Source organism: Protobothrops mucrosquamatus, unplaced genomic scaffold, assembly GCF_001527695.2.
Source record: "Protobothrops mucrosquamatus isolate PMUCROS unplaced genomic scaffold, P.Mucros_1.0 scaffold109, whole genome shotgun sequence".
Lineage (NCBI taxonomy): Eukaryota > Metazoa > Chordata > Lepidosauria > Squamata > Viperidae > Protobothrops > Protobothrops mucrosquamatus.
Genome location: NW_015386481.1, coordinates 271,938 through 410,585, shown reverse-complemented (window position 1 = coordinate 410,585; position 138,648 = coordinate 271,938). Strand labels below are relative to the sequence as shown.

Sequence of the window (138,648 nt, the reverse complement as noted above, 5' to 3'; positions counted from 1 at the left end):
GTTTTCTCCACCTCGGACGGACGGAGACGTGCCTTCAGCCCCCCCCCTCTCCCAGGGCAGGAACTGTTTCCAGGTTGGGCTGACAGGCTTTGGCAGGCGCCGGAGGAAAAGCCATTAAGCAAATGGCAGCAGGGTGTGTGTGTGTGTGTGTGTGTGTGTGTGTGTGTGTGTGTACAGGCTGGCATGCATTCCAGCAATGAGCTCTCCCGTCTAAGGAGGGAATTCAAGGTAAACTTCCAGAGTCACCTTGTAGGGGAGATGAACAACATAAAAATGTAATAAATAATAAAAAATAAAATAAAATAAAATAAAAAATACAATACAATAATAAAATAATAATAAAATAAAATAAAATCAAATAATAAAAATAAAATAATAAAAATAAAATAAAATAAAATAAAAAATACAATACAATAATAAAATAATAATAAAATAAAATAAAATCAAATAATAAAAATAAAATAATAAAAATAAAATAAAATAAATAATAAATAAAATCAAATAATAAATAAAATAAAAATAAAATAATAAAAATAAAAAGTACAATACAATACAATACAATAAATAATAAAATAAATAAAATAAAATAATGAAATAAAACAAAATAAATAAAATAAAATAAAATAAAGCCTCTGAATTCTGATCGCGTGACCACGGAGGCTGCTGCGATGGTCGTGAGTGTGAAAAACGGTCCTAAGTCCCGTTGTAACCTTGGACAGTCACTAAGCGAACTGTCGCAAGACGAGGACCACCTATATTGGCACGGAATCATCGGTGGCTGGCTTTGCCTTCCAACCTGCAAATTCATCCCCCTCCCCGGTTACCAAGGGGGCATTTTTTGTGGGTTGCACGCGAGGGGGGGAGACCCTCTCCCCCCAAGCCCCCCCCTGTGGAAAAGCCCTGGTAGAGAATTGCCGGCATTCATTCCGAAATCTGACAAGCAAAGACGGTGTGGAAACATCAAGGTCAGGAGACCAGCCGTGATTCTAGACAATCCGCACCTCTTAAAAACGGTGACAAATATGTTATTTAATTTTAATGAGCTTTTTTGCATCCCAAATCTAATTACAGCATTATCAAGTATTGCTTTGAACTGCAGGTGGCTGCTCGTCGCTTGCGAGGCGGCTGCCACAAGCGGTTTTCCGTGAATGCTAATAATGGCTTAATTTTACTATATTTAAAGGGGGAAGGAGGAGGAGGAGGAGGGGGAGAGAGAAGAACGCAGACTAACAGGGTGGGAAGGGACCTTGGAGGTCTTCTAGTCCAACCCCTTGCTCAAGCAGGAGACCTGGCTCTATGTCTGTGGTAGGGAAGCGGTGGCTGCTCCATCACTGGAGGATTTCAAGAAGAGACTGGACAGCCATTTGTCTGGAATGGTCTAGGCCCTAGGGGGTGTCCTGCTTAGGGTTGGACTAGATGACCTCCAAGGTCCCTTCTAACTCTTGTCATCCTGTAATCCCAGTTCAATTAACCAGTGGGATTGCCTCCAGATGTTGTGGGTCCTGCATCACTGGAGGTTTTTAAGAAGGGATCAGACAGCCACTTGTCTGAAACGGTCTAGGGTCTCCTGCTTGAGCAGGGGGTTGGACTAGAAGACCTCCGAGGTCCCAGCCCTAGGATTCTATGCTGTCAGAGAGGTAACGGAGAGGGGGCGGGAGTGTGTGTGTGTGTGTGACAAGGAATGGATGTTCGTCCATTCCAAAATGGTTGTGTACCACAGAGGTAGAACAACAGAAGTGACAGGCCAGCAGGAAAGAAACACTTTGAGGTCGTTTATTCCAAGAACCGGACAGCAAAAGCACGAAAGGAGAACGAAGGTGACACAATAACGGAAAGGAAAAATGGAAGAAAAAAAAAAAAAAGGACGGTTTGACTGAGTTGACGAGATCCTCTAAAATATTTAATGAAAAATTTAAGGCGCAGAGATGTTTTGCAAGGGGAGAAATCCTCGGAGAAAAACAGCAAATGGCGGGAGTAAAAAAAATAATAATAATAAAAAATTTAAAATTAGCTGTATTCCCTTCTCGGCTCGCTTTCAAGGCCTCAATTCCTGCCCACGTCTTCTTCTTCATCGTGTTGCTTTCTGCTTTTTTTTTTTTAATCTGCTTTTTGTTGTTGTTGTTTTTGTTTTGAATAATGATGCTTACCCCCAAAAGGGACTAGTGTGATAGTCTGACAGCCGCTTGCAAATCACTGGAAGACATTCAAGCGTTATTTGGTGCGGCTTCAAAAGTCGGTGGCTGAGAACTGCAGGGAGAAAAGATTGTCGCCTTCCAAACGTTAAGGGGATTTTTTTTGTGATTTCCAACCTGCCTTGGGAGGATGCGCGTGTCCTCTTTTTTTGCGGGAAGTGCTAAAGAGGGGTCTGTAAGTGTGGAGTTGTGTGCTGTGTGTGTGTGTTTTTTGCTGTTTGCAGACACGTCTCGCGCACAGCCCTGCGTAAAGAGCTGGAGTTTTCCAGCTAATGCCCATTGAATTCCCACTGGCCTTTCTAGGTAATTCCGATTTTATGCCTGCATTCATACATTCTTCAAAGCTGTAATGTGGCTTCCATTTAAGCCGAGGGGAATCCAGCAAACTACAGTTTGTCAGCCATAATTTGTGGCTCAAGCATATATCTTTGTTTGTTTGGGGGATGCTTTTCAAGGGTCATCTCATTCCAACAAGATCAAAGAACGTAGAAGATAGAAGATAGAATAAAAGAGCTGGAAGGGGCCTCGGAGGTCCTCTAGTCCAACCCCTGCTCAAGCAGGAGACCCTAGACCAGGGGTAGGCAACCTTGGCTCTTTTATGACTCGTGGACTTCAACTCCCAGAACTCCTGAGCCAGCTCAGGAATTCTGGGAGTTGAAATCCACGAGTCATAAAAGAGCCAAGGTTGCCTACCCCTGCCCTAGACCATTTCAATCAATCAATCAGTGGAAGGGACCTTGGAGGTCTTCTAGTCCAACCCCCTGAAAAGATCCCGCTGTGGATCGCGGACGCAGCTGGGAAAGGATTTATATGGAGAGACTGGCTTTAATAATATCGTGTCTCTGCAAGGTGAAAGCGAAAGGGATAAATGCCATGCTCCGAGATTACTTTCCAATCTTCCCGGTATTTATTTATATATATATATATATATATATATATATGTATATTTCTTAATTAAAAAGAAGCCGTTTCTATTTTAATTAGTTATACTGAGTCTCAAGATGTGATTAGAGATTTCTAAACGGCCTTCTCGGGCTTGGAGAAGGGAAGAAGGGCCGGTTTCTTATTCTTGCGTTCTAATGTAGGTTCCTCTCTCCCCCAGACCCAGGGGCTCACGCTTGGTCTGCTGACCTGGATGCAGCTCATGGAGCAGAATATAGGAGAACAGAGCTGGAAGGGACCTCGGAGGTCTTCTAGTCCAGCCCCTGCTCAAGCAGGAAACCTTCAACCATCCCAGACAAATGACTATCCAGTCTCTTCTTGATGGAGCATTCGCCGCTTCTTGAGGCAGGTTGTTCCACTGGTTAATCGTCCTCGGTGTCAGGAAGTTTCTCCTTAGCCCTAGGTTGCTTCTCTCTGTGGTTAGTTTCCATCCGTCCCTTCTTCTCCGACCCTCAAGGGCTTTAGAGGACAAGTCCACCCCCTCTTCTACAACCAAGCACGACGCTGCCCGGGATGACCCGATGAAGTCTGGAAACCATAGTTATCTTCTGGAGAAACATGGCCAGGCCGATAGCATTGCCAAAGACAAGTTCATTTCAAAGAATTTATAGCCTAATTGTACAGCTGTTGCCTTCGGAGCCCGTTCAAAGAGATTGTTACACAAGCGCTTGTCATAATTTAGCCGTGTTTTCATCTCACAACTGTACTGTAATTACGGTTGTTAACAGCCAACGGTAAACAAACAAACCCAAATAAAAAAGGTAAAGACAATGCAAGCCAAGATCGGGCCAACAAACCACGAATCAGGGCGTTCTCGTAAGCAAGGCTGACCGTCTTCTGATTCGGACAAGGAAGAGGGAGATTCGTGGACAGGACAGGGAACGAGAAGCTGAGATGTGGCCTCAACCAGGTTGAGCATGCAAGACTTTGAAGGACAGTATATAAACGGCTTTGTAAGTGCTGCATCCAGTTTTGGTCACCACATTACAAAAAAAAGATGCTGAGACTTTGGAAAAAGTGCGGAGAAGAGCAACTAAGGTGATCAAAGGCCTGGAGACTAAAACATCGGAAGAACGGTTGCAGGACTTGGGTGTGGCCAATCTAGAGAAAAGAAGGAGTAGGGGGGGACATGATAGGGAGTATTCCAGTATTAGAGGGGGGCTGCCACAAAAAAGATGGGGGGGGTGTCAACTTATTTTCAAAAGCACCAGAAGGCAAAACAGGAAGCAATGAATGGAAACTAACCAAGGAGAGAAGCAACCTGGAATTAAGGAGAAACTTCCCTAACGGTGAGGGCAATTAACCAGTGGAACTGCTTGCCTCCAGATGTTCTGGGTGCTCCATCACTGGAGGTTTTTAAGAAGAGACTGGACAGCCACCTGTCCAGAATGGTCCAGGGTCTCCTGCTTGAGCAGGGGGTTGGACTAGAAGACCTCCAAGGTCCCTTCCAACTCTATGATTCTATGATTCTGAGATAGATAGATAGATAGATAGATAGATAGATAGATAGATAGATAGATAGATAGATAGATAGATAGATAGATAGATAGATAGATAGATAGATAGATAGATGATAGATAGATCAGACGGAGGGATGGAATAGCTTGTCTCCAGAAGTTGTGGGTGCTCCATTGGTGGAGGCTTTCAAGAAGAGATTGGACAACCATTTGTCTGAAATGATGTAGGATCTCCTGCTTGAACAGGGGGGGGGGGGGTTGGACTAGAAGACCTCCAAGGTCCCTTCCAGCTCTTTTATTCTGGTAGACGTGTGAATTAATGGCAGGCTGACATCTGCCAAAGCTTGGGAGAATCACGGTTTCCTCCAGCCACCAAAAACGTGGCCGGTACCCTCCTTCCCTCTTCTCTAGGCCACATAAATTGTTCACACACATTTCTCAGCTGGTTCAGTGTGACCTTGACTGGGTCATCCTTAATTCTGCTTTCCCGACCACTGGATAACCACCCCCCCACCCCCTCTGGGCAGGGTGCAGGAATCTTCCCAAAAAAGCCAAGTGCGCAATCATAACACAGCTATAAAAAGCAGCACATAATAACAGCAGCATAAAATCAGCAGTGAGAATAAAGCCATCCGGCACATAAAATGAAAATCAAAAGCAATGGCAAAATAAACCAACGCAATAGATCAAAGTGCATGGAGACGGTTCTTAAAATGCCTTGGGAGAGGGAAGGAGCCATTGCCACTCAGTTGGGCCTGGGGAGATTGTAACAGGGTGCCAGCTTCCTTGCTTCCTTCCTCTCTCCCTCTTTTCCTTCCTTCTTCCTTCCTTTCTTCCTCTCCTCCCTCCCTCCCTCCCTCCCTTTCTCTTCTTTTTCCTTTCCTTCCTTCTCCTTCCTTTCCTTTTCTCCTTCCTTCCTTCCCTACCTTCCTCTTCTTAAAAACTTCCACTGTTGGAGCACCCACAATTTCTGGTGGCAAGCTGTTCCACTGATTGATTGTTTTAACTGTCAGGAAGTTTCTCCTTAGTTCCAGGTTGCTTCTCTCCTTGATAAGTTTCCATCCGTTGTTTCTTGTCCTGCCTTCGGGCGCTTTGGAGAATAGCTTGACTCCCTCTTCTTTGGGGCAGCCCCTCAGATATTGGAAGACTGCTATCATGTCCCCCCTAGTCCTTCTTTCCATTAAACTAGACGTAGCCAATTCCTGCAACCGTTCTTTGCATCTTTTAGCCTCCATACGCCTCACCCTAACTCACAATCCCTCTTGAGTACTCCAAGGTGCCTTGAAAAATATCTGGAAATTGCAAAGTGTGGAAAAAAGGGCTAAAAACCCCAGCATGGTGGTTGTTATTATTATTATTATTATTATTATTATTATTATTATTATTATTATTATTATTATTATTATTATTATTATTATTATTTGCCATCTTAATCTACACCTCCAACTTACAAGAATAATTTTTGATCAAAAGTCCCTTCTTCAAACTTTTCCAGACTTCACTACAGATCAGAGTCAATTGTGGGCTCCTTTTTGCTGTTGTTGTTGTTGAGTCCAAAGTCTCAAAGACAAGAAGCACCAAGCTTGGAGGATTCCAACCGTGGGAAGAAATTAAGTTTGGGGATTGAAATCTAACTACTGTGAGGAGGAGGAGGAGGAGGAGGAAAGAGAGAGATGGAGACACCGAGGGTGGAGACAGGATTCCACCTAGGCAAGACTGCCACCTATTGAGCTAACCCCATAACGGCACGAGGCTCGTCTCCCCCTACCATTAAAAGCCTCTCCCCCAACACAGGAGAAAAGGCACCACGTCTATGGGAAGACCACAGAGTAACAGAGTCGGAAGGGACCCTGGAGGTCTTCTAGTCCAACCCCCTGCTCAAGCAGGAGACCCGGCCTAGACCATTTCACTCACTCACTCACTCAATCAGAATAGAGCTGGAAGGGACCTTGGAGGCCATCTAGTCCAACCCCCTACTGAAGCAGGAGACTCTAGAGTATTCCAGTCAAATGGTTGTCCAGTCTCTTCTTGGAAACCTCCAGTGATGGAACACCCACAACTTCTGGAGGCAGGTTGTTCCACTGGTTAATTGTCCTCACTGTCAGGAAGTTTCTCCTTAGTTCCAGGTTGCTTCTCTCCTTGGTTAGTTTCCATCCCTTGTTTCTTGTCCTGCCCTTTGGAGCTCTGGAGCATAGGTTGACCCCTCTGGAAGCGAGAACATAAGAAACATGGGGCTATCTTGACCTCTGGTGGGCAGAGAAGACCACCAGATCTTCTCCTCCCCCTCGTCTTCTCTGCAAACCCCTCTCCCTTCTAGCACTGATGATGTTCCCCAGTTGGGTCATGAAACGTCTGCAAGGAAACCACCAGGGTCAGAGAGCACCAAGGACCCCACAGTCTTCTTCCTCCTCCTCCTCCTCCTCCTCCTCCTCCTCCTCCTCCTCCTCCTCTCTGCAAACCCCTCTCCCTTCTAGCACTGATGATGTTCCCCAGTTGGGTCATGAAACGTCTGCAAGGAAACCACCAGGCTCAGAGAGTACCAAGGACACCACAGTTCTCCCCCTCCTCCTCTTCATCCTTCTTTCCTCCTCCTCCTCCTCCTCCTGCCTGTCCCCCCAGCCAGCTTCAATAATGCAAGCTAAGTTGGGGGGGGGGCAAAGGCAGATGACGAAAGCCGCAGCCCTCAGCCCTCTTTATCATTCTGCAGACGGCCTGTGCACACCACAACCGCTGCTGCGGGATTCAGCCCGTGTGATTTTACGGTGCAGTGCTGTATTTTAATAGTCAATTGAGGCGGCGATTAAAATTCAGCTTTACGCGTTAAAAAAAAATCCCTACTGCGGATGTAGGAACATGAGACGCCAGTTGTACTACACACACAGCAGAAGACCTGGAAAAGTCTTTCAAGGCTGTTTTTTTTCCCCACCCCCCCACCCCCAGCCCCCCACCCCCCCTGCCTTCCTCCCCGTGTCTTTACGAGGCCCCTGGTTCCTTTCCTGTGATTGCTACGCTCCCCCCCCCCAAAAGCCAACTGCAGGACTCGTTCTGGATTTCCCCCCCCAAAAAAGAAAGAGCGTTTTCATAATTTATTTTGCTAGCAGAGGAGGAAGAGGGGGGGGGGCCTAAAGAGACTAGGGAGTGTTTTAAATTTGCAAGGGAGAGAAAATTGGGGGGGGTTTGCCTTCACGCTGCACCAGCCCGGGCTTACGGGGAGACTTTTCTGAAGCACGGGGATGAAAAATGGAGGCTTTTAAGGAGAGACTGGACAGCCATTTGTCCAGAATGATGTAGGGTCTCCTGCTTGAGCAGGGGGTTGGACTAGAAGACCTCCGAGGTCCCTTCCAGCCCTACGATTCTATTATAATCAATGGAGTGGCTTGCCTCTAGAAACTGTGAGTGCTTCATCCCTGCCTGGAGGCTTTTAAGAAGAGATTGGACCACCATTGGTCCAGAATGGTATAGAGTCTCCTGCTTGAGCAGGGGGTTGGACTAGAAGACCTCCGAGGTCCCTTCTTCCAACTCGGGGATTCTATAATCCCAGATGAATTCATCAGTGGAACGGCTTCCCTTCGGACGTTGGGGCTGCTCCATCCCTGGAGGTCTTCAAAATGAGACTGGACAGTCACCTGTCTGAATTGGTCTAGGGTCTCCTGCTTGAGCAGGGGGTTGGACTAGAAGACCTCCGAGGTCCCGTCCAGCCGTTTGATTTTATGTTCGGTGTTCAAGATAAGATTGGACAACTGTTGGACCTGGATGGTATAAAGCAAGTCTTCAAACTTGGCCCTTTTATGACTTGTGGACTTCAACTCCCAGAATTCCTCAGCCAGGCTTGACCACAAAAAAATAAAAATACACAAATTCAACCCTGGTAGCCTTCTTTGACATCGATTTTCTGGCACTTTATTCATATATATTTTTTAAAATTCTGCATCCCAAGATAGCAGGCTAGGAAGGGAAGAACAGCCCCTCCAACCAGGCTTCTTTCATGGGTCAAACCAAACCCCTTTTTCATTTTTATACGCTTCCCTTTGAAGCCGGTTTACTTAAGAAGAAACCTAAGGGAAGCTGAACAGGAAAAAAAAAACTAATATTTAGGCAGTTCAAGTGTCTCAAATAATCCTCTTCTCGGTGGCAAAAGGCTTAGACAAACACCGAGAGAGAGGTGAGCACTTCAGATCATCTATTAATTAAGCCTGGGTGTTCTCCCAGTGGGGGAATAATAACATTGATCATAATTTTTATTTTTGAGTGACCACGAAAGAGCACAACAGTGCTTTGCCTGATCTTGGCATTAAGTCTCCAGACTTGGGGTGTGTGTGTGTGTCCATAATTCAAAAAAGAACGTGGTCAGGCAGGAAAGCTAATCGGTCTTCCAAAATACGTAGCACACAGGTAGTCCTTGACCCAATATTTCCATTGCTAAGCGAGACAGTTTAAGGGAGTTTTGCCCCATTTCACGACCTTTCTCGCCACAGTTCTTCAGCGAATCACGCGATCCCCCGGGAACGCCGAAACCGTCGTAAATACATGTCAGTTGCCCAGCGTCTGAATGCTGGTCACGTGACCACGAGGATGCGGCCACGGTTGTTTAAGTGTAAAAAGCTATCACGTCACTATTTTTCGGTGCCGTTGTAACGGTCGGTAAACGGTCTAGGGCAGGGGGTCTTCAAACTCGGCCCTTTTATGACTTGTGGACTTCAACTCCCAGAATTCCTCAGCCTGGCTGAGGAACTCTGGGAGTTGAAGTCCACAAGTCATAAAAGGGCCGAGCTTGAAGACCCCTGGTCAAAGGTCTCCTGCCTGAGCAAGGGGTTGGACTAGAAGACCTCCAAGGTCCCTTCCAACTTTGTTATTCTGTTATTCGGCTTAAGAGGCACGCACCTCTGGGGAATTTGAAGCCCACCCCCCTTGGAGAGGTTCAAAGCCTTGGAGGAGAAGAATTCTCTTTCCCACGTGCCAATCGCCCTCCAGGTGCCCCCCCCAGCATCCGCACCCCCCCCAAAATGCAGATGCCAAGCAGACGCGAGACCCCTGGCTCCCAAGGCTGGCACCTGCAATGGGAACACGCCTGGGAAGGGGAGGAGAAAAAAAAAAAGCTCTTTAATTATCATTCCAGGCCACATCCTTGTCTGTTCTCGTTTCAGGCGCCGCAGCTGTTGGCATGCGTTCTCCTTTTTTTTTTCCTTTTTTAAAATTTCTTTCCCCCCCCCCCCCAGGAACGCCAATGTGCTTATCTGGAGGAGAAGCTGGCCTTCCTGGGCAAAATTGACTTGTGGGAGACAGGGGTGTGTGGGGGGGAAGGAACGTTGCACCCGGTCGGGGGGGGGGGAAGGAACAGCTGAGCAAATGCAGATTGGGGAGGCCGTTTGCTCTTGTTAATTGTCTGATCCGTTTGACTTCTCGGGGTAAATAAAACATTTTGCGGGGAAGCAGAAGAAGGGAGGGAGGGGGGGGGAAGAGAAAAAAAAAACTGGACCCCCCTCCGGCCGGATTGCTTTGCACAGACAGACAGCTCTGCGCTGTGTGCCCAGTTCCTTTTGTTCTTCTCGGTGCCCTCCTTGGCGTCCTCGGCATCGCCGGAATCGATGATAAGATTTATTTCAGCTTGCCTTTGTGTCGCCACGGCTCTCTCTTCCAGCAGCCGGGCTCTGGATGGGGATGGTGCCGGTTGGAATTTAGATTGTCTGGGCTCTGAGATGGAGGGAGGATGGAGACCCCACGACAGAAGGTCCCTGGGCCCAGGAGGTCTTCCACCCGTGAGGGCCGGGAGAGGCCGCCCAGATCAGTCAATTGGAATAGAGCTGGAAGGGACCGTGGAGGTCTTCTAGTCCAACCCCGTGCTCAAGCAGGAAGCCCTAGACCATTTCAATCAATCAATCAGAATAAGAGCTGGAAGGGACCGTGGAGGTCTTCTAGTCCAACCTCCTGCTGAAGCAGGAAGCCCTAGACCATTTCAATCAATCAATCAGAATAAGAGCTGGAAGGGACCGTGGAGGTCTTCTAGTCCAACCCCCTGCTCAAGCACAAGAACCTAGACCATTTCAATGAATGAATGAATGAATGAATCAATCAATCAATCAATCAGAGCTGGAAGGGACCGTGGAGGTCTTCTAGTCCAACCCCCTGCTCAAGCACGAGACCCTAGACCATTTCAATGAATGAATGAATGAACGAATCAATCAATCAATCAATCAATCAATCAATCAGAGCTGGAAGGGACCTTAGAGGTCTTGCCCAAGCATCCAAATTTTGATCACCTGACCTCAGGGATGCTGCAAATGTAGTAAGTGTGAAAAACGGTCTTAAGTCGCTTTTTTCAGTGCCGTTGTAACTTAGAACAGTCACTAAATGAACGGTCGTAAGTCGGGGACTACCTGTACTGGATAGGCTGGGGAAGGCCTGTGGTGCCAAAGAAAAACCACACCAAAAAAACCCCCAAAATGATGACAGCAAACCATCCAAATCCACTCCCTTCTCTCTAGTCAGCTTCACTCCTGCATCCAGGATGGCAAAGAAAATGGATTTTTAATAGCTGCGTTGTTTTTATATATATATATATATGTGAACAACAGAACACCTGGTCACCTGCCGGCTTTTCTCAATTCACCCCAGGTGAGACACGGCAGCTCATCCTTCAAATTCTTGCAAAAATATTTATAGCCAAGGCTGGGATCCCCCTCCTCTCTTCGCAGTTGCTCTCCCCCTTCCCTCTCTCGGAAAAAGCTGCATTTCTGCAGCTCCGATTGCATTCAATTAACCTGGCAGTCCTTCCGGCTGCATTTCAGCAGCATCCCAGTCATTAGAAACTGCAGCTTTTTTAAAAAAAAAAAAAGAGGAAAAAAGAAAAAGGAAAAAGAAAGCCGTTGCAGCAGCAGCAGCAGCAGCAACCGAGAAGGACTTTCACCTTGGAAGATCTCGGTTTGAGTTGATCGCTAATAATAGCGTCAGGGTTTCCTCAAATAACTGTGCTCATAAATACTTCAAGGAAAGCAACGACAGCAGAAAGCTGAGCTGGAGGTAAAAATTTAAATTTCAAAGCCGGGGCACCGGCAGAAAGAAGAACGCAGGGAGGGCTCCTGTCGCTGTTTTTTTTCCCAGGCTGGAGACATATTTTCCAGATGGGGGACAATCATAGAGGGGGGGGGGGAAAGGCGATGCTCCAAGATCCAGTGGGTCAAAAAGGACCTTGGGGGGAAGGGGGCTTCCTTCCTGGATGCAGGCAGTCCTCAACTTACAGCCAAAATGGAGCTGAAGATTTCCCAGGCAGTTGTTTAAAATGAATTTCGCCCCGATTTCTGTGGCTCTGTCTGTCAGGTATCTGATCTTATCTATGTCAGAATCATAAAAGCAATTTGCCCACTGGGTTCTTTTTTTTGGGGGGGGGAGACTCCTGCCCCCTGCCCAGAGGGGGTGGGGGTGGTTATCCAGTGGTCAGAAAGCAGAATTAAGGATGACCCAGTCAAGGTCACACTGAACCAACTGAGAAATGTGTGTGAACAATTTATGTGGCCTAGAGAAGAGGGATCAAGGATACCGGTGGCTGGAGGAAACCGTGATTCTCCCAAGCTTTGGCAGATGTCAGCCTGCAATTAATTGACACGTCTACCAGAATAAAAGAGCTGGAAGGGACCTTGGAGGTCTTCTAGTCCAACCCACTGCTCAAGCAGGAGACACTTTCATACAGAATAACAGAATAAAAGAGTTGGAAGGGACCTCGGAGGTCTTCTAGTCCAACCCACTGCTCCAGCAATAGACACATTCACGCAGAATGACAGAATAAAAGAGTTGGAAGGGACACTGGAGGTCTTCTAGTCCAACCCCCTGCTCAAGCCGGAGACCCTACATCATTTCAAATGGTTGTCCAATCTCTTCTTGAAATCCTCCAGTGATGGAGCCCCCTCAATCTCTGAAGTCAAGCCCTTCCACGGATTAATTCATCTGGAATTACCGAATAACAGAATAACAGAGTAGGAAGGGACCTCAGAGGTCTTCTAGTCCAACCGGCTGCTCCAGCAGGAGACCGTGGACCATTCTGGGCAAAGGGCCGTCCGGTCTCTTCTGGAAGACCTCCAGTGATGGAGCAGCCACAACCTCCGGAGGGAAACCGATCCACCGGCGTCACTTTCTACAGCGCGGAAAGCCTTTTCAACACAACTCCCACTGTGTTAGCGCCTGGCCAGGTTTTTTCTTCTCATTTGTGAAGTCGGGGGGTAATGGCTCGCAAAGGTTTAATCTAAGCAAGTGGCTGGAAACGATTTTCAATCTCACATTAAATGAAAAAAGCAATTCCTGGATTGGGCCGGCTGAAAAAAGTACAAAACTGCCAGTAAAACCTTCTAAGAATCGAAGGTGTCGTTTTGTCAGCAGGTGGGGAAAAAGATCGGCTCTTGGCGCAATTAATCAGATCATTTTTTTACCGGCGTCCGTAAAGTCTTCCGCAGAAGGAAAGCCATCTTATAGGCAGTCCTCTGCTTACGACCACAAATTTCTGTTGCTAAACGAGGCAGCGATTGAGTGAATGGCCGTTTTACGAACGTTTTGGCCACGGTTCTTAAATGAATCACTGCAGTTGTTAAATGAATCACTTGGCTGTCAAGCAGATCCAGCTTCCCCCGATTAAAACCGCTTGTCGGAAGAGGCTGGGAGTGGCACAGTGGCTCGGTGAATTTTGCTCCATTTTACGACCTTTTTTGCCGCGGTTGTTAAGTGAATCGCTGAGGTTGTTAAGTCAGTCACACGGTTGTTAAGCGAATCCGGCTTCCCCCGTTGACTTTGTTGGTCGGGAGGTCGCAAAACAGGATCCCGTGACCCCAAAGGGACGCTGCGACCGTCATAAATACGAGTCAGTTGCCAAGAGTCTGAATTTTGGTGACGCGACCGTGGGGGGTGATGCTGCGACGGTCATAAGTGTGTGTGTGTGTGGGGGGGAAACGGTAATTTTTTAGGGCCGATGTAACTTCAACGGTCACTAAATGAATTGTTGTAACTTGAGAACTACCTGTATTTTTCTTCGGTTTTTGGCCCGTTTTTCTTCTTTAACGCAATTGTGACTCCTTGAAAGTACCAGTCCATTTCAGTCTTGAAAACAGGAGCTGGAATTTTAATTTTTTTTTCTTGCCTTGTGAAGCGCTTCCTATATTTAGGCACGGGGAGGGGGGGCTCTTCGCCCACCCCCTCCCCGATTTTTGCAAGTATATTTTTGGCTAGGTTTTCTTTTTTTAATTCCAACACAGACATTAAGCCCTGTCTTACCATATGCTATTTCTGCAAAGCTACTAAAAAAAGAGAGAGTGAGGGAGGGGGAGAGAGAGAGAGAGGGAGGGAGAGAGAAAGAAAGAGAGAGAGAGAGAGAGAGAGAGAGAGAGAGAGAGAGAGAGAGAGAGAGAGAGAGAGAGAGAGAGTGTATGAGGGCAATAACTTTAATTATTTTAAGCTGAACTATTCCTTTCTCTCTTCCTTTGACCCTTTCCTTCCTGCCTTCCATCCTTCCTTCCTTCCTTCCTTCCTTCCCTCTCTTCCTTCCTTCCCTCTTTTCCTTCCTTCCTTCCTTCCTTCCTTCCTTCCTTCCCTCTCTTCCTTCCCTCTCTTCCTTCCTTCCTTCTGTCTGTCATGCATCTATTTCAGAGTCATAGAAACCTAAGCTTGGAAGGGGCCCTGGAGGTCTCCTAGTCCACCCCCCCCCGGCTCAAGCAGGAGACCTGAGACCATCTCAGACAAGAGGCTCTCCAGTCTCTTCTTAAAAACCTCCAGTGACGGAGCAGCCACAACTTCTGACGCCCCAAATTTCCGTTGCTAAATGAATCATTTCTGAAGCGATTTTTGCCCCAGGGGGAGGCTGCAGCCTTGTGCGAAAAACGGTCCCAAGTCCCTTTTTTTCAATGCCATATATAACGCTGAACAAACCGTTGTTAAGTCAGGGACTACCTTATATGTAGGAATAAACGAAATTTTGACCCACAATTCCAATTTCAAAGCAATGAAACACCCCCCCCAAATTCCGCTGTCCTCAAAGTCAACGTGGTTTTCTCCCCCCCCTCCCTTTTCACGGTCGGACTGGCCACTGCGAGGCAGATAAAAAGTCGCATTTCTGCAAATACGGTGACATTTCCAGCCTGACCTTTCCAGCCGGTGACTTCTCTCGACCTCCACCCAAATGAAGCCTTCAGCCAGTGAAGCAAGGAGAAGCCCAAAAATCTCTTTTTCAGGGATGGGGGGGGAGAGAGAGGGAGGGAAGGAGAGAGGGAGGGAGGGGAGAGAAGGGAGGACCAAGGGGAGAGGTTTTGGGGGTCCTTTGCTTCTTATTAAAGCCATTTCTCAAGCTGACAGGCAGCCAGAGGGGGGGGGAAACAGGGAGGAGGAGGAGGAGGAGGGAGGGAGGGAGGAAAGGGGAAGGAGGGGGAAGAGGAGGAAGGAAAAGGAGGGGAAGTGAGAAGGAAAAGGAGGAAGAGGGGAAGAGGAAGGAGGAGGAGGAAGAAGAGGGTGAAAGGAGGAAGAGGAGGAAGAGGGGAAGAGGAAGGAGGAGGAGGAGGAGGAGGAGGAAGAAGAAGAGGGTGAAAGGAGGAGGAAAGGAGGAGAAAGTGGGGGAGGGAGGGAGGGAGGAGGAGGAAGAAGGAAGAGGAGGGAGCCCTCCCCCCATTCTCTCTCCGGCCGCCCTTCCTCCGGGATGTGAAGCGCAGCCTCTCCATCGATCTCCCTCCTGGCTGCTGTGATTGGCTGGGCCATGGGATCCTTTGATCGGACGCCTTCTAATTAAATTGAAATTGACGGAGCCATTCCGGCCATTGACTTCCAGAGCGGGGCTATTTTTAATGCAGCAGGATTCCCACACAGCACCTCCTGCTGCCCGTAGAAGATGGAGAGGAACAAGAAACACCCCCCTCCTGGGGGGGGGGAGGGAGGGCGAAGGCATCAAACCTTTTAAGGCAATGAGGTGCCAATGGAAGGGCGGGGGGGGGAGCGAGGGGGGGGATCCCCAAGATCACCTAAATGGCGTTCCCTTAAATGCAGGGGTCTTCAAACGTGGCCCTTTATGACTTTTTAGTATTGAACTAAAAAACAAACAAACCCAGTTGCTCTTAATTATACATACAAAGCAGTTTGCTGACCCAGGAAATTAAAAACAAAAAACAAAAGAGTTACACACACACGTGTGTGTGTGTGTGTGTGTGTGTGTGTGTATGACAGAGAGAGAGAGAGAGAGAGAGAGAGAGAGAAATCTTTTTCTAAACCCAGAAGAATCTTATATTTTCCTTCCACCCCCCAACCCAAAAGGAGATGGGGGGGGGGAATAAAAACTTTTCATTTAATACAGTGACATTCCCAACTCCCAAGTTTATGATTCAATTACGAAAACACACAGGAAGAGAGAGAAAGGCCGGTCCATTTGTTAGGGGCTTTGACAGGTAACTCTGGTTTAAAAATAAAACTGCTGATTTCGGCTCTCCCTCTGCCTCGATCGGAGATTCTGGGATGGGATCCAGCCAAGCCTCACGTCCAACATCCCGGAGGATTTGGGAAGCCCCCGAAGGGAAACTCAATTCCCTCTTGAACGCGGTCGGAAGGCCGTCAGAATTTCAGATACTGGGGAAGGGGCTGGGATGCTCTCCGCAGAATTGCCCACGGCCTCGTCTCTGACGCAAGGACACAAATGCAATAAATTCGTTTTCGGATTCAACGTAGAATCACAGGGCTAGGAGGGACCTTGGAGGTCTTCTAGTCCAACCCCTTGCCCAAGCCAGAGACCCTTTACTATGCTGGACAAATGGCTGTCCAGTCTCTTCTGGAAGACCTCCAGTAATGGAGCACCCACAATTTCTGGAGGAAAGCTCTTCCTTCCTTCCTTCCTTCCTTCCTTTCCTTCCTTCCTGTATCCTTCCTCCCGGTATCCTTCCCCCCCCCCCTCCATCCATCCATCTGGCATCCTATCTATCTATCTATCTATCTATCTATCTATCTATCTATCTATCTATCTATCTATCTATCTATCTATCTATCTATCTATCTATCCATCCATCCATCCATCCATCCATCCATCCATCCATCCATCCATCCATCCACCCACCCATCCATCCATCCATCATCTCAGAATCATAGAATCCTATGGCTGGAAGGGGTCTTTTAATCCAATCTTCTGCTCAAGGGCAGGGGATCTTATACTATCCCAGTCAAATGCTTGTTCAGTCTATTTCTGAAAACTTCCAGTGATGGAGCACCCACAATTTCCACAGCAGAGGTTTGAGGACCCTAAAAAAAATGCTTTAAAAGTTTATAATTATCAAATTATTAAATATTAAAAGGTTCTGTGAATAACAGCAATGCAATTATTTATCCTCCCCCTAGCATTTTGCAAGATAAGAAGCCTCACAGTGGAGTAGTTCAAAAGTTCAATAGATCTATACTTTATCTGCAAGTTTTCAGATCATTTTTTAACTGAAGCCCAATAAATCTCCGGTCTGAATTATTGATTGTGCTTTAGATTGGACGGTAATTTATCTGGGCCTTGACACGGTAGATTTCCAGAAACGCTGGCGTATCAATTGATTTGTGCAATGTATTATAATAATAATATTTTAGCATTTTATACAGCAATTTTTGTCTTCAAGGACAAGGAACTCACACGTCCCCTTGCTTACAAGAAGTAAGCAGGTTTAAACCAATTTATTTCCTCCCACGCTTCTCCCGAATTTCTACTTCTCGTTAATACAGGACAATTTAGACAACAGGTTTTGCCCACACACGAGCAGATAAAGTCCCTTACTCAGAGCTAGACCGCTCCAAGCAAACTAACTCAGGTTTCCATCCTAACCAGCATCCATTCTCACAGAGACTGGAGATCTTTTCAATCTGGAAATTCAAAATTTTCCTTTCACGCAAACAGTCTCTCTGTTTTTCTATTTTCAGCACCTGGAGAGCGTGACAGTCAAGGGAGGCTGGACTGAGTTCGTTTATGGCTACCTTGGGATGCTAGGCTGATTCCTCTTTTGACTCCGTCCTCTCCAAGTTCTGCCATTCCTTCTCCTATTATCTCACACAACGGACAATCCTGGAATGGGATTCGCACCTCCCGTGGCGTCTACCGGGTCTCTCTGTGTAAGTGGGCTGTAGTATCCTCCCCTCAGTGTGACTGTGGGGTCCCACGTCAAACCGTGGACCGTACCGTGATATAAGCTGAGAGCATATACCGGTCCAGTATCTTGATTTTTGTTTAAAAAAAATATAAACAATGCTGAGCTTCAACATAACCTGGACATTTGAACACAGATCTTTTTAATGTTGATGTTTTATTGGGTCCTACCAATCTAGTTGAAATGTTAATTTATATTACTAGTCCATGTATGGTATGCTGTATGCCAAATAATTAAATAAATCTCCTCCACCTCCATGTTCTGCAATATGAATTGACACGATCTGATTGGTGTCAATCACGCCAACGGGGTCCTACACCCTCCAGAACGCCAAGGTCTCGCAAATGCTGGGGCCGAGAGCTCCTGAAAGGCTGGCTTTGGATGAGCATTTCACCCACCCCCCCAAAAGCGTACAAAATGCAAAGCACGCTGGTGGTGCTCGCCTTCTCTCATCCAGGCATCTTGACAAAACAACGCACAACCTACAAGGGCTCCAAAGGGGAAATTAAGGCAGCGTGAAATTCCCTCCATCAGCTCAACTGGGATTGCCGCTTGGATCCTACGTTCGGAGAAATTGCTCCCGTCTCCTACACAACCGTCCTACGTCGTCATTATATAATATTAAGAGATGAAGGAACGCCAGTTCTTGCTTGGTTGGGTTTTAAAAGTAAGCTTCTTAGCGTTGCAAGCCATCATGAAGTGCAAACTGACTTAAGCATGCTGGCTAAAGAGATGTGTATGTATGTATGTGTGTACATAGATAGATAGATAGATTAGATAGATAGATAGATAGATAGATAGATAGATAGATAGATAGATAGATAGATAGATAGATAGATGATAGATAGATAGATAGATCTGTCTCTAAATCTATTATCAATCCATCCATCTTTCTAGCCAGCCAGCCAGCATCTATCTATCTATCTATCTATCTATCTATCTATCTATCTATCTATCTAATCTATCTATCTATGTATCTATCTATCTATCTATCTATCTATCTATCTATCTATCTATCTATCTATCTATCTATCTATCTATCTACCTATCTACCTATCTACCTATCTATCTATCTATCTATCTATCTATCTATCGTAGGATAGGCAGTCCCATTTATTCAGGTGACATTATAGTTTTATGAATTCTGAAAGGCACGTCTCTAGAAGCATCTGAATTTATGATAAACGGAGCAACGTGCAGAAGCTACTCTCAAAATGCTTGTGTTGCACCAACTACGAGTAGCCCAAACCATTTGTCCGGCCGCCCGGAGGACGCACTGAGCACAGCTCCCACTGACCATTAGTTATCTCCTAAGGGCTGCCTTCAAAACGCTCTCTCGTTTAGGCTACCCCCTATTTTAATGCTGCATTAGTGAATAAAATTGGGGGGTTTTTTTGGTCTCCGTGTTGATACTCAAGGCAAAAGGCTCTGGGTTTATTAGCCGAATGAATCTTGCTCTTATGACATTTTAAACCTTACAGCTATGGACTCGCCGCGTCCTTTTTGGTGCAAACGAGAACGATCGTGCCGTGACTTGGCACGCGACACAAACCCACAACTCCCAAGCTCTCTTCCCAATTTTGCCACCAGCTCCCAGGGACAGCAGCTCATTATATATCTAACAGCAGCCACAAATGGTCAGAGCTAGCAAAGAGATGGCTTGCCCTTACTGTACCAGTTGCAGTGAAGATCTGGGGAGGGGGGGGAATACAGGCAGAATAGCAGAATCACAGAGTCGGAAGGGACCTTGGAGGTCTTCTAGTCCAGCCCCCTGCCCAAGCAGGAACCCCTACATCATTTCAAACAAAGAGTTGTCCAATGTGGTCTGAAATGGTTAGGGTTAGGTATATCTTGTCTGAAATAGTATTGGGTCTCCTGCTGGAGCAGGGAGTTGGACTAGAAGACCTCCAAGGTCCCTTCCAATTCTATTTCTATTTACTTCTAGTTCTACTTCTTCCTCTAATTCTATTCTATTCTATCCTATTCTATTTTCTAATTCTATTCTATTCTATTCTACTCTACTCTACTCTATTCTGTAATTCTATTCTACTCTACTCTATTCTTTATTTCTATTCTATTCTATCCTTTATTTCTATTCTACTCTACTCTACTCTTTTCTGCATTTCTATATTTCTATTCTATTTTGTATTTTATTCTGCATTTCTATTCTGTATTTCCATTCCATACCATTCCATTCTAAAGTTATGCAAAGGGTGGGGGGATAGGCTGGTATTAATTGCCACTGTGTTTGTGATTCAGTAGCCAGGCTCCCTCCACATACCTTTTCAACACAACATTGCGGTTCTCAGTTGTCTACAAACGTACATGCACTTATTGCGGCTAAGAATGGGTCGAAGGTCCCATCATCTACCAAAACGGACGACTCGGCTGCTTCCAAGCGTTTGGAAATACTCAAAAAATCTGCTGCAAACTTTCAAAGAATTCTTAGCTGGGGGAAAAAAAAAAAAAAAGAGATCTACTTTTACCGCCTTCCATTATTGATTTCGCTCGCCTTCCCACACAGTTATTTGAAGGTGGATGGATGAGACTTAGAGACAATCTGCGTTTATTTTTTACAGGAAAGCTTTTAATGCTGTCGTGTTAGCAACAACTCAGAAAAAAAGAAAGAAAAACACTTTTAAAAGCTCCACCGAAGCTTCCTAACTGCTGTTGCGTGTAACTCTTTAAGGGCCAGCGTGCTTTTACCATGGTTAACGTACAATCGAGTCTGTTTTAAATGTTTAAAAAACCCCAATAATTTCTACCTTGAAACACTCAAGTGTTTGACAAAGGCTGGGAAAGGAACAGAGACCGGCCAGAAATTTTCAGCAACACCTCGTCTTATTTTCTATTTAAATCTCAGCAGGATGAAACTCTTCTCCTTCCGAGAACTTCCAAAAACTCAAAGCGTTCAACCCAAACTGTCGTTTAGGATCATAATCAACCTCACACACACACACACACACACTCAAAACAAAACAAAAAAGCCCATCAAGAGCAGCTCCAAACGGCCGGAAGTTGATTTCAGCGTTCATTTAGCAGCTTCAGCTGTGTGCAATTATAACTTTGATATTAAATGTTAGAGGATAAAATAATGAGGCACTTAAAAAATAATCTGTGCTCCACCGGGTTGTGTTCGGCAGAGATTCGGCCAGATAATTTGTTACGGCAAAATTAGGCTTTCTATTAAAGTCACAGCCGCAGTCCTCGCTTAGCGGACGCCTTCGGAAGTGTCAACGGCTTTGTCCTCAAAATGGGGCAGAACCAATCGGGGATCCTAAAACACAAGGGTGTCCCCCAGGCTGCGCTTTTCAAAAAAAAACCACACAACGGGTTTCTTAGCTCACAACTTCGCAAAAAACAATGAGTTTTGTTGTTTCTATTGCTTAGAGCGTTGTTTCCTCAACTTTGGCAATAATAACAGAATAACAGAGCTGGAAGGGACCTTGGAGGTCTTCTAGTCCAGCCCCCTTGCTCAGGCAGGAGATCCTAGACCGTTCCAGACAGGTGGCTGTCCAATCTCCGAATTGTTCCCTTGACAAACTGTCTCCCTTAGCAAGGAAAAATGGGAGGGGGGGGAGGTGTCAATTGTGGCCGTAACTTGAGGACTCCCTGTATATCCTCTGCTCATTCGCAAAATTCACTTTGCTCAAACCTCGACGTTCTGCCTTGAAACCACCCCGAAGCTTTTGATACGGGCTTCGCTCGAGAGCCTGAACGTGTGCGCGTGCGTGTGTGTGTGCGCATGGCACGTCAGGAAAGTAGGGCACGGCTGTGCCACATGGCCTGGGATGAGCCCACAGGAAGCCCCTCTCTCTGGCCCGGAGGCTGCCAAGGAAGAAAGCGTGGGTGGAGGACAGATTGCTTCGTCCCCATTTTTGGCAGCTTGCTGCAGTTCTGCGCGAGGCTGGGGGGGGGGGGGAAGGAACCCCCTTTTTCCAGGGGGAAGCATTGATGTATTTTAAAAGACCTGTGGGAAGCTGGGAATTCAGAGTTTGGCAAGATGGAAGAGGCTGTGTGTGTGTGTGTGTATGTGTGTGTGTGTTTTCTTTTTTTACCGCCTTCATTCTTGGTCTGCGTGTGGAGGGGTGATGCCGGGGTAGAGACAAGGCAAACACAGCTTGGTCCTCGATTTACAGTACAACGGATCATTTTTAAGTGGCTGAAGTTTCAAGGGCACTGCAAAAAGGTGACTTAAGGACCGTTTTTCACACTTACGACTGTCACGGCATCCCCGTGGCCAGGGGGTCAAAATTCTGACCCTTGGCAGCTGACTCGTGTTTATGACGGTCGCGGGGGTCCCCATTTAAGACCCTCTGACAAGCAAAGTCAGTGAGGAAGATTCACTTAACAATCTACAAACTAAAACAACTGCAGTGATCTGCTTTACAAGGGTGGCAAAAGAAGGTTGTAAAAAGTCTCTTAACAAATGTTTCACTTAGCAACAAAAATGTTGGGCTCCATTGTGGACTACCGGTATTCTATTAAACAAGCATGGGGGTTTTTTTGTATGTGGAATTCACTATTTTTCGAGACGGTCCAACGAAAGGGGAGGCTAATTAAAGGAAGAGCACGTTTTCACACAATATTTTCCTGAAATTCAACTTGCAGAGGAGCGTGACATCAATAACGAAGCTACTGGAAGTAGAAATGATGTGTCAAAACACAGACCTGGTTGGCTGTTTTTGGCTCAGTTATGACTGCTAGAACATAATTGGGGTAAGGGTTAAAAAAGAAAAAAAAAGAAAATAAAGATTATTTAAGTATAAAGCTTGCACTCTTTTAATAAAGTGACTGTTAGTTTATAAAATGTTTTGAAAACACATGGCTAGAAAAGAAAAATAACACAACAGATAAAAACTTGCACATTGTTAAACATCAAAGTAAAAACAAAGGAGAACTTTTATATTTTTAAAACTGAAATGAATTTTAATTAAAAAAAATGAGACTAACAATTTAAAACATTTACAGGCAAACAAGAGTATTTTTTTTCTATTTAGGGAAGTCAAAGAATGTTACAATTTAAGAAGGTGAAATGTTACAAGCTTACACACCAAAATAAATTAAAAAAAAATGAAAATTAAATTAAAAATGAAATGGTTACCAAGATAATGCAGGTCAGGGGATCAAAGGTGAAGGGTCACACATTATTAAAAAGAAATCCAAAATGGCGGCTGCATCAAGATCTCTGCAAAACAAAGGAGCTACAATGAGTAAAAAACTAAGCAACTTGCACAGATTCAAATTCACTGCAAAATAAATCTAACACAATGCAATAAATTAACAGATATCAGCACATTCAATCACCTTCCACTTCAATAATCAGCAACTTAAGAAAAAAATGATGTAGAAAAGCTAATGGGGGGAAACAGTGAGAAAAATATACAGAAAATGATTTTGCTTTCTTTTGAATTAAAAACTCTGGAAAAATAATAATAATAATGCAATGCAGTCCAATTGGAACGTGGCTCAAAATACTCAGTTTTTAAAATTAAATTTTACATTTTAACCCTGCTGAAAAATAAACACCGGTAAACCATGGACAGGTAAAGTCCTCAATTTACGATCCAAATTTCCGCTGCTAAGCGAGACACGTGTTAAGTGATTTTTGCCCCATTTTACGACCTTCCTGGCATAGTCGTTAAGGGAATCACTGCAGTGGTTAAGTTAGTAACATGGTCGTTAAGCGAACCCGGCTTCCCCCACTTGACTTTGCTGGTCAGAAGGTCGCAAAAGGGGGACCACGGGACCGTCGTAAATATGAGTCAGTTGTCAAGTGTCTGAATTTTGATCCCGCTGCAACGGTCGTAAGGGTGAAGAATAGTCGTTAAGTCGCATTTTAAGTGCCGTTGTAACTTTGAACGGTCACTAAATGAACTGTTGTAAGTCGAGGACTGCCTGTGTTTAGGATTTGGGCCCAGCCATCACCAACGTGGAGCAATTTGTCTTGGTTTCATAAACAACGATACACAAGTCACTCAGATCCACAAAATAAGCTAACTAGGAAATAAGCTAACTAGGTTGTGGCTTAACGCCCGGTGCGAATTCAGCCCCCGCTGGCTGGACCGGTTTTTTTCCCCTTTAAAAAGAAATCGAGTATCCGGCGGTTATTTGATCCGGCTGCTTTCAATACAAGCCAACGTTATCAATGCCAACATAAATTATAAATTAGTGCTTAAGCACCAATTTAACTCTACAATAAAATGGTCTTTAAAAATTGTGATCACTATTAAAGGATCTTAAGTGATTGAGAAGCGGCTGCAGAAGAAGAAGAGCTTGTGCGTCTCGCAGGAGACTGGAAAGGTCTGGACTTGGAAACATTTTGCCCGCTCTTTCCCCACTTGCTGCGGTTGTTTCTGCTCCAGAAAAGCCAAGTCTTAGGAATCATTTCTCAGACTGGAGGAGAGGGGGGAAAAAGCAGCTAAACCAGGATGATAAACCACGGTTGGCTACGTCGCCCCCTCAAATGGGAGAGAATAATGCATCTTACGAAGTACCGACTTCAACAACTGTTAACTAGTCCTCGACTTACCAGAGTTTGACTAGCGACTGCTGGAAGTTACAACGGCACTGGAAAAAAAAGGGACTTAGGGCTGTTTTCCCCACTTACGGCCGTCGCGGCATCCCCTCCCCCCAGGGTCACGGGATCCAAATTCGGACCCTTGGCAACTGGTTCACATTTACGACGGTCGCAGTGTCCTGGGGTTCCCTTTTTTGTGACTTTCCGACCAGCAAGGTCAGCGGGGGAAGCTGGGTGGTCCCTGACGCTGCAGCCGACCCTGTCCCGGGGAGCAAAGGGGTTGGACTAGATGACCTCTGAGGTTCCTTCCGGGCTCTGATTTCATGAATCAAAGCTCTGCCTACCGGGTTGACGGCTTGCAAGCCGGGTGACGGACGTCAAACCATGTACGGAAGCCTTTGATTTAGACGTCGTAGAAATCCCCCCCCCATGTAAACGCACGGGAAAGAGGGTCCCCCCCAGCCACGTCTCCTCTCTCCTTTTCTGGGTCCCCTTCCGAGTGGGCAGCTGCAGAAATTGAATCTGTGCCTTTTAATGATGGGCAGGTTCTCTCTCAAAACAATCATGGGTCACCTTACCCCTGCAGGACCCCCCACCCCTGCCTTGATCTGCTTTATAAAACCATCATTTAGGGCTGCACCGAATAGAATAGGCCTCCTTGCAGGGAGAGGCCATTGATGTAAGGAGGAGAAGACCCCCTCCCTCCCCCCCTTCTAATCATGGATGGATTATTAGCCATCGTTACTCCACTTCTACGTTTCTTGTGGCAATTACCAGATCGGCTCTCTTTTTTTTTTAAAGAAATAAAAAATAAAATAAAATAAAATTCCCAGTGCTCTCCTTCACCTTCTCTCGATCCGAGTCACGTCTTTCAAAGGGTCCCGGGAACACCCACCACCCACAGCCCTGCTCTTCTCTTAATTCAGATTCGGGGCAGGTCGTTTGGCAGCACTGCCCCCCCCCTCCCACCAACCCACCGGAAAGAAAATGGGCTAATTTCTTGGAAATGCTCTCCAGCGAGACAGGGAGAGGAGGGGGAGGGCAGGCTTCCCCCCTCCCCTTTCTGACAAGCCCCCCACCCCACCGCCGGAAGAGACATTTAAGCCCTCCATCCTTTCATTTCTGCAAAAAAAAAAAAAAAAAAAAAGCCCTCGTCTCATATTGCAGCTGTCGTGTGTGCGTTCACGCTGGGAGGCAGGCGAGCCATTTTAAACGCTACGGAAAGGAAGAGAATCGACGTCCCATCATCATCATCATCATCATCATCATCATTGCTGTCAGGGCGAGCGGCCCGCAATCTTTGCTTGAAAAAGGGGAGCCAGGAAAGGAGGGGAGCCGGAAAAAGCCAAAAATCAGGCTGTGGGTCCAGACCACAAGCTGTGTCACCTTGGCCAGGCTGGTGGAGGAGGGGGGGGAAGCATCAAACGCCCCATCGGAGACGGCTTAAGATGGTATCGTCTCCCCGGACAACTCTCCGTGCCATTGGAAAGCCAGTGTATTAATCACAGGCAGTCCTCGACTTACGACCGCAATGCAGCCCGACATTTCTGCTGCTAAGGGAGACTTTTTTTTTTTTCAGTTGAGCCTGGCCCCCATTTTACGACCTTGCCTGCCCCAGTTGTTACGTTAATCACACGGATGTTGCAGTTCAACTTCCAAGGTCCCTTCCATCATCATCATCATCATCATCATCATCATCATCATCATCATCATCATCATCATCAATCCTCAGCTCAAGCAGGAGACCCTCTGCCTCTTGAAGACCTCCAGTGTTGGGAGGACCCACAACTTTTGGAGAAAAACCCTCCCACTGGTTAATTATTCTGACTATCAGGGGGATATTCCACCTTAGTTCCAGGTTGCTTCTCTCCTTGGTCAGTTTCCATCCGTTGCTTCTTGTCCTGCCTTCAGGGGCCTTTGGAGAAGAGGTGGGACCCCCCCTCTTCCCTGTGAGAACCCCTCAAATAATGGAAGAGAGCTATCACCCCAGACCTTCTCTTCATTAAACTGGACATACCCAATTCCAGCAATCCATCTTTACCTGTATTTTGGCGAAACCTGGAACGTGACGGCACCAAGTATGACACGGTTCTCGTCACTGTGAGACTGGTCATCCTAGATTGTTACGTATCTAATACTCAAAAGAGCCAGCATGGTGTGGATGTAAAGGCTGTGGACCAGCAGTGGGGAACCCGAGTTCTAATCTTCCCTTCGCTATGGAAGCCAACTGCGTGACCATGGGCAAGCCATTCCTTCTCGGCCCAAACCAGCGTTGTCGGGCTTTCTGACAAGCTGGCTGGAAAAACAGAAGATCCCCCGTCACATCCTGGTTAGACAAACTTTGCTGTTAAGAACAAGGTGAATGCAGTAGGAAGCGAGTGAACCCTGCCATTATTAGGCAGGACAAAGGCAGAATATTCAGATTTACAGGAAAAGAGGGGAAAACCATGTTTGTAAAACCTGCACTGAAAACATAAAGTCCTCTACATGCGAGCTACGGCTTTTGACATTAATTATGATCGCATTACAGCCTTCTCTTCTGCACGCTTTCAGATTGGATTTTGCTAGGAAAGTTCTGTAATCCTATTGATTTCACTTGTTTAGATGTTATTTTTACAGTCTTGTGGCTCTGCTGGTTTTAAATTATTTCGTGCCCGCCGGCATGCTTTTTACTCTAGCTTCGGTTTTTTTCTTCCTACGATTGCACACTACTGCTTTTTTTTTTCTTTCCCCTGTTTGTTTATAAATATATTGTTCCTGAAACCATCTTCCAGCCGGCAATTGTGGTCCAGCTCAGGGAAGACGTCACCCTAGGAGGCATTGGCCTTAAAAGGCGGCTTATCAATATTTGAAGAAAGAGGGAGGCTACTGGAAGACAAGACCGTCTCAAAGATGTAGATGAATTGGGCTTGGCTCAAATGGAAGAGGGCACGGGCTTTTATATGATGATGCTCTTACAAATGGAAGATGAATAATCAAGCCATCCTCTATAAATAGCTTTAGGGAAGAGAGCCAGGTTTATCAGCAAGCACAGGGAACAGCCTCAAGCCAACATGGATCTCTTGGTCAGACGTTGGCTTATCGTCACAGTTGGGACAGAATTCCCATCTAAGTGAGTCACTGTGGTTGTTAAGTAAATCAGGGGGTCATTAAATGGGCCTAGATTCCCCCAACTTATTGGAAGCCAGCTGGGAAGATGGCAAATGACCCTCAGGTGTCCCCCAAATGCTGCAACCGTCGTAAATATATCCCGGTTATCAAGCAGCCACATTTTGAGCGCAGGACCGCTGTGGCGGTCGTAAGTGCGAGAACGGTCACAAGTCACTTCTCCCTTGCTGTTGGAAACTTCGAACGGCCGCTAAACAATGGCTGTAAGTCAAGGACCACCTATGGCCTAAGCTTGTCCTGTCACTGACATAAAAAACCCAAAATCTCATTTTATAGAAGTTCATAAAAACTTTTGATTTTCCTCCATTTTATCAAGTGGTTCCTTGTGGTATCATCACACTAGATTTGGGCTTTGCTGCTTGACCTTCTCTGTTCTGAATGGCCACAGCTGGGACAAACCCAGAGTTGTATTCCTTAACATACAGGTAGTCCTCGGCTTATGACCATAACCAAGGCCAAAATGTCCGTTGCTAAGCAAGACAGTAGTTAAGTGAGTTATAAAGTTGAGGATTACTAAATTTTTGCAAAGTATTGCATTTCCTCTCTTCTGTTTCCACGCCCCCCTCCCAAATGTTTGTCTCACAGCTATCCTAATATAGGGTGGAAATAAGTTTTGGATACCCTGTTGTCTCATTCTGTTACTTTTATATCTAAGGTAGCAATTATTTTCCATCACAAGGAACGTGAGTGCTCGATTCATCAAAAAAATTCCTCAGGTTCGAAAATTAATTGCAACGGCCCCTGCTTCTCTTCCTCCAGCAAATATCTCCAAAAATGCCAGCGGAAAGATTTTAAAAAAAAAAAAAAGCCAGCCCACAAATTGGCAAAGACACAACGTTAAGCTCTGTTTTTACCCAAATGTTTATCCTGGCTTTCTGCAAGGCAGAAACAGCAATTAGCTACTCCTGCAATCTAAAGGGTTCCTCCTGTGAAAATCAGCATTCAAGGAAGTGGAAGAAAGAAAGGAAAAAAAACGTAGTAAGAGGTTCTTGATACCTTTACCCAGGATTTGTACTGTGTTTTCACACACACACACACACCCCAAAGTCGTTGGAAATGCTCTCACATCGCTAAACGAGGCGCGGAGATAAACTGGCTCACTTATCAAACGGACGGGGAAGAAAGAATATCAGGGTTCCTGAGTTGTGTTTTTTTTCTCTTTTTTTATGGTCTTCCAAAGGCATCATATGAGAAAGAAAGAAAGAAAGAAAGAAAGAGAGAGAGAGAGAGAGAGAGAGAGAGAGAGAGAGAGAGAGAAAGAGAGAGCGCACAAAGGAAAAGAGCCCATCAAAGGAGAGAGCCGGTAATTGATTTCTGAAAAGAAAAGCCGATTCTAAATATACCCGCCAGTACAGAAAGAAAGCAGAAAATAAGTGGTTCCTGCCAGGAGATGTGTATGTGTACACACACACATACACACCACACACACCTGTTTACAGACACCTGCTAAAAGCAGCCTCTCCAGAAAAATCTTCACGCTCCTTAGACAGCCAGGCTGACCCAACTCATAGAAGTGATTTATATTAAAGCTAAAATATCCACCAATCCTTAGAAGCAGGATGACAACTCGAGGGATCGCAACCTCCAGGCTACACCACTTCGAACCGTCACTACATGAACGCAAGTCAAGGACTACCTATAATTCTGTGTTTCTGGTCCGGAATAAACAGGCATGGACCAGTAGCACAGGACAGAGGTAGCCCTTGGCTTACAACACATCCATTAAGTGAGGGTCCGAAGTTACAACAGGGTGCTGAAAAATGCGACTTACGACAGTTTCTCACTTGTACGAATTCTGGGAGTTGAAGTCCACGAGTCAATAAAAGAACCAAGGTTGCCTACCCCTGGCATAGGATCTCCTGCTTGAGCGAGGGGTTGGACTAGATGACCTCCAAGGTCCCTTCCAGCTCTATTCTGATTGATTCGAAATGATCCAGGATCTCCTGCTTGAGCGGGGCTGAGGGAGGGTGGGGGTTGGGCTAGATGACCTCCAAGGTCCCTTCCAGCTCTATTCTGATTGATTTGAAATGATCCAGGATCTCCTGCTTGGAGGGGCTGAGGGAGGGGGGGTTGTGCTAGATGACCTCCAAGGTCCCTTCCAGCTCTATTCTGATTGATTTGAAATGATCCAGGATCTCCTGCTTGAGCGGGGCTGAGGGAGGGGGGGTTGTGCTAGATGACCTCCAAGGTCCCTTCCAGCTCTATTCTGATGGATTTGAAATGATCCAGGATCTCCTGCTTGAGCGGGGCTGAGGGAGGGTGGGGGTTGGGCTAGATGACCTCCAAGGTCCCTTCCAGCTCTATTCTGATGGATTTGAAATGATCCAGGATCTCCTGCTTGAGCGGGGCTGAGGGAGGGTGGGGGTTGGGCTAGATGACCTCCAAGGTCCCTTCCAGCTCTATTCTGATGGATTTGAAATGATCCAGGATCTCCTGCTTGAGCGGGGCTGAGGGAGGGGGGAGGGTTGGGCTAGATGACCTCCAAGATCCCTCCCAGCTCTATTCTGAATTTAACACGTAACATTCTTCCATCCAACTCCGAGAACGCTTAACAGACAAAAGGCGATCAGATGTATGCAAATTGTTTTCAATTTACATGCTTTGGGGTGGGAAGAAGCCGGCTTATTGAGTCGCATCCCGGTTAAGGCGACTGCAGTTTTCCTATTTAAGTAACTGCACTAAATTTAATCATCTCCCACTCTGGAGAGCCTGCCACTGGCAACACTAAATTGGCCTCCCCAGTTTTTTTTTCCAAAACGAGCAGATGATGAGAATCTCACACATTAAATTGGGAGATTTATTTAGCCCCACGGGGTAAAAAAAGAGTCCACACTTGGAACATAACTTTGCCCACTTTTTGTAAGCCAGGCTATTATTGGATTTGAGCACAATGGCTATTAAATTGCTTTTTCGGAAGGGCCTAGGAGCATCCGCCACTCATTTTGTGATATCAATCAATCAATCAATCAGAATGGAGCTGGAAGGGACCTTGGAGGTCTTCTAGTCCAGCCCCCTGCTCAAGCAGGAGACCGACCTAGACCATTCCAGATAGGTTGCTGTCCATTTAGTGACCATTTGGACTGGAAAAAGTGATGTAGGACCATTTTTCACATTAACGACCATTGCACGCATCCATCGCTGTCACATGATCAAAATACGGATGCTTGGCAACTGACTTGTACTTATGACGGTTGCAGTGTCCCAATATCATGTGATCCCCTTTTGTGACCTTCTGACAAGCAAAGTGGAGGGGGAAGGCAGAATCACTCAACAACTGTTATTAACTTAAACAAATGCAGTGATTCACTTAACAAGCTGTAGCAAGAAAGCTCATAACATTCCCTTAACCAATGTCTCGCTTAGCAACGGAAATTTTGGCCTCCACTGCGGTTGTAAGTCGGGGACTGCCTGTATTCTGCCCTGCTCTATTCCATTTTTCTAAAGGCCCACCAGTTGCAGCCGCCTGCCGTTCCCGATGAATTTAGCAACCCTGGATGAAATGATGCATCGAGCAACCGAGACGTCCCCTTCCGCGCCGTATAAATTTTATAGCCAATCTATAAAATTTGGGCCGAGATACAGGGCAGCCAGTTCTACATCAAGCTGAAGGACAGAGCACGGAATTTGGGGAAGGAAAAATTTGCATTTAGCAAGGTGCCAAGAGACCCTGGGTGTGAAAATAACTCTCTATTACTCAGCAGCATTTAAGAAGCAGGAGAGAGAGAGAGAGAGACTCCTGTGTCTGTGGTCATGACAAGGACACAACCAGCTGGCTGCTGTGTCAGAAAAATCCATGCAGCTTTCAGCTGGGGTCATGCAAGCCTTCGCAAGGGGAGTTCAGAATTTCCTGCCACCTCCAGGAAATCGGCTCTTTCAAAAAGAAGAAGAAGAAGAAGAAGAAGAAGAAGAAGAAGGAAGAAGAAGAAGAAGAAGAAGAAGAAGAAGAAGAAGAAGAAGAAGAAGAAGAAGAAGAAGAAGAAGAAGAAGAAGAAGAAGAAGAAGAAGAAGAAGAAGAAGAAGAAGAAGAAGAAGAAGAAGAAGAAGAAGAAGAAGAAGAAGAAGAAGAAGAAGAAGAAGAAGAAGAAGAAGAAGAAGAAGAAGCATAAGCATTTTTGGAGCAGTAAAGGCAACTGAGCATTAAGATGAGAGGCTTTAGGCTGCATGTTTGACACCACCTCGCTGTCCTACAGTGATTTTAACATTCATGGTGAAAATCCCTCTCTAATCCAGCTGCTTTCCAGCTTCGTTCTTTTATCTTTGAATTACAGGAGCTCCTTCCAATGTTTTGCCCTGGATATCCCTGCTAGCACTTTCGCTATAGGAGTGCGATTCACTGCACAATTTATTTCCTTCGGCACTGAGCATCAACAACTCAGATTCCACCTCCCATGCCTTCCATGACCTTCAAGGCCACTGCGTTGTCTCACCTTTGCGATCTATCCTGACTTTCAACCTCTGCACACTTTGTGTTTTTACGGTCAAAGTTTCTGGCACCAACTGCAGTTCTTATCTCTCTTCACCAGCTTTCTCTAGTCGTCTCCCCGGTCCTTGACTAATAACTGATGAACTGATGGTCATACCTACAGGGCAGAATCACTGGAAGAGATCTTGGAGGTCATCTAGTCCAACCCCCTGCTCAGGCAGGAAACCCGATACTGTTTTAGACAAATGGCTGCCCAGTCTCTTTTTAAAAGCCTCCAGTATCCACTGGAGCACCCACAACATCTGGATAAAAAACCGTTCCACTGATGAATCTTTCTCACTGTCGGGAAATTTCTCCTTAGTTCTAGGTTGGTTCTCTCCTTGGCTAGTTTCCATCCGTTGCTTCTTGTCCTGCCCTCAGGTGCTTTGGAGAATAGCTTGACTCCCTTTTCTTTGGGGCAGCCCCTGAGATACTGGAAGACTGCTATCCTGTCACCTTCTTTTCTTTAAACTAGACATCCCCAATTCCTGTATGTTTTAGCCTCCAGCCCACTGATCAGCTTTGTTGCTCTTCTCTGCACTCTTTCTAAACAAGCCTTCTAGATTTCAACTTTTTGTCAAATCTCATCCTCTGGAGTTATTAGACCAGACCAAAGGCCTTTAAAATGACCTCCTTCTGCCATTCTTACAGCCCCTTTATTGCTTTCTTCTGGGTTTTTCCCCCCCTTCTTGCCCTAACTTGTGATTTTTCTCCTCTGTGGTGAACTTCAAATGGTCACTAAAGTCAAGAACCATCCGTAATTAAAAAAAAAAAATGCTTGGGACGCAGTTTGAACTATTAAAAAACATCAGCACGTTTTGTTTTTTAAAAAAAAGCAAACTTCAAAAGACTGGATCAAAGAAGAAATTATTTAAACTTTCAACTTGGTGGATTTATATCTGCTGCCATAAAGCCCACCCAGTTTGACCACTAAGTATGCTCAATTTGTATTCCACAAAGCCAGCAGGACACGAGTGCCCTAACAGTTTTTCCCACACCTTCACGATAATAATAGCATTGTATCTGATCAAACTGAAAAATATACAAGAATGATGTTGTGTTTCTCTGCCCAATCTTTTTTTTTTTAAACTTTATTTTGCTCATCAGGGAGCAGATGGACTACATGACATAAGGACAATTACTACATGGCCAGCCCAATTTAGACAAAGTCACCCTGTTACCACCTTCCTCATATTGAGGGGGTTGCCACAGTTAAAATGACTGTGACAGGCTAGCTGACAAGAGCTCGCCAATACAAGAAAGGGCAAATATTAGCTTTTAATTGAGATTCTTGCTGCTGCTACAGTGTTTTTCTGCTGAGTTCCTCTGGGGCTCCCAGCCTCTCAATCATCAGCATCTTAGCCTCTCTGCCTGTTATGCAGCTGCTTATAAGGCAGAACGGGGTCTGCAGTCCCTGGAGAGTAAGTTGGCATTTAGATGCCAGCTGGCATGGCGTGCCGGACCTATGAAGACCTGTGGGGACGAGGGTGGATTTCCACAGATCCAAATTCCCGAGCAAAAGTCGAGGGCCTTTCACAAAGTAAGCTGCACAAACCAGACAGCGGGATTTTTGTCAGGGGAAAAAAAAATTATTAGAATATTAGACTAGTATATATTACCACCGTTCTTGCCAAAATTGTTAAGGGAATCGCTGCGGTGGAATCCTGAATAGAAGACGGAAACCGGTGGAAACCAATAAAATGATCAGCAAAATCAGCAGAAAAAAAATCAGTGTACAGCTTTCAAAATAGGTGCTATGTGGCTGAATCAGCTTACACATGTCAGGGTGACAAAAGCAGAATCAAGACGCATTGTGTTACTATTCCACATAGGAAATCCTGTTCTTTGAGCCCAGATTCTTTTTAAAAAAAACCAGGTTTATGGAAGGCTCCTGAGCACACGAATCACGGCGCATTTATACAGGAAAAAATTTCCTGACACCACGGTACCACCATTCTCCTTTCCTAGGAATCTAGACTGGCTGTGGAATTCTGGGAGTTGAAGTCCACATGCCTTAAAATTGCCAAGGTTGAGAAACACTGATCTAGACCAAACCAAATCCAGAGGAGGCAGATATGTCTGTACAATTTGGTATCTTCCTCTTATCTCTTGGAAGGGGTCCTCCCACGACCTTAAAAATGGCCAGACTAATGTGCCAAGCGTTTTGAGGAAGCACCAAAACAAGCTTTTTGTAACTTTCTCATTGCTCCTGGGAGAAACCAAGTTTTAATATAACTTGCAATTCTCCCTCCCTCCACACCTCTGGAAGTAGCTGTCACTATAAATAAATGGTGGATGGATCCAGTTCCTGCAAAGATAAGGTTGGCCTTCAACCACCATTGCCACGAGCTTCCACCGAAATAAATGGGAGAATATTTTGCCTCTCTCTTAACCACGGAACACAATATAGCGTATCTGACGAACACATTGATCAACAATTAATTTTGTCTTCGGCAAGGCAGTTAAGTCACATCGGTTTATGACCTTCCGAAAATAATGGATTCTTAGGAAATCTAAGATCACTTCTGGAAAGGATCTTGAGAGGACCAAGTCAGCCAGCAGGAGGTCTAACTACTATCATTTCCAAAGCTGCTTCTCTAAGAATGAATAACAACAAATACGCGGGGCACAATTCAAGAAAACCAGTTGCGCTCATGTTTGTTAATACATTCTGTCTCATTCACTCCACACCCGACAAATATTTCTAGATGCAAAATATATATATATATATGTATTCATTTCTTACACACGAAGCTTACTTTTTAAAATAAGATACCTGCTAAAAGTGCTGCATTTATAGCAAGGTTTTCACATCATGTTAAGCTTCGTTGTTTATGTGAGTCACACTGACTGGGATTTATGCAAATTCTGGACCAAGACACCTAGATTGGGAGAGCTACACTCCGTACTCAGAGATGCATTATTAAAAACATTCTTAAATAAAAGATTATTAAGCTCTGGGGCCAGGAATCACCTTGCTTTTGGGAAGTTTGGGCACAATCGGACCCTTTTCAAATTGACCCTTGAGATAAGGCTGCCCCAGAGCTACTTCTTCATTCATTTCTGACATGTACAAACACCCAAACCACAGATTTTAGTTGCACCTGTGAAAGAACGCTAGATATACCAGCCAACATGCCAGATGAAGGAGATCCTATGTTCTTTCTCTTTTAAAATTCATAGTAAATAATTTCCTGTTATCTAAGGGGCCAAATTTCCAAAATCAGCAGCTCCTGACTGCGGTGGAACGTTCCGGATCATAATTTTGACTCCAATAAGCCTAGGATTTTCAACAAACCAGGCAGCGATTATCACAAAAAAGTTTTGATCTAGCTACCTCATTTGTGTTCCAACGGTGTCGCTCTTTTGGTAAACTGGAACATTTTGGTAGACATTCAAGGAGCTTTTTCGGTAAAAAGATTTTTACATGACTTCCGTTGCTGTTCCCATGATCATCTAAAAAGGAAAAGGAAAAAAAAGAGAGTAAAGATGATATATTTGCGTGAGAAACAAGCATCAGAACCGTTTGATATATTTCCCCCCGCTGACTCCAAAGGTCAAATCCATATGCACACAAAGAGACTTCATTCTCCAATTTGTCATCTTAAAAATGCAATATCTGGCATCGTCACTCCCCAGCCGTAGAAAAATAAATGGCCATCGTGGTGTGTCAATTCCTTGAAGTCAAAGGGTCAGGCTCGGTTTATGGACTCAAGAAATATAAATATATAAACAAGCGATTGAACTTTCCAACTTTACAGAGTTGCCATCAGCTTTCCACTGATGCAGTGCAGGAAATCTCATCCATAAGAGCGAATTTCAGAGAATTAAGCTGCGATAAGATTGTTAGGAATAAAGGGGCCCCATTTGTCTTAGTCCTTTTATATAAAGCAGCCTTCCAAACTGATAACCCTTTGGTTAGCTACAAATTTCAGGCGGTCGTCAACTTACAAAATTTTCGTTTAGTGACCGTTCCAGGTTACAACGGCGCCAGAAAAAGTGACCTAGGACCATTTTTTTCACCCTTACGACCGTTGCAGCCTCCCCGTGGGCACAGTGATCGAAATTCAGGCGCTTGGCAAGCCGATTCGTATTTACGACAGCTGCAATGTTCTGGGATCACGGGATCAGCTTCTGACCAGCAAACTCAATGGGGAAGCCACTTAACAGCCATGTTCTAACTTAACGACTGCAGTGATTGAATGGGTGGCAAGGAAAGTCGTAAAATGGGTCAAGACTTGCTTAACAGCTGTCTCGCTTAGCCACAGAAATTCTGGGCTCTGTTGTGGTCGTAAGCCGAGGACTACCCACACACACACTTGTATTTCAGGTTTAGAAGTTATTCCTGCTTATCACTCCTGTACAGCTTGCAGGGGGAAAAAAAACCTTAATGTATAGTTTCCCACAGATAACCAGCTCTGAAGCTGCCCAACTGGCATCCATTAATTTTTACAAACAATGCATTTTTTTAATAGCGAAGACGGTCCGCTAAAAACCTGAAGTTAACTGTGGCGCTAACGTCCTCCCACCCCTGGGCTCGGGGCCTGGTCTGCGCCTCCTGTTCTAACGCAGAGCAGCAGTAAGTTAATCTCGTAATTACAACTTTGATTCTGTTCTCCTTTTTTCTTTTTACTTTATAAGCAGAAAGGAGAAAGGCCTGTGTGTTCTCTCTCTCTCTCACTAAAGGGAAGCCAGGCATGCTCTGTACAGGCAACCCACAGTTTATTTCTCTCTCAGTAATAGCTTCACACCAGCTGTGGATGGAGCATGTTAGAAAATATCGCATTTGAACCCAAGAGACGGCTGATTAATAAACTCGGCAGGAAATGCCTAGTCAAGTGGGCTGTGTTTGTTTTGCGAAGAAAGAGAACAACTAGCGTTGTACCCGGCTGCAATTTTCAGCTGACGTTTCTTTCTCTTTCTTTCTTCCTTTTTTTAACGTATTTTTATTTCCTCCCCAAGTATTTCTATTAAAAGTTCCTTTAAAAAGGAAGATTAAAAACAAAAAATAACGCAAAGAAAAAGTAAAAAAGAAAAAAGAGAAGGCTCAAAGTAATAATAATAATAATAATAATAATAATAATAATAATAATAATAATAATAAGAAGAAGAAGAAGAAGAAGAAGAAGAAGAAGAAGAAGAAGAAGAAGAAGAAGAAGAAGAAGAAGAAGAAGAAGAAGAAGAAGAAGAAGAAGAAGAAGAAGAAGAAGAAGAAGAAGAAGAAGAAGAAGAAGAAGAAGAAGAAGAAGAAGAATTTGGAAGGGACCTTGGAGGTCATCTAGTCCAACCCCCTGCTGAGGCAGGAAACCCTATACCATTTTCAGACAAATGGCTCTCCAGTCACTTCTTAAAAACTTCCAGTGAAAGAAAGAAGTGAAACAAAAATAGAAAAGGGGGGGAAAAAACCAGAACACCTCGACTTACAACAGCACTGAAAAAGTGACTTATGACCGTTAAGAACTGCAGTGATTCACTTAACAACCGTGGCAAGCCAGCTAGGAAAGTCGTAAAGGGCAACCCACGTGATCCCAGGGAGGCTGAAAGAAACCTGTTACATACACGTCGGAGGCCCAGCGACCAATTTGCGATCACGTGGAGTCGTTACGCTGCATCGGTTAAGGGCGAGGACTGTCTGCAAGTCGAGTTGCAACGGTCACTAAACGAACGGTCGTTAAGTCGAGGATACCTACAAACTGAGCTGTAGCGGACAAATTCTGGGCCTGGAGAAGACAAGGGGGCTGGCAAAGGGGGCATTGGGTGTGCTCCAGAGGGTCCTGTTGGAGGTCCAAATCGACCTTCCCGTAAAATGTGAGCTGCTGTTCATGTGCGTTTCCCGCGCTTTGATCCTCCCTATCGAATTAAACTGTGCAACCTTTTGTGTCCAATTAGCTGAATGGGCTTGCGGTACCGGAGGTCCATATTTCTAAAATGCACCTTCCAAGGGGGGGAAAAAACCCCCCTCATCCTTAAGCAGTGGGAGATGAACGACTAGATGGACGCCGAGACCTTATTATTCAAGAATATTATTCTCCCTCTGCCGAGGAAACATAAAAGGAATGAGGTGCCCAGCTGAGATATAAAAACACACAGGCACAGGAACATTTTTAAAGGCATTTTAGAACTGTAGGTGAGAAGTAATGACAAAAAAAAGCGGCAGTAGCTTCCTGTCAAGCTCGGTACACAGTAGCTCAAGTAATTTTTTTCCCCCCCTCATGGGGACTCTAAACCTGTAAAACTTATCCTGTGCTTTCCAACACTTGAGAGACATCGATTAAGGCCTGGGTTTGTCATCACGCAAGTCCAGGCAGGCACAGGCACTTTAGTTGTAAAAATTGGAAAGAAAAAAAAACAAACCACAGCCCGATTGTACTACTAAGGTAAGGGCAAAGTGGAGAAGAGTTATGCCCACTGATGGCACCTCTGCACTCCAGTCTGGAGTCTTCTACAGACAACAGCACCGCACAACTAGAACACAGAGTAATAAGAGCTGGAAGGGACCTTGGAGGTCTTCTAGTCCAGCCCCTGCCCAAGCAGGAGGCCCTAGATCATTTCATTTAATCAGAATAAGAGCTGGAAGGGACCTTGGAGGTCTTCTAGTCCAACGCCCTGCTCAGGCAGGAGACCCTAGACCAGTGTTTCTCAACCTTGACAATTTTAAGGCATGTGGACTTCAACTCCCATAATGGCTGTGGAATTCTGGGAGTTGAAGTCCACATGCCTTAAAATTGTCAAGGTTGAGAAACACTGCCCTAGACCCTTTCATTCAATCAGTCAATCAAAATAAGAGCTGGAAGGGACCTTGGAGGTCTTCTAGTCCAACCCCCTGTCCGAGCAGGAGGCCCAATCCCATTCCAGACAAATGGCGGTCCAGTCTCTTCTTGAAAACCTCCAGTGATGCAACACCCACAACATCTGGAGGAAAGTCGTTCCCCTGATTAAATGGTTCTTATTATCAGGAAATGTCTCTTTAATTCTAAGTTGGTTCTTTCTTTAATGATCTTCCACCCATTGCTTCTTATCCCGCCTTCAGATGCCTTAAACGTTTAACGACTGTCTTCCTTAGCAATGAAAAATTTGGGTTCAGCTGTGTGGTCGTTAAGTGAAGGACTCTCTGTAACCTTTTCTTCACACGACTGCAGTTACTCTAAGGTGTGCGTTCTGCCTTTTAGCATCACGCTGCCTTGCAACCCAAAACACTGCTCTCATCACCCCATCACAAGAACCCCATCGACATCCGGCCATTTCCCCTCCCGGGGGGCTCTTTGGATTCATCAATACCGTTAGAACTTTGGACTTTAACGATCTCGGGGAGCCTGCAAAGTCTTTTATCTCTGATCTGTATTACAAGATGTTCTAGATTTATATTCGGCGTGCTTAACTTTACTTCCAGTGTGATCCTCAGATCCAGGAGAGGAATAACCTGTGCTTTAATGCGCGGGCAAAGAGGCAGGCGGAATCATAAAGAACTACAATTATTCCTGCCTTAGGTTGTACAATTGTGGGTTTGTTTGTTTTTTGTCCTGGTGTGTTACATAGGTTGAATGCAAACATGGGAGGGGAGGGTAACAAGAGACTTGGGACTTTCTTCCCTGGTTTGACTCATCTCAGATTCAGAGTATATACCCGTAAAATGCTAAATATCTCCTGTTAGTGCAAATACGAGTAGGTACGATCGCAAACGTCTGTCGCTATCAAAGGCAGTTGTTAAGTGAGGTTTGCCCCACGTTACAACTTCCCTTGCCACGGTTCTTAAGCGAATCCGGCTTCGCTTGTCAGACGGTCGCAAAGATCCTGGGACGCAGCAACCGTCATAAATAGGAGTCACTCAATTTTGATCACGGGACTACACGGGAACGGCGCAACGGTTGTAAGCAGTGGTGGGATTCAAATAGGGGAACCACCGGTTCTCTGTGTGGATGCCGCTTCTGGAAGTCCGTTCTGGGCCTGGGCAGGAAAAAATTAGCTACCGCTTCTGCTGAAGTGGTGCGAACCGGCTGAATCCCACCACTGGTTGTAAGGGTGCAAAACAATCCTAAATCGCTTTTTTCAGTGCCGCTGTAACTTCGAATGGTCATTAGACGGACAGTCGTAATGCGAGGACTGCCTGCATTCAATTTCTACGACCACCCCACTCAACCGAGTGATTCTCAGCAGCTCACAGGTCTATAATTTTAAAACCATTGAACAATTTAAACTCAAATTAAATTTAAATGATTTTTTTTTTTCAAAAAGACACCAAACATTAACACAATGAAAACATCCAGGAAATATATACGTATGAATATATGAAGCCGCGTAATAGGGCCCTTCACACCATCAGCGCTGGGAAGAGACCACAGAGCGAAAGGTGACTTCATCTAAGTGTTGGCTGGCTGGGGAATTCTGGGAGTTGAAGTCCGCCCAACTTCCAGCGATCGAAGTTGGGGGGAAACTCCGCTTTGAAGAATCAAGGCTGTTTCGTGAATGCTAATCATAGCATTTCAAAAACCTGCAACGGCGTTTTGAACATGCAGCCATATAATTTCTCGCAGTCTCACAGGTAACCGGTTCCTCCCAATCAACGCTCAGGTGATTCATACAAACCTTGACAACAACCAGCCCACTTCCAAATATAAAAAAAGAGTCTGACGGATGAACCTTACACAAAGCTGAGGCTTGACAAGCATTATTCCAGCTTCACAAACTTTCCCCACCAGCGCGCCCACTCGGCTTGACTAGCAAGACTATAATTCTGCTCTTTGGATTAGTAGAACATTAAAAAAAACAAACGCTACCTGGTTCAAAATTCTACGACGGTTTTCACGCGCTCAAGGAAGGGAGGAAGGAAGAGCGTTACAGGGAAGAAATAGAGAGCACAAATTTATCTCCACTAGTGAAAAGCAGACTATTACCAAGCTCTAGATATGAACATCCTTTCTTCTTTAATGAGTATTTAGCAACATGGTCTTCAAAGCAGACACTGAGGAACAAAACCGCTTTTGCTTAATTCTTCCAAGCTGTGATAAATCTCTGTCTAGGTTAGAACAGAATAGAATAACAGAGTTGGAAGGGACCTTGGAGGTCTTCTAGTCCAACCCCCTGCTCAGGCAGGGAACCCTTTCAGACAAATGGCTGTCCAGTCTCCAGTGTTGGAGCATTCACCGCTTCTGGAGGAAAGTTGTTCCACTGGTTAATTGTTCTCACTGTCAAGGTTGTGTTCCTTCATATCATCAGATAGGAAATTGCTTGGTAAAAAGCAGCACCCAACAGTACAGAGGAGGAGAAGGAGAAGGAGAAGGAGGAGGAGGAGGAGGAGGAGGAGAAGGAGAAGGAGAAGGAGGAGAAGGAGAAGGAGGAGGAGGAGGAGGAGGAGGAGGAGAAGGAGAAGGAGAAGGAGAAGGAGAAGAAGAAGAAGAAGAAGAAGAAGAAGAAGAAGAAGAAGAAGAAGAAGAAGAAGAAGAAGAAGAAGAAGAAGAAGAAGAAGAAGAAGAAGAAGAAGAAGAAGAAGAAGAAGAAGAAGAAGAAGAAGAAGAAGAAGAAGAAGAAGAAAGATGATGATGATGTTGGAAGGGACCTTGGAGGTCATCTAGTCCAACCCCCTTCATCTAGTCCAACCCCCTTTTGACTTATAACCATTGATTTAGTGACTGTTCAAAATTCAGGGTCATTTTTCACACTTAGGACCATTGTAGCATGTGATCAAAATTCAGACACTTGGCAAACTGGCTCGCTTAGCAACGGAAATTGTGTTTTTTTTCCCAAGTCTCTTTTTTTGACCGTTAAGCAGACTGTAGGCTCCTGCCTCTTTTTATCTAATTGTTTCCTAGGCAGCCTGTCCTTTTGTCTTTCCCCAAGGTCATTCACACATTCCATTGTACCTCTGTATACAATCACATAAAATAGACACTGATGATAAGACAGAAAAATCTTCAGCTCTGTCTACCAAAATGATTCCATTTCTCAAAGGAATAGTCACACTATCGGCCACATTGGGAGTTTCCCTATTGTAATTAACATTTTAAAACCATTAGCATTATCTATTAAGCATCTCAGTATTTTACACACAGCCAGAGTTTGGGCACGCCGGAGTTAACAGGTTTAAAAGTGTTTCTTTCCCCTGAACTAACGTAATGAATTTCCTCGTTTTAAAGTGTTTACAAGCAGTTTAATAATAATTCCGAGGTGATGCTTTGATTTAAAAAAAAAACAAAACACTTTAGCTATATTAAAATAGGCTTTGCTCATTCAGAATTTTAGCTCAAACAGTTCTGGACGATGGAAATATATTTTGAGAAATTTATGCAGGGCAGGAAATTAAGATAGCGTTTTTTGGTACGTTTGTTTTATTTTCTAAAGAGAAATCAGATAAATGTGGTAAATTAGACTGCAATCTATTTAGGACACTATTTGTGATTTGGTGAAGAGCAATTAATTAAGCCGCTCCTGCCCAGAATTTCTCTCGTTTTCGTACATATCAATCTCTGTTAGTAGTCATCCTGCATCTGGCAACGGTGAAACCTGTAAGTTAATTATGCAAAGCAAAAAAAACAAGTTTTCCACGGTCCAAACTGAATCAGCTACCTATCAACCTCCTGTTCTAATATTTTAATAATTTGCAAGAAAGGGAGATATGTCTACATCCACATTTGCATAATTTCATCAACTAAAATCTTTCCTCACCAGATATTACCCCGAATAGTTTCGCCTTTCTCTGTTGTGAAACATCTTCAAAGTCTTTACAGGGAGTCCTCGACTTACCACAATGGATCCCAAAATTTCCGTCGCTAAGTGAGACATTTGTTAAGCGGGTTTGGCCCCACTTTACAACCTTTCTTGCCACAGTTTTTAAGTAAAGCGCTGCAGCTGTTAAATTAGTCACACGGTCGTTAAGTGAATCCGGCTTGGCTTGTCAGAAGGTCGCTGAAGAGGATCACGTGACCCTGGGACGCTGCGACCGTCGTAAACATGAGTCGGTTGCCAAGCACCTCAATTCTGAGCCTGCGACCATGGGGATTTGGCAACGGTCATAAGTGTGAAAAATGGCTCCTAATTTCCAGTGCCATTGTAACTTTAAATGGTCACTAAGCAAACCGTTGTTAAGTTGAGGATCACCTGTGCATAAGGGCAAACAAAATCCCTCTCTTACAACGGTGAAAGCAGCATCAAACAGGTTCTGCATGGGCACCCATCAAAGCAGCCGTATCAACCTCGTATAAGACCAGGCTGCTTTAAATGTTCCCAAATCCAAATACTGCAGACAAGATGGTGATCTTATCCAAATGTCAAAAGACCCCCCCATTCCCTAAAAGGACCACATTTCCGTTTTTTAAAAATAAAATAAAATCGCTTCCCTTCTCCAAAAGCTCTCTATAGCTCGAACGGGGAGCTTTCTGCAAGATTGCAAACCAGGTAAAAAAAAAGACGGATGGTGGAGATCTTTCTGTCAAAGGTTTGACGTGCCCAGCATCTGGGCAGTCAATAGCAGCAGAGTTCAGGGATTTTTCACGGGTATCCGTTATGTATTTGGGAAAGGAATCAAATCAGATAATCACAAGAAGTTCTCTCCAAAGCTCACGCCAGGGCTTCCAACAACCGTGCATCAAATAATACAAGCAGAGAGAGTTAAAGGAAAGGTTATTGTCTTTAAATTAAAATCTCAATAGATTTTAGTATGGCTGCGCACTTCTTTGGACTGAATTCCAAAACAAAAAAAGGGGGGGGTTTGAAGCCAAAGTCTCTATTAGCGACCCTTTAAAGCAGCCACATCTTTTCCCATGGCTGCCCTCTGCACCTGCCCCATGATCCTGGAAAAACACATTGGGGGTTTCTTCAACTGAACACAATGCAACCGCGTATTCCTAATAAATGTTTCTGCATCAAAAGCGATCAAAAGCCAGTCAAATCCTCAGCTCCCTAGCTTTATTTACTGTTAACAGTTTCTAGAATAGAGTCAGCCTGCATTCTCCCTTTGCTTTAAATTGCCCACAAAAATCTTCCATCTTTCAATGCAGCTGCAGCAGGAGCTGGATAGCGAAGAAGGGGTGCAGAAAATTGCAGTTACACTCTTCCTTTTGGCAGAAAAGATGACAGCCAAGTCCTGTTTTAAACACTTCCAGCCCTCTATTACATCCAAAGCAAAAATAAATAAATAAATAAATCAAACTTCATATGCACCACCTAACGCTCCAAGGGAACGCTCGCTGGGCACAGAGGCACTTTTCTTGCACAAATACCCAAAAGTTCCAACCATGAAAATGGGATCAGAATAATCTGCAGGGTTAGTGCAGAAGTGTCTCTCTCCTTGCCACCTTATCTAGGCCTTTGCACCATCATTAGAAGAGAAATGAGCCCTTGTATACTTTTGACAGAGGTTCAGTATCTTATGAGTAGGTAGCAAACACTTTGCTGTATTCTTCCAGAAGGAGAGAGAGAGAGAACAAGAACACCGTTAATAAGATCAGCTTGCTACGATTAGGACAAATATTTATTACACGTAGAGAAAAACGAGCGCCCGCTGTCCAGAATACCTCAGAGTTTCTGCAAAGACAGTGTAGCCCTTTTTAAAGAATCTGTAATAAACCTGGTTTCATTTAGCCAGAGAAAGATAATGCCCTACCAAGGATAGGATGTTCCCTCTCACTTTTTCAAAGGAGCAGAACTTGAAATATGGCAGGTACAGAAGGGGGGGGGGAAGCAATGAAAACACAGCATGCCCGGAGGGGACTCAAGAAATAAAGTTCATAAGGAATATATTTTATTCTCTTATTTTGTAAGTGTAAGACCATCCTTCAAATTCATTTTACTACTGGTGCTTACAGCTGGCTGGGGGGAAAGAGGGGGGGGAGACCACATTGGGACATTTCAGATGGCCATTAAGTGAGAGAGAGATCATAGCAGGAGGAAACTGCAGGATGGGAATGGATGCTTGCAATGGGCCTTCGTTCATACTGAGCTGGGGGAACGGGCTGAATACTGAATTATTGTAAGTCCTCGGCTTACAATAATTCATTTAGTGACCGTTCAACGGCACTGAAAAAAAGTGATTTAGGACCAGTTTTCAGACTTACGACCTTTGCAGCATCCCCAAGATCATGGGATCAAGATTCTGACGCTTGGCAAAGGGTTCATACTTACGACCGTTGCAGTCTCCCGGGGTGACGTGATCCCCTTTTGCGACCTTCTCATCAGCAATGAGGAGGTTACTAACTTATCAGCTGCAGCCATTCACTTAACCAGAGGCCAGAAAGGTCGTAAAATGGGGCAAACAGAAATCTGAGGCTCAGTTGTGGCTTTACAGTGACAACTACCTGGACTGCCACCAAGAAAATCGCACAGATGTAGCCCAGAAAATCAGCAAGGTTGACTCCATTTTTACCGCACAAGGAAATGATTTTTCAACTGGGGGGAAAAAAGGCGACTGAGCATCTATCTAAAAACTTGGAAGGTGAATCTACCACTCTCCACGTAGCCTGTTTCAGCAACATTATCCCAGCTGACGTCATTCTGACTGTGAGATACACATCCTGAAACCCGATAGATCCAGTCGTGTGGACAGTTAGAAATAATGAATTAAAGGAATCAAAGCAGCAACTCAAAATTATTTTTAAAAGCGTTATGTTGGACTACGCTGTTTGCTGGACATGCAGAGGATTCGTCTCGGACACTAGAAGTATCAATGCTGGGGAAAAGTAGTAAATAGTCTTCCCTATCCTATTATTTTAATCTCCTAATCCAGGGGTCTTCAAACTTGGCCACTTTAAGACTTGTGGACTTCAACTCCCAAAATTCCCCAGCCAGCCATGCTGGCTGGGGAATTCTGGAAGTTGAAGTCCACAAGTCTTAAAGTGGCCAAGTTTGAGGACCCCTGTCCTAATCCATACGCTAAATAAATAATCTCATCCTCATTTGTACATTAGTGAATAAACAGTATAGGAGTTTGGACCACTGAGGTGGTATTGTGCAAGTTACAATTAATTTATGTAGAATTTGCACTCGGCGTTATTCTACTTATTGCACAAGTGGATGGCAGGCATTAAAAGTAGAATCATTTCTTTTTTTTCAGCCCTATCTAAGATCAGAAATAAGACGACAATGGTCCTCACAAAGTTATGCAAATGCCCAAAAAACTGCAATGGAAAGAAAATCACAACATATGGCGTGTATTTTTTTTTTTAACACGTGGGCCCTGATGTTTAATTTCAGCAATAAGCAATGCCAAATTGTTACGATGGCTCTATTATTACATCCCTGTTATTGCATCCCTAGGGTTGAAGTTTGGACGCATCTCACCACTAAAGTCATCTTGTATTTTATTACTTTTGAAGTCAGGTATGCAAAAAAGCCACTTTGGTTACAATTGACGACTCAGCAAACGTACGTCATCAGACAGAGGAGGGACACTGAACTGTCAAGTGTGCTACAGCTTAATAAACCTCGAACAGTTAACCCCTTAAAAGGTTTGCTTTAGCAACTTATTTTAAAAAGCCATTAAGTGAGCAGTCAAATATACTATCTCAATCTGTATTTTTTTTTTAAAGGAATCTCCTAATATTTCCATTACGGATATCACCAACAGTACATCACCACCCCCTTGTGGATATGAATTAAAAGCTGTTGCTTCTGAATTTCAAAAACTATATTCTTTGGGGGCAATCTTCACCAGGAATGTTCAGGATTGACCTGTTTCACTCACAAACGTTGACGGTTATCGGTCTATATTCATTCAAAGATCAAGTGAACTCTCATCGGCCTTAGCTTTACATCAAAGCTTTGTACGTTTGGAAGAATGCAACAAAAATACCTTGATTTATGTAACATTGTTCTAAAACCTATGGCTCTGTTATTGACTAGAGAAAACAATTGATACGTTGTTTTAATAGGAAGCTTTCCATTCCTATCAAAATTCATCTCAAATCAAATAATGGATGCGGGACCAAACTGGAGAGAGAGAGATGTGAATTAAAGCACAGGCAACAACTACATTTGATAAAGGCCCGCTGGTATTCTCTTCAGTGAAATGACACCACTTCTCAGTTTAAAAAAAAAAAAAGGAAGAGTTTTTGTTGTTTCAATATCCAAAACAAACAGACTTCAAATCCACATCACTTATGGCTTTCACCGGCTAGCTTTCTTCAATTTGGTGCCCCCATCGGATATCTTGACCTTCTCGCCCCATCATATCCAGCACAAATAGAGGCCAGGAGATTGCGGGATGACTGCAATGTCCCTACCGTATTATTTTCATTACAACTAGTTTTTTTCAGGCACTAGTTATTTCCAGTTCTAGCTACCAGCCTCTCAACTGCTCTAAAAATGACTTGGGTCAAAAGCATCTCCTGGACTGAAAAGAACGGAGCCTCTGTGATCGACGCACGGTGCAAATATTTTGTAGGACAGCGGCGGCAATTTGGGCAAACACGTTCAGGAAGATGTTATAAATACACAGCGTTGCCCGTAGGTGAGACGAAAGGAGGCACGCAAGGACAAATACTAGCCTTGATTAAGCCCATCGACCACAACGGATATCTATGATTTCCACCCCACCCCACCCCCCATCAATAAGGACACCGGTTTAGATTTAACTTTGCAAGGGGGAGGAGATGGAAATATTGCTCAATGGGGCAACCTCAGTTGAAAAGCACATGAAGATGGAATTTTTTTCACAATTTTTAATTTCAGAAATGAAGCATATGTCATCTTCCAGGCTCTTTGAGATAAGAATCTAGTATGGGCAATATGAAAAAGAGGCAGGATTTGCTAAGTTTCTCTGATGGAACAGCATCACGTGTGAAATCGTCTTATACCAAGCTAGTCCTTCAACTCATCTTTATGTCCTCGCACTAGCGGGGAGGGGGGAAGGAAATCCAGTCTTTTGCCTCTCCTTGAAACCTGCAAAGGCTTTCCAAAACCTCTAGTAGCCAAAGGGATTCTAAGAGATTTGTAGATGGCAGGAACTCAATCCAGGAGCATCAATGCCCATTTTTTTAAAAAGCTACACCTTACAATGACAGCTGTCACCCTTTCTCCCCCCCCCCCGTCCCTTGAAACACCTGAACAGCTGACTCCACACTTACAGTGTGCACGGATACCTTCAGGAAATAGGTTCAAGCCTCCACGTAAGATGAGGCAAAGAGCAGCGATGCCTCGCCAACAAGTGAGGTGCGTAACTGCAGGCTACGTACGGTTCACCAGCATTTAGGCCAGACCGGCAAGGATTGCTGGCGTATGTGTGGGAGAACCAACATCCCGGCTCCCGGGGCGGATGGGAATGGAAACGCCATCAACCGTGACCGTATATTGGTCCTCTCTCAACTATTTACAGCCAGAAACAGAGGCAGCCATAAAACCGAGAGGGTCAGTCCCTGTTCTCTTTGAGTTTACACTCTATGAACAGGGAGATGGGGGGGGGGAGAAAGGAAGGCATTATATTGACAGCACTAAATGTAGGCCAGTGGTGACCCCCAAATCCTGTGTAGGTAGTTTTATACGTATACATATATGTGTGTGTGTGTGTGTGTATGTATATATATATACACGTGTGTCTGGATGGATGGAAAGAGAAAGAGAGATGACAAGATACAGACAGGATATAGATAGGTAGGTAGATGATAGGTAGGTGGGTAGGTAGGTACATAGATACTGGTAGATAGGTAAGACAGACATGATAGATGACAAGAGACAGGCAGAAATGAGGGATGGACAGATGGACCGATAGACAGAGATGAGATTGATAGATTATAGATGATAAAGATTGGTATAGATAGATCAGCAGAGATGCCTTCACACATACATACGTTATGTATGCATGTATATATAAATATATATACAGCATACACAAGACTGCACCAATGTCAATTATTTCCCCTTCTCGGTCTGGGAAGGCACGTCCAAGCCCAGATTCTCTCTGCACAGCAGCTCTGGCTTCCCGGAGAAAGGAAGGAAGGAAGGCGGCACGGAGCACCACATACGCAGGACCCAAAAGGCTTCAATCCCACTTTGGGTTTTGCCTTCTCTTCTCAGCTCCAGGGCGCAGCGCCAGCCGGTGGTTTCCCCTCGGCCTCCCCTCCCCTCCCTCCCTCCTCTCGGAGCCCCCCCCTCAAAAAACTCCCCCTCTTTCTTCCCACCAGGAAGTGCCCCGCTGTCCCTCCCAGCCCCTTCCCCGCCCTCCCTCCGGACCCCCTCCTCAACCTTGGGCACGTGCCCTTGAGGGTCAGGATGCTGAAATNGGGTGACCCCTGGAGGCGGCGTCCCCCCCTCGGTCAAGCGAGGCAAGGACGGCTGGGGTGGGGGGGATGGGAGGGGGCTCCCTTGCCCTTGCTGGGAGGAAGCCCTCCGGATCGTCGGGGGCGGGGAGGGGGCTTTCCAACTCCGAGGGGATCCCCTTCCTCCACCACCACCCCCACCCCCACCCCCAAAACGGGGAGGGCTTTCTGGGCGAGGGGGGGGGCGAAGGGAGGAGGGGGGGAGGAGGGTCTCTCGGTCGCCAAGCAGCGACGCCGGGCCGTCCACCCCCCCCCCCGGACAGGGGAAGGAGGGAGGGGCGTCTCGGCGGCCCCGCCCCCTCCCCAGGAGTCTCTGGCGCGCGCGCCCCGCCCCTCCCAACTTTGGGGGGTCCCGAGGCCTCCTCCTCCTCCTCCTCCTCCTCCTCCCCCTCCTCCCCCCGCCCCCGCAAGAGCCACGGGCGCCCCTCCGGAGAAGGGCGGGAAGGCGAGGAGAAAGGAGGAGGAGGAGGAGGAGGCAATTCCGGAGGGGCCGCGCATGCGCGTTCCCGCCGGTCCCCTCACAGCCAGCCAGCCAGCCAGCCAGCCAGTCAATCGGTCGGTCGCTCCGTCCCCCTCAGGCCGCCCGCCCGGCTCTCCCCGCTCACCTTCCGGCTTGTTTTCGGCGGCCATTTCCCCTCCGCGCGCCACATCCTCCTCCGCCGCCTCCTCCTCGCGACCAGGATCCAGGCAGGCGCGCGCGCTGCCGCCGCCGCCGCCGCCGCCGCTGCTGCTGCTGCTGCTGTCGCCGCCTCTCCCGCTGGCCCCGCCCCTTCCTCTCCTTCTCCTCCTCCTCCTCCTCCCGCTTCCGGTTCCGCTCCCGCCCTCCCGGCGGCCCGTGGCCGGCTTTTCTTCCCCTCCGTTGCTTTCGGGCGGCCGCTGCTTTGCCTAAGCGGCCTGCCTCCGCGAGGGATACCTTCGCCGGGCCGGTCTCCGCCGCCTTCTTCGGCCCCCTTTCTCGTCCTCCTCACGCTCCCTCACACACGCCCGTGGCTGCCATTGGCCGCTGGGCGGGATGGGCGTCGATAGGAGCCAATCGGCGCTAAGCGGAGGCGGGCCCGAGGAGAGGATGGGCCTGACTGGCAAGCACGCCGACTTATAGACAGGTGTCTTGACAAGTAGGCGGGGCCAAGGAAAAAAAAAGGGGAGGCGTATCGGAAGCGCGAGGGCAGCTAGGATGAAAGGAGGAGGGGGGAGGAGGAGGCGCTCGCGAGTGCGGAGCGAGAGACAGTAACGAATCGGAGGCTGCGGAGAAAGAGCGATGGCTAGATGAAAGCCGTGGCGGCCAATAGGCAGCTGGAGAGCCTCTGAGGGGCGGGAAGAAGTCAGTGACGCAAATAGCGGGGAGCACCGGTAGCGCGGCTGACAGGAGGGAAAGGAGGGGGGGGAAGGAGAGCGCGGGCGCTTAGAGGGGGCAGGGCGAAAACCCAGAGGGCGATTTCATTGGCCGGCCGCCTTGACAGGCAGCCGCGCCCTCATCGGCCCGCTAACCCTAAACAAAGCTCCTGATTGGCCCAGACGCAAGGGAGCGGAGCTGCCACCTGGAAAGGGCCGGAGCGAAGCGGCGCGCTGATTGGCCAGGCGCTTCCCCCGGGATCCCGCCTCCCGGAATGCGAGTCTCGTGGCGGCGGGCGGCGTGGGAATTGCAAGGTTCCCTGGATCCCGTGTTAAGGTGGATGCTTCCCAGGAGGGGATGGCGGGTAGCAGCGTTTTGCGGGGCGGCGCATCTTCACAGCAACCCGGGGAACCTTGGAAGGCTGGGAATGCAACTTTTCCAGCTGCACGCGTTCCAACGGCACGTGTGAACGCGTGCACGGATGCAGGCTTCTCATTAAAACTCTCATTTGGCCCTTATTTTCTTTTCCCTCAGCTCTGGTTGCATCCCTTGAAAAATTAGCGAGCAAACTCTGCAGTACAAAATTATATATATATTAAAAAAGGGGAAGACACCGATATTTGGGGCTTCTCTGAGGAAGCATCTTTTAGGTGCTGTTTTTCAGCCAGTCTTGCCATTAACAAGTCGAAGGATTCTGGGTGCAAGCTCTGATTTGCTGGAATCGAGATATATTACATCCCCAGCGTTCCCGCCCTCTATTAAAGAAAGGAGCTGATCAAAGCAAAGGGGATAAAATAGTCTGCTGGAACTCCTTCGCTATTATTACTTAAAAAGAACAAATGCTATAAAGTTTGATGCCCCAAAATAATCCAGAGCCCCCACTTTGGTGGAGGGAAAAAAATTAAAATAAGGTAGTCCTCAACTTAACAGCGGTTCGTATAATGGCCGTTCCAAGAAAGAAGGGAACCGAAAAAACGGACTTATGACTGTTTTTTCGCACTTACGACAGCATCCCCACGGTCGCAGGATTAAAATTCAGACCCTTGGCAATTGACTCAAGACGGTCGAAGTGTCCCGGGACCACGTGATCCCCTTTTGCGACCTGACAAGCAAAAGTCAATGGGGGAAAGCCAGAATCACTTAACAACTGTGTTACTAGCTTAACAACCGCAGTGATTTGCTTAACAGCTTTGGCAAGAAAGGTCATAAAATGGGGCAAAACTCATTTAACAACGACTGCCTTGCTTAGCAATTTAGGAAATTACTTTAGCTTAGGAAATTTTAGGCTCAATTGTGGTCGTAAGCCGAGGACTACACGTAAGCCCCAACGGGCATAGCGAGGAATTATTATGGATCTAACTTTAACCAATAGAATACGATTAGACCACATTTTCGAAGGTAAAATATCTGGCATAGCTTTTGTCAGTTTGAATAACATTTGTGATTCTTCTCATCTGGATTTTTCTATCGCCAAATCTCAATCAAATTAGCAAACACCGAGATTTTTTTTTTTTCAAAATTATCGTCCGATTTCCCCCGTTGCTTTTTAGAAGACCACCGTAATTTGTTATCTGAAACTTGGTTGAAGTTTCCCCTTATAATGACATTTCCAATTCTTAATGAGTTTAATTTTTGCAATACTGATTGCATAAATGCCGAATGATTGCAGTTGGGGCAATATATTGATCTTATAATTAGATCCTCTCCTTGTAATTCCCTCCTTTATAAACACAAATTTATCCTCATTGCCTCTAACTGAATTAGTATCCCTAAAAGTTTGTAATTCAAACAGCTCTTTCTCTTGACTTTGGGAGGGCTGGAAAACCATTCTACACAACGCAGCTCTTAATTTTTACAACGCAGTTTCTGTAGCAACAGCCGTATCTGGCTTAACTTCCTGTAGACTTTTGCTAATTCTTTTCGGCATCATTTTTAATTGAAGGAAGGTAGGTGAGAGAGAGGAAGGAAGGAAGGATGGATGGATGGATGGATGGATGGATGGATGGAAAGGAAGGAAGGAAGGAAGGAAGGAAGGAAGGAAGGAAGGAAGGAAGGAAGGAAGGAAGGAAGGAAGGAAGGAAGGAAAAAAAAAGAGTGGAGGCCACAAGTCTTAAAACAATCCTGGCCAGGGAATTCTGGGAGTTGGAGTCCACAGGCCTTCAAGTTGCCAAGGTTGGAGACCTCTGCTTTAAAGTACAGGCCGTGAGTCACATGTTTTTGTCCTGTTGTAATTCTGACCAGCCGCTAAACAGTCGCAATTCGAGGACTCTCTCTTTCTTCCTCTGCCTTATGAAAACTGGCTCTGTAGCTCCTCGTTCCCACCCGCCCACCGTGGGTGCCAGCAAGACCCCCTTCCTCCCAAGCTGCATGTTTTTTGGGGGAAACTCCTGTTTTATAAGTCGAAAAAGATGCCCTCTTCACTCCCAGCAAACATCTCAGGAAGCTGGAGAACACTCTGTTCTGCTTGTCAACAAGGAAGAAGGCTGATGTTCTCCAGCCGCTAAGATGGAACATCAATTATTTACCGAAGAAAGGCAGCTAAATCTTAAATATTTCAGCCTGAGAATCGTGCCGGAAGAGAAACGGCAGAACTCATGGCCCGAACCGTCTCGTCTCTGTTGTTTGCTTGATCTGCTCCGCCAGATCTTGGTGGATCATGTTGAGATACGATCTTCTCCACGGTCTACATCGCGTACATATCGCATGAGGATGGGGGTGCAGGAATGAACGAGTGGGGGAACTGGGTATAGTCCAATGAAGAGAAGGACCGGGGGGGGGGGGACATGATAACAGTCTTCCAGTATTTGAGGGGCTGCCCCAAAGAGGACGAGGGGGTCAACCAATCCAAGGCACCTGAAGGCAGGAGAAGAAGCAACGGATGGGAACTCATCAAAGTCCAAAGTCCCTTCCAGCCCTATTAAGGTCCTCCGATGAAGAAGAGAAATATGGAGGGAGAGAAAGAGAACAGGAAGGAAAGGGAAAGAAGGGACGAAAAAGGGGGAGGGGAGGGAAAGAGGAAAGGAAGGAAGGAAGGAAGGAGAAAAGGATAGAAGGAAGGAGAAAGTGAGATGGAAGGAAGGAACTCCACTGCAGAAAACAACCATCAGAAACTGCCAAGGCCTTGAATCTCAGTTTTCTGGCTCTGTTTTTGTGTCTGAATGCTCTCAGCGTTTCCTGGAGACCACCCTTTTGTGCTAGCCTGGCAACCGTGTAGGGAGCATCTTCAAGTGACGGATTGATTCCCCCCTTTTTTTTCTGTAGCTGAGAAGATTTCTCGGGCCAAAAGAGAGAAAAAAAGGACCCCAGCCCTTTCCACAATCACATTGGCGGTGAGAAGGGGCAGAATCAGGGGGGCGAAATGCCCCCAGAATAGAATCAAAGATATCAGAGGAAGCTTTTGGAAAGATAAGCTCCCTTGTTGATAATCCCTTTGGGGAACTAATTAAACCTTTCTCCGAGAGCTGCCAAGGAATATTCGCATTTTCTTTCCAAAATCCTATTTGGGCAACGTCTCACGCCCTTCCTGAACCGATGACTCTTCTCCTCTTCCTTCTCCCCTCTCTTTCTCTCTTCCCTTCTGCAACTAATTAAGGAAAACTAAGGAGGAATTTCCTGGCAGTGAGGAACTTAATTCTTTCCTATTTGGCTATGATGGAGACGCGACCGTCCAAAGTCCCGTCTCTCCGTCTGTCTCCACGCTCAAAAATCCTATTTGTTTCCCACCCATCAATATTTGATCGGGACATATTTCTTCCTAAATTGGAATTCGGGACTATAAAAGGAGACTCCTGTAATGGAAAAAAAAACCCCACCTATTCCTGCTGGGGATAAAAGGGGGGGCGCATCTAGCCAGCCACCCCCACCCCATCCCGAAAGACGAGTTTAAAAATGTCAGCCATCCCTCCAGGCTGTGGAAAGGGAAGACAGATGTAGGAGTAAAGGTAACCGACTTCCAATTTCCCACAGAAATTAATCCGAGGCTGCGAACGGCTCTTGCAGTCCCCAGAAGTCTGATTTAATGCTTCTACGGCCCTCGGTTTTTTTTTGGTTTTAACTGCGCTCAACTCCCACAAGCTCTTCGGCTGTGCGAAGAATTAATTTTCTTCTTCTTGTTTCTTGTCTCGAAATTGGATTCCCGGAAAACGGGCAAGGGTCTTTGGGAGGTTGCAAGCAGGAGGTGGGCCTTCAAGGTGGGAGGGATAGGGGTCCCTGTAGGAGGGTCCAGTGCAGGGCACAGCAATTGCTTCAGAGGCATCTCTGGTTAGGTTCCAGAAGGAGACCCTCCTCTCTCTCTCTCTCTCTCCCTCCCTCCCTCCCTCCTTCCTTCCATCTTTTCCATGCTGGCAAACAAGACCACTCTGTTGACTTCCAAGTGCCCAAAATAGCTCCTCTTCCTCTTTTTTCCTTCTCCTCTTCCTCCTCTTCCTCCTCCTCCTCCTCCTCCTTGTTCTCCTTCTCCTCTTCTTCCTCCTCTTCCTCCTTGTCTCCACAAATCCCACTCCCTTCTATGTTACCTACTTGGGTCATGAAAGGGCTGCAAGAAAACAAGCTCAGAGAGCATCAAGGATCCCTTAGTTCCTCTTCCTCCTCCTCCTCCTCCTCCAAGGGAGATTTTATTAGGCTTGCATTCCTCCCCAGACAGCTTCCCCCCCCCAATCTCCTAGCTCAGCCTCACCTGAGCCTCTCTGACAGCAGCATCTGGAGCAGAAGCCGCACGCAACATTAAACATCATGTTCTTTCAAGGGTGGGCAGGATCCTTTCCCCTCCGAGCCGTGCCGATAATAGACTTGACTTTTTCGGGCCCTACACCTACTAAAAGGCATAAAAGAAAGGTTAGCCAGGCAAAGTGGAAAGCAGAGAGTTTAATTAATCCCTGACTGCACTCTTGGGTGGGGAAGGCAGAAGCTGCGCAAAGACTCTGTTGACTGAACTGGGTTCAGAAGACTCTTATGACAATAAAGGTTTATCTACCCATCCATCCATCCATCCATTCATCCATCTATCTATCTATCTATCTATCTATCTATCTATCTATCTATCTATCTATCTATCTAATCTCTATCCCTCCCTCCCTCCCTCCATCTACCCATCCATCTATCCATCCACCCATCCACCCATCCATCTACCCATCCATCCATCCATCCATCCATCCATCCATCCATCCATCCATCCATCTATCTATCTATCTATCTATCTATCTATCTATCTATCTATCTATCTATCTATCTATCTATCCATCCATCCANATCTATCTATCTATCTATCTATCTATCTATCTATCTATCTATCTATCTATCTATCTATCTATCTATCTATCTTAGATTCTTCCAAAGAGTTTTAATTTTTTTTATTTTTTTCTCTCTCCTCCGTGGAGACGGGGCCGTCCCAACGTTCATTCAGGCTGGTGCTTCCGTTAAAAGCCAGATCCATGCAGAGAACCAGGATTAACGGAGAACGGGCAAGGCTGCCCATCTCCTGGTGGAGATCACAGGTAATCCTTGGTTTACAGCAGTTCATTTAGTGACCGTTCAGAGTTAACACAACGGCTCTGGAAAAAAAGGACAAAATTCAGAGGCTTGGCAGCTGGCATGTACTTATGCCGGTCTCAGGGTCCCGGGATGGTGTGATCCCCCCTTTTGTGATCGTCTCAGGTTCAAGAGAAAGAGAATGACCTTGTGGGAGAAGTGCAGGAGAGGAAGAGGTGAACGAGATCCTGGAGAAGGACGTTCTTCAGATCTTGGAGAATCTTGAGGTCTTGGAGAAGGAGAAGGACATTTTTGAGATCTTCTTGGAGAGAAAGAGAAAGATATCCTCGGGACCTTGAATAAGATCCACAGCTCTGAGATGGCAAATGGATCTTGAAGAAGAGACAAAACAGGGACGCCATAAATAAGCTGCACAAAACAGCTCCTGAAATGTTGGTCAGGGGATCTTCCCCCCCCCCCCCACATCTCCTTCAGTGTGGAGGTAATGCAATTAAGCTCCTCATTTTCATAAGAATTGGAACTTGCATTATTCATGCTCTGCCCATTTGCATGTGGAACATGAGCCTCCAGGCCTTCCAATCCTCTCCTCTTGGTTCCAGCCCAGGTAAGAGACATCGGGCATCACCCAGAAGTGACCGAAGGCTGCCAGTTTAATGAAGAAAGCAGCATTCTAGTCCCTTTGAAGGAGAAACTTGTGGTTTCCTGGTTGTGAGGGGTTAGAAGAGGATGCATTTGTTTTTGGGACAAGCTCTGGGTATTTTTCTCTCTCTCTCTTTCTGTTTCTCACTCTGTATGTTTCTCTCTCTCTCTGTGTTTTTCTTTGTTTTTTAGGGTTGCCAGGTCTGCTTCCAAAAAATAGCGGACAAGCGGGGGGGGGGTTAAGTAGTAAAAAAAGTAGACTGTACAGCTTTAGATTACGTACCATTTCATCATAAAGCTTTTGAATAAAAAAAATGTCCACTATTTTGTGAAAAAAAATAGTGAACATAATGTGAAAAAAGTGGACTGTCCACTCAAATAGTGGACACCTGGCAACCCTATAAATGTTTTTCTCTGTTTCTTTCTTGGTGTGTTTCTCTCTGTTTCCATTTCTGTGTGTGTTTCTCTGTATTTCTCTTTCTCTGTCTCTGTCTGTCTGTCTGTCTCTCTCTCCCACACACACACACCATGAGCTCCACGCCGCTGTTTCCTGATCATCCGTTTCCAACAGGACTAAATGTTGGCTGAATCCCATTCTCTGTCCAGGCACGTGCGCTGCTCGTCTTGAGCATTCAGAAGAAAAGAGCTCCATGGGTTTTCTGCTCGTGGGTCTCCCCGGAGAGCAGAGGAGGATACAGACCCCCACCTCCTCCCGCAACCTCTGACGGTCAACCGGGTCAATTACATAATCCCACTGTTCCCAAAGGCGGGCACAGAAGATGGCCAGTTCAGTTTGGCAAGGAAGAAGCAGCTTCCGCTTTCAATTACCCGATCCCACCAAGACCATCAACCACGAGCAACATCAAAAACAGGGCGCTCATCCTCCTGGGCCTTTTGTCCAGGATGGGATAAGGACTCTTGTTTTGGGTAAAGGGTTGGACTAGAATCACTAGATCAGTGTTTCTCAACCTTGACCATTTTAAGGCATGTGGACTTTCAACTCCCAGAATTCCACAGCCAGCAATGCTGGCTGTGGAATTCTGGGAGTTGAAGTCCACATGCCTTAAAATGGTCAAGCTTGAGAAACCCTGCACTAGATGATCTCCAAGGACCCTTCCAACTCTTGGTCATTCTGTTTTCTATAATCTAGCCCTGCACTGTCTTCAAGGGCAGCCCCACGTATGACAGAGTGCAGAGTGAATTAATCATTAGCATTTTTGCACGCGTATTTATTTACATATTTAGGGTACGGCCTGTCATTGCATGGACCAGCAATATATATTAACATTTAATCTAGATTTTTGCACGTGGGTTCACACGTTACTGGCAACGCCAGCTTCGCCATCTCCAAGACGGGCGGCGAAGAGCCCCGCCCACAGGTGGGCGCGGTTTTCTCCCCCTTCTGCCCGTCCACCAGTTAGGGCGCATGCGCGGCAAAGAAACACGCGGCGCCTCCTTCAAAAACCTCGCCGCCGTCCTTTCCCCCCCGCAGTCCTTCCTTCGTCCGCTTCTGCGCATGTCCCGCTTTCTGCCGGCGGCTTTTTTTTTTTTTTTTCCCTTTTCTGCGCAGGCGGGGCTGCTCTAGTCTCGCGCGCTCTCCGGCGTTCCTCGGCGGCCCGCCGGCCTTGTAATCTCGCCTGTAGATGGCGCACTTTGAAAGCGGCCCCTTGAGCTCCCGTTCTTTTCCTAGAGCGGCCGTGAAGGCGGGAGGGCGCCTTCTGCCGGGCGCATGCGCGCTCGGAAGGTGAAAGGTCGGCAACATGGCGGCGGCCTCTTCAGGCGATGAAGCGCCGGACAATGAGGACTATTATTCGTTGCTGAACGTGCGGCGGGAGGTGAGGCGCTGTGAGGGGCGCCGGGCTGCTCTGGGGAGCCGCTCCCGGGCGAGTCGAGGCCCGGCGGCGGGAGGGAGAGCGGCCGGCGGCGGCGGGGGAGGCTCGGCCAGTCATTGACAGGACAGAAGCGGGCGGGGATTCCGGTCAAATATCTCCACAATGTGGTATACAAAGTGGGAGCCGCTCCAGAGCTGAGGAGATCTCGATTTTGGAGTTTTTCCCCGCCGAGGAGATCTCCAAAAGCCCCCCCCCCCTTTATTATTTGGGAGGGGATTCCTCAGAGGTCATCTAGTCCACCCCTTTGCCCTCAGATATAAGCTAAGACAACCTTTATCGTTCCTTTTCCTTTGCACACACTGGCACACATTATCCATGAAATTCTGAGGCCCACTCTCAAAAGAATATATATGGATGTGCATAAATAAAATACATACCGTACGTACATTAACCGCAGTCTATTTTGAATACATGGGGGGGGGAAGAACCAGTCTTGAGACTTAATAAGATGGATACTGTATTTTACAAAGCTGATTGCCTCGTCTATTATTATTGATATGTCCAAGGTTAGGCTTGGAAAGGGGGCCTGAAGGCGGCCAGGGCAGCCGAAGAAGGTCGAAGAGGCTCTTGTGGAAGAAAAAAAGAGCAGCCATTCCTCAGAGCTGAAGGCCAGGGAGGCCTTGGAAGGAAGGAGACCCCGAGGGGGTCCCAACTAAATCACAGAAGGGAATCAAAGTTTAAATTATGGAACCCTGTACAGGTGATCCTCGGCTTACGGCCACAATCGAACCCAGAATTTCTGTGGTTAAGCGAGACGGTTGCTAAGTGACTTTTGCCACTGTTGTTAAATGAATCACTGCTGTTGTTAACTTAGTAACACGGTCGTTAAGTGAATCTGGCTTCCCCATTGACTTTGCTGGACGGAAGGTGGCAAAAGGGGATCACGTGACCCCAGGGACACTGCGACTGTCATAAGTATGAGCCAGTTGCCAAGCATCTGAACTTTGATCTCGTGATGCTGCAGCAGTCGTAAGTGTGAAAAATGGTCCTAAGTCACCATTGTAACTTTGAACGGTCACTAAATGAACTGTTGTAAATGGGGAACTACCTCTATATGCATATCCTGTCTCTAAGGTGGCAGACCTGATGTTCCTGTCCTCCCCACCATTTTCCCCCCAGCTACACCCCTGCGAGGTGGGATGGGCTGAGAGAGGGTGACTCTCCCAACGTCACCCAACCGGCTTTCCTGCCTAAGGCAGGCCCAGAATTTGCAGTCTTCCATTTTTGGCACTCCAGCCAACTGGTTTGTCTTCCTGTTTTCAGGTTTTGCTTTTCCTGTCATCTCCGAGAGCCAACAAATGTCTAAGGCAGTGCTTTTCAACTTTGGCATCAACACTTGAAGATGTGTGGACTTCAACTCCCAGAATTCCCCCGCCAACCATGCTCGTTTTTTTTTCTCTCCTACCCCCCCTCCCCAGAGTGGAGAGATTGCAGAGAAAGGGATTATAAGAGATTAAGCAGGCCACATTTGGGATACACATCGAAAGGATTAAAGTCCACGCATCCTCAGTTGCCAAGGTTGGAAAACATTGGTCTTGAGCAGGGGGCTGGACTAGAAGACCTCCAAGGTCCCTTCCAGCTTTATCCTATCCTAAGGGGCATACAACCTTAATAAATTACGATTTCCAAAGGCTGTCTTATAGGGCTTTTTTTTTTTTTTTTTGACAAAATGGGGAAACTAAAGTAATGGAATGAATAGGTGAACCCACAAGCCTTCTGTCACCCTTTCCATCCCATGCCCTCCAAATGTTCAAAGGCTTTGCTTATTTTAGGAAACTACGATAGGAGAAAGTTTTCCTGCTTATAATTTTCCTCAGCAGCTAGTCCTCAGCTTTTCACCCCGACATTTGTGTTGCTAAGCAAGACAGTTGTTACGTGAGTTTGCCCCCATTTTACGACCTTTCTTCCCGCGGTTTTTAAATGAATCCCTGCAGTTGTTAAGGGAGTCACACGGTTGTTAAGCGAATCCGGTTTCCCCATTGATTTTACTGGTGGGAAGGTCGCGAAAGGGGATCACATGATGCTGTGACCGTCATAAATATGAACTGGGACATTGCAGCTGTCGTAAGTGCACGGCAATTGTGAAGCATCTGAATTTTGATCACGAGACCATGGAGATGCTGAAACGGTTTGAAAAGTCACTTTCCTCAGTCTTTTTTGGTCACTAAATGAATGGATGTAAGTCAAGGACTGCCTCCATTGACTGAGCAACAGTGAGCTGTTTAGGTTTTATAAGTTATGCCACTTTACTTTTTACTCACAATCTGCATATATCTCTCTCTTCCGTCTATTTTCAGATGGAAGCATTTTTTTATATCCAAAACCGACTGCCTCATCAGAGGTAGAGAAAACGGTGCTTGTTAATGTATTGTGCATTAAATTTTGGATTAATTAGTTTGGGAGACCTTCCTCTGAGCAGATCTACAGCTTGGCTCTTCGGCACTTTAAACCGCCTCAGGGAAAAATAAAATTAGAATGACACTAAACTCTGTTTTTCCTACAATCCTTCTGCCAAAAATGCAGAATAGCTTCCTTTGCAGAGTCAGGGGCTAATTGAAAGACACATGGGCTCTTTATTCAACTCTCAGTTTTGCGGGTTTTACAGGGATGTGTGTGTGTGTGTGTGTATATATATATTTGAGAATAACAAAAATAAGGGTTGGTATCAAATTGCTATAAAAAAAGGACGAATTGTCAACTGTATTGATTTTCTTGTTCTCCTGGCCGTCTTCCGGCCTGATCTCTTTTGCTTGAAGGTGATTTCCACACTTGTGCAGGCAAACAGGTAGTCCTCGATTTACGACTGTTCATTTAGGGACCAGTCAAAGTGACAGCGGCACTGAAAAAAGTGAGCCGTGACTGTTTTTCACGCTTAACGACCGTTGCAGCATCCCTGTGGCCATGTGATCAAAATTCAGGCACTCAGCAACCGACTCATACTTATGACAATTGCGGTGTCCTGGAGGGGGTGTCACGTGACCCCCTTTTGCGACCTTTTCAGAAGGGTTGGGTTCAATTTTGGCCGTAAGCCGAGGACTACCTACAAATACTTAAGGATTCATAGATAAGATGGTTTTCCAAGTAAGAGCCAACTTAATCAATTCTGCGCTAAAGGTGGATCCGTAATTTCTTTTTAAAAAAAATTCAGACATGGTTCATTCTAATCCTGATCTCATATTTTAACGCTCTGGATAGGTTGATAATTTTGGGTGCCAGCAACATAAACCGTCCAATTTCTGGTGATCGATCTCCGATCCTCGTTTGCGTTGATATTAAAACAAAGCGTGTCAAAACCTCTTGACGGGTGGCCTTTTTTTAAAAAAAAAAAATCTCTCGTGTACTTAAAATGCTCAGCCAGTTGCACAAGATGGAAAGCTACAATTTTTGGAGTCAATTCAAAATTTACTGTACTTTGCAGCCTGCAAGCATATCCCTGAAAATTAGTTTTGAGGGATATGGTTGCAGGTTGCAAATATGGTTCATGTCAAAAAATACAGTTGCATCTTTGTAAAGAAATGAACGGACTTTTCAGATGGAGATTGAGTGATCTTTTGCTTCTAAGTCCTTGTATAAAACATCTCCTCCTTCTCCTTTTCCTTCTCCTCCTCTTCTTCCTTCTCCTCCTCTTCTCCTTCTCTTCCTTCTCCTCCTCCTCTTCCTTCTCCTCCTCCTCCTCTCCACTCCCTGAACCCAACTGCCTTCTGACACTGATGATATTTCCTAGTTGGGTTGCGAAACATCTGCAAGGAAAGAACCAAGCTCAGAGAGCACCAAGGGCTCCATAAGTTAAATTTTGCCATATTTTATTTTGAGTGGCTTCACAGTTTCGGAATTTCCCCCGGGAACCATGCCCGATTTCATCTATAATATTTGTTTAAAAAAGGAACCCAGTAGATTAAAAAAAAAAATAGTTGGAGGCTGTGCTTCGTGTCCTTTGTTAAGTACCGCTTAATAAGTATCCCGGTTGTAATATTTGTGGTTTTATAACTTTCATAAAATGACATTTTTCCTAGGCTATGTTTGAAAAGTAGGTGAGGAAACCTTTTAATTAAACCAAAGCTAAACAAATAAATTGGGGGTAAAAAAAAAGCCATTTATTTCCCAAAGGATCAAATCTGTCCAGGACCGTTTTATCAAGATGACAGTTCTTTAAGAGTTATTAATTTTGGGGCTGCATTCGGAAGAGGAGAACCCCAGAACTATGTTTATTAAATAAAAAAGATGGCAGGGCTGATTTCCATGATCCGATGACTTGCCAGGAGGGATAAAAATGCGAACGGAGCAATGGAACTTGTTGGGTTTTTTTTTTCAAAATATAAGGGTGTTGTGACAGACCATTTAATTGAGGAGCTTATAAATCAAGATTGAACCAAGGTAGAGCTTCCAGGCACGTTCAAGCTTTGAATGCTGGCTTCGGGGTAGGAGTCTGGAGTAATTGCTTCTCAACTCCCCAACCTATTTTAAAAAACAAATCCTGTCGTGATGATTTTATTAAAACCTGCAGCAACTGGGCAGCTCGGCCTTCCCGGTGCTGTGTCCTTCCCTCCCACTTCTCTTTTCCAGGTTAATCTGACCAGGGAGGATGGAAGGGAGCAGAGTTTAAACAGACCAGGATGAGATGAGATGAGATGGGCATAAAAAAATCTGGCTCTTGCCAATAGCTCGGGCAATGACAGAAAAACGCAGGTCGTCCTTGACTTAGAGAGAGCCCCAAATTAGTGAGAACATTATTAAGTGAATTTTGTTCCATTTTACGACCTGTAAATTTCGGCTCAATTGTCGTAATTCGAGGAATAACCGTATTAGCGTTAATCTCTCCTTCCACTTTGAAATGTTGTTCAGGATTTCAGAGAGATGTTCTTGCTCCTACGAGATATTGAGCCGGTGACCTCTTAGCGATTCCCTCGATGATAAAAAGCCCAATTTTATATTTTATTGAACATGATTTTTTTTTTTTTGGGTGGGGAAAAAAAATTGAATGGCTCATCTCTATTACTTAATCAATAGCGCATTAAACCATTTATCACCGGTTTGATTAAATCAGGTCCTGGCTGGGCTAGAATTTCTACTCCTTCCTCGTCTGCGTTAATTCTTCTAGCTAAAAGAGAGGCATGTGGTTTTTTGTTTTTTTTGCAGTGAGATCCTGGCAGGTTTCATCCAATTTGCATGTAGATGAACTAAGAATTAAAAAAAAAAACAGCAGGAAAAAAAACAAACAAACTCAATTCCAGAAATGGCTTAAGTCCCGCTACGTAGATTAAAATGATGTAGTTTTCTGCTGAGTTTTAAGTTCCTATTTAGGGTGGCTAAACCTTATCTTCCAAGTTAAAAGCTAGGGAAATTTTTCCACTGGTCAAATAAGGTCTTCGGACGCAAAACTTTGGAGATAATCCTGCATTTGCACCGTGGTTTCCTGATAGCTCCCTGACACAGGCAGTCCTCGACTTAACGACCGTTAGTTTTAGCGACCGTTTGCATTTTGAAAAGCGACTCCTGAGCATTTTTCACAACGGCCGTTTGCAGCATCCCCCACGATCCAACTGACTCATATTTATGACGGTCGCCGTTTCCCAGGGTCACGTGACACCCCCCCCTTTTGCGACTGTCTGACCAGCAACCTCAACAGGGAAGTCGGGTTCACTTAACAACCATGTTACTAACTGTAGTTTCCTGCCTGAGCAGGGGGTTGGACTAGATGATCTCCAGGGTCCCTTCCAACAACTTCAACTACTACTACTACTACTACTACTACTTCTTCTTCTTCTTCTTCTTCTTCTTCTTCTTCTTCTTCTTCTTCTTCTTCTTCTTCTTCTTCTTCTTCTTCTTCTTCTTCTTCTTCTTCTTCTTCTTCTTCTTCTTCTTCTTCTTCTTCTTCTTCTTCTTCTTCATCATCATTATTATTATTATTATTATTATTATTACTTTACAACTCTTGTGAGTTGTGAGTCCACCATCACAGCTTTACAGTGCAAAGTGTAAGCAGCCTCGGAGCGCTCGGCTTCCCTGACCCAGCAGATTCGGGATCTCATTAGCCGCCTCGCTGCCTCGATCGACGCTTAATTGGATTTCTGCTCTTTTTTCTCCAGGCCACTCAAGAGGAGCTGAAAGCCGCCTACCGCCGGCTGTGTATGCTGTATCATCCCGACAAGCACAGAGACCCCGAACTCAAGAGGCAGGCCGAACTGCTCTTCAACCTCCTTCACCAGGCTTATGAAGGTCAGAGGCGGGAAACTGGATGGCCTTCTGAGCTGGGCGGTTTCCTGGCAGAGGTTTCAGGATCCAACTAGGGAACATCATCTGTGCCAGATGGGGGGAGGAGGAGGAGGAGGAGGAGGAGGAGGAGGAGGAGGAGGAAAAGGATTGTAGGGTCCTTAGTGTTCTCTAAGCTTGGTTGTTTTCTTGCAGATGTTTCCTGACCCAAACTAGGCAACATCATCAGTGCCGCCTATGGCCGACGGTCTGTTGTATATAGAGCATGGATGATGTTCCCTAGTTTGGGCCATGAAACGTCTGCAAGAAAACAGCCAAGCTCAGAGTGCACCAAGGACCCCACAGTCCTCCTCTAACACTGATGATGTTCCCTAGTAGGGTCATGAAATGTCTGCAAGGAAACCACCAAGCTCAGAGAGCACCAAGGACCCCCCAATCCTCCTCCTCCTCCTCCTCCCCCCCACTCCGTTCTGGCACTTGATGATGTCACCTAGTTGGGTCATGAAACATCAGCAAGAAACTCCCAAACTCAGACAGCACCAAGGACCCCCAGAGTGCTTTTCCTCCTCGCCCTCACCCCTCCTTATCCCTTCCCTTTTCATCCCTTCCCTCTTCATCCCTTCCCTTCCCTCCCCAGTAAAGTCAACCCTTCTTACATTACGCTTTGCTACCTACCACATCTAAGACACCGGCCTGCTCAAGACCAAGGAGTCCTTTTCGTGTCGCCCCCCAGCAGCTTCTTAGCTGCCCACGTGATCTCTGTGTTGTGTGTGTTTCCCGTAAGAGCTTAACACAAGGGCACTTCTGCAGACGGCGGCGTTCTCTGCAAGCGCTTCACCACAGACCCTCTTCCCGGTTAATGCGTCTGCTCTTTCGCTCCGACAGACGAGGGAAGGGATTTGAGGTGAGGTCTCCAAGGTTACCCACGCTGAAACCTGGCAAAGGACTCGTCTTTCTCCCTCCGGCCCCCCCTCTCCCAATTCCCAGCGGTCTTTCCTTCCTACAGAGAGAAAGATTTATTTTTTTTAAATTCTCAATCTTCTATAAAAGCTTTTAAGCGCTGTAGCTGGTGAGAGAAGAGGAAGCTTGCCAAAAAAAATTAGAGGAGAGGTGGTTTACCGGAGTGTGCAAAAAAAAATAAAAATAAATGATGGATCCCCACACAGTTTGCGATAATGTGAGATTGCCAGATTTTTATTTTTATTTTTTTTTAGCTGTGCAGCCCTTTCTGTCAAAGCTTTCCTTGAAAACAGCTGGCGTTTTGGACAGCCTTCCCTGATCCCGGTTTGGTCCAATGAATCTTGCGCGCGTCTGAATTATTGATAGCTTGCAGCAGTTTTGGGGGGATTTGGGGCGAGCGGACAGGGAGAGAGAGAGAGGTAACTGAAGCTTAAGTAAATTAGGAGCTGGCCAGATTTGGCTTTTTTTTCTTTTTTTTTTTTTCCCCTTCCCAGTAAAACTGCAACGCCAGCAGTTTTGGCTGTCCATTGCTTGGGCCCAGAGGGAAATAGTGAATAAATGATTTCTTATTAAATCCCAGAGATTAGCCAGAGATATTTGGCTGTGGAGTTTTTTGGAAGGATCAGCATTTCTGTCCTCCGATTACTTTGGACGTGAGTGGAATCATTGACAGCAGGGTTTCTCCACCGTGGCAAGTTTAAGACGGGTGGACTTCAACTCTCAGAATTCTCCAGACATCCCCTCTCTTCTTCCTTCCTTCCTTCCTTCCTTCCTTCCTTCCTTCCTTCCTTCCTTCCTTCCTTCCTTCCTTCCTTCCTTCCTTCCTGCTTTCCTTCCTTCCTTCCCCCCTCCCCCTTCCTTCCTTCCTTCCTCTCCCTCTTTTCCTTCCTTCCTTCCTTCCTCCCTCCCTCTCTCCCTTCCTTCCTTCCTTCCTTCCTTCCTTCCCCTTCCTCCCTCCTTCCCTCCAGTTCTTCCAATGTGTATCCCCGTTGTCGCCTGCTTACTCTCTTATAACCTCTTCCTCTGCAATCTCTCCACTCTGTGGATGGGGATGGGCGAGAAAAAAAAAGAGGATGGTTGGCTGAGGAATTGTTGAGAAACGCTGACTTACAGCATCCTTAATTAGAATTTTGGGATACACAGGAGCAAGATGTTAAGCAGGGAAGGAGCAATGTTTCTGTATGAGAAATCTTCCAGTCTCCCCCCCCTCCCCCCGGACCCCCGTTTGAAATCCAGTTTTAGAAGAATGCTGGAATTAGGATTAGACTTAAACCTACCCCTCTGGCTTGTAAGGTCAGCCCTGTCTACCCTCCCTGACGTCATTTCACTGTGTCTGTGTTGGGTGGCCTGTTTTTTGTTTTGTCTTCTAAAAATAATAGCGAAAAGGCGCCGGCAAATGTGTTTGTGTGGGTTGGGTATGGAGGCTTGGCTGTGAACTCGGCCTCCAAAGCTTCAGGTTTGGGTAATAACGTCTCAATTTTGATTTCCAGTGCTCAGCGACCCCCAGACCCGAGCCATCTACGACATTTATGGAAAACGAGGCCTTGAAATGGAAGGATGGGAGGTAAGAAGAAGAGAGAGCTGCTGGCTGGGCAGTCTGGTCTCCATCTTGGCCTGGGGGGGGGTGTCTGTTTGGGGCGGGGAAGGAGAAAAGCCCACGTCTAACAGAATAACAGAGTCGGAAGGGACCTCAGAGGTCTTCTAGTCCAACCCCCTGCTCAAGCAGGAGACCCTAGACCATTCCGGATAAGTGGTTGTTCAATCTCTCCTTAAAAACCTCCAGTGATGGAGCACCCACAATCTCTGGTGGCAAGCAGTTCCACTGGTTAATTGCTCTCACTGATAGGAAGTTTCTCCTTAATTCCAGGTTGCTTCTCTCCTTGATTAGTTTCCATCCGTTGTTCCTTGTCCTGCTTTTAGGTGCTTTGGAGAATAAATAAGTTGACCCCCTCTTCTTTGGGGCAGCCCCTCAAATATTGGAAGATGCTATCATGTCACCCCGAGTCCTTCTTTTCTCTAGACTGACCCTACCCAATTCCTGCAACCGTTTGGACGCTTGAAGTCTCCTGCTTCCGATGGGGGTTGGACTAGAGGACCTCCAAGGTGTCCCAGCCCTAGGATTCTATTACAATCAGCGGAACGGCTTGCCTCCAGAAGTTGTGGCTGCTCCATCACTGGAGGCTTTCAAAAAGAGGCCAGACAGCCTTTTGTCCGAGATTACACAGGGTCTCCTGCTCGAGTAGTGGGTTGGACTACATGACCTCCAAGGTCCCTTCCAACCCTCCGGTATTTGCTTTAAAAAAAAGAGAGCTTTGAACACTGCTTCGGTTTTGAAGGACATTCCGTGTCCCTTCGGACCCTCTTTGCTCAGACTTTATTCCAGCCTTGACCGACAGTTACAGATTTGATGGGCGGAACGTCAGAAGTTTGAATAATTAGTTTTGGCCCCCCTGTCACACCGAGCCCGGCTCCTAAAACCCAACGGGAAAAAACAAAAAAACTAGCGAGGATTCTATAATTTGACGCCGGTGCCCCCAGAGGTCTAATCATTTCTGTGAATTTATAGAAAATAAACAGAAGGCTGGTTTTCTTTTTTTAAAAAACAACAACAAACACACACACACACACACACAGCATCGCTGTAGGAAATGTTCATTAAATTGGCGATGGAGAGAGACAGCGGATGATTTAAAGAGCAGGAAATTCGGATGGCTGTGTCAGCCGGAGAGTGTCGAGGTGTTTGTTAAGAGCTGGAGGAAACAGCGGTGACATTTAAAAATAATAATAATAATAATAATAATAATAATAATAATAATAATAATAATAATAATAATAATAATAATAATAATAATATAATAATAATAATAATAATAATAATAATAATAATAATAATAATAATAATAATAATAATAATAATAATAATAATAATAATAATAATAATAATAATAAGATCCACATCTGGGGCCGTTCTCTCTTTTTCCAATTTATGTTCTTTTTACGAAAATGGAAAATTGAAATCGTGCCGTTTTGTTGAGTTTAGAGATGACATGGAAAGGAAGGGGGAAAAAATAAAAAAATAACTGCCTTGGGAAGAGTCACTGAAAAAAATAGACATGAGTCCTGGAATTACGACCGAGATTGAGCCTCAGATTTCTGTTGCTAAGAGAGACATTTGTCAAGCTGAGGACTGCCTGTCCTGTGTAGCACGTCTTCCTAGGAGTAGCAGAAGCCATACTAGAGGTAGCAGCTGGGAAGGAAGGACGGCTTAGAAAGGGGGGAGGAATATAGGTGGGCCCTCTTTTTTTTAAACCCAGCCTTATTTTTTTTCCTTAACCTTATTTTTTTCTCCCTGGGAGAAATGAGGCTGACCTTGCTCAGCTCCACTGCGGAACCAATCTCTCTAACCCCTTGACCCACCAATTTTCCCAAGAACAGCGCCCACAATGAGGTTGACCCGGGGCCAGATGTTTTTAACCTTGGGGTCAGTTCTCGCAGATGTGCCCGGACTGCCTAAAATAACTGGCTTTTTTTTTTTTCCGCGGCCAGAAAAACAGCATTTTTTCCCCCTCTGTCCGCCTGCCCCAAAAGGGAGAGGGAGATAAAGTCATTTACACCAAGCTCCGTTCCTCCTGACTCTCTGCTTGAGGTCTTCCACATCCAATTTCACCTCTCTTGGCCCCGCGGATAATTTAATCCCCTCGGTTTTTCGTGCCGAGGGTTTGAGATCTTGAGCCGGGGACGTGTGTGGGTGGGTGGGTGGGATTTCTTCCCCAAAATCTCTGCTAAAGGATGGTCTTCTCGGTAACTTGGAAAAGTCCCCTGATTTGGGGAAAACCCGCCTGGCTTATAAGTTAGTCCTCTTCTTACGACCACAGTTTTGTTCGTTCCAAGCTGGTGTCTGCTAACACAGATGACCTCCCAAGGTGAATTCCTGCCCCCCCCCTTTAGGTGGTGGAGAGGAGAAGGACCCCCGCCGAAATCCGGGAGGAATTTGAACGGCTGCAGCGCGAGAGAGAGGAGAGGCGGCTGCAGCAGCGGACGAACCCCAAAGTAAGACTTTGCAAAGTTGTCAAAAGCCGCCGGGTTTGCGTTTGTCCTCCTGTTGATAAGTATATTTATTTTAAGAGAAGGTGAGTTTAAACATCCAAGCCGTCAGGCTGTGAAGGAAAAACCCCGTAAGGAGGATGAACGAGGAACTTCTACGTTCCACCATGCAGCTAGTCCTCAACTCACGATCGCAATTGGGGCTGGCCTTTCGGGCGATGACTCGGCAACGCAGTCATTAAACGAGTCGTCATGGTGGAATGTGTAGGAGGTAGACAGCCTGTTAGTTCCTCCTGCCCCCCCCCTTCAGCTACACTTTCCACCAAAGTCGTCCTGTGACTGGATCCAATTTTGCGGCCATTTTCACCACAGTCATTAAGTGGATCACGTTACTATGGGAATCATCAAGGATCTGTTCCGTTCCGCAGGGTACCATTAGCGTCGGAGTGGACGCGACCGACCTGTTTGACCGCTACGAGGAGGAGTACGAAGACGTGCCAGGCGGCCCTTTCCCGCACCTTGAAATCAACCGCATGCACATATCCCAGTCCATCGAGGTAAGGGGGCTTGTTTTTCCCCCATTTCGGCCCCCAGAGGGCGCCCCCCAAAAAACCTTCAAAGAGCCTCGTCCGGCTCCTTCCTAACCTGGCTCACTCACGCGATCTGTTCGTCCTGCAGGCCCCGCTCACGACCACGGACACCGCCATCCTCTCGGGAAACCTGTCTACGCAGAACGGCAACGGTGGTGGGTCCGTCAGCCTGGGCCTCCGGCGGGTGACCTCCGCCAAGGGCTGGGGAGAGGTAAATGGGGCGGGGGGGGAGGCTTTGACTCCCCTCGAAGGCACAGATAAAATATTTGTAGGTCAGGGTTGGGCTGTGGGGTCCTGGGTGCTCCCTGAGCTGGGTGTTTTTTCTTGCGGATGTTTCGTGACCCAAGTAAGTAACATCATCAGTACTAGGAGGGGATGGGCGTTTGAGAAGAGGAGGAGAAGGAGGAGGAAGGGAAGAGAAGAGAAGAGGGAGAAAGAAGGAAGGGGAAGGAGGAGGAGGAGGACTGAGGGAGTCCTGAGCTAGGTGGTTTCCTTGCAGACGTCTCATGACCCAACTAGGTAACATCATCAGGGCTAGGAGGGGATGGGGTTTTGTGAAGAGGACGTGGGTTGCTGAGCACTCAGGTTTTGGTCATGTGACTGTGATGGGGAGTCTCCAACTGCTGGGGCTTCAAATCTGGGTCCTAAGTAGATAGATCCAACCTAACTTCAAGCGGTCGCTAAGTAAGCAGTCGTAAGTCGAGGACTCTCTGTAACTTCTTTCTTTCCTTCTGTTGGCGCAGCTAGAATTCGGAGCGGGAGACCTGCAGGGCCCCGTCTTTGGCCTGAAGATGTTCCGGAACCTCACGCAACGATGGTAAGGCTTTGCGAAGGAACCGCAACACTCCCGCAAAGCTCCCTTCACAGCTGTCTCGCTTAGTGACCGAAACGTCGGGCTCCCTTGTGGCGGAGGAGCACCTGCAGTTCTGTTCCCCTTTCAGGGCGATTCTCACTTCCGCTCAATTTCTTTCCACTTTGGCCTCCCCGGCAGCTTCATCACCACTAACTGCGCCCTCCAGTTCTCCTCGCGAGGGATCCGTCCTGGACTTACGACGGTCCTGGCCCGGAATCTCGACAAGAACACCATGGGGTACCTGCAGTGGCGCTGGGGCCTCCAGTCAGCCATGAACAGCAGTCTGGTCCGGGACACCAAAACCAGCCACTTCACCCTGGCCTTCCAGGTGAGAAAGTTCTTCCTTTACGACCAGCAGAGGAAGTCCTCGGCTTACGACCTACTTGGGAGTGGAATTCCCACTCCTGAGCAAAGCCTTTGCTGAGTGAATGGTGCTCCATTTTCCCACCTTTTTTCTCTCCTCTGGTCACTGAGCGAATCGGGCTATTCCCTCGACTTTGCTTGTTTGATTTGATTTGATTTATTATTATTTATTTTTGGCCGTGTTTCAGCTGGGCATCCCTCACTCCTTCGTCATGGTCAGCTACCAGCACAAGTTCCAGGATGAAGATCAGACGCGGGTCAAAGGATCCCTGAAGTACGTCGGGGCTGGCGGGTGGGCGCTGAATGGGCCCTGGAGGATAAAGCTGATGGGGGGGGGGTGTTGTAAAATTGGGGTGGGGAAGCTGTTAGAGCGGTTGATCTCCGGAGGAAGATCGGGGCCACTGGCGACCCAGTCCTGTCTTTCCTCAGCAATATATTAAAATGTGTGGACTTCAGCTCCCAGAATCCCCCAGTTCCAAAGGCTGGCAAACACTGGTCTTTAATCGTTATCTTTATTACTTATTAGATTTTTTAAAAATCCTTCTGAGATGTGTGGCTGGATTAGGGTGGAATATAACATCAGAATCTTCCAGGGGTGCCCCAAATCAAGGAAAGCCAGTGGGATGTACAGGTAGAAGAGACCAGACAGCCGTTTGTCCAGAATGGTAAAGGGTCTCCTGCTTGAGCAGGGGGTTGGGCTAGATGACCTCCAAGGTCATTCCAAGCCTGTAATTCTATGATTCTGAGATGGGTAAGGTGCATGACAGACAGATGGAAGGAGGCAAGGAAAGGAAAGGGAAGGAAAGGAAAGGAAAGGAAAAGAAGGGAAGAGGAAGGAAGGAAGGAAGGAAGGAAGGAAGGAAGGATAGAACCACTTGCATCCAGAAGTTATGGGGACATCATTACTGGAGGTTTATAAGCAGAGATTGGACAGCCAATCTGAAATGGTAGGGGGTCTCCCGCTTGAGCAGGGGGCTGGACTAGAAGACCTCTGAGGTCCTTTCCAACTCGGCTATTCCACCTTCCTTTAAGATGTCCCTTTTTTTCCCTGGCAGGGCTGGCTTTTTCGGCACCATCGTGGAGTACGGAGCGGAGCGGAAGATCTCCAAACACAGCATCCTCGGGGCCACGGTCAGCGTGGGGCTGCCCCAGGGCGTCTCTTTGAAGATCAAGTGAGTGAGCTGCCCTCCGTCCCTGTCTTTCTGCTCGTCCCTGTCAGAACCGGCAGGATGGGGGAGGGGGGGCAGAGGTCTCCCCTGTGTGTAAATGCCAGGAGGGTTGGCATCGATGGGCATCTTCTAAGTCTAATGCAAGGGTCTTCAAACTGGGCCACTTTAAGGCTTGTGGACCTCAACACTCCCTGTCCAAAAATAAAAAATACACACAGCAACTAAAGAGATTCTAATTTGCAGATGCTAACATGCTTCTCCCTCCCTCTTTCTCCTGCCTTCTAGGCTAAACAGGGCCAGCCAGACGTATTTCTTCCCCATTCACTTGACGGATCAGCTCCTGCCCAGCGCCGTCTTCTACGCCACGGCTGGACCCCTGGTCTTCTACTTCGCCATGGACCGGCTGATCATCCAGCCTTATCTGCGGGCGCAGAAGGAGAAGTGAGTGCCCCAGAGCTGTGGGCAGGTCTGAAGGGGGTCTCTCGCCTAGCTGTGGTGGGAGCTGACCACCGGAGTTGAGGGCTTTGTAGCTTTGACCAGGAATGGCTTGTGGATGGATGGATGGATGGATGGAAAGAGACAGATGATAGGTAGGTAGGTAGATGACAGACAGACTACATGAGACACAAGGAGGGGAAGAAGGATGGATAGGTGGGTGGGTGGATGGATGGATGGAAAGAGAGAGATGATAGGGAGGGAGGTAGATGACAGACTACATAAGACGCAAGGAGGGGAAGAAGGATGGATAGATGGGTAGGTGGGTGGGTGGGTGGATGGATGGAAAGAGACAGATGATAGGTAGGTAGGTAGGTAGATGACAGACAGACTACATGAGACGCAAGGAGGGGAAGAAGGATGGGTGGATGGGTGGGTGGATGGATGGATGGAAAGAGATGATAGGGAGGGAGGGAGGTAGATGATAGACTACATGAGATGCAAGGAGAGGAAGAAGGATGGGTGGGTGGGTGGATGGATGGATGGATAGATGGATGGAAAGAGACAGATGATGATAGGTAGGTAGATGACAGACAGACAGACAGACAGACTACATGAGATGCAAGGAGGGGAAGAAGGATGGGTGGGTGGATGGATGGATGGAAAGAGAGAGATGATGGGAGGGAGGAAGGTAGATGATAGACAGACTACATGAGATGCAAGGAGAGGAAGAAGGATAGATGGGTGGGTGGATGGAAAGAGACAGATGATGATAGGTAGGTAGGTAGATGACAGACAGACAGACTACATGAGACGCAAGGAGGGGGAGAAGGATGGGTGGATGGATGGATGGAACAGCTTGCCTGAGAGATTGTGAGTGCCAGCACTTGGGAATGGCATTGCCAGGGATCCCCATACTCCTTTTGGGGCTCCCTTCCAGGGTGCTGGCAGAGAGAGAGAGGGAGGGAGAACCAATCTGGACCCCACGAAACCCCTCTTTTCTCGCATTAGAGACTTGGAGAAGCAACGGGAGAGCTGCTCCAGCGACACCTTGCAGAAGAAACACGAAGCTGAAGCTGCCGTAAGTGTCTCGTCCTCCTTTGAACATTACAGCAATATTTCTCAACCTTGGCAACTTCAAGACCTGAGGACTTCAACTCCCAGAATTCCCCAGCCAGAATGAGCATGGCTAGCTGGGGAATTCTGGGAGTTGAAGTCCACGGGTCTTAAAGTCACCAAGGTTGAGAAACACGTATTTCCAGAACAGGTCTTCTCTTGAGTCGGAGAAGAAGCCGGCCTGGCTTTCTCCAACCGACTTCCCGAGGCCCTCAGCAGCCTGCCAAACAAACAAGCCACAAACAGATCAGGGCTTGATAATAACAGCCCACCAAAAGCCTGACATTCTTAACCTTGTAAGCGGAGCAGCTTAAGGTCTGCCAGCTTCATTCTCTCTCCTCCTCCTCCTCCGCTGCGCAGGTGCGGCTGATGCAGGAGTCCGTCCGGAGGATCATTGAGGCCGAGGAAGCCAGGATGGGTGCGTAAAGCTGGGTTGTCTCTTTTGCCGGCCTTCTGCCCCTACTTTGAGGCCCTGCTTCGACTAACACCTCCCCGAATCTAACCCGGTCGCCTTCTTGCCCCTCCAAGGCCTGATTATCGTCAACGCCTGGTACGGGAAGTTCGTCAACGACCAGAGCAGGCGGGACGAGAAGGCCAGGGTGATTGACGTGACGGTGCCCTTACAGTGCCTGGTCAAGGATTCGAAACTCATCCTCACTGAAGCCTCCAAGGTAAGGACGGGGCTAGGACGGAGAGAGGCAGAGGCGTGTTTTCCTGGCTCTTTTCTGCTCAGGATCCGGCCTCTTGGTTGCCGCTCTGCACGAGCTCAGGGGCTCTCTTCTCCCACCGCGGTCCAAGCAACCCTCCTTTTGAACTCCCGCAGGCCGGCCTGCCCGGATTCTACGACCCTTGCATTGGCGAAGACAAGAGCTTGAAAGTCCTCTACCAGTTTCGCGGCGTTCTCCACCAAGTGATGTCGGCGGACAACGAGGCCCTTCGGATACCAAAGCAGTGTGAGTGCTGGCCCTTTAAATCTCCTGCTTGAGCGGGGGTGGGTGGGGGGGGCTGGACTAGAAGACCTCTGTGGTCCCTTCCAGCTCCATTCTGATTCTAAATAATATTTTCTTCCAAAACCACATTAACTGGGCATAGCTTGCCCGTGAATTTGCTACCCCGACTTAAATTCTGTTAATATGTTTACTTATACGCCGCCGATCTCCCTGCGCAAAACGACTCTTTATTTACCATCAAATTTTCCCACGGCACCGTATTTATTCCCCCCCAATTTTGCTTTCCCAATCTTGCACGGTCTGGCTTTTTTCATCAAGATCACGTGAAGTATTAATACCACTTTACAATGCCTTAGTAAGGCCACACTTGGAATACTGCATCCAGTTTTGTCACCACAATGTAAAAAAGATGCTGAGACTCTAGAAAGAGTGCAGAGAAGAGCAACAAAGATGATTAGGGGACTGGAGGCTAAAACATATATAAGGAACGGTTGCTGGAATTGGGGATGTCTAGTTTAACGAACAGAAGGACGAGGGGGGACATGATAGCAGTCTTCCAGTATCTCAGGGGCTGCCCCAAGGAAGAGGGAGTCAAGCTATTCTCCAAAGCGCCTGAAGGCAGGACAAGAAGCCACGGGTGGAAACTGATCAAGGAGAGAAGCAACCTAGAACTAAGGAGAAACTTCCTGACAGTGAGAACAATTAACCAGTGGAACAACCTGCCTCCAGAAGTGGTGAATGCTCCAACACTGGAAGTTTTTAAGAAGAGACTGGACAGCCGTCTGTCTGAAATGGTGTAGGGTTCCTGCCTGGGCAGGGGGTTGGACTCGATGACCTCCAAGGTCCCTTCCAACTTTATTATTATTATTATTATAAGTTGCATATCTTGGTCAGAGGTGACCTCTGCAGACCCCATCAGCATATAAATGTAAAGCTATATAAAAAAACAGAGGTTTTTATCCTGCTAAATTGCCTCTTTTGAGACTTCCTTCCCCTGTGTTTGTTATATGCCCGTCATATTTTAATTTCTCTTTTATTTTTCTCTTCCTCCTCGCTTGTTCCGCCAACAGCCCACCGGATCGATATGGACAGCTAATGCAGCAGCGGGGAGCTGCCTGGGGGAGGCGCCCCCGGCTCGGCAGAAACAGAACCCCCCCCCCTCTTCCCTTTCTGGATTCGAACCGGCTTCACACCCTTTGGACAAGCAACTTCCTCTAGGGGGGAACAAAAAAAATATTAGGTGGCTTTCGCACCCGTGACCTTGGCAGAGAGAAGGAACCGCAGCCACCTATTTTACAGGTGCCCAGGGTGCTCCCCCCTCGTCCTCCATCACCTGGGCACGCTGTGGGACAGGAGGGTCCAGGACCAACCTCCCCCCCCTCAAAAAAAACCCCCACAGCCCTTGTCAAAGAGGCAAGGTCAGTTTTAACCACTCAATCACCCAACACTTCCGGCATCCAGAGTCTGCCTGCGTTTCTTTCACCTCCGCAGATTTCCGACTCTCGCCAACCTTCAGCGTTGTAAACCTTGCTGCTCTCGTCTCTCTCTCTCTCTCTCTCTAACCCAGCAGCGTAAAAACGTGAAAAAGAAGGGAAAAATAATTAGCCATCCGCCCGGTTAGATACCAGAGGCTGGCAGTGTGTCCACTCCGGGCATCGCTGACCCGATGGGATCCCGCTAGCCTTCTTTCTTGGTCAAATCAGGATCTTCGGCCGTCAAGATCAGCCACCGTCACCCGGCAAGGCTCCAGGCTACTTAAGACTCTCATCTCCCAACACCGCAGGGTTGGCCTACACCAAATGCCGAAGCGGACCGTGGCTCTCGTCGCCTTCCTTTGCGGATCGGCTCTTTGGGGAAAGACACCCCCCCCCAAGTTTCTGAATTGCAGCCTCTTCCCAGATGTTGGGAATCTGTCGGCTCCTTTCTTCTCCTCGATCCTGGAAAGGCTGTGGTCAACTCTGAAACCAGGTATTTCCCCCACATCTTAGGCCAACGTCCGTCAGGCAGAAAAGTTTTTGGTCCTTTGGTTCACACACTTCCCGAAAATTCCTTTCTCCCTGCGCTGCTCATCTAATTTTTCCTTCTGGGGTTGAGATATTACTACTACTACTAATAATAATAATCGCAGCAGCCCAAAACCACACACTGTTGTTTTATTCCCGTTCACCGTTACTCGCTCTTTGCAACCAACCCAGAGCCAGCCCTGGAACCCGCTGCCGAAGGGCTCCATCTTTGCTGACGGACAGCAATTTTGTGATCCCCTCCCACCCTCCCCATCAATGAGCTCCTGAGGGTGCGTGTGTGCGTGCGTGTGTGTGTGTGTGTGGAGGGGGGTGTTGCCTCTGGTTTTTCCTGTAACATCGAAGGACAATAAAACCACCCAATTTTGTGAAGGACAGAGTCTGTGTGAGATGGGGAGGGGGTTGGAGGACCAATTAAGGGGTGTGTGTGTTGGGGATGGCACTGCCAGAAGAGAAGGGGGGGAAAAAAAATATCTCTGTGTGGATTTACAGAGCATTGCTAAATGGTGGTTGAGTGTAGAACGTAGAATCATAAGAGCTGGAAGGGACCTCAGAGGTCATCCAGACCAACCCCCTGCTCCGGCAGGAGACCTTATATACCATCCAGGATAAACAGTTGTCCAGTCTTCGAATAAGGCACCGTGGTTGGGTTAATGGGTTGATACCTGAACTTTTTCTTTCTTATCGAAAGATTTTCTTTGCCCCCTTGTGCATCAAGATGCATTTTGCGGTTTGTAGAGAAAGGGAAAGAAAGAGACCGGCCCCTTTTTCACACACTTGCAAATTAAAGTTTGGGCCTTCCCCCCTCCCCCCCAGACAAAATCCAAACATCAACATAGATTGTAAATCTTGCCAAAGCTTTTAAAATATTTTGTGTAGTCCCTTTGTTTCAAATGTTCACCCTAGAGCCGTATTCCCCACATTTTAAGATGGGTGGATTTCAACCCACATTCCTAGCGCTTCGCTTGGGAGCCGGTGGTACTTGGGATGCTGCGCGCATGCGCATCCGCGAGTCAGCGTCATAGAGGTAGAGCGAGGAAAGGGGAACTTTGCAACTCCTCCTTCCGGCTGCCAGGCGGACTTCGCCAGCCAGAAGGCGAAATAGGAGCCGGATCCCGCGGGGTGGAAGCGCTTTCTCCTTCCCGTTCATTCCTGTCGGTCCTCGGCAGGCCGGCTGGCTTCTCTACCGGGTGGTTATCCGCCTGCAAACCCGACATTCGCTTAGCTTTGGGCATCGCCCTCACCAAAAATGGCGGCCGTGGCTTCCTTTCCCCTGGATTCCCGTCCTTTTGGCTAGATCCTTCCTGCCCGGCTCCACTGCCCCCCTCTTTGCAGAGAGCCGAAGGTGCTGGGGTTATTTTGCACATGCTCAGAAGCCGTGGCGAATCTTGCTCCGTTGGGTTTGCAAACCTGGGGCTTTTCTTGCAAAGACACCCCCCCCCCGGAAACTCTGCAGTCTTTAGCAACTGAAAAGCATGCATTTTGCACCACGTTCATTGCAAGGTGTTTTTTGTTGTTTTTGCAAGGGGGCTGATTCCTCCATGTTGCAAATTGCTACAACAGCCCTGCAGAGTAGACCAGGACTGTCCCTTTGGAGCATTTTTCAAAGGCGAACCTCCAGTGTCCAATACAGCAGCAGAAACACAGGATACCCCCAAAGGTGCTTTTTCACAAGGCAACAGGAATTTCTTGGGTTTTTGTTTTTTTTTAAAGCAACATAAATTTTGACCTCAATTGTGATCCTAAGTCAAAGACCACCTATAATCTAAAAGAAAACATTGATTTATTGATCGGGGTGCAATTATACCCGGAAATTACCATATCACCTGATTTCTTTGCATTATTTTTAAGTCGTTTTGGAAGGGGGGGTGTCAGAAGAAAGCAGCTGGCAGACAGGCGAGAGAGGGATTCGAACTCAGACACAGGATTCCATAAAACAAATAATTTTAATTGTTTTAAAAAATTAAAGCTCTTGAACTGAGATTGTACACAGACGAAACCCTCGATACACGGCTGTTTGGGGGCAGGGGGCTGAAGACCTCGGCGGTTTTTGGCGATAGGGACACCCCCCCCCCCGCCCCATCAAACGTGGCTAACCAAAGAAGAAAGGAACGGAAAAATAGTCCTGGCATAGAGTCCCCAAAAGAAACCGGAAATTTCCTCCACGCACGACAGCCGGAGATTTTCCAGTGGGATGGCTGGATGGTTCCCACGTTAAGAGAGCGATCTGAGTGGATCTTGCAGAGTGAAGGATCCAGGAATCCACCCTTCTCCAGACTGACTTTTGGGACGCAGCCAAAGGCTTTCACACCACAACACCAGAAACAGACCAGGAATTTCTTACCAATCAAAAGATTACGGGGAAGGGGGGGGTCTTCCCCCCACTTTCTCCCCCCACCCATCAGAGAAGACTTTTGTGCCTCTTTAAAAAAGGTCCAAAAAGCAGCACCGACTGACAGCTGAACCGAGGTCCACCCCTCCCTAGCCCCCTCACCCACTCATCCCATTGGGCTGTCCAGCTTTTCGGACCTTCGGCTCGTTCTCAAAGCACCAGGAAAAAAGTTCGTCCTTCCCCCCTCCCTAAAGGAGAGGGGCAATTCCCCTTTTTTATAGCGCGGCTGAAATCTTGTCACTGGGATAGAGGGGTCCCAGTGCTCCTGCTGTCAAAATAAGATTATTATTATTATTTTGCATCGTTCCCGTCTTTCCAAACTCAGCTCGTGGGAGGTTGTTCCAGAATCAAGGGCTTCCCAAATCTTTGGACTGACCTCTGGGAGAAAGAGAGTCACTTCTGTAAACACTCCCGATCTCCAAATCTGTGCTTCGAATAACGAGAGTTTATATATATATATATATAATTTTTTCTCGTCTCCTGTAGAGATACCTTTTGTGGATCTGGTTTGCACCTCAATCCCTCCCCGAATGGGGTCCTGGTCAGCTCCCCGTTATTTCCCTTTGTGCTCCCAAGACAAGGAGACCAGAAAAGACCCTCCCAGACCCCCCTTCACCCCACTTTTGCAGCCGGGAATCAGTTCGACTCCCAACGGGAAATCAGGCGATCCAGAAGATTGGAGGGTCTCACTCGCTCTCCGCCGCGGCCCTACTGACTCAAACCCCCCAAATTTTGAGGTTCGGCACCCACCAGCTCCCAACTGGCTTAGTCCAGGAAGTGCCGGCGGGAGCCCGTCCGGGAACGGCTGGACCGTCGGATGTCGAATTTGGAATCTCGGCATTTCTGGCAGACGTAAACCTCGGGAACGTTGGATTTGCGGATTTTGGCACAGGAGAGGTGGATCCAGGTGTGGCATTCCTTGCACTCGATCATGGGGCGCCCGGCGAAGGGCTTCATGCAGAAGCAGGTGACCAGGTCCCAGGAGTCGTCATCTGTCAAGGTCCGGAAAAAAGGGGGGGGTCAGTGGAGGAGAAAGTCCGGGAGAGTCAGAAAAATGGGAAACTCCAGTTCTAAGGTGGCCAGGATTCAGCGCACCTGACTGGCATCTATTTGGTGTATTATTTATTATCCCGCATTTATTATTTCTATCAATATTTCAGGGGGCTGAACCTACCCAACAGCCCTCCCTCTTCCTATTTTCCTCACAACGACAACCCTGTGGGGTGTGTTTAGCTGAGAGGGAGAGGGACTGGCCAAAAGTCACCAAGATTGAGAAACACCGCTGAGGAGATACCCCATCTTCTAACGGTCTGTAGCCCACTGACCCCTCTCTCTCGCTCCTCACCATCTTCATACAGGGCTCCGCGTTCGAGAGATTCCCACCAGGGTTACCTGAATCCACCATGATGTCCTCATCGTCTCCGCTGCCGTCCTCGTCTCGGAAGACCACCTGCTTCCCTTGTCGTATGATGGTCCTCTTGCCCACCGTTTGGACAAGGCCCTGCTCCTCCGGCGCAGCGGCTGCGTAGGGGGGATTCGACGGGGTGTCCGAATCCCAGGCGGAGCAGCGGCCTGTGGAGGACTGAGCGTCCCCTTCGGAGGACGGGCTGAGCGGGGTCTCGGCGTACGGCTCTTCTCCTTCTCTCTCCCGCAGCCTTTCCTCTTCTTCGTTTTCTTCCGGGTACTTGACGTCTGGCAGCGCTGTGTCCTTCCTCACCAGCCGCCGTTTCTTCCGGAACTTCTCCATTTTTTTCCGGTCCACCAAAAATCCGTTGGGCTTTGTCCACTGGTAGAGCGAGGAATAGGCCTTGCCATGCTTGAGTTGACTGAAGCTCTTCCGGGATTTTCCTGGCAGGGAGAGGGGTCCCAAAGGAGTCTCCCCTCCATCGCTGTCAATGGCCCCCCGGGTACTGTTGGGGGAGCTGGCGCTGCTCCAGCCGGACATGTCCTGCAGGCACAAAAAACTCTTTAAAACAGCCACATCGATTTTTATTTTCTTTAGAAAGTGCTATGGATTAAGGCGGCCTGGAAATTCGAGGTGGGGGGGAGAAAAGCACCCCCTTTTTGCAGCTCTTTCAAAGCCGCCACAGCATTTCCAAGGATATGGGAGGAATCACCAAGCCTGTGTGAGTTCCAACTGTGGCTGTTTCCTTCAACCTTCTCCTGCCCTGTTTCTGCATCTTTTCTCCCGCAGAACAAAGATGCCCTCGGCAGCCCTTGCAGAAAAGATGCGGCAACTTGAATGAGTTTCAGGCTTGGCCCACATTCCCCACCCCCCACCCCATTTGTGGATCTCTTCTCAAGCATCACGAGGGAGGGATCCTGAGAAAAGTTCCTTAGTGGCTGTGCAGTTGAAGAAAGCAAGCAATCACAGAAGAGATGTGGCAGCTTTCAACAGTTCCAGTTGTGTCCCACAGTTCCTTTCCTCCCGCCTATTTCTGCATCTTTTCTCAAGCCCTACAAGGGTCCCAGGGAACAGCCACATTTGGCTGTGCATTTGCAGAGAAGATGCAACAGCAGAGAAGATGCGGCAGCCTTAAAGAATGCCCAAGTTTCCGCACCCCCTCCCATTTCTGCATCTTTTCTCATACACCGCAAATCGCCCTGGGGGGGGGCGGGGACAGCCACTCTCGGGAGCTGCCCAATTACAGAAAGGAGGTGGCAGTTTTAATAGTCCACCTGTGGCCCCCATTCCCTCCCCCACCCTCCTCTTTCTGCATCTTTTCTCAATCCTTATAAGGGTCCTGGCAAACAGCCATTCTTCCCAAAAGACGCGGCAGCTTTCAAGAGTGCCAGTAACGCCCCACGTTCCCTCCCACCCACCCACCCTTCTGAATCTTTTCTCATGCGTGACAAGAGTCCCCAGTGGGAGGGGGAGACAGCCTCTTTGTGGCTGTGCGGTTGCAGAAAAGATGCAAGGGCAGAAACGATGTGGCGGCTTTAAAGAGTTCCAGCCCTCACTCACATTCCCCCCCCTGCCTTTCTGAAGCAGCCTAGACTCCTGCTAACCTTGGTTGGTGGCCCCTGCTGGCATCCCAGGCAGGGAAACGCGATCTTTGTCCTTTTGCAGCCCTGGGCAAAGCCTCCAAAAGCTGGGGTGTCCCACGCCACCCCACCCCCGCCCCCCAATTCTCCTCCAGCCTCCCCCCCCACTCCCCTTTCTTTCGCTCAGCTGGTCAAAGGACAGGATCCCAGCCCTTTTTGCCGATGAGCCCAGCTTCCCCCTCCCGCCGCCGGCCCTGGCTGCCCGGCAGGACTTTGCAAGACCCCCTTCCCGGGGCTCCCCCCGCCCCGAAAAAAGCCCCACCTCGTGCGGGTACGGGATGTACCCCGCGTAGGCCAGGACGAAGGTGCAAAAGTTGTTGAAATCCTCCACCGTCCGGCAGCGCTTGGAGCCCGGGGGGAAATCCTGCGAAGGAGAGAGGCGGGGGGGGGGGCAGAGAGAGAGNGCAGAAAGGGGGAAAGCTGCCCCTGGGGGGCGCGGAAGGGGACACCCCCCATGCAAACGCCCCCTCCTCGTTGCATTCCAGCAAATCGGCACGGGGGGGGTCCTTTTGCAGCAGGAGGGGGGCTGCTTTCTCCCACTCCCCCAATCTCCGTGGGCGTGGCCAGGGGTCCCCGGTGTCAGCCCCGGGGAGAGGGATGCCCCGGGGGGGGGACTCACTTCGGGGGGCGGCGGGGAAGCGCAGGAGTCCGAGTCCATGGCGGGGGTCTCCTCCGGCGGCGTCGCCCGGTACCGGCAGCGGGGTTTGGGGTGGGCGGGGAGAGGGGGAGCCCCGCCCTGCAAGGCTAGGGGGAGATTTGCCCCCCCCTTCGTAGGCTCCGCCTCTACTCGCAGCTGCTGCGCCTGCGCGCCGCGCGCCGCTTGCCGGGAATCGTAGTTCCCGTTCCGAGTTAGGCAGCTTAGCTTTCAGTTGGCGCATGCGTATCGCCCGGCCACGCGCAGGCCATGCCGGGAAACGTAGTCCAAAGCCTCCGCTAGGGGCTTTTCCAGACACTTTGATATTATTTCTCTCCCACCCACCTCCCCCGTTGCTAAAATGGAGGAAGGATTTTTATTTTTTTATTTCCACCACCCCCCTTGGAGTTTTTTTCGTCTATTAGGGCTCCTTTCCCGTTCTTGCGCCCGAAGCCGAGGGGATGCGATGGGGGCGAATGTTCCTCCTTCCCCCATGAGGACTAGAAACTCGCCTGCTTTGCACCCTCCTTTTAAAATTAATGGCGCTCATTTGCATTTGAAGCCCGGTGCTCAGCAGCAAAGAAAGGAGAGATGATGGGCCATAACTTGAGAAAGGGCTGGTTTTCCCCCTCCCCCAAAAAGGAGAGTGGGTATAATTGATACCTTTTGTTTTGCTTTGATTTCTGCTTTTTTGTTTTCTTTCTTTCTTTTTTCAGTGTGTCTGAAGTTGGAGGGGTTTGGCTCCAGTGCATCATCTGGGATTGTGCTTGTGGTGGGGAAACGGGAGAAAAATAGAAAAATAACCTGGTCCTTCCCCATTTCTTTGGGGTGCTGTTTACAAGATTTACAATCTCCCCAAATAGCAACTCCGGAGTCAAAGGCATCGGCTTTCCTAAACTCTCCTTGTGCATAGTAACCCTTTTGGATTCCGAAGCAAGGAAATATTTGACAGGCAGTCCTAGCCTTACGACAATTGCCCCCCCACAATTTTCCGTTGCTAAGCAAGACCGTTGTTAAGGGGGTTCTGCCTCTTTACGACCATTCTTGCTGTGTGAAGCGAATCACTGCAGATGCTAAACTAATCACACCGTTATTATCCGGCTTTCCCTATTGGCTTTGCTTCTTAGAAGGTCCCAAAACGGGCATCACATCACCTGGGGGGACTCTGCCACCGTCATAAGTACGAGCCAGTCGCCGAGAGTCCGCATTTTGATCACGTGACCACAAGGGATGCCACAGTGGTTCGAAAATGCGAATCGGTCATAAGTTACCTTTTTTCAGGGCAGTTGTAGTTTGGAAAGGTCATTAAATGGATCGTTGCAAGCCGAGGACGACCTGTATTAAATTTCCACTCTGCCTTTTATCACTTCGTACGTTCGGTGTGTAAACAACTCCAGACGGACACGGACAGGTGAGGCAAGGGAAGAAGACCCCAGAAGCAGCCTCTAAATTCAGAAATGTCAGGGACCACCCAAAATAACAGCCGTGCTTCTTCTGCCCTTGAACCCTCCTGTCTCCCCGGCTTTGCCAGGGGTCCCCAAATCCCCTTCAAGGGACAGGAGTGACCGACAGACCGCCTGGACTTCCAATTCGCTGCAGCTTTCAACCGTAGCCTCCAAAAAGGGGGTCCCATCTTGAAACATAATTGGGAAAACAAATTAAGAAATGGCTGCAGAAGAAGCTCAGTAAAGGCAATCCTCTCGACTTCCAACGATTCGTTTAGTGACCGTTTGAAGTTACAGTGATGTCATTCACACTTATGACCTTCCTTTGCATTTGGCACTATGCTGGCACACGGTTTGCCCCCCCCCTCCGTCTCAGGAGGGTGTTGACAGCTAGGATGCCTCCTTGCATAAGCGCCACGTTGGCACGGGGTTCAAGTCACGGGGCAATCCAGCGCCTCGTTCCCCAACCAGGCGCCCGTGAGGCTGCTTTGATTTGCAAGAATTTGGGGGGGGGGGGGCAGGATCGCTCGCCTTTGGCTGAACTGGCTCCTGGCATCTCTCTCTCTCTCTCTCTCTCTCTCTCTCTGTGTGTGTGTGTGTGTGTGTGTGTGTGTTAGAATCCGAGCAGGGCAGCCCCCCCCCCGCCCCAAGCTTGCATCGGACCAGCGGGACTCTGCACCCGGGTCCACCCAGCCGCCCCTTCCCCAACCGGGCGCCCCCAAGCCCTCTCCGCTTTGCCAGCCTTCAAGGAGAGGGTTCGGGTGGGGGGATCCTTGCAGGGCAGCCCCCTCCCCAAGAGGCGGACCACCCCCCTCCCCGCCCCTCCGAGGACCGCCCAGGAGGCGGGCCCCTCGCGCGGGAGGAGCCCCGCGCCATCCCCGCGCGCTCAGTCCGCCCCTTCCAGCCATGGAGGCGGAAGAAGCGGCGCACGCCTCGGCCCTCCTGCGCGGCCTGGCCGGGCTGCGCGCCGAGCGGGCGCTGCTGGACGTGACCCTCCTGGCCGGCACGGGCGAGGAATTCGGCGCGCACCGCGCCGTGCTGGCCGCGGCTTCGGGCTACTTCCGCGCCATGTTCGCCGGCGGCTTGCGCGAAGCCCGAGCCTCCCGGGTGAGGCTGCACGGGGTGGAGCCGGACTGCCTGGCGCTGCTGCTGGACTTCGCCTACACCGGCCGCCTGGGCGCCCTGAGCGGGGAGCCGCAGCTGGCCGAGCGCCTCCTGCGCGCCGCCGACCTGCTCCAGTTCCCCGCGGTCAAGGCTGCCTGCGGCGCCTGGCTGGCCGCCCGCCTGGAGCCCTGCGCCGCCCTGGACCTGCAGGACTTCGGCGAGACCTTCGCCTGCGCCCCGCTGGCCGAGGCCGCCCGCCGCTGCGTCCTGCGCCACGCGGCCGACCCGGACGGGGAGCTGGGCGCGCAGCTGGAGCGCGTCCCCTTGGCCCGGCTGGTCTCCTACCTGCGCGAGGACGCGCTGCGCGTGCCCAAGGAGGAGGCCGCCTTCGCCCTGGCCCTGCGCTGGGTGCGCGCCGAGCCGGGATCGCGCGCGGGGCTCCTGCCCCAGCTGCTGGCCCACGTGCGCCTGCCCTTCGTGCGCCGCTTCGCCCTGCTGGCGCAAGTGGAGGGCGAGCCGCTGGTGGCCCGATCCGCCGCCTGCCTGCGCCTGGTGGCCGAGGCCCGGCTCTTCCAAGCCGGCCGGCTGGACCGGCACGAGGGAGCGCCCTGCGCCCGCCTGCGCCCGCGCCCCTCCACCGGGCTGGCCGAGCTGCTGGTGGTGCTGGGCGGATGCGACCGGGATTGCGACGAGCTGGCGACCGTGGACGGCTTCAACCCGCGCACGGGCCACTGGCGCTACCTGGCCGAGTTCCCCGAGCACCTGGGAGGCGGGTACAGCGCGGTTGCCCTGGGCAACGATGTCTACGTCACCGGTGAGTGGACCCCCCCTCGCACCCCTGAGCCCCCTTCTTGACTTAGGATCGCGCCTGCACTTGGAGGGGGGCAGCGATGCACTGCTGGGGCGTTGAGAGCGGAGGGGCGGATTTCGGTGAACCCCGAACGGGAAACCAGTCTCCGGGAGACAGCGAGTTCTAGTTCTGTAATAGGAAAGCCGGCTGGGTGACTTTGGCCCAAATATTCTAGTTCTGGCTTAGACATGAAAGCCAGCTGGGGGACCCTGTGCCAGTCGCCAGGAGATGGTGAGTTCTAGTATCGCCTTAGGCAGCCAAGCAAGGCCGGGTGACTTCAAGCCAATCACCAGGAGACAGTGCATTCTAGTACCAGGTTGGGCTGGCCTACTCATACCTAAGGTGTGACTAGAACTCACCGTCTCCTGGTGATTGGCCCAACGTCACCCGGTCAGCTTTCATGCCTCAGGCAGGACTAGAACTCACCGACTCCTGGTGATTAACCCAAAGTCACCCAGCCGGCTTTCATGCGTAAGCTGGGACTAGAACTCGCCATCTCCTGGTGATTAACCCAAAGTCACCCAGCCGGCTTTCATGCGTAAGCTGGGACTAGAACTCCCCTTTCCAGCCTGGTGCCCTCCTCACTAGCCCAAGTGGACTCTCTATCCCTTCTCACCGCTCTACTTTATCGCTCTTCTCTGCAGGCGGCTCCGACGGCTCGCGGCTCTACGACTGCGTCTGGCGCTACAACTCCAGCGTGAACGAGTGGACGGAGGTGTCCCCCATGCTGAAAGCCCGCGAGTACCACAGCTCGGCTGTCTTGGACGGCCTCCTCTACATCGTGGCGGCCGACAGCACCGAGCGCTACGACCACACGCTGGACAGCTGGGAGGTGCTGCAGCCCATGCTCTACCCCATGGACGACTGCTCCACCACCACCTACCGCGGGAAGCTCTACGCCACCGGCTCCCTGGCCGGGAAGGAGTCCCTGGTCATGCAGTGCTACGACCCCGGGTCGGATCTGTGGTCCCTGGTCAACTGTGGGCCCCTGCCCCCCTGGTCCTTCGCCCCCAAGGCGGTCACCCTTGGGGGGCTCATGTACTTCATCAGGTAAGAGGGGCAGAGTGGGAAAACGTGCAGAAAGACTCCACTAGGGCACGGGAAGTCAAGGGCAGAAAAATCCCCAAACGGCCATTATATTTATATTGGAAAATACAGATACTCCTCAAGTTACAACAGTTCGTTCGAAGTTACAACGGCATTGAAAAAAAGCGACACGTGACCGTTTTTCAAACTTACGACCGATGTTTACGGCATCCCCGTGGTCAAAATTCGGATGCTTGGCAATTGACTCGGATTTATGACGGCCGCAGTGTCCCGGGCTCACACCATCCCCTTTTGCGACCTTGTGACAAGGAATGGTTTAGAGTAGAATAAGAGCTGGAAGGGACCTTAGAGGTCTTCTAGTCCAGCCCCCTGCTCGAGCAGGAGAACGTGTGAGGAAGGCAGATTCATTTAACAACCATGTGGCTTAACGACTGCAGTGGTTCACTTAACAACCGAGGGAAGAAAAGGTCGTAAACTGGGGCAAAACTCACTTAACGACTGTCTTGCTTAGCGGCAGAAATTTTGGGCTCCGTCGTAAGTTGAGGACTGCCTGTACTTAAGTGAACACAGGCCAACATAAGGCCAACAAGCTCTGATTGACAAGACCCAGACTTTCCCTTCCTGGCAAATCTTGAAAACTTCCAGTGATCCAGCTGGAGTTTCCTGGCCTTAAAAGAGGTTTTTTTTCCCCTTTCCTTTTCTTTTTTCTCCCAAAAAAGGACCTCTGCTAAAAGCAAAGCAAAGGTGACAAAAGTAGGACTTTTTACAAGTTCTGCCTTTTCCAGAGAGCTGTCTGTAAAAATAGCACCAGTTTTCCAGAGGCTCTTAAGATTATCTGAAGGGATGGTGGTTGTTCCCTGTGGAAAGAAACCAGCTCTTGATTAAAAAATATATATATATGAGGTTATCAGGGCTTCTCTCTGCTTTTTTTGGAGGTGCTGCATTGCACCGGGAGACGCCGCGAATCGGACGGGGGGGAGAGGAGGAACTGTTTCCTGGGTGCCAAAAAAAATCTCCCTTTCCTGCTTTGGGCGGACGGCGTGACTCGCCTGCGGGGGTCTTATCGGAGCCGAAGGGCTGCTGATCGGACCACTTGAGGGTTTTAGCCAAACATGGTCTTTCAGGGGGCTTGAAGCAAGGCCTGGAACTCGTCCCGGCCTTATCGTTCAGATAAAGGCTGTTTGTGGCTGGCTGATTGCTAGGAGCCTCGTTGGCATTTCCACGCACTGGGTGTGCCAACGTGGATGGGCACCATGGCTGCTGCTAAGAGGGGTTTGCAGGCAAGGACCCAGTTCAGACATTCACTCCCGCTCGGAAAGCTGGGGACGGTTCTCCACACAGCCCTCTCAGAATAAGGGAGCTGGAAGGGACCTCGGAGGTCTTCTAGTCCAGCCCCCTGCTCAAGCAGGAGACACGTTCATATAGAATAACAATAAAAGTTGGAAGGGACCTTGGAGGTCTTCTAGTCCAACCCCCTGCTCAAGCAGGAGACCCTACACCATTCCAGACAGGTGGCTGTCTAGTCTGTTCTTGGAAACCTCCAGCGACAGAGCACCCACAACCTCAGGTGGCAAGCCGTTCCACCGGTTAATTATTCCAAAAGTCAGGAATTTTTTCCCTTAATTCTAGATTGGGGCTCCTGCACTAGCTGAAGTCAAGCTAGGGGTTTGAGGGGCATTAAAGAGTGGAAAACCTAGTTTGTTTGATTGGATGCCGCCTTTATCGTGGTTACAAACATACCTTTCTCCTTCTCCTATGTTCACCATAACCACAGGACCACGGGGATGCTGCCACGGTCATAAACGTGGAAAACGGTCCTAAGTTATCTTTTTCAGTGCCATCGTAACTGCGGTCACTAAACGGATCATCGTTAAGTCGAAGCCCTGCCTCGAATAGCCAAATACGACAAGGCAGCTTTCAGGGCGGTCAGTTTCCTGAGGATCCACCCATTTTAGCACACTTTATGCCCATTTCTGATCCATTTCCTCCTTCGCCCACATTCCTCTTTGCAAAAAATCAGGACGTTATCCGGAGCGCCACCGTCATTTTAGGGAACGGGACGGCCCCTCTTTCTCCCTGTCACCACCATCCCCTTTATGGGCTCTGGAGACAAACGAGGAATGCATGCCAGGAATTCTTGCTGGCCTTTTTCATAACTGAAATTAGCAGCTGGTCCCCGCGGATTTTCCTCACTCCAGATTTTTCCGGAGCTTAAGACATGCTTTAAATTCCTCGCCGATCCCAAGAACAACTTTCCCGTTGTGAAGCCAGACGGGAAAAAAAAAACTCCGGTGATCGTTTGCCTCTGGAGTCCGCCCGGCATAATTTCCTCCCAAAGGTTCTTCGAACGGGGGGAAAAAAAATCCTGCAAATTTCCCAAAACGATGTGGGCTCAATTGTTGCTTTTTTGCACGCTATACAGTCGGCCCTCAACTTACAACGCTTCCTTTAGTGACTGTTCAAAGCGACAACGGCAGAGGAAAAAATGGCTTAGGACCATTTTTCACCCTGACCGTCACAGCATCCTCATGATCACGGGATTAAAATTCAGCCGCTTGGCAACTGACTCATAGTTATGACGGTCGCAGCGTCCCGGGGAGTCATGCGATCCCCTTTTGCGACTCAGTTACTAGCTTAAGAACTGCAACGATTCGCTTAAGAACCGTGGCAAGAAAAGTTGTAAAACGGGGTAAAAGTCGCTTGAATGTCTCACTTAGCGACGGAAATCTTGGGGGCTCGATTGTGGTCGTAAGTCGAGGACTGCCTGTCATGTGGTTGAAATTTTGGCCTCCTGTTTGGGGCAGCCCCAAGGGGTTTGTGTCTGCAGTGTGGAGGTGACAAATGTCTTTTTTTTTTCCCACCATCACTCTTCCTCTCTTCCCCCCCCCTCCATCTGCACACCTGTTGCTGTCACACTTGGCATGTCACAATCGGCCAAGGAACATTCTGTGCTTAGCTCACAACTCCTGGCCGACAACTGTTCTAGAAGGTTGTTGCTAAAACAGGCAAAGAAGGGCTGATTTTGTATATATATATTTCGCATTTGTGCCGTTTTGTAAGCAGCCCAAACCACCAGGAATATTAGGAAAAAACTTACATTTTGTGAAAAACTTTCCATCAAGAAATCTGAGATTTTTCTTTATATACCCCTAACTCAGCCCCTCCACCTTGCTGGCGAATGCGTCTAAAGTGTTAATTGTGAATAATAATTATTATTAATCGTTATCAATTATTTTTCTTGTCTTCCAGAGATGACTCAGCTGAAGTTGATGTCTATAACCCAGCCAAGAACCAGTGGGACAAAATCCCTCCAATGCTCCAGGTAGGTAGGGGGTCTTGCAAATTTAAGAGGGGTGGACTTCAATTCTCAGAATTATCTTTTAACACCATCAAACAGCAACATCTGCCTCTCCGGGGTGCTCGAGAAGGACTCAGTGGGTGGATAAAAATGCCAACTCCAGTTTTTTTTAGAAAATTTTAACACCACAACTTTAAAATATTTGGTTTTAATTTGGTTTTATTTGGCGGGGATTGTGGGTATGTTTCTGTTTTAAATATGTTGTGAGCCGCCCTGAGTCCCGTCGGGAGAAGGGCGGGATATAAATCAAATAAAATGAAATGAAATGAAATGAAACATCTGGCTGGCTGTGTAACCAGCCATTGGCATTGACAACATCCCCATCGGTCAATTACAAAAGGCAGCTTGACTTGGGACAGCTTGAATCCTGCAGCACATTCCTTGTGCAACAAGCACATCTGCCTCTCCCAGCTCCTCGGAAAGTTCTCAGCAGCTGGATTAAAAAGGCCAAATCCAGTCCAAACATCTGGCTAACTGCGTCAGACCACAATAATAATGATAATACTTTTGGTACCCTTCCTTTTCTCCACTCTAGGTGCACGTGGGAGGCAGCCTAGCCGTGCTCGGAGGTAAACTCTACGTCTCCGGCGGTTACGACAACACTTTTGAACTCTCCGCCATGGTGGAGACGTACGATCCCGAGAGCCGCAAGTGGAGCGTGGCCGGCCAGTTGCCGGAGCCCATTTTTTGGCACAGCAGCGTCAGCATCTTCCGCCAGTTCATGCCGGAGACGCTGGAGGGGGAGGAGGGGAAGCAGGCCCTGGAAGACCCCTTCGCCCCCAACCCTCCCAGACAAGACTTGCAGGAGCTGCGTTAAGGGGGCCGAGAGGTTGTCGGGTCTGTTGTGGCTTGTCAGTGGCCGGTGCTCCAGTGGTACCCCTCGGGGTTGGGAGGTGATGGCGCCCTGTTGGCCTCGCCAAGTTGGTTGGTCCTGTCCAGGAGTTCCGCAGGTCTTCTCTGTGGTGGACCCAGGAATGGGGTGGCATTGCAGGCCGGTTCCCGAAGGATTAATTGGGGACTGGGACAGAGGTTTTGGGGTTCAGCTCTGGACGGGGTGGGAGGGAAGAAGGTGGAACCTTGAAAGGAAGGTCTTCGAGGAACGTGTCCCTTCCCCTTTCTTGATCCTGGATGTAATTCAGAATTCATAGGTCAAGTTTTCTATACTGGTCAAAAAAGACTCTAAAAATGATGCCCCCCCTCTCCTGTTTGTGACATTGTGGATGGTCCCAGAGAGAAGGGTCTGGATGAGGAGATTAGTCCACCGCGGGTTAGCTGAGGGAGATTTTTTCTGGGGTTGGGATAGATGATCCCAAGGGGACCCTTCCCGGTGTCTGCTTCTCTGCCGTCGCCCAATCAGGTTGCAGAGCGCTTCTTTCCACCCGCCGTGCCATCCATTCCTTGGCATTTGCTTGTGGGGGGGAGGAGAAGGATGAATGGATTGTGCTGCCTGTCTCCGCACTGAGCAAGGGGGTTGGTCTGGATGACCTCTAGGCCCTCCTCCCCCCCCCCACTTCCCACCTTTACATTTCTGTCGTTCTGCGTCTGGAAAGAGAGGCCATAATATTATTATTTTTTTTCTGGAAGAAATTGCTCATCAAGCCAATGTGCCTTGGACGCAAAAAAAGAAAGCCTCATATTAATGCCTGGGTAATAAATCCAACTTTGGCAGAAAAAGACATCTTTAATTTACCAAATTAAGGAATTTTGGTTGTTTTTTTTTTTTTTTTTGCTGCGGGGCTGAACTGGTGCCCTGCCTCTGCCATTCGTCAAGAGGACTAGTGTCTTGGAGCAAAAATAAACTATTACCTTTTGCAGTGTTTTTAAGGAGACTGTTCCCAATGGCCTGTAATCTCCACGATGGAGAAAAAGATATTTTTATAGACGTAATTTCTACGCACCGGCCTAGAACGGAGGCCGTGTGACTTTAGAACGGACCGACAGGATTTTCCTTCTTGCGTCGCAGCTTGCAACTCTGCAATTGCAAAAAACCTACACCTATACAGGTAGTCCTCGACTTACGACCAATCATTTAGTGACTGAAGTGACAACGGCACTGAAAAAAGTGACTTAGGACCGTTTTTCACACTTACGACCGTCGCAGCGTCCCCGTGATCACAATCCGGTTGTAAAATGGGGCAAAATTCACTTAACAAATGTTTTCACTGTCAAAATTTGGGGCACCCTTTGTGGTCGCTAAATCGAGGACCGCCTGTATCTTAAGAGGGGCTCGTTTCCCACGCAGCCGTTTACAGACCCTGCTGGTGGTTCCGCTTTTTAATACCTTCCAATGTATGAGAATTATTATATATATTTTTTTGTGGCTGGGCTGTTCCACGGAGGGGACAGTTTGCAACCTCTGTTCCAAGCCGGACGCTTGGGAGGGAGGGGTAATTTTTGTATTTATTGAATGTTTAAATGTAGTCCTTGCACTTGGCCTAAAGTACTGTAGACTTCTCGCTCCTTCGAAGCAAAACTATTCTGGGTTTGGTAAAGCTTCCTTTTCGAAAACTTGAAACGTGCCAAATAAAAGAGACGTGGCTGACGCTGCCGGAATCTGTTTGGGGAAGGCAAAAAAAAAAAAAAAAAGACACCACAAAAGGGAGGCATTTCCATCCGGTCCCCCACTGGGTGAAATTCACTATTTGGAAAACAGAAAAAAAAAATGTTATTTGTGGGTCGAAATCTCTGCCTTTTGCCACCTGCTTTCAGGGCTGGAATAAGCCACCATTCCTGGTTTGCTGTGCTCCTCTGATGAGCAAAAACCTCTTGTAAAAATGGGTAAAGAATTGCGTTTGCAAAGTTGAGAAACAGCCAGGTTGTGTAACAGGGCGTGAATAGTTTGACAAGTGAAAACCCGGCCATTTTTGCTGAAAACCGGAGCCCCGAAACTGCCTTTTGCTCGGCCGACACGTTATAAAATGAGTCAAAACTCAACCCAGCTGCCTTGCTTAGCAACGGAAAGGTTTGGGTTCCATTGTGGTGGTAAACTGAGTACTATTTTCCTGGTGGGCACGTGTGCTAAGCCACAAGCTAACCCCATGGCTGTGCTCAGTGTAGCAAACCAGCAGTTAACCAAGTCCAAACTAACAATGCTGTCTTCCAGGACACCAGCTTGAGAGCCCCTTCGCCATGTTTTCTCCCCTCCCTTTTAATCACACCATAATTGGGGGGGGGGGAGAATGGCCCGTACAATGTGACAAGTGTCACCAGAAGGCTTGAACAACAGAATAAGAGAGTTGGAAGGAACCTCAGAGGTCTTCTAGTCCAGCCCTCTGCTCAAGCCGGAGACGCTAGACCATTCCAGACAAATGTTTGGCTAATCTTTATTAAGGGGAGGGTCCTCGGTGGGAGGGGGGGCATGCCGCTACATCCCACAGTCGTTCGGGATGGTTATGAGGAAGGACTGTTCCGTGACTTCAGTGGGGCCCAAACTCTCGTTTGAGCAGAGTCTCTGTCCGGTGGGCAGATCCACGTTTGGGGCGCTCTGGGCCAGGGCCTCCACGATCACCTCTGCGGAGCCCACCTCCAGGACGTTGGGGGGCTGCAGGGCCACCACCACCACCTTCTCGTCCTCGATGACCAGGTTGCGTAGCTTCCTCTGGCGAGGATTGTAATTCTTGACCCGGTCGTGAATTTCCATGTGGCGTCTCAGGTGAGCCTGGCGGGAGAAAGAGTGGGAGAAGGTCAAGGCCAGGGCAAGGAAGGGCCCAACATTCAACCACCCCATCACCGCGAGGTGGGCCTTCAGGACACAATGATTACAGTTGGAAGGGGGACCTCTGAGGTCTTCTGGTCCAGCCCCCTGCTCTGGGATGCTCTAACTACACAATTGTGCTATAGATCTCTTATTCACGAGGCAACAGATGTTCTGCTGAAAAAGGAGAACATCTGGATTCTTGGCTGGATTGTTTTGAGATAAGGGACTTCGGGCCAAGGACCTGAGCAGGGGCAGAGAAGGTTTTGGAGAACTCCTTCCCACCTCGGGCCGACAACAAAAGAAGGCAAAACACGCACAATACCTGCCGTGTGAATTTGTACCCGCATTCCGTGCACTCAAACTTCCGCATCCCTTTGTGTCGGCGGACGTGGACCCGCAGCTGTTCCACCGCTACGGGGACAAAATTGGTTAAACGGTGGCAGGGTTCCACCTTTGATTCCCCACAGAGAGAGAGCCCAAAAGAGGGGCTGCCTGGAGTCAGCCAGGCCTTCCCTGCTCCCCAAGGAAAGGGCACCACCCGGTAAGATTTCTTTGCTGTTAGTCGCAGCGCGGGAAAAGCTGCACCGGTTTTCCCGATCCGGCCGTTACCTTTGAACGTTTTCCCGCAGATCTGGCAGAAATGCGGCCGCCCCTCCTGGTGCCTGCTGGCCACGTGTCTCAACAACGGGCCTCGCTCGGTAAACCGCTGGGCGCAAAACTCGCAGCTGAAGGGACGCTCCCCCGTGTGGGTCCGGTTGTGCTTATCCAGGCTCGCTGCGAACGAGGACAAAAAAGTAAGACGACGAGAGATCAATCTGTCCGGTGTGGCTTTGTCTCACCCCTGCGACCCATTGCAGCTTGGATGGAGAGACCCTCTCCCCTAGAGACCCGATCCTGGTCGCCTGATTATTTAGCTTGTGGCATCAACAGGGGGTCCTCAACGTACGCCCGCAACTGAGCCTCCCATTTCTGACGCTAAGTGAGACAGGCGAGTTTTGCCCCGTTGCTTAGTGACTTAGGATTGGTCCGCCGTCCTTTACCTTGCGTGCGGAAGGTTTTCCCGCAGAGGTGGCACTGGAAGGGCTTCTCGCCGGTGTGGGTGCGAAGGTGCATGTTGAGGTTGGCTTTCTGGGTGAAGGCGTGCTGGCAGAATCCGCACACGTGCGGCCGTTCGTTCCTGGCAAGACAGGAAGTGCCGTCAGGTAAGACGGCAGCGTCCCCAGCAAGCCGAATCTCATCCCAGCCTGGCGGGCCACTCCGCCTCCTCCCCCCCGGCACCTGTGCTTCGCCTTGACGTGCATCTGCAAGCCGTTCCGGCTGGACGCGCGGTGGCCACACTCTTCGCAGACAAACAGCTTCTCGCCGCGGTGCTTGAAGGCCTCGTGCAGGTTCAGCTCCGTGCGCGAGAGGAAGCATTTGGAGCAGGAGGAGCACTAGAGGAGGAGAGACGGGTCCGGATGAGGAAAGGCGGGCGAGGAACGAGTTTGCATGTGTGTGTGTAAGTGTGGGAACCCCGCTTCTGCCTGCTCACCGCGTGTGGCTTAGGGGCGCCGTGCAGCTTGATCAAATGGCTTTGTAATTCCTTCTTCTGCATGAACTGCTGGATGCAGGAGCAACACTGCAAAAGAGACGGGCACCGCTCAGGGCCAAGGTGCCAGCGAGAGGGAGGGGAGAGGGTGAGGACTGGAGGCGTTGCCCCCCTCTCCCCCTGCCTGCCGATAGGGCTGGGTTGGCAACTCCTGGCTGGAAGTGGCCACCACAGGAAAAAGAGGCAGAACACAACAAGCACACGCAGCAGACCCTAAATTCTTTCTTAATGTAGGTCAATTTCCAGATACAGATAATCCTCGACTTACAACAGTTCATTTAGTGACCTGGCTTAGTGTGATGATGCAACCACCCTGAAACTGAGCTTGTATTGTACTTCTCAACTGTGAAGGCAAGGAAGAGGGCAGGGAAGCATGGATCCAGCCACAGCTGGGCTGTCGCGCCTTTGGGAGCAATTTCTCAGTGCATGGCCTCACCCAGCACCACTCAAGCGCAGGGCAGGCTGACCTTGTAAGGCATCTCGCCCGTGTGGGTCACCATGTGCAGCCGGAGTTCGACCCGCCTCTTGAAGACCTCTTGGCAGACAGAGCAGGTGTGCACCTGGCGGAAAGGGGGGAGGGAAGAGGGAGGGAAATCAGTGGGGGCTGGAAAGAGGGAGGGCCGTCCCAGAGTCCCCTGTCCCAGGAGGCTCACTTGGAACCCCTGTTTGGAAAGCAAGTAGGTGAAGAACAGAACAACAAAGTTGGAAGGGACCTTGAAGGTCTTCTAGTCCAGCCCTATGCTCAAGCAGGAGGTGAAACGTAGTCTCTGCAGGCCTGTTTCGGTTCTAGCGTCAAGCCCCAAAGTCTCGGGGTCTTGTGACTCTCTGGCTCTCCAACCAGCTATGGGAAAGACCCGCCATCCCAAATACCTGCTCCGAACGGCTCACGCAGTTCCTGGCTTCGTGATCCAGCAGGTTTTCCTTCCGGAAGTAGCACTTCCCACACTTGGAACATTCAAAGGGCTTCTCCCCCGTGTGCTTCCTTTGAGGGGATGGAGGAAAATAGCAAAAAAACTGGGTCAAATTAGCAATTAGGAAGGGCTTAGGGTCCTTCCAGGGAGTGAGGTTGATCACTGATCATTCCAGGGAGTGAGGTTGATCAATGGTCCTTCCCCCTAGCCTGCTTCATAAAGCACAGAGCTATCTCCACCCCAAGGCAGGAGAACAACCCAAGGGAGAGCAGAGACACCCCCACCCACTTTCCTTCCACAAATTCCCAGAAGTCTCCTCCTCCTCCTCCTCCTCCCTTCTTCCCTCCCTCCACAAGAGCTCCAAGCTTACCTGTTGTGGACCTTCAGATAATACTTGCTCAAGAAAGACTTATGGCAGGTGGGACATTCAACCGGTTCAGCCGTCCCTCGGCGGGGCCCGAGGGCCGCAGCCTTGAGACGGTGACTGTTTCCGCCGGTTTTGGAGCTGCTGCGGGAGGTTCTGGTCAACGAGGGCCTCTTCCTCACCCGGACACTCTTCTGATCCGGGACGTAATCCTCATCCGTGTCATCCTTCCCCCTCCCTCCGTTGTGATCTTCCGAGGGGAGATCACTCGAACCCAGGACCTCTGGGGTCTCCTGCTGGGAAGGAAGCACATGGCTGCTTGTAGATACCCATGAAGGCAGAAGCACTCTTATTTTGTCCTCAATAAGGGCTAGCTCCTTGTCCAGTGCAAACACATAAAGGTAAAGACTAAAAAAAAAAGTAGGTAGTGACTTGAACCCGTCCCCAATTCCGCAACCACGTCCCCATTTTTAGCAAGATTTAGCAGATCTGCCTTGCCCCAAATCCCAAAAATTCAGAATAGGGGAGATTCTCACGGCACCCCAAATTCCCTGCTCCTCAAACAGAGAAACTCCCGGTTTTTCAAGACCCTCCCCCCAATCTCTCTCCTTGCTTCTCTCCCCCCCCATTTTCTAGGTCAGGAGCAGACAAGGGCAATTCCTAGAGAGCACGTTACTCCGCACGCCACCTCGTGACTGGCGCCCGCGTCCTCGGCGGCTTCACTTTTCAGGGGCCGTTTAAGTTCCTTACATTCCGGGCTCTCCTTTACGTCGCCTGCGCGGCTTACAAGGTTTGTTTTGGGGACCCTTTTCAACTTCCCCCAAAGGAGAGCAGGGCCGTCCCGTGGCCCCTGAGCTCCTTTGACGCCCCGGGTCCGGGGACTTTCCGATGCTGGGGGGCCGGGGGGCGCCGCCTCGCAGGTCGACTCCCCCGGCGAGGTGGCATCGGGCTCTGTGTCGATAAGAACTTCGCCGTTCTGCTCGCCGCTCTCCTCCGAGCGGCCGGGTTGGAACTCCTGGCACAGCTGGATGACCTCGGGGACGCAGAGCTCCTTGGCCGTCTCCAGCAGCTTGTCCCGGTTGTCCGAGGTGACGGCCAGGTGTCCGGTGTAGAAGAAGTCCAGGAGGAGGGTGAAAACCTCCAGGAAGGTCTCCGGAAGGATGATTTTGCCGGTGGCGCCATTGTAGAGGGTTTGGAAGAAGGAGCTGCAGCAGGCCAGGACGCTCCAGTGGGCCTTGAAGACCAGGCTGCCCACGGCCAGGGTGGCATCACAGAACTGGCCCTTCTGCCGCTGGAGGTTCAGCTCTTGAAGGACCCGCACGCTGTGCTTGACAAACACACCCTCCATGGCACCCTGGAAAGAGGAGGAGGACGGGGACACCGTTGGAGGGGACGACGGCCCATGAGGAATCTGCCCCACGGGTGGGCTTGGTGTGGGTGGGGGATTCTCAACCTCAACCCATTTTAAATATGGCTGGACTTCCACTCCCAGAATTCCCCCAGCCAGCCATGGGAGCCCGGAAGGGCCAGTTTTTTGCACCCCCTAAGGAAACCAGCATGCCGTGCTCTCCAAGGGCCGGCAGAGGCGCATGGGTCTTAAAAGAGTCCCACGCCCCCACTGGTGCAACTTCAGCTCTTTGCAAAGGTGGGGAGAGGAACTGCGTGCATTGGGTGTGCAATGAGCATGCAAGGGGTCAGCAGAGGCTCATGGGTCTTAGAGTCCCACCCCCGACCTCTCCAGCCCGGCCTGGGGTTCTTTGCCAAGGTGGGGAGAGGAATTGCGTGCAATGGGTATGCAATGAACAGGCAGTGGGTATGCAAAGGGCATGCAACCCCAAAGGCCAGCAGAGGCTCATGGGTCTTAGAGTCCCACCCCCCCCCACCTCTCCAGCCCGGCCTGGGGTTCTTTGCAAAGGTGGGAAGAGGGTCCTCGTGCAATGGGCCTGCAATGGGTTCTGGAGTCCCGCCCCCGCGCCTCTTCTTGCAACAGCAGCCCTGCCTGCAGGGATGGACCCATCATCCACCCACCTGGACCCATCGTTCCCAGCCCGGCATATAGCACCCGCAGAAGGGCTCTCTCTGCCTCCTTCCGAGCCCTATCAGCCGATAAAGACCCCCCATCCCTCCCCAAAGCCCCCTGCTCACCTCGCCCACGCCCCACTCACTGCGCCCGCCGGCAAGAGAAGCGGGGGGCCGCCATCTTGGCACAGGCAGCGACGCGCGTGACGTCACCGAGCGGAGGGGACGCGGCATGCTAATTAGAGGGCGGGCCCCGCCCTTCGGCCCCGCCCCCTTCCCGGCGCCACGTGCTGATTGTGATTTTGTGTAAAAGGGGGGGAAAGAGACGGTGCACCACTGAACCCATGCTTCCCAGCCAGCCAGTGCATGGGTGGCAATGGGGATTCCGGGGGGAGGGATTTAATTTAGAAAGAGGCGTGTTATTTTGCCCACTTTTTTTAAAAAAAAAACAACTGAATTTTTTACCTATTTTAAGATGGGTGGACTTCAACTCCCAGAATTTTTGCTGCGGGTTGGAAGTCCAACGCTCTTAAAACAGACATTAACGTTTTTGCATAAGCTTTTCTGACTGGGGAATCCTGGGAGTTGAAGTCCACACCTCTCCCAAAAGTCCTTAATCCTCTATGTGATTTCATTTCCTTGGATTGAAATGGCCTAGGGTCTCCTGCCTGAGCAGGGGGTTGGACTAGATGACCTCCAAGATCCCTTCCAGCTCTGTTATGATTGATTGATTGATTGATTGATTGAGATGGCCTAGGGTCTCCTGCTTGAGCAGGGGGTTAGACTAGAAGACCTCCAAGGTCCCTTCCAACTCTGTTATTCTGAAATGAATATTTAATCAAATCTTTCCTCTGTGAATTAAACTTTTAAAAACTTTAACTGCATCCTCCTTGGGAACTCGAGGATTTGTGAGGTCTGCGAAGTGGAAGGTGTTCCCCCCCCCCTCCCATCATCAAAAAAAAAATCCTCATTTTGCGCTTTTCATATATCTTTTTCTGGCTTCTTTTTATTAGCTGAAACATTCTCGGGAGATGGGATCCAACTGAAGAAGGGGCGCGTCTACCCTGCCGCAGCTCTACGAGCACCAAAGGAGGCGGGCCAGAGGCGTGGCGGGCCGACCTCTCGCGAGAGTCGCCGAGGTTTTTCGCGAGAGGACGGCCGCGCGGTCGCTGTGGAGATTTCTTCGCGGCTCCCGGTGAGGTCCGGATGGCGAAGCGCCGCTCGGGTGGCCCGAAGCGGCTCCAGAACGGGACGGCCCGCCGAGAAAAGCCGCCTCCAGCGCCTCCGCCGGAGCTCCCCGCTAAACCGGCCCCGCTAACGGCCGCCGCGGCGGGCGAAAACCGCGCGGCGGTTCTGCTCCCCTCAGAGCAAGTGAGCGTGGGCGGGGTCATGCAAATGAGGGGGCGGGGTTTCCTTGGGGGCGGGGCCTGGAGTCTGTTTATAAGCTGCTTCCGCGTCTGGCTGCTATTTAAATCCCCAGGTCGTTGTGTGTGGATTTTGGGGGGGTCTCCCCTGCTTTCTGGGGGGCTTTAGCTGCCTGTCCCCTGCTGGGCCCCCCTCTGCCGACCCCAAGGACTAAATAACTCATATAGGCAGTCCTCGGCTTACGACCACAACTGAGCCCCACGTTTCCAGACAGTCGTTAAGCGAGTTTTGCCCTATTTTACGACCTTTCTTGCCACGGTTGTTAAGTGAATCACCGCAGTTGGTTAAATTAGCAACGTGGTTATTAAGTGAATCCCCCCCCTTTCATTGACTTTGCTGGTCGGAAGGTCGCAAAAGGGGATCACGTGACCCAGGGACGCTGCGACCGTCATAACTATGAGTCAGTTGCCAAGCAAGCGAAATTCGATCACGTGTACCACGGTCGTTCATTGTGAAAAATCATGCAAAGCCGCTTTTTTCAGTGCCGTTCTGACTTCGGTCGCTAAATGGATCGTCAAGGACCAGCTGTTAACAACGGTGGCTTCATATCTCCACTCTTGCTCCGCCTTCTTCTCCCCAGACTCTGACGTTCACGGGAAAGTGTCGCCTGACCTGCCTGTATGGATCCGTGGAGGTGTTGGGGTTCACAATTGCTCCAGACCAGCCCCCTTACGATCTGTTCTCCCCCCACACCTACTGTGCCCTCACCGTGGAAGCCGCTGCCGGCAAGGAGGGCACGGAAAAATCGAAGAAGGAGATGAAATTGGAAGCCAAGGCCATTCTCCGAGCGCACCTCGTGCCCCGGGGTAAGGAGCAGCGAGGGGACCCGGGGTGTTTATTTCTATGTCTTTGCTTATTTATATCTCACGGTGTTTATGAATAACTCAAGGTGGAGAACCAATGCAACCCAGTCACTCAGGCAGAACTAGAACTCACCACCTCCCGGTGATTGGCTTCAAGTCACTCCAATGGCTTTCATGCCTAAGGCAGGATTAAAACTCACCGTCTCCTGCTTTCTAGCCCAACCAAACTGGCTGTAGATACCTTTCTAAGAATGTAAATGCCCTGGTGGTGAGTTGGGCAACAGATAAATGTGATGAAATAAATAAAATCTCTGGGTGTCTCCTTTGTTTTTCAGAGGCCAGGTGCAGATTGCTAAAAAGCTTTGTGCCCCACTGCTCCATCCTTTTGCTGGAACAGCTGGACACCCCAGCGACGAAGTTCATCCTCAGCCACCCGGAATTCTCCCAGGTTTTCAGAGCGAAAGTGAGTTCCTATGGCCGCCTCAGTGCAGGCAGTGCTCGACTTACGACGGCGAAGGGAGGGAGGGAGGGAGAAAGAGAAAGAAAGAAAGAAAGAAAGAGAAAGAAAGAAAGAAAGAAAGGAAAGAGGGAGGGAGAGAGGAAGGAAAAGAAGGAAAGTTAGAGAAACGAAGGAAGAGAAAATAGGAAGGAAGGGAAGGAAGGAAAAGAGAAAGAAAGAAGAAAGGGACGAAAGAAAGGAAGGAATGAGGGAGGGAGGAAAAGAAAGAGGAAGGAAGAAAGAGAAAGAAGAGGAAGGAAAGAAAGAAAGAAAGAAAAGAAAGGGACAAAAGAAGGGAAAGAGGGAGGGAGGGAGGAAAAAACGAAGGAAGAGAAAAGAGGAAGGAAGGGAAGAAAGAAAAAGAGAAAGAAAAGAAGGGGACAAGAGGGAGGGAGGAAGGAAAAGAAAGAAAGAGAAAGGAAGAAAGAGAGAGAAGAAGAAGGAACAGAAGAAAGAAAGAGAAAGAATTGTGTCCCAAGCACTCTGCAGCTGAGCACTGCTTTGAGCAGCAGAGCAGAAGACCCCTACCAACCCTTCCCCAGCGTCCTTTCGGCCTCCCCCTCGCCCCTTTTGGCTCATCCCCCTCCTCTCTTTCCCTCTCCAGAAACAGGCCTTCTCTTCCATCCTGGAAGACCCCGTGCTGGCTTCTGCCGGCCTGGAGAGGCTGGAGCCCGGCAGAGGCCTGCTGCTATCCCAGAGCATGCGTTCGGCCATTGGCGAGCTGATCCACGCTTGCCAGGGTGAGTCACCCAGAAACACTGGGGAGGGGGTTTCCCCTCCCACCTTGAGGAACAGACCTGTTTTTTGAGGGAGGGTTGCTTTCTTCTCGTCAAATATTTTTTATTAGTTGATCAAAACACAAAGAAAATAACAGGAAAACAGGAGCAAAAGGGGGGGGGAAATCCCATTGACCTCCAACTCCTGTTGGTGCAGTAGAATAAGGTGATAAAACACAGCCTCAACTTTTTACTTTTACACAATAATACAGATAGTCCTCGACTTAACAAACAATTCATTTAGTGGCTGTTCACAAAGTTAGAACAGCGCTGAAAAAAAGGGAGTCAGGACCCTTTTTCCCGCTTAACGGCCATCGCAGGATCCCCGTGGTCATACAATCAACATTCAGGACGCTTGGCAACTGATTCGTATTTATGACGGTTGCGTCGTCCTGGGCTCCTGGGACCCCCTTTTGTGACCTTCCGACAATGGGGGAGCCAGATTCACTGAACAGCCGTGTCACTGACTTAACAACAACAGTGGCCAAAAAAGGTCGTAAAATGGGGCAAAACTCACTTAACAACATTCTCGACTCAGCCACAAAAATTTCGGTCCCTGATTGCGGTCGTAAGCTGAGGACTCCCTGCGCTCTGAATTCCCTTCCCCTGTGCTGAATTCTTGCATCTTCACCCCAAAATCTCATCCAGGTTCTCTTGCTTGCTTTTTAGTGGAAGATGAAGGTTGCCCGATTATCCTGGTTTGTGGCCCCAAAAGCATCGGAAAATCAACGTTCAACAGATACCTGATGAATCTTTTATTAAACTGGTGAGTGTTTCCCTCCCCTCCCCCCTCTGGCTCTCTCCTAAGCTTGGTCTCTTGTTTTGTATTGGGTTTTTTTTCCCCTTGAATTATTCCTGGACTGTTTCTCTCCCTCTTTTTAAATCCTAGCCTTCCCTCCCTCGAATACTTGGAATGCGATTTGGGACAGCCGGAGTTCACCCCACCGGGCTGCATCTCCCTGGTTAACGTGCGGGAACCCCTTCTGGGTAGGTGCCTTGCAGGGTTCTTTTTTTTTTTTTTAAGAAAAAAATCAGTTTTTGAAGAAGCAAAGAAACAGAGCCGGAGGAACTTTTGACATTGGGATGTTGCAGCAGTAGAGAAAAACGAGAGGGGAGGTCGACTTAAGACCACAATGGGATCCAGGATCTCTGTTGCTAAGCAAGTTGGTCATTAAGGGAGGGTGATGGATGGTGTGTGTGTGTGTGTGTGTGTGAGAGAGAGAGAGAGAGAGAGAGATGAAGGGCACCTGATGTTCCACAACTGTTTGTGCCACATCTCCCCACCGACCCCCAAATGTTTATCATTAACCTTTCCGCCTTCGGACCACTGGAATTTCGGCCTGGCCCCTCTTTCTGCTTCAGGTCCGCCGTTCACCCACCAGCGCCCCCCTCGCAAGATGGCCTTCTACGGGGACAACTCTTGCGAGCACGACACCGAGCGCTACCTCGACACGCTGAAATACGTCTTTGGAGGCTACGAGAGAGACGTCCCTCTGCTGGTCAACACCATGGGATGGGTGAAAGGTAGCACCAAGGACCCCACTGTCCTCCTCCCTCCTCCCCTCTTCCTCTCTGCAACACCCCCCCCCCCTTCTAGCACTGATGATTTTATCTATTTGGGTCATGAAAGGTCTGCAAGAAAGCAACCAAGCTCACAGAACACCAAGGACCCCACAGTCCTCGTCCCTCTCCCCCTCCTCCTCTCTGCAAACCCTCCCTCCCTTCTAGCACTGATGACATTCCCTACTTGGGCAATGAAACGTCCAGAACAAAACCACCAAGCTCAGAGACCACCCAGGGCTTCCCAAAGCAGACCCTCGCAGCCTGTGTGATCCCTCTTTCCTGGCTCATTCCGGCCCCTTGCCCTCCCCACTCCATCCTCCTTTGGTTCTCCTCCTGTCTCCCAAGGGGCCGGCTTGCTGCTCCTGATCGACACCATCCGCGTGCTGTCGCCCACCCACGTGGTCCAGCTGAGCACCGAGGATTTCAAAGACATGCCTCAGCTCTCCGCCGACTACATCCGCGGCACCGCCGGCCTGCACACCCGAGGGAAGCCCTCCCTCAAAAGGAAAAATCCCGGCGGAAGTTGGGAACACTGCCGGAACCAGCGAGGCTCCCATGCTCCCCAGCCTGGGCATCAGTTGCTGTGTGTCCAGCCAAACTTTCCGGGCGCCGGAGTCCCCGGCAAAGGGTAGGTATTGGCTCGGGGCGCGGAGAGACGGGAAGCACAGCCGAAAAAGAAAAGAATTCAGATCTTAAACACGTTTTGTCACACTCCTTCCCTGACATTTTCTTGATTAAATTCATAATGATACACGCAAGTCCTCGACTTAACGACCATTCATTTAGGCAGTCTCAATTTACAACAGTTCATTTAACTATGGTGGAAGAAAGGTCATAAAATGGGGCAAAAACCGAGCATCAGGAATTTCGCCTGCATTTTGGTCGTAAGTCGAGGCTCCTGTCTCAGATGTACCTCTGTGTTGGTCCTTGCAGGCGAGCGCACAGCAGCACCTTGCGAAGTCTTACTATGGTGGGCTACCTGGGCCAGCTGCAGCCGCCCGACCTGGAAGCGGTGGTCCCCCTGCCCAGCCTGGTGCCCTATCAGGTAAGGCCCTGCATGGGGCGAATTGCCAGCCTTGACAGGCAGAGGAAATGGGGGATCTCTCTGATGGCCATGCTGCCTGGCTATCCCTGTACAGCCCGGCACTGATAATGTAACCCAGTTTGGTAATGAAACGTCTGCAGGAAAACCACCAAGCTCAGAGAGCACCAGGGACCCCACAGTCCTTCTCTTCCTCCTCCCTTTCTCCTCCTCCTCCTCTTCCCCCCTTCTAGCACTGATGATGTTCCCTAGTTGGGTCATGAAATGTCTGCAAGAAAACCACCAAGCTCAGAGAGTACCAAGGACCCCACAGTTCCACAGATATTCCCTTCTGTCAGTGTCCCCGTAGAACAAAAAGCGAATTGACCCCCCCTCTTTTTCCTCTGGGTCTCCCAGGTGCCCTTCAGCGCCGTTGTCCTGAAGGTGATCCACGTCGACGTGGAGCCAACCCACATCTTGTGCTCCCTCAATGCCAGCTGGGTCGGCCTGTGCCACCTGCCAGACCAGATCCCGTGTAAAGCCGAGGGTCCTGTGGTGTTGACGCAGACCCCCCTCTGCGATTGCCTGGGCTTCGGTAAGGGGTCTGATTTGCATTAATTTCCATGTTTATTTGGATGAACAAAAAGAGCTCCTATCATCCATCAATCCTTATCTTCTTCTCCTGCAGGATAGTCTGTGCAGGCAGTCCTCAATTTGTTTAGCGGCCCTTCAGAGTTAACAGTGGCACTGCCTTAAATCCTGTTTTTTTCTTTAGAGTGGAGGTGTCCAATCTTGGGAACCTGTGGGCTTCAACTCCCAAATTGACTGGCCTGCTGGGGAATTCTGGGAGTTTGAAGTGCACAAAATCGCCATAGTTGACGATCGTTTTGGATCTAACCGTATCCTTTGCTAAATAACCAGAGGTTGAAAGCTGAAAATGTTATTCTTTTAAAATAGGAATCGTCCGAGGAGTGGAGATGACCCGCAAGCTTTACTATATCCTGACGCCGGTGGCTCCGGAGATCTTACGCCGGGTGAACTGTTTGCTGATTGGGAACATCGCCATCCCGAACTGCATCTTTCTGAACCAAGTAAGTGGACGGCGGACCGCTGAAGATGATGCGGAGAGAGAAAAAGGCGGTTTGTCAAATCCGTTGCAAATGTCAACAGGCAGCAAAGAGCTGATCTCTTTTAATCCCCCTCGCTGCGCTTTAGTTATGCATAACAGGAGGTTTTTTTTTTTAGCCGGCCGGCAGGCTTGAGGTCAAACTCAAATGTGGGCAGCCACGCAGAAGCTCAAAGGAATCTGCGTGCACTCCTTGTTTTGTAAAAGGGGCACGACTCCCAAGATGGAGGGTGAATTACGAAGAGGCCTGAGTGGGAATCTGGTTGTAGCATACAATCCCGGAGGAGGAGGAGGAGGAGGAGGAGAACGGGTCTCGTGTGATGCCGGCTTTGCTCCATTAAAAAAATCAAGTTGCCGGTCCTCATGACTGCAGTTAACACCTGGAGCCGGAATTTCCATCACCCAGCAAAGAAATTGTTAAGTCGGCTGTGCCCAATTTTACGACCCCTTTTTCCCCTGGGGTGGTTAAGCAAATCACTGGTCATTAAGGGAATCACATGGTCGTTTAGGCAAATCCATCGGGAAATTCCTCCTCAGTTCTAAGGTGGATCTCTCCACGATAAGCTTCCATCCGTTGCTTCTTGCCTCCCTCGGATGCTTTGGAGAATAACAAAATAACAGTTGGAAGGGACCTTGGAGATCATCTAGTCCAACCCCCTGCTCAAGCAGGAGATCTTTACATCATCTGGGTCAAATGGTGGTCCAGTCTTTTCTTGAAAAACTCCAATGATGGGGCATCCACAACTTCTGGAGGCAGGCTGTTCCATCCGTCCGTCCATCCGTCATGTATCTTATCTATCTATCTATCTAATCTATCTATCTATCTATCTATCTATCTATCTATCTATCTATCTATCTATCTATCTATCTATCTATCTATCTATCTATCTATCTATCTATCATCTACCTATCTACCTATCATCTATCTATCTAATCCAAGCAGCATTTGGTAACCTGTCTCCTGGATTCTCGGCGTCTCGAAGCATCTCATGAGGACTAGCGCCCCATAACAGCATCTGCTCCACTCTTTCCCTGCCTCTCTCTGTTTTTAGGCCAGGACCGGTGGGGAGATCCCTTACGTCACCTCGGATTACAACTACGATGTTTCCGGTGCTGGGAAATTAAAAATTAAGAAACATCTACAGAGGAGGGAACACCGTCACCTGTGAATTCCTCCTGGGGAAGGATTCGTCTCCGGGACCTAGCGGGCTTTCCATCGGCAAGCCGGCGCGTGTCATTCCCTGCCATTCCCTTGGCCAAATTTGGCTCCTCCCTTCCGCGACGAGCGTATTTTTGTCACGATGCTCAAATTAAAACATTTTGTATAAACCCGGCGGGTTAATCTGATTCTCGACATGCCTTTGAGAACCGGTCGGAGGCTGTGAAATCTAGATTGAAAATCTTATTTTTCTTTTTTTGTTTGTTTGTTTTGAGTTCTTACTTTCTATGTAAAAAAAAAAAAAGTTAAAATACGAAAGCCCAAGAAAAAAAAATTTTTTTTAAACAAACAATCCCCCCCCCAGATGTTAAAAAAGTACATTAAATTCTTGCACCCCAAAAGAAAGAAGTAACTCCGCTTTGCCACTCTCGGGACGAGGGGTGCCTGAGTGTGAATTTCAGCAAAGTGGTGCGCCTTGTCGTTTTAGCAGGATTTGCACTTTTTTCCAAACACACACAGACACACACACAGACACACCAGTGCAGTCTGTGGCTAAATTCTGCTTGTTAAGGAAGCCACGAGGTTGTGGGTTGCTTTGCGGTGCCCAGAACAATAGAGCCAGGCTGCGTGTTTATTTAATCTATAATCCTTTTTATTCTCTCCATCATCGGAAAAAGGATTATATCCAGTGGCCAACTGTCTGCCCGAAGGAAAGAAAAAACAAAAAATTAAGCAGAAACAGCAAAATTAGGGTTGAAAATAAGCCAGAACTGGAGGAATTAATCCCATAAAAGCATTCCTGGGCTGGAGAGGCTGCAGAATGCTCCGCCCTCCTCTCGGTCATGTGACCCCAGCTTCATTCCTTTTGAGGGGGGGAAACCTCATGGACACCCCTATGGTGTCTTCTGGGGATTGACCCAAAATCAACCAGCTGGCTTTCGTGCCTAAGGCAGAACTAGAACTCACAGCCTCCTAGTGATTGGCCCAAAGTCACCCAGCTGGCTTTCGTGCCTAAGGTGGGATTAGAACTCACCGTCACCTGGTGATTGGTCCAAAGTCACCTAGCCGCCTTTGCTGTCTTAAGACAGAACTAGAACTCACCGTCTCCTGGTGATTGGCCCAAAGTCACTCATCTAGATTTCATGCCTAGAATTCAACAAAAACAGTCGTAAAATCCCCGACAACTCATGTAGCCGTGGGAATTCTCCCTGCGGCGGTCGTTAAGTCGAGGACTGCCCGTTCTCAGGCTTGCCCGTCGTTCTGAAGTGTCTAGTCCGATGCTGGCTTGATCCGTCTACTTCTCGGGGCTCTTTTGCACGCTCACGCAGCCAGCCTTCGGGGGGGGGCTTGTGTTGCAAGCTCCCATCGAACCAACATGGCTTGCCCTCGCCTCTCCAGGGATGGGGAGGCGGGGGGGGCAGCCGGGCCTGCCTTCCCCCCTGGTCCGTCTCCCTCACCCACCCGCCCTCCGTCTGTCCGTCTCGTCTTGGGCTTGAGATTCCTTTCATGACGGACGGACGGTAAAATCCGTCCGAGGTCCGTAGGAGGAAGAGAGAAAAAGGGTCTTTTGTCCAGACCAGAGTTGGAGAACATTGCTGGGTTTCTCTTCGCCCGCCCGACTCAGTTCCCAGAAACACCGGCTCTGCAGGGGCTGAATGGGCTTCTTGTCCCCCCAAAACCGGCTCTTCTTTTGGGGGGGGTTTCAGTTTGGGGGGGTGACCCACCTAAGGAGTTACCAAGAAAGCCGCTTCCGACGATCTCGAAGGAGGGAAGAAACTCAGGGTTAACTCCGGAGCCTCTTTCCCCTGCTGCTCCGAGATGTTTCTCTACTGGAAAAAGAGGGGGGCCTACGAACTGGAGGTGCTGCCCCCCGATTTGATGGACCTGGAGGCGAGCATGGCGGGGCGCTTCTCCTGGAGTTCCACGCTCAACATCGCCCAGGACCTGGAGGGTAAGTCAGGCGGGGACGGCTAGAAGGGGGACTGCCTTAGAGAATGACAGAACAGCAAGAGTTGGAAGGGACCTCGGAGGTCATCTAGTCCAACCCCCTGCTCGGGCAGGAGACCCTAGGCCATTTCAGACAAGTGGTTGTCCAGTTTCTTCTTAAAAGCCTCCAGTTGATGGAGCACCCACAAATTCTGGAGGCCAAGCTGTTCCACTGATTAATTGATCTGGGATTATAGAATAACAGAGTTGGAAGCGACCCTGGAGATCATCTAGTCCAACCCCCTGCTCAAGCAGGTGACCCTAGACCTTTCTTTTTCCAGTTGACCAATAGGACCATCTCTCTTTCTCTCTCTCTCTCTCTCTCTAATCTCTCTGTCTTATTTCTCCATCTGTCCATCTCTGTCTGTCTGTCTGTCTATCTATCTATCTATCTATCTATCTATCTATCTATCTATCTATCTATCTATCTATCTATCTATCTATCCTTCCTCTCTCCTAGATATCTCTCTCTCATCTCTCTCTCTCTCTCTCCCTCCCTCTCTCTGTGTCCATCTATCTATCTATCTATCTATCTATCTATCTATCTATCTATCTATCTATCTATCTATCTATCTATCTATCTATCTATCTATCTATCTATCCTTCCTCTCTCCTAGATATCTCTCTCTCATCTCTCTCTCTCTCTCTCTCCCTCCCTCTCTCTGTGTCCATCTATCTATCTATCTATCTATCTATCTATCTATCTATCTATCTATCATCCACTATTTATCTTATTTAGCTATGCTAGATATCTGTCTGTATCAATCTGTGCAAAAGACTTCGTTTGGGATAGACTCTCCTGCCTGAGCAGGGGGTTGGACTAGATGACCTCCAAGGCCTCTCCCAGCTCTGTTATTTCGCAGAATCCTTATGTTTTGTGCTCCGCTCCAGATGTTGGCATCACAAAACTCCTTTTGTTGCTTGTGTCTGCGTTGAAAGGGGGAAGATAAAAAGGACGGGACGGCCACCCCCGTGCATTCAGCCCTGCTGGGAGGCCGTTTCTGTTTTGCAAAATCAAATTCTCCCTCCTCCTCCGATGAAGGCATAATGGCGTAATTATGTGATCTGGTTGTGGGATGGTTGAAATGCAAAACCTGTTTTTATGCCTAGTGGATAAACTGTGACCCCGTATCCTGACAGGGCTGGACTAGATGACCTCAATGGGTTTAAAAAAAACATTCCACGATACTGAGAAGCAGCAGAAGACGTATTTTTGCTAGAAGCAAAGACGTTTTTTTATTATTTTGGCTAGAGTCTGTTGTCTACAATTTAGGGACCCTTCCTCCCCCCCCCCCATTCCTCCATTTATCTCCCAGTCTTGCAACTGGGTTTCCTCAAACGGCGGTGGCCTTTTTCTTGGCTGAAAAACCGCCTGTTTCCACTTCCCTTATTATTCATAATAGATTGTCGGGCAGAAATAATTTTGCCCAGCCGTTTGGCCAATAGCGCGGCTGTTCCTAAGTGCTTGAGGATAGACGAGGAGACAGAGGGCCTTTGTCTGAAGGGGGGGGTCTGGCCAGAAAAATTTCGAAGCGTGGGCAGCCCATGTCTCCATCCTTTCTTTCTTTCTTTCTTTCTTTCTTTCTTTCTTTCTTTCTTTCTTTCTTCTCTTTTTCTCTTTGCCTTTTCTGTCTTTGTCTTTTTTTCTCTTTTTCTTTTTTCTCTTTTTTTCTTCCTTCTCTCTCTTTCGATCTCTTTTCTCTCTTCCTTTTTCTTTCTTTCTCTCCCTCTTTTGCTCTTTTTGTCTTTCTCTCTCTCCTTCTCTCCTCCTTTTTCCTCTCTATCTTTCTCTCTCCCGCACATAAACACACACACACACACACACACTTCTCTTATCAATCTTAGGAGAAGCGTCTAGCTTAGCAACAGAAATCTGGGACTCAGCTGTGTTCATAAGCCGAGGACTCCCTAGCCAGAGACTATTAAACGGGGTCTTCGTCTTCTTTTTTTAATTCCAGATGAACCAGCCGTAGCAGAGGAGACCGTCCCCCTGTGCCAAAATCCCAGCTGTGCTGAGAACAGGAGAGCTGTCAAGGTAATTCCCCTTGCCCACCAGTAGTGCCCCATGGGCTTTGGGATCTATCCTGGCCAGAAGGGTGTTCCGTCAGCTACTGCAGAATACAGAATGCCAGAGCTGGGAGGGACCTTGGAGGTCTTCGAGTCCAACCCTAGACTATTTCAGACCAATGGCTGTCCAATCTCTTAAAAATCTCCAGTGATGGAGCATCCACAGCTTCTGGTGGCAAGCTGTTCCACTGGTTAATTGTCCTCACTGTCAGGAAGTTTCTCCTTCATTCCAGGTTGCTTCTCTCCTTGATTGGTTTCTATCCATTGCTTCTTGTCCTGCCTTCAGGTGTGTTGGAGAACAGGTGGACACCCCTCTTCTCTTTGACAGCCCCTCAAGTATTGGAAGATGCTATCATGTCATTTCTAAATCCCCCACCCCCCAAATTTAGACACGGGATAATTCCAATTTGCAACACGGAAGAACTGAGCTTGCAGACAGGAATTACAATGAGCCCTCAACTCAGGAACGCAATTGAGGTCCAAATTTATGTTGCTAAGTGAAACATTTGTTAAGTGAGTTTTGCCCCCGTTTTACGACCTTTCTTTTGCCAGTTCTTAAGTGAATCACTGCAGTTGCTGAGGGAGTCCCTGCTCAATTCCTTCAGGTTGGTTTGTACTGCGCCTCCCATCCTCCCCAGCCAGGGCCCTCTTGCTCTCCTAAGGGACGTGGGTATTTAAGCATTCCACAAAAACGACAACCCCCTGGGCTCATCTGCAGACTCCTGCCAAAAAAGCAGAGGTCCAACCCAGGTCAGCCTCTCGTAATGTGTGAATTGGCTGCAGGCCAGCCCCTTCCCTTGGCCAGACCCGGACGCAGCGCTGATACCCACAATTTTCCTGGCGGGTTCTGCTGCCAGATTATAATTTGTGTGTCTGCCGGCAAATTAGCCGTGGGGAGCCTGTCTCTTCCCCTCCTTTAATCAGATTTCCTGTTCCCGTAAAACTGCATTTTATTATCCCTGCAGGAAAAATCGTCTGCATTGATGTTTTTTGGGGGGTGCTTTTCTCAAATCTGGGGTGAGGCTTTTAAGTCCTTTCTGGATCCCACTGCTCTTTTTCCCCAGCCATAAAGCATCTCGACCGCTTTAGCTCGTGGTTTGGCCACCTCGTTTATTTATTGACTTTTATTTATTCTTTATTCATTATTTCACTGATTGCTTACTAATTAGATTTATATTTCCTTCTGATCTCTGCGGGTCGGTTGCCTGAAGCGGTGACGTTTTGTGGATTCTCTGGTCATGGGGTTTACGATGATGTGTTACGTTTGGAAGTACAATCCTCCCCCATTCTCCTTCATGGCCCAGGAAATTAGGCTGTCTTCCAAATCTCTTTTTCCACCCATTATTCACCAGTGGGCTGTGCTATCTCTTATCTAACCCTTCCCTTGGCTGTGTCTCTTTTCCCTGTTTTCCCAGATCCTTCCCACGTACCCCTGCAACAGCCTTGCAAGTCTGAAAGTACAAATCTCCCGCGGTCTCTTTTCACAGCCTGAGAAACTAAGGGAGCTCCTTGCCCCTTCTATTATCCAGCTGTGGGCTCCTCGGACTCTGATCAGACTGTCCCGCTGGCAGCGTCTCTTCTCCTGCCTGCCTGCCAAGGTCTGTCTGTCTTTGCATCATGTCATTACTCCATGATAAAACTTCATGTGTGTGTGTGACGGCATCCATCGGCATCAGAGCGGCCCTTGGTGATGTGGTGATGTAGAGCTGCGTTTCCCTCCTGGCACCAACAGGTGGCACTGCGCGCTTAGAGCTCAGGCATCTGCAGGAGCAAAGGATTGTGGGAAAATCCCAAGCTGACATCTCAGCTGTTTCCGAGATGGGCCCTGTTGCAGGTTGCCGTGGCAACAAAGAACAACAGAGGAGGCTTTCCTAGAAGGGAGTGTCCGTTGACTCTCTGCTTGAGTCACCGTTCTGGGCTTTTATCGGTTCAGCCGGCCCGGTTTACTCATCCTTACTCATCCCCAGACCCATAAGGCTGGGCTTCTCAAATACAGGTGCTTCCTCGGGTTGCGGCCACAATTGGGTTCAGAGCTTTGGTTGCTAAAGCAAGGCGGTTGCTAAGGGAATCACGCCCAGTTCTATGACCTTTTTCGCAACGGCTGCAATTAAGTGAACCACGTCATGGTTAAGCAAGTCTGGCTTTGAACCACTGACCCTGCTGGTCAAAAGGCAGCTGGGAAGATCACAAATGATCCCAGGACGTTGCAAATACATGCCGGTTGCCAAGCACCCAAATTTTGATCACACGATTGTGGGGATACTTTCATGCCTGAAGCAGAACTAGAACTCACCGTCGCCTGGTGATTGGCACAGAGTCACCCAGACGGGACTAGAACTCACCGTCACCTGGTGATCGGCCCAAAGTTACCCAGCCACCTTTAATGCCTTAAGGCAGAACTAGAACTCACCGTCTCCTGGTTTCTGCGACCGTCATAAATACGAGTCAGTTGCCAAGCATCTGAATTATGATCATGTGATCTTGGGGGGGGGGATGCTGCAATGGCTGTAAGTGTGAAAAACAACCACTTTTTTCAGTGTTTGAACGGTCACTAAATGAACTGTTGTAAGTTGGGGGACTACCTGTATCTTTTAAAAAGAAACCTAAAAAAGCATCTTTAAAAAAACAAACAAAACTGCCTTTCAAAGAAACCTTTAAAACATTCTTTTTTTAAAAATACGTTTAAAAAAAAATATCCAAGCAACATCTTTCAAAGAACCTAAAGGCTCTCTCTATATATAAAAAAACACCCTAAAAATATCTTTTTAAAACTACCTTTAAAAGAAAGAGAAATCCCCCCCCTCTGTCTCATTTCTCCATCCAGGCTGCCTCCCCAATCCTGGTTCGGTGTCTTGCAATTCCCACCTGGTGGTGGACCCCCCCCCCCGTCCCCAGTTTTCCAATCGCTGTCCACGTCCCAGCCTGTATGCCAAAGGTGACTCCTTTGTTGGGCAGCGTTTGTCGTGGGAATGCAAAGCGACACTCGCTTGCTGGGGAGGGGGAGAATAAAATACCCCTTTGTTCAGCTCTGAGACCCCCACCCCCACCCCAACCCTGGCTTGGAAGGGCACAGTCCAGACGGTCTCCCCCCACCAGCTCTGGCTGGCTGGCTGGCACGATTGCGCAGCGCTTCCCCACGGCCAGCCAGCCTGCCTGCCTCTCCAGCTGCCCCCGGAAGCTTCTCCCCCCCCTCTCCTCCCGCTAAAATCCCGGCTAAGCCCCGCAGCCAAGCTTCCAGACCCCCCTCCTCCGTCTGCCAGCCGGGGGGGGGGGGCTTCCCAAGCCGGCCGCTGGGGGAGCACCAGAGACAGCAGCAGCAGCCAGCAAGTCGGCGCGTAAAAACGCAGCAGGGCCGGGTGCGATCAAGGCACCCGGCCAGGACGGCTGCAAGCTCGGGCAGGCAAGCAGGCGGAGATCCGTCTGGCTCAGCTGTCGGCTGCCCTTCCTGGCTGCCGGCTCTTCCCCTCCCCCCCGCCGCTGAGTCAACCCTCGAGTCTCCCCCCACCCCCCCGCCGTCCCCAAGACTGCTGCAACCGCATCCAGAGCGCTGCGCGCCTTGCCAAGCTCCGCCGCTGCTGCCGGCCAGGTGAGTCTGGGGGGGTTCTGCTGCTTTCCGTCTCCCCTCCGGCCTTTGTTCGCCTGCTCGCGGCCTCCCAGCCTCGCGGAAGCCGAGCCAGAACGAGCCGGCGCTACAAGCCGGGAAGGGGGGGGAGAGAAGAGTGGCGGAAGGCCGGGCAGGGCTCGGGGGTCGTGGAGAAGGGGGGTCTTCCAAGATCGCGGGTCAGGCGCGTCCGGGGGGACATGGGCTAGCTGGGAAGAGGCGATCCAGAGCTCGCAAGAAAGCAGATCGTGGAGATTTTGGGGTGCTGGGAGTGGGGGGTGGTGGTCTCTGTTCTGAACCCCCCCGTCTGCCTCCCAGTCCCCCCCCCCCAAGAAAAATCTGGATTTTTCTGTGCATGGATGGGGTTTGAAATGGGGAGGGAAGTAGATGGTCGTTCAAGGCTGGCAGGAAGGCGAGCAGCGTCCCCAGTCCCCCACCGGAGGTTGTCTGGACAAGGTTGGGGAGGGGGGTGTCCTCCACCCCGAGCAGGGAAAGGGTGGAGGAAGCCGGGCAGGCAGGCAGGCCAGGTGTGTTGTGGGAACGCCGGTTAGCTGGGCTGAGTTTACTCAGAGCTCAGAAGGAAACAGTTCACGGAGTTTTGGGGGTGCTGGGAGGGGGGGGGTCTCTGTTCTGGACTCCCCTGTCTGACTCCCAGCCCCCTCCCCCGCAAACCTGGATTTTCCTGTGGTTGTCTGGGGCTTTGAAACGGGAGGGGGGGGTAGATGGGTCGTTCAAGGCTGGCAGGACAGGCTCGGGAGCCAGGGGTGTCCTCCACCCTTTGCTCAATGAGGGGGGCAGAGAAGGCCCGGTGGGAAAAATTCAGATTTTATTGGCAACTAAAGAGAGCAGCGCCCCCACCCCACCCCTTTCTCTTAGAATGGGATTTGGGAATTCTGCCCAGGCCGGTTTGAAAAATCTCCTTCCAAAGGAAACAGCCGGTTTGGGGGGGGGAACAAAAACAAACAAAAAAATCAAAATTGGAGCAATCAACCAAGAATTCAGATTTGTTTCAAATTTTACAGGCGTGCCAAGGTACAGAGGATGATTTTTCTCCATTTTGGGGGGATGAGGGTCTTTTTTAAGTTTTAAAACCAGGGGGCTGTTTGATCTGGATTGGCCTGGGAAAAACTGAATTTTGAAAGAGGGAGAGGGAAAAAAAAAAGGATTTTGGGCAAAGATGTTTTTTGGCCCGTTATGTTGTGTTGTGATGTTATGTTATGTTATGATGTATTAAAATCTGGACAAATATGTATCTTGTCTTGGCCTTATTTTGTATTATTTTATCTAGTTCTAGTTCTCTGTGATCAGCACACAACACTCAGATTTTTGTAACTGCACCCGAGGCCTTTAATTGGAGGCGGTCCTCAGCTTACGACCAAAATTTCTGCTGCTATTTTTCACACTTAACGACTGTCACAGCATCCTCAGGGTCACGTGATCAAAATACAAATGATTGGCAACTGACTTGTACTTAGGACGGTTGCACTGTCCCGGGGGGGTGGTGGTGTCACATGATCCCCTTTTGCAACCTTCTGACAAGCAAAGTCAAAATGGGGAATCCGGATTCACTTAACAACCGTGTTGCTAATTTAACCAGCTGCAGGGATTCACTTAACAACGGTGGCAAGAAACGTCGTAAGACGAGGCAAGACCCGCTTAACAACTGGTCTCGCTCAGCAGCGGAAACTTTGGGCTTAGTTGTTGTTGTAAGTCGAGGACCACCGGCCATTAAAGGCCTCAGGGGTGCAATTATTAATATCCACATCAGCGAGAATTAGATGAGAGTCAGGGGATGAAGGATCGAACTCGCAACCCACGCCAGTTGGGAAGAGCCGCCTCAAATCCTGGAGCAGGTTCTGCTCTGAGCACGGGGATGGACTAGATGGCCTCTGAGGTTCCTTCCCAGCTTGTGGGATGCTTTCTGAGTAGTGGAAGAATCCCGAGGGCTGCAGGATAAACGGAGGGAAGTCTATCAGAAGATGCCTCTTCCTTGACTTCTAGGCAAGAGAATGCTTCCTTTATCTCAAAAAGCCGGAGGAAGCTTCTTCCTTCACACGTGCACAAGGGATGCTTTTTAATCTGCTTGCTAGAGAATGCTTCTTGCCCCACCGGCAGGCAGTGTTGTTTTGCCTCCTTTGCCTGTCTGCAAGATCGTTTCTCGTTCTTCAGAGGTCTGCAAGAGAATGCTTCTTCTTTCCCTTTCTTCAAGATAATTTATTTTCTCACGTCTGCAAGAGAATGCCTCTTCTGTCTCTTACCTATCTGCAAGAGAATTTTTTCCTGCTTATGTCTGCAAGAGTGCCTCTCCATTCTCATGTCTGCAAAATAATTTCTCCTGCTTCTCACGTCTGCGAGAGCATGCCTCTTCCTTCCCTTGTCTGCCAGATCATTCCTCTTTCTTCTTATATATATATATGCCAGGGAATGCCTCTTCCTTCATTTGAATACCCTTCAGAAGCCTGGCTCTAGTTATCCCTGTGTAGACCAAACAGATCCATTGACCGAATTTATATAACTTAACTTTTCCTTAACTTGGAAAGTAGTCTAAAAATAAGCGTCCCCCCCCTCACTCCCGGGAGGATTATAATTCGTAAACCGCCATCTTCCCTTCTCTCCTCTGCCTCCCCCCCTTCCAGGTCTGTCACCACGCCAAATGTGAACAAGTCAATCACCACAGCCCCCTGCACTTGTGCGAGGCGTGCGACGGGCAGATCCACGGGGCGATGCACTTTGACCGACATATCCGCTTCGACCTTCCGCCTCCAGGTGACCACCGAGACCTTGCTGGGCCAGAACTGGGCCTGGTTCTCGCGCATGGCCCTCTTTATTCATTTATCAAAATTTAAAACCTTGAACTGGCTGGATTTGGCCCAAGACTTAATTGCCAACTCTAAAATCCAACCTTCTCTGGATTTCCCCAGCCGGCCATGCCCGTTTTGTGTCTCCTACTCTCTAGAGCAGAGAGATCGCACAGGAAGGGATTACAAGAGAGTAAGCATGTCTCTACTCCTTGCAGTGGAGAGATTGCAGAGGAAGGGATTACGAGAGAATAAGCAGGCAATGCGATAGGGATGCACATCAAAAGGAATGCATTATCACCAGGGAATTCTGGGAGTTGAAGTCCACCCATCTTAAGGTAGTCAAGGCTGAGAAGCGCTGATGTAGAGATGGCAATTTATACGATGCAGGATTTGCACCCGGTGCAGAATTCTGCCCATGCCTCAGAATAAGTAAGCCGCTGTTCGTGGAATCTGAAGCCTTTTAGTAATAAAATAAGAGAGTCAAAAGAAACGTGGCCAGATAGGGGATCTCTCCGAGGGAGGGAGGAATGTGTGAACGGGACTCCCAAGTCCCAGTGCAGGGATTAACCACCCCATAACTCTTATCTTCAGGGTCTATCCTGGCGCGCAACGTCTCCACCCGGTCCTGCCCGCCACGCACGAGCCCGGCCTCCGATGTGGAAGAGGAGGACGAACCGCTGATTGACGGGAAAGGGTGAGTTGTAGGGAAAGACCCATTTGGCAAACATCCCCGCGCTTCAGAAAGCTAATTCCTCAAGGTCGGCCGATCTCATGTCCTGGAGAGCTAGCTTTCAGAAGGAATGGAAAGATAGTGGAGGGGGAAAAAAACCACAATTTTTTTTCACCTCTGTTTTGGGAAAAAGAGTGAGATGGGCAGAGATCTGCTGTGTGGGTAACCCCAATTCCGTTTTTTCCCTTGTTTCTTGCAGAGAAAAACGAAATTTAGCTCGCAAGCCCAAGAAAGGAACAAGGAGACATACGGACGTAAGGACGGGTCGATCATACCTTGCTTCTTTCCAGAATCCATATATAAATAGTCCTCGACTTACGAGCAATCGTTTAGCAAACGTTTTGAAGTTACACTTTCAATGGGATCCAGAGGCCAAACTGCAGCTCTCACAATAGTAGCAAGTCGATAGGGCCCCTCAGAGGGCATCCAGTGCAACCCCCTGCTCAGACCTATCCTCCTGGAATGGCTGTCCCCTGTCAAACAGATGGGCAGGGGAATCTTTCAGTGGTTTAGCTTCTGAGTCTCCTATAAAAATCAGAGAGTTTAAGTTAAAATCAACGCTAAACCCTGGTTTCTCAAAAATTCTGGGAGTTGAAGTCCACCTGTTTTAAAATGGCCAGGTTTGCAAAACGCTCTGCTAAATGAATCTGCGTAAGACACCTTTTTTTAAAAACACTTAAAAAACTTAAAAAACACTTTTAAAAACCTTACCGACTTTTAAAATAAGTTATTTCTTCCCCAGGATCCTAGCAGGGAATATTTCACTCTGAAATTTGATTTGAACGTGGACGTTGAAACGGAGATCGCCCCAGCCATGAAGAAGAAATCTTTAGGGTAAGAATGTAATTCTGATTCTGTCTCACCTGCTGCCCCATTTAAGCCTCTCAGATATTGCTCAACAACGGAAATTCTGGCCCCGTACGTTCGAGGGCTGCCTGTACATTTACTAAATAAAATAAATCTATGTATTAAATTGATTTGCATCTCCTATCGGAATGACTCTAATTAATTAAGTAACAATGGACAAGAATGGCATTAGATACTTTAGTAATAAAACGAAACAAATTCATTTAAAATAATAAATAAAAACATATGTTTTCACGTGGATGTTCTAGTCTGGTATTCTTTGGGGTCAGATACCTGTCTGTCGAACGCGGTCACCTGTTGAATTTCAGCCTGTTTTTTCTTCTTGGGATAATCCAGGGAGGTCTTGTTTCCCGTCTTTGAGCGGAAAGGCATCGATCTGTCAAAAGTGGACATTTATCTGGACCAGTCAAACACCCCGCTGTCACTCAACTTTGAAGCCTATCGCTTCGGAGGGCATTACCTGCGCGTGAAAGGTAGCGTGGTGATCCGATCCACGGGCTTCACCTTACGACGGATAGTCCTCGACTTGCGACTGATTGCTTGAGCATCCGTTCGCAGTTATAACACACCTACCTGGAGGGATAATTATGAACCGGATCCGAAGTTGAAGATGGGTGGACTTCAACTCCCAGAATTCCCCAGCCCAGAGTTGAAATCCACCCCTCTTCACGTTGCCATGGTGAAGAAAATCAAGCTGAGAATTTCTTTGGGATAGTGAAACTGACTAGACCGTGTGACTGTTTGGCCCCAAATGGGAAAATATCAAGGCGGTGGGGAGGGAAATCATGGATCGACAGCGTTGAAATCCACCCCTCTTCACGTTGCCATGGTGAAGAAAATCAAGCTGAGAATTTCTTTGGGATAGTGAAACTGACTAGACCGTGTGACTGTTTGGCCCCAAATGGGAAAATATCAAGGCGGTGGGGAGGGAAATCATGGATCGACAGCGTATTTCCGGCCGGAGGGACGTCATCGAGGGTTATCAATCTTCACTTCTCTCCCACTGCCTTGATATTTGCCAATTTTTCGCCCAGTCAGAAATGTGATCTAGTCAGTTTCACCATGTCGGAAGAAACAATGTCACCACAATATAGAACGATTTCACCTGGGGCAGATCCGGAGGGCACCTGCTTAGAGAACCGAGTAGGACGAGGACCCATATTTGCAGCAAACCCCCCCCCCCCAAGTAGGCCATTTTGCAGGAAGTGATCCAGATCACCACGTTTTTTTTTTCTCTGTTTCAGCCAAACCAGGAAATGATCTGAAGGTCGAAGAAGCGGTGAAGGACAACAAATCCCTGAGTTTGCCTATCCTGCGCCCGGTGGGCATCAGCCCCTCTTTCCTCGCCACCCCATCTTTGGATCGACTGGAGCAAATTTCCCTTCGCCGGGAGAGTACTGACGCCGTGGTGAGTTGGGGGACAGGTGTGGGTGCCCCTTCCCCTGCCTCCCTCCCCCCCACATCCCAAAGCAGATGGATCAGGAGCTGACCCATCCAGTAGCAGGGGATGCATCCAGGGCTGCTTTCTGGGGAATGGACTACCTTGTCTGGATGTTGTTCCCTTATCAGGCTGAGGTGTTGAATGCCTCAACTGGGGAGATCTATAAAACATTTTAGGAGTTGAAGTCCACCCGTTTTTCAAGTTGCCAACGTTGAGAAATTGCTCTGCAAGCCGGGAAAAATCAAGCTGGAAGTTTCAAATTTTCCCAGCATGGTGAAACTGACTAGATCATGTTTCTGATGATCACATCGATCGGTTGAACTTTGCTTCTGCCTGGGAGAAAAACCTTCTTTCTGCTGGAACAAGCCAGGATGACCTCACTTTTCCATTGGTGGACTTTGGAGCTACACAGAGATCTGTGCCAGCAGGAATCACCCCTCCCCAGCCAGAAAGAAGGGCTGATCTTTATGCCTGTTATTTATTACCGCCAGCCAGCAGAGGGCAGCACACGACCAACTTTGGCTGACCTTGGAAAACTGGTTTAACAGGGATGGAAGACCAACAGGAGATCCCTGAATTGGAAGCCAGGCCAGGGGGTTGAAAAAAAGCCGTGACAATTCCCTTTCCCCTAGGCCGACTAAGATGGATAGGTGCCAGAGTTCAACTCAAGAGCGGTGTTTTCATTTCATTTCATTTTTTAATTGATATTTGATTTGATTTTTAATGTGTGTTTTGATTTGTTCGGTTTTATTTGGAGTTTACATTTGATTTGATTTTTCATTTATATTTGATTTGATTTTTGATGTATATTGGATTTGATTTTTAATTTTTGATTTGATTTTGAGTTTTACATTTGATTTTTAACTTCTTTGATTTGATTTTGAGTTCATGTTTCATTTCGTTTCATTTTTCATTTATATCCAACTCCCATTTTGTTTCGCTTTTTCATTTACATTGTACCCTAATTCTATTCTTTGTTTATTTTTTACTTTTATTTTTAATGTACCCTTGCTTTTCTTTTTGATACATAGTTAGTGTTTTTATTTTATTTTAAACAGAGCTTTGCTTCCCTCTGCTGTCACTGCAGGGAACAATCCCAACATTTCTGGGGCTTGATTTAACAACACCATCCAGCCTCTTGAGCTTATCCATTTACTAAAAAGACTTCTGATTTTTTTTTCTGATTCGGGCCGAAAGGGACAAAAATTACTATCTACTGCAAGGGGGGGGGGGGAGAATCAGAATTACTTCTTCCTTGCGTCTTCTGCCAACTGTTTGGTTCCTATTATTTGGATAGTAAATAAATTCCGATTGATTGATTGCCCCAAAGCCTGACCTTTGGAGCCGGTTGGAAGCTCTCCACCCTCTGCCCTGCCCGCTTTCCCACAAGAAGCAGGAAGTGGCACCGCTTTGCCAGCTTGGTGCCCGTTGGCAAAGCCACCACTGTGCCAGGTGCCCCTTGGCAGATCTGCGCTCAGCCTGCACCCACGAATCTTCGCCAGTGCAGCTTCCCGTCACTCTTCGCAACGGAGCCGGTCTCCTTTATCGGATGCTTTTGAAGTAAGCCGAGGCTGCTAAATCCCTCCCACTGGGCTGAGTTCAAATTCAGAGCTGCGACGTCTCGGCCCGTGGGCGCAAGTCTCAAAAAAAGTTCGGACTCCTTGCCGTTTGGACTTGGGAAACCGAGTTCTCTCCCTCGTCAGAAATCATGTGGGATTGAGGACACAGCCATGTTTGGCCCCAAATGGAGGAGGTGGGACCTTCCGACCCACACCGAGTGGTCAGCGCTGCATTATGCCCGTTTCCAACACCTGCTGGACGAGCCCTTCGGCTGGGAGCCGGCCGTCGCGCCGGGATTTGTCGCTGCTCGAATTCAGCTCTATAACTCCCAATCCGAGGTTTCTGAATTTTCGTCCCGGCTAGCCAAACCAAGCAAGGATCTTTGCCACGAGGCAAAAGGAGAAGCTGGTCAGAGTGAATCTGGGGGGCGCGGGGGTCAGCCTGGATGTTGGAAACCCGGACAGGATGTAAGTCTGTATTCGGAATCGGAAACTTGAGTTTGCTTACTGCAGCAGGATCTGAGTTCTGTGAAGCTGCTGCAAACTAACCGACATTAAACCGGTTTAGCGTGGCCCAGGGAATGCGTCTGCTAGGTTTTTCAATGAGCTGATCACGGGGGGTTGTCTGAATCCAACTTAGGTGTGCTGACCCACACCTAAAATCACCAATGAGTCAAATTTAGCTCGTTTTGTCTTCCGAAGCAATCCTAGCTAGCCCTTTGAACCCGGTGCCAACTGCAATTTCCTACTCTCTGCCGGTGGCCGGGAGCGTCCGGAATGAAAGAAACCGAGAATGTTGGTTTTATTGACGGTAACGGCCAAGTTTTCAATTTGCAGGACAGGCTGAAGTTTTGGAAATTTGATTGTGATTGTTTGGTGGGTGGTGGATGCGAAGCCATCAGTGTGTCAATCCCGTCTCCTCTGGCACGGTGGTGGTGTGTTGTTGGTGTAATGCCAGTCTAGTCTACCTCGCAGGGCTGTTGTGCGTGTGTAGGGAGAATTAGACCTGTGCTGTGCTATGACCTCTGAGACCTGAAATAAAAATTTAAAATGGGCATATCGCTTATAAGGACTCCCTGGTGGCTGATTCATCATTGGGGTGGTTTAAATATTTATTTATTCGTCGTCTTCCTTCCTTCTTTCCTTCCTTCCTTCCTCCCTTTCTCTTTTCTCTTCTCTTCTCTTCTCTTCTGTTCTCTCCTTCTCTCCTTCCTTTCTCCCTCCCATCCTCCCTTTCTCTTCTCTTCTCTTCTCTTCTCTTCTATTCTATTCTATTCTATTCTATTCTGTTCTCTCCTTCTCTCCTTCCTTTCTCCCTCCCATCCTCCCTTTCTCTTCTCTTCTCTTCTCTTCTCTTCTCTTCTCTTCTCTTCTCTCCTTCTCTCCTTCCTTTCTCCCTCCCATCCTCCCTTTCTCTCTCTCTTCTCTTCTCTTCTCTTCTCTTCTATTCTATTCTATTCTGTTCTCTCCTTCTCTCCTTCCTTTCTCCCTCCCATCCTCCCTTTCTCTCTGTCTTCTCTTCTCTTCTCTCCTTCTCTCCTTCCTTCCTCCCTCCCTCCCATCCTCCCTTTCTTCTCTTCTCTTCTCTTCTCTTCTCTTCTCTTCTCTTCCTTCCTTCCTTCCTATTCATTCATTCATTCACCCACCCATTTTTGAACCAATTCTGGGTGCCTGCCAATCAAAACTATAAAACTGGAGCTGAGATTAAAAGATTTATTTTATTTTGTGATCCCCTCCAGACACCGGTGACTTTTTACGATCTTTTCAGGGACTGCTCTGGGTTCAGCCAAAGCCCCCAGGGCCGCCCATTTCTGTCTCTCTCTCCCCCCCCCCCACCCCCCGGGCCTGCCTGATTTGATTTTTTTATTTTTTTCCCTTTGGTGCAGAGGACAGAGTTCGCCCAGGCCTTTTGCTTTATGGTCCTTTAGATGATTTTACAACCCTCAACCCCGTGTTATAATTTACGGCTCTTTCAAACTCTGACGGTGGAGAAATAAATGGAGAGGGCTATCTATAACTTTATCATTTTTGCGTTTCCTCTTTTTCGCTTCCAGTTTCGCCGTTGTATTGATCCAGACACGAAATAAGCTTGGCTGAATAAATTTGTCAAAGGAGCAAAACCGAAGGGGCACACCCTTTCTTTTCTTTTTTTTTGACCCGGCAGGCAAACAAGCAACACACACACACACACACACAGACACACACACACACACAACCAGAGGCTGGGAAACGGGCAGCAGGAATCCCTGCATGTAGAAAGCCAGCTCTGCAGGGTGAATTTTGCATTTTTCTCCAAGGACTTGATCTTCTGCTTGCCAGGATGGTTGCAAAGTACAGCTGGCCGTATTTAAGAGGGGGGAATTCTGGGAGTTGAAGTCCACCCGTGCTGGCTGGGGAATGATGGGAACTGAAGTCTTTATCTGCCTGTTTGGGGCATTCTGGGAGTTGAAGTCCTCGCATCTTAAATTTCGAGATTGAAAAACAGTTATCGTGTGTGTATAATGAGTTCAATATCTAACTGGTTTATATATTCATAACTACCCACCCACCCAATCTGTTTGCTTCTGACCCCCCCCCACNCCCCCCCCCCCCAAGTTCAAGCTTTCCTCTCCAGAAAGGTGGTGGAAAATCCGGATTGTGATCTCTTCCCAGATAAGGGATCTCTGGATTTCCTTCCTTCCTTCCTTCTTTTCCTCTCTCCCTCCTTCCTTCTCCTCTTCTCTTTCTCTCTCTCTCTCTCTCTCCTTCCTTGTTTCCTTCCCCCTCTTTCTCTTTCTTTCTTTCTTTCTTTCTTTCTTCATTCCCTCCTTCCTTCTCCTCTATCTCTCTCTCTTCTTCCTTGCTTCCTTCCCTCTCTCTCTCTCTCTCTCTCTCTCTCTCTTTCTTTCTTTCTTTCTTTCTTTCTTTCTTTCTTTCTTTCTTTCTTTCTTTCTTTCTTCATTCCCTCCCTTCTTTCCTGGGCTGCTTCCCAGGTGATGCAAAGTTCCTTTCCTGTGGGTCAGCCCTCCGTTGTGTCTCTCTCTCCCCCCCATGCAGGAGCTGGACAAGACGGAGCAGCTGGAGAGCAAGCTGCAGTCCTTTGGCCTCTTCGGCCTGCCCCGCCTGCCCGACCAGCTGCGCTTCGACCAGGACTCCTGGGAGGACGGAGAGCAGGAGCAGGAGGAGGAGGAGGAGCAGGGCGGCCTCCGGATGGAGGAGAGCTGGCAGCAGATCATCCCGGGGACTGAGGTGAGCGTGGGGGAGAGGGAGGTGGCTTTCTTTTCTTTCTTTTCCTTCCTTCCTTCCTTCTCTCTCTCTTTCTTTTCTCCCTTTCCTTCTTTCTCTCCCTTCCTGCCTTCCTTCCCTCCTTCTCCAGCCTTCCATCCTCCCTATCTACCGCCTTCCTTCCTTCCTTCCTTCCTTCCTTCTTCCTTCCTTCCTTCCTTCCTTCCTTCCTTCCTTCCTTCCTTCTTTCCTTCCTTCCTTCCTTCCTTCCTTCCTTCCTTCCTTCCTTCCTTCCTTCCTTTGTTCCTTCCTTCCTTCCTTCTTTTCTTTTTTCTTTTCTTTCTTTTCTCCTTTTTTCCCTTTCCCTTTCTTCCCATCCCTTCCTTCCCTTCGTTCCCTCTTTCTCCTTCTTCCCTCCCTCCCTCTCTACCTCCTTTCCCCTCCTTCCTCCTTCCCTCCTTCTCCTTTCAACTAAGGTTAAATCTATCCTTGGTTTGTCTCCAGACGTTGACGCGACGCCAGTGCCACCAGCAGGAAGCCATTTGGGAGCTGCTCCACACCGAAGCCTCCTACATCAAGAAACTGAAAGTCATCACGGATGTAAGTCCGTCCTGGGTTACTCCCTCCATAGCCCTGCGGTGCCCTGTGCAAATCTTCCCACCCCGTCTCTCAATTTCCACCAGCTTCTGCGTGGACTTCAACTCGCAGAATTCCTCAGCCAGCCGTTAAAGAGAAGCACGCAATTAATTTTGTTTTCTACTTGGAAACCACTTCTGGACTTTGTGCCTGAGGTGGAGAAAAAAATATATATGAAACTTTGTCTTTGCTGATTAGACAGAGTCGTCAGTTGCAGAAATGGCCGGTAATATATTATTATATAAAAGTAAAAAAGTTGAGGTTTTATGTTATTACCTTATTCTTCTCCACCAAAAGGAATCGGAAGTCGGTGCTTTTCCCTTTTTCATCCCTTATTTTCATTTTTTCTTCTTCTTACTTCTGTGGTTTAGATTTTGATCAACCAATAAAATATGTGTGCACGGGTGGAATGCCCCCCAAAAGCACAGCCTTTTGTGAATCACACCCCAAAATTGCCCGTCTCTTCTCTAATCTAACCACAGTCTGCCGACGGTGGAGCCCAATGGATTAATACATTTATTTATTTTTTTCTCCTCTCTTCAGCTCTTCCTCTGCTGTCTTCTAAATTTGCAGGATTCGGGTCTCTTGTGCGAGGTAAGGGCTCCCCCCACCCCCCACCCCATTAAAAACTCTGCTGGGAAATGGGTCAAAGTCACAAATTTCCAGTTTGTGGATGAAAGAACAGAAATGTGCATTGCCCAGCACAGAAGTCGTATGTAGAGGCGCCTAGTACCTCAACTTACGACCAGAATTGAGCGCCAGATCTCTCTCACTAAGTGAAACATTTCTTCAGTGAGTTTTGCCCCGTTTTAACAACCTTTTACAACACGGTTGTAAAGCGAGTCTGGCTTTGAGAAAAGGGATGACACGACCCCGGGGACGCTGCCAAACCGTCCTAAGTACGAGTCAGTTGCCGAGCGCCTGGATTTCAATCGCGTGGCCACGGGGGTGCTGCGACGGTCGTTAAGTGTGGAAAAACGGGTCCTCGGTCACTTTTTTCACGGCTGTTGTCCCTAAATGAAACGTCGTAAGTCGAGGATGACCCGTATGGATTTTAATTCCTCAGAAAGGAACGGATTGGCCTCACGGGCTTCTGTTTTTTTGGGGGGGGGGTGTCCCCTCTTTCCAAGGTGGACGCCGAGAGGCTCTTCAGCAACATCCAAGAGATTGTCCGGGTCCATCGCAACCTCTGGAGGACCGTCATGGCCCCCATTTTGGACAAGGCCCGGAGGAGCCGAAACTTACTGGACCCCATCGATTTGTCCGAGGGCTTTAATATGGTGAGGGGGAAAGAGGGCTGGTTAGGTGGGTGGGGCGAGCCCTTATGGTATGCTCAGAGGCCCTCTGCATTTGGAGTTGAGCTTGGAAGCTGATGTCGGGCCCACGGAAGGGAAGGAGGTTTGCAAATGGTCAGTATATAAAGAGAGAACAACGTCTGCCTCCTTCTAGCGCTGATGATGTTCCCTAGTTGGGTCATGAGACGTCTGCAAGGAAACCGCCAAGCTCAGAGAGCACCAGAGACCCCCACAGTCCTCCTCTTCTTCCTCCTCCTTCCATTCCTCCCAGCACTGATAATGTTACCTAGTTGGGTTATGAAACATCTGCAAGAAAACAGCCAGGCTCAGAGAGCGCCAAGGAACCCATAGTCTCTCCTCCTCCTCCTCTCCCCAAACTCCACTCCCTTCTAGCACTGATGATGTTCCCTAGTTGGGTCATGAGACGTCCGCAAGAAACCCCCCCCCCCAGCTCAGAGACCACCCAGGACCCCACCCAAGGAAGACAATCTCTCCCACAGCCCAGTCAAATGCCCCCTGGATGCTTAGCCGATGCTAGATCATTCCAGCTTCCACGGTCCTCCTTAAACCATGGTTAACTCTGGCTCTCTCCCCTCCCCCCAGTTTGGCGCCCACTTCCAGCCGTACATCCGTTACTGTATGGAAGAGGAAGCTTGCATGGAATACATGCGGAATTTGCTGCGACAAAACGAACTCTTCCGGCTTTACGTGACGGTAAGGAGAGGCGGGGCTGGACATCCCCCCGGGCCACCGGGCAGAAAGTCCCAGGGTCAAGGGCTCCCTGTATGCAGCGGAGAATCTGCACCCCTTTCCGGGAATCTGGGCTGGCGGGGTCTCCCCGTGGGTGGCCCCGTTTGTGACGGGACTCCCATAATACTTTTCTCTCCTAGTGGGCCGAGAAACACAAGCAGTGCAACCGTCTCAAGCTGAGCGACATGCTGGTGAAGCCGCACCAACGCCTGACCAAGTACCCTCTGCTCCTGAAGTCCGTCTTGAAGAAGACCGAGGACCCCGAGGACCGAGAAGCCATCATCGGCATGGTAAGGGGCCAAACCCAGTTCCCAGATGATGGCTAGAGGGTTGGGCGGGTCCTTTTTGCGTGCGCCGTTTAACAAAACCCACCCTGCATGGGCACGCAAGCCAGCCCAAGGAGCAAAGGGTCAGAATGTATCAGGTGTAAGGTCTCCTGCTCGATCGGCGGGGGGGTTGGACTGGATGACCTCTGAGGTCCCTTCCAACTCTGTCGTTCTGTAATCCCAGATCAATTAACCAGTTGGAACAGCTTGTTCTCCAGAAATTGTGGGTGCTCTCCACAATTTTCAAGAAGAGGCTGGACAGCCACTTGTCTGGAATGGGTATAGGGTCCCCTGCTGAAGCAGGGGGGTGGAGTAGATGACCTCTGAGGTCCTTTCCAGCTGTTATTCCGTAATCCCAGATCACTTAACCAGTGGAAACGGCTGAGTTTTAGAAGTTGTGGGTTCTCCATTCCTGGAGGTTTTCAAAAAAAAAAATAAACTGGACAGCCATTTGTCTGGAAGGGTACAATCAGGGTCTCCTGCTCGAGCAAGGGGTTGGACTAGATGACCTCCGAGGTCCCTTCCGACTCTCGTTATTCTGTAACCTGCATTTTCCACAGCCCAGAAGCGTGTCTTGCGAAAGACAACCGGGTTGGGCAGCTTAACGGGAGAAAAAAGTCTGAATTGTTTGCCATCCACCCACCCCGCACAGCGCCCATCTCCGCTTGCCAGGAAATAAGATAAATAAATAAGATAATCGGTGCTCAAAACTCTTTTTAATCGCTTTCTTTCTTTTTTTTTTCCGGGGGACTGATAAGAAAATACGAGAAAGCTAGAACGGAGGGCCCGCTGGGGGGGGGATTCAGACAGCAGGAAAACTCCTGGATTTTTGTCACCGCCCTGAGTTAATCTAGGGAACTCCCGACCACCAGTTTTGAGATTTTATTTTTTTTAAAAAACTTCCCCAGTTCGCTCTGCCTTCAACCAGCACAAAAAACTCTTTGCACAGTTTTGTCCTCCGAACACTGAGCCGGAAAGGTTGAAGAGTCCAAGTGCAATTCAGCAACGGAAATGAATATTTCGAAGGGAGTTGAAACTGGGGTGACTTTGGGCCAGTCCCCAGGAGGCTGCGAGTTCTAGTCCTGCCTTAAGCATAAAACCCGACTGGGTGACTTTGGGCCAATGTCTCTCAGCCTGACCCACCTCACAAGGTTGTTCACGCTGAGGGCAAAACAGGCAGAAGGAGGAATGTTGTGTACACATTCACCACCTTGCATTATTTGTAAAAATAAAAAAGCCAGGGTACAAATAAATAAAATAATAAAATAAAATAAAATAAAATAAAATAAAATAAAATAAAATAAAATAAAATGAAATAAAATAATAAAATAAAATAAAATAAAATAAAATAAAATAAAATAAAATAATAATAAAATAAAATAAAATAAAATAAAAAATAAAATAATAAAATAAAATAATAAAATAAAATAAAATAATAAAATAAAATAAAATAAAATAAAATAAAATAAAATAAAATAAAATAAATAATAAAATAAAATAAATAATAAAATAAAATAAAAAAATAATAAAATAAAATAATAAAATAAAAATACAGCAAGAACATCAGAGTGTACACATACATAACACACATTTAAAACATACTATACACAACATACCTATAGACGTACACCCTTACGTATAAGTCACTTATAACTATTAATCACAACATACAAATATTAATCACAGCATATAAATATTAATCCTACACGCCTATCAATCACCGAGGTCGAGTAGAGCTTCCACCTTCCATCGCAGTCTACCTTAGAGAAACTCGGCCAGGTTTCCTGATGCTCAGACTCCTTCGGGGGGGGGGGGAATCGTCGGTTTCTGCTCCAGGAGGATAAAAGGAGCGGTTTCCGCCCTTCTTTCTCCCCTCTGGGCAGATCACCGCGGTGGAATCGTTCATCAACCACGTCAACTCGCGCATGCGGCACCACCAGGAGCAGCAACGCCTGGCGACCACCGTGAACCGCATCGAGGCCTACGAGGTGGTGGAAGGCAGCACCGACGAAGTGGACAAGGTCGGGCAGGGGTTCGGGGGGGAGGGGAGGGCAGGGGGAGGTGCAAGGGAGACCAGCCCCAAAGCTCTTACAGGTAGTCCTCGACTTACGACGGGGTTGCCCCAGCAATGGGTTCGTTTAACGACCGACAACGCACAAAAAACCTCACAAGTGTGGGTCGGTTATGTGAGCGACCTGATTTATGACCGTCGCGACATGCAGTCTGCGTCATGGTTACATGTTGAGCCTGTGGGATTAATTCGGGATGCTGCGACGGCTGTACGTGTGAGGACCGGTCCCAAGTCCCTTATTTCAGTGCCGTTGTTACTTCCAACCGTCACTAAACGAATGGCTGTAAGCCGAGAACTGCCTGTGTATGGGACCATCTCGATGGGAGGAGAAGCCAAGATCTGGCTTGAAACTAACCATGGTTAATTAATCTCAACCCAACTCGGTTTGGGTTTGTCTCTGGTGCTTTGGGGGTTCGGGGCCAAACGTGAGGCCCCCCCATTTGCTTCCTCCACCCATCCCAACCCCCCTGCCCCCCAGATCCTGAAGGAGTTTCAGCGCTTGGATCTGACAGCCCCGATCCCCGGGACGTCCCGGGAGGAGACGCGACGGCTGCTGATGGAGGGGGCCCTGAAGATGAGGGAAGGCCGAGACAGCAAGGTGGGTCCCCGGAAAGGGTTGGGGGGGCTGGCAAAGGGCCGAGGGGGCCACTGGCTCTGCTTCGGGGCTAACGGGAGAAGGGGGAGGTGTCAGGAAGGGCTGCTTGCGGCTTCTCTGCTAGCTTTCTGCTTGCGGGGATGTTTGGGATATGTCAGGTCGCCAAGGGGGTGTTAAGCGCCCCGAAATTCTGTCCCGTCCGGAGAAAGTGCTAAATGCGTAATTTAGCTCTGCTTGGCGTTTTCTTGCCCTCCCTCCGTTCTTCTTTCCTATTCTTCTTTCCTTCCTTCCTTCCTCCCTCCTTTCCTTCCTCTTCTTTCTGCTCCTTCTTTCATTCTTTCTTTCCTTCCTTGCTTCCTTCCTCCCTCATTTCTATCTAACTTTCTTATCCCTCCCTCTTTCTTCCTTTCCTTCTGCCCTCCCTCCTTCCCTCCTTTTATCTTTTTCTCATTCCTTCCTCCTTTCCTTTTCTTTCCTTTCTCCCCTCCATCCATCCATCCATCCACAGAAACCCAACAGGGAGGGGGTCCTGTCCCTCCCCGGGGGTCTCCATCGCAGCAGATCCCTCCTCCCCCCCCCCCCCGCCCTGCTTCTCACCCCCGGTGGTCTCTCTTGGGCCAGATGGACGTCTACTGCTTCCTCTTCACCGACCTCTTCCTCATCACCAAACCAGCCAAGAAGGGTGAGCGCACCCGGGTCGTCCGCCAGCCCCTCCTGATCGACAAGGTGGTGTGTCGGGCGCTCAGGGATCCAGGTAAGAAACACACACACACACACACACACACACACACATGCAGCGTTGCTGGTGTAACGTTGGCCACTAAGTCGAGGACCGTCTGTATTTTCTGTTATCCTTCCCCCCCCCCCAAGGGTCTTTCCTGCTGATCTACCTGAACGAGTTTCGCAGCGCCGTGTGTGCCTACACGTTTCAGACCAGCGGGCAGTCGCTCTGCCGGAGCTGGGTCGAGGCTGTCTGTAACGCTCAGGTAGGCAACTCAGAGGTCATCCAGCCCATCAGCGGGTTTCACTACTCCCTGTCAGCTAAACTGACCGTCGAGCCTCTGTTTGAAAATCTCGAGGCAAGGCAAAGAAACAGAAATGTTTCCTAAGGTCCCGCCCCTATCTACATCGGCGAAGTTTCATGCCACGTGTTCAAATCTTACCCTCTGGAGCAAGTTTCGTTTTCATTCTCTGCCTGCCTCGTGGTCTCATGAGGGCTGGGGTCTCCCAGCTTCCCCCTCCCCCCCAAAAAAGCCCTTCTAAGATCCCCATTACGCCTTGGCTCTGGATTAGAGGATCTTCCCTGTCCCAAGAGAGTCTACCTTTGCAACTTTCATCCCGTAGAATAAGCTGCAGCAGCTGCGTCTTCAAGAGTTCCAACGCAAGCAGCAGCTTCCCCAGGTCCAGGAAGCCAAGGCGGAAGAGGAAGAGGAGGAAGAGGAAGAAGAGGAAGAAGGCAACAGGGACTCCTCGGAAGCCAGCTCCCCTCCCACCCTCCGGAAAAGCCCCAGCAGCCCGGATTCCCAGCAGCGGTAAGTTCAGACGCGTGGCCACTGACTCGTATTTATGACGGTTGCAAGCCTCAGGTGTTGAGTTTTGCAAAAACAAAGTTTCCGCCTATGGAAGGAAGGAAGGAAGCGGACCCCGTGTGCTTATTGTGCACATTACGGCGCTGTGATTTTAGCTTTGGGGCATTGAAATCCCTCCAGGGTTGTCAATTCCGTGCTTTCTGCTAGTCAATTTCAGTGGCAACCCTAACCGAACTTCCTATCTTGATTTTCAGCCTCTCCGACAGCTCCACTGAGACCATCTCCATGATCGCGGCTGAGACCGGCGAGGGATACCTTTCCCCTTCCTTTGACGGGAGCCAGTTCCTCCCCCCAGCGGAGGAATTGAGCCTCAGCCCCCTCCCCAATTCCGCCACATGCTCCTTGGAGACAGGAGATCCACTCACCGACACCTCCAGACCCTTGTCGAAACCGGAACCCAGCCCCTGCAGCTGCTCGTCGTTCGACAGCGCCTACGGGACTCTCTCGCTCGGCTCGCTACACGAACTGGTGGAGCCGGCGCTGCCGCAGGGCGGTACGGAGGCTGCCGAGGAGGAAGAGGAGGATGTCACCAAGCCTGGCTCCCCCAAGTTGCGTCGTCAGATCCCTATCCAGCTCCTGCCTGCCAAGACCAAGGTGCTGAAATCCAAATCCGAAGCCAACCTCGCGCAGGTTCTATCGCCCTCACTGTTTCTCGTCCAGAGTCAAAGTTTGTTCGAACTTTCTCCTCCGGTCATGTTGTCCGGGGGCCCTCCGACGCAGGAGCCCCAAGGCCAGCCCCTGTGCAGGGTCTTTAGCAGCAGCAGCAATAACAGCAGCGCTTCCGAGTTCTCTGAAGCGGAGGAGACGTCCTTGCTGGGAATCTGCATCTCTTCGGAGCTGGCGGCTGCTGTCCCGAACGGACCCCCATCCCCGTGCTGGCTGGACGAGGAGAATCTGAGCGAGGAGCTGTCGGCGGAGCAGCAGGCTTTTTCGGACCCACCGGCGATTCAGCACCGGAAGTTGACTTTGGGCCAGCTGTACCGCCTCCACACGACACTGCTGCTCAACTCCACGCTTACAGCCTCGTGAGTGGGTGGCAGGAGAATGGCGAGTGGGACTGCGAGGACCTCTGAGCTGTAACGGGGGTAGCAGAGCAGACAGGAGGGTGAATGGTGGGTGGCCTCAGCCTTGTGAGGTAGCCCAGGCAGGAAACATGTCCTGATGAATCTTATTTTCTCGTCTCTTGCAGGGAGGTATGAGAAGCGTCAGAAGAAGAGAACCGAGTGCGAGACAGAGTCCCACCCCTCCGTGGGCATCAGGACCACTCAGCCGCCCCGAGGGGGTGGGCACGAGGACAGGGCACAGCATCCCAACCGGGTGCCATTTCTGTGTATGTGCGTGCACCCGATTGATGTGTTTGCGGCGGCTGTGTGCACCCTTGGCCCGAGGACATGAGAAAGTGGGGGGGTGGGAGGGTGGGGGCCCCCAGCAACAACTTCCCAGGAACTTCGATTTTGACCCCCAAGTTTTGCACTGTTCATTCCTCCTTGTTCACCCTCCTCGCTGGACACAAAGGATGGAGAAGGAGAATTCAAGTGGCTCTCCGTACAATGTTTTATCTGTTGTTTTTCTCACTCGGCTTCTCCTCCTCTAAATATGGCTCCCTTGTTACCCCAAATCTCCCCATATCAGGAATTGAACCTTGTCGCTTCCTCCTGGACGTGGGCCCCACCGGCCATTGTCACCCCTCCCCAAATCCACTTAACCAGAGGACCCTAACTTTCGCTCGTTTGAGCTCGCTCCATGCCCAACGCTCACTCCGGAGCCCCAAGAAGGAATGGGGCACTTTCCAGCCTTGATTACCCTGCCTGGGCAATGGGTACGACTCACCCCCACCCTCGTTTCGCTCCCATTGTGGTACGGGGTCTTCCCATCCAGAAGGAGGAAAATAAAGACTCCCCCTTGGGGTGTTTTTTTTCCCTGCCGAGGAGGTGCACACAACAGCGAGAAAAGCGTTGTACAGAACAACATAGAGGTCATCTAGTCCAACCCCAGCATCCTGAGACAAGGAGCACAGGTTCAAGCCAAGGTTGGCTGTTTTTGGAAGGAGGGAGAAAGAACTGGAAAGTCGGAAAAGGGAAAGGAGTGAAGAAGGATAACAGAAGTGGCCCAAGGAACAGGAAAGCAGACGATTGCAGAAAGGGCGAAGTTTGTGGTTTTGCGAGCTGGGAATATCGGAAGAAGAAAAAAATGGAACAGCAGCCTGCTGAGTCGTGAAAAACTTGTGACATTGTGGACAGTTTGGGGGACGTCAATGCCTCTCTGCCCCCTTTTTGTTGGGGGTGACAATTATCCTTGTTTGATTCCAGGGCTGACGCCTTCCATGGACGAAAAACTAAATTGGGGCCCCGCTCGGACGGCGGAGCAAAGCCCACCCCCCAAATGTATCGGCCACGCAACGTGGTGCATTTTTCCCTAGCAAACCCCCTCTTTTTAATTCTGCATCTGTTGTGTTTTGCGTTGGCTTTTAACACTGCCTATTTATTAAGCTTGTATTCTCGCAGCCCCCACCGGCCCCATTTTTCAATGGGGCAGGAGAAGTGGGGGGGGGGTAACTAGTTCAGTTCCTTTTCTACCAGGACATGCCGTGGCTTTCGTGGCTGCCTCCCCCAGAGGCGCAGTGGGGATTCTGCACCCCCCCTTTTTATTTTGCAAATGTGGTTGCTTGGCGCAATTGGTCCCCCATTAAAGGCCGATTAAATCTTATGATTTTTTCCCTCTCCTGGGATGTAATTGTGGGGGGGGGATAGGGGTTTGTGGCTGGGTTTGGGCATGACAGCAAACTATCATTGCTTGCTGAGTTAGGGTGGGAAATCCAGCCCACGGTGACAAACCAGGATAGGGATACAAGCCACAAGTAACTGAGTTTGGGTATGACTTACAACTCAGAAGCACGGAAATTCTTCTCCAGTTGTGATCGTAACTCGAGGACTACCTTTATCAGATGCTTAAAAACCATCTGATGACATCTGATGCCCCTTTAACCACAGTTATCTGCGTTCATCGCCGTGCCGCCCCCCTTCTTTTTTTACGAAGGAGGGGGAACCCCCCCCAAACTCTGCGTCAGTCACGGCCTCCTTCGCTCATAATTTCCAATTTGTCTTTCGCTCCGCTTGCAAACCGAGCGTTTTGAATTCATTTGCATAAAAGGTGTTTTTTTTTCTTTTCTTTTGAGAAAAAAAAGCTTGCTCTTAAGTAAAGTTCGCCGAATCACATTCGCAAGCCCCCCCCCCAAAAAACTTTGGCACGTTTTATCTTCCTCTAATCTTTTACCATCTTTCTCTAAACCCTTAAAAGCGGTGGAATATTTCTGCCCAAATCAGAAGTTCAAAAAATGAAAAAGGAATGAAAATTTTTTTTTTGCAACCTCAACCACCCCTTAATTAAAAAAAAAAAAAAATCTCCCCCCCTCTTTCTTTCCCCAACTTTTTTCAAAGTTTCCCACTGGATCGACCGACTTGAAAAAAAAAGAGCTGCGCTTTATAATTATTATTTTTTTTCTTTTTTTAAAAAAAGAAATTGCATTTCCTTCCTGCCGCGGGGACTTAAAAAGTTGCCCGTGCGGGTTTTTTTGTTCACTTTCCTTCTCTTGAAGACATCTGGGTGACACGGCTTGGGGGTGGGAGGGGTGGTTTCCTGAGCCTTTGGGGGGGGCTGAATGGGCTGTGGTCTCTTTAATGAAAGCGATGCGCGGTGGGTGTCTTCGTGCATCAGCTGCTGCGGTAAGTACCAGCGCTTACTAACAAACAAAATCGGGCATCCGATTTTGCAAAACTTCATTTTTGCAGAGGGAAAAACTGCCGGGTTAATTCTCAACTAGACACGGTTCTTCGTTAAACTGAGACTCAGCTGAGCTTCATTCAGAAAGGTTAGTGGGATTTTCTCTGACTTCTTGCTTTGATTCTTACAAAGGGCTTCTGGTTTTCTGCCTCGTTCTGAAATTGAGAACGGGGGTCTCCGTGACAGGTTGGGCTCCTTCCCCCTTGTGAAGCTGACTGAATTTAATTGGGGGGGGGGGTGTAGTCTCTCTTCTTCAAAAAAGAACCTCAAAACGAACCTCTTTTTAAAAAAATCTCTTTAATTTTTTTTAAAAAACATTTTAGAACTTTTAGAACTTTTAAAAAGTATGACTTTTTAAGTCTTTTTAAAACTTAACTTTCTAAAACTTTTTAAGTTTCTAAAAGTTTTGAAAAGCTTTTAAAAAGTCCCGGAAAACTTTTAAAGTCTTGAAAAACGTTTTACAAATCTTGAAAAAGCTTTAAACTTTTAAAACAACCTTTTAAAAACTTTAGCAATCTTTGGAAATCTCTCACAAATCTCCTAAAAAGATTCTCAAACCAACTTTCAGATTGAAACAGAAGTATTAAAAAAAATCCCAACTCTGGGTTTTTAATCCTTAAAATAAAAAATGTTTTAAAAATCTTTAAAAGTCTTAATTCACTAAAAGTCTTAAATTTCTTTTAGAGGGTTGTGTCAAGGCTTAAATTTAAACCGAGGAAAACCTAAAATATGATCCTGTTAATTCACTGGGCAAAATGAGATAGCAGATTTTTTTTTTATTTCAGAGTTTAGGGTGGTTTTAGCGTCTGCCAGTTGTTCAAAAGGAACTTTCCTGTGGACTAGAAGAATGAATGAAATTAAAGCACAGATTAGCAAATTCCACTGCAAGTCAGCGCTGAAATTGATATTTAATATTAAGCAGGTTAAAGAATATATGGCCGCTAGTTGAAAATTGTTAGAAAAGCGTCTTTTTAAAATTAGAATCCAGAGTCTCTACAGGTAGTCCTCAAATTGCAACAATTCGTTTAGTGACCGTTTGAAGTGACGACATCACTGAAAAAAAATGACTTGAGTACTTGTTTTTCACACTTACGACCATCACAGCCTCCCTGGGGGGTCACGTGATCAAAATTGGGATGCTTGGCAACTGGCCTGTACTTATGACTGTTGAAGTGCTCCAGGGTCACGTGATCCATTTTGTGACCTGACCAGCAAAGTCAACGGGGAAGCTGGCTTTTACTTAACAACCGTGTCACTAACTTAACAACTGCAATGTTTCACTTAACAACTGTGGCAAGACAGGTCGTAAAACGGGGCAAATCTCCCTTAACAGCTCTCTGGCTTAGCAACGGAACGC

General features: G+C 48.6%; 7 protein-coding genes across 7 annotated transcripts in view; 4 read left to right on the top strand and 3 right to left on the bottom strand.

Moving 5' to 3' along the window:
- CAMTA1 (calmodulin binding transcription activator 1) overlaps nucleotides 1-49,789 on the bottom strand; it is a 234,807-nt gene extending 185,018 nt beyond the window's left edge. Inside the window, exons 1-2 of the mRNA XM_029283484.1 lie at nucleotides 49,711-49,789; nucleotides 35,203-35,321 (exon numbers count right to left, since the gene is read on the bottom strand). Of these exons, the coding sequence (XP_029139317.1) occupies nucleotides 35,203-35,321; nucleotides 49,711-49,735 (144 nt within the window). The 5' untranslated portion in view covers nucleotides 49,736-49,789. The remainder of the gene's footprint in view (nucleotides 1-35,202; nucleotides 35,322-49,710) is intronic.
- Nucleotides 49,790-58,312: 8,523 nt separating this feature from the next.
- On the top strand, nucleotides 58,313-76,280 carry DNAJC11 (DnaJ heat shock protein family (Hsp40) member C11). The gene is made up of 16 exons (XM_015812768.1): nucleotides 58,313-58,399; nucleotides 64,543-64,672; nucleotides 67,117-67,190; nucleotides 69,575-69,676; nucleotides 70,099-70,227; nucleotides 70,349-70,471; nucleotides 71,004-71,077; nucleotides 71,252-71,441; nucleotides 71,665-71,750; nucleotides 72,532-72,648; nucleotides 72,931-73,086; nucleotides 74,092-74,161; nucleotides 74,557-74,614; nucleotides 74,725-74,867; nucleotides 75,020-75,149; nucleotides 76,217-76,280. Exons 1-16 carry the CDS (start codon nucleotides 58,325-58,327, stop codon nucleotides 76,240-76,242), a joined length of 1,683 nt encoding a protein of 560 aa, XP_015668254.1. The 5' UTR covers nucleotides 58,313-58,324; the 3' UTR covers nucleotides 76,243-76,280.
- A 4,044-nt stretch (nucleotides 76,281-80,324) lies between these two features.
- Nucleotides 80,325-83,262, bottom strand: PHF13 (PHD finger protein 13). Its single transcript, XM_015812767.1, has 4 exons — nucleotides 83,224-83,262; nucleotides 82,867-82,968; nucleotides 80,952-81,507; nucleotides 80,325-80,551 (listed from the first exon to the last, which is right to left on the bottom strand). The coding sequence occupies exons 1-4, from the start codon at nucleotides 83,260-83,262 to the stop codon at nucleotides 80,325-80,327; spliced, it is 924 nt and encodes a 307-aa protein (XP_015668253.1).
- A 2,327-nt stretch (nucleotides 83,263-85,589) lies between these two features.
- On the top strand, nucleotides 85,590-91,859 carry KLHL21 (kelch like family member 21). Its single transcript, XM_015812733.1, has 4 exons — nucleotides 85,590-86,601; nucleotides 87,282-87,687; nucleotides 90,934-91,006; nucleotides 91,578-91,859. Exons 1-4 carry the CDS (start codon nucleotides 85,590-85,592, stop codon nucleotides 91,857-91,859), a joined length of 1,773 nt encoding a protein of 590 aa, XP_015668219.1.
- A 2,547-nt stretch (nucleotides 91,860-94,406) lies between these two features.
- ZBTB48 (zinc finger and BTB domain containing 48) lies at nucleotides 94,407-98,950 on the bottom strand. Its single transcript, XM_029283490.1, has 10 exons — nucleotides 98,291-98,950; nucleotides 97,609-97,898; nucleotides 97,198-97,309; nucleotides 96,795-96,887; nucleotides 96,271-96,357; nucleotides 96,018-96,172; nucleotides 95,780-95,916; nucleotides 95,349-95,513; nucleotides 95,062-95,150; nucleotides 94,407-94,700 (listed from the first exon to the last, which is right to left on the bottom strand). Exons 1-10 carry the CDS (start codon nucleotides 98,948-98,950, stop codon nucleotides 94,407-94,409), a joined length of 2,082 nt encoding a protein of 693 aa, XP_029139323.1.
- Nucleotides 98,951-100,827: 1,877 nt separating this feature from the next.
- On the top strand, nucleotides 100,828-108,152 carry NOL9 (nucleolar protein 9). Its single transcript, XM_029283489.1, has 12 exons — nucleotides 100,828-100,992; nucleotides 101,627-101,852; nucleotides 102,185-102,312; nucleotides 102,953-103,088; nucleotides 103,794-103,890; nucleotides 104,014-104,111; nucleotides 104,487-104,648; nucleotides 105,033-105,315; nucleotides 105,621-105,732; nucleotides 106,126-106,303; nucleotides 106,666-106,799; nucleotides 107,887-108,152. The coding sequence occupies exons 1-12, from the start codon at nucleotides 100,828-100,830 to the stop codon at nucleotides 108,001-108,003; spliced, it is 1,836 nt and encodes a 611-aa protein (XP_029139322.1). The 3' UTR covers nucleotides 108,004-108,152.
- Nucleotides 108,153-118,355: 10,203 nt separating this feature from the next.
- On the top strand, nucleotides 118,356-134,540 carry PLEKHG5 (pleckstrin homology and RhoGEF domain containing G5). The gene is made up of 19 exons (XM_015812731.2): nucleotides 118,356-118,413; nucleotides 119,040-119,142; nucleotides 119,378-119,432; nucleotides 119,921-120,012; nucleotides 120,382-120,518; nucleotides 121,290-121,453; nucleotides 123,410-123,513; nucleotides 126,048-126,273; nucleotides 126,754-126,849; nucleotides 127,429-127,479; nucleotides 128,016-128,165; nucleotides 128,784-128,894; nucleotides 129,071-129,220; nucleotides 131,140-131,277; nucleotides 131,806-131,925; nucleotides 132,544-132,676; nucleotides 132,793-132,908; nucleotides 133,267-133,454; nucleotides 133,706-134,540. Exons 1-19 carry the CDS (start codon nucleotides 118,371-118,373, stop codon nucleotides 134,538-134,540), a joined length of 3,012 nt encoding a protein of 1,003 aa, XP_015668217.1. The 5' UTR covers nucleotides 118,356-118,370.
- The last annotated feature ends 4,108 nt before the right edge of the window (nucleotides 134,541-138,648 follow it).

What these genes read in the sequence shown, in the direction of transcription:
- DNAJC11 (XM_015812768.1), top strand. Translation starts at nt 58,325, where the DNA reads ATGGCGGCGGCCTCTTCAGGCGATGAAGCGCCGGACAATGAGGACTAT. An exon ending in CCGCCAAGGGCTGGGGAGAG is followed by an intron (nt 70,472 to 71,003) that starts GTAAATGGGGCG and finishes CTGTTGGCGCAG; the next exon opens with CTAGAATTCGGAGCGGGAGA. An exon ending in ACTTCACCCTGGCCTTCCAG is followed by an intron (nt 71,442 to 71,664) that starts GTGAGAAAGTTC and finishes GCCGTGTTTCAG; the next exon opens with CTGGGCATCCCTCACTCCTT.
- PLEKHG5 (XM_015812731.2), top strand. Translation starts at nt 118,371, where the DNA reads ATGCACTTTGACCGACATATCCGCTTCGACCTTCCGCCTCCAG. An exon ending in GTTGGAAACCCGGACAGGAT is followed by an intron (nt 123,514 to 126,047) that starts GTAAGTCTGTAT and finishes CCTGTGGGTCAG; the next exon opens with CCCTCCGTTGTGTCTCTCTC. An exon ending in AGATCATCCCGGGGACTGAG is followed by an intron (nt 126,274 to 126,753) that starts GTGAGCGTGGGG and finishes GTTTGTCTCCAG; the next exon opens with ACGTTGACGCGACGCCAGTG.
- PHF13 (XM_015812767.1), bottom strand. Translation starts at nt 83,262, where the DNA reads ATGGACTCGGACTCCTGCGCTTCCCCGCCGCCCCCCGAA. An exon ending in CTTCCCCGCCGCCCCCCGAA is followed by an intron (nt 82,969 to 83,223) that starts GTGAGTCCCCCC and finishes TCTCCTTCGCAG; the next exon opens with GATTTCCCCCCGGGCTCCAA. An exon ending in ACATCCCGTACCCGCACGAG is followed by an intron (nt 81,508 to 82,866) that starts GTGGGGCTTTTT and finishes TTGTGCCTGCAG; the next exon opens with GACATGTCCGGCTGGAGCAG.
- ZBTB48 (XM_029283490.1), bottom strand. Translation starts at nt 98,950, where the DNA reads ATGGAGGGTGTGTTTGTCAAGCACAGCGTGCGGGTCCTTCAAGAGCTG. An exon ending in TATCTGAAGGTCCACAACAG is followed by an intron (nt 97,310 to 97,608) that starts GTAAGCTTGGAG and finishes ATCCCCTCAAAG; the next exon opens with GAAGCACACGGGGGAGAAGC. An exon ending in GAAAACCTTCCGCACGCAAG is followed by an intron (nt 95,514 to 95,779) that starts GTAAAGGACGGC and finishes CCTCGTTCGCAG; the next exon opens with CGAGCCTGGATAAGCACAAC.
- KLHL21 (XM_015812733.1), top strand. Translation starts at nt 85,590, where the DNA reads ATGGAGGCGGAAGAAGCGGCGCACGCCTCGGCCCTCCTGCGCGGCCTG. An exon ending in CAACGATGTCTACGTCACCG is followed by an intron (nt 86,602 to 87,281) that starts GTGAGTGGACCC and finishes TCTTCTCTGCAG; the next exon opens with GCGGCTCCGACGGCTCGCGG. An exon ending in AAATCCCTCCAATGCTCCAG is followed by an intron (nt 91,007 to 91,577) that starts GTAGGTAGGGGG and finishes TCTCCACTCTAG; the next exon opens with GTGCACGTGGGAGGCAGCCT.
- NOL9 (XM_029283489.1), top strand. Translation starts at nt 100,828, where the DNA reads ATGGCGAAGCGCCGCTCGGGTGGCCCGAAGCGGCTCCAGAACGGGACG. An exon ending in AGCGCACCTCGTGCCCCGGG is followed by an intron (nt 101,853 to 102,184) that starts GTAAGGAGCAGC and finishes TTTGTTTTTCAG; the next exon opens with AGGCCAGGTGCAGATTGCTA. An exon ending in CCCAGGTTTTCAGAGCGAAA is followed by an intron (nt 102,313 to 102,952) that starts GTGAGTTCCTAT and finishes TTCCCTCTCCAG; the next exon opens with AAACAGGCCTTCTCTTCCAT.